The following is a 132,246-nucleotide window of genomic DNA, read 5'->3' on the forward strand; positions in this document are numbered from 1 at the left end:
CTGTGGCCGGCGCCAGTGAACCACGCGCTCCGAGAACCGGCCCATCGCTCGAGCCTCTGGGCGCTGCGAGTGGCACCTCCGCAGCTGGAGCCGCCGGGAAGCGAGCAAACCCCACCGGGCTCGCACAGGCCGGGAGCGGCTCGGGCCCGCACCCCGCTCCCGGCCCGGGCACCCCGCTCCCGCCAGGGGCTCCTGCCGCCCCCCGGCTCCCCCTTCCCCACATGTCTCGGTGCCTCTCGCCTAATGATATTGCATCGATCGGGGAAGAGCCGGGGGGTGGGGGGGGCGCAGAGCCACCGCATTACTCAATTATGTCGCACTAATTACTAAAAAAAAAAAAAAAAAAAAAAAGATAGAGAGAGAGAGAAAAAAAAAAGTCTCCTGTTTTCCTTTTATTTTGGCCGTCGCTTGGTGCAAAGCTCTGCGGAGGGCAGCGCTGGTCCCGGGCCCCCCAGGAACCTCCTGGTGTTGCCGGACAGGCCCCAGTGCCATCTCCCCCTCCCCCGCCGCGCTGCGTGCCCGGCTCGGGGACGCTGGGCAGGATGGCGAGCGCGTTGGGCAGCTGCAGAAATAGATCTATCGATGGGCCGGTCGATGGGGCGGTCGATGCGCTATCGCCATTATTACACTCAATGAAACCGTTTCAGACGCGGCTGCTTCATCCCAGTTTGTCCCCCACCTCCTCCTCGCTGCGCACCTCGGTCCCGGGCGCAGCTCTCAACCCTTCCCGGTTCCGGGCAGCCCTGAGGCTCAGGCTCGTGTTGGAAGCCTGAAAACCCCCTGCCCGACATTCTCCCCCTCCCCGGGAGATGGAGGCTTTTTGCAGCCGCGCGGGACTCCGCGGAACGCGCAGCCTCCGCGCTCCGCTCTGCGCTGCGCTCCCACCGCGCCACCCCGAACCTGCGACGCGTCCCCAGGGTGGATCCCCAAAATCCCACTTTCCTGCTTCTTTCCCGGCCCTGGAAAGAAAACACCCGGAGGAGGTGCGGAGCGGGGGTGCGGGTCCCCGCCGAGCCCACCTCGCCCCGGCCCATCCCGCCGCCAGGGAGCTGCACTGGGGAGAAAAGCCTCTGTCATGTCCCCGCTCCCGGGGTTCGGGCCGGTGCCCCGGGACAGCAGCTCCATCTTGCCCTGCCCCTGGGACCTCCGCAGTCCCAGGGGCCGCGGGGGCAGATCTGTATCCCGGACAGAGCTACGGGGCTGGATCCTTCATCCCTCCCTCTCTCCCCAGGCTCTTGCTCCGATCCGCTAGCGCCTTCACTGCGCCCTCATCCTATGAACTTGCCGAGCTATATTTTATTAAATTTGGCACTTAAGTGACTTCCCGCGGGCTCAGGGACCGGCTGGATGTGACATCGATCTTAATTTATGCTCGGGAGAGAGTGAGTGAGCGGGGCTCCATCCCGATAGTCCGAGAGGGGAAGCCGAGACTGTAAATTCCAAAAAGAAATTCTCCAGCACGTTTCCCTTCGGCCTGGAGAGGGGAGAGACGAGATGGGATGGGATGAATTGGACTAGGGTGGAAATGAGTGAGAGGGGTTGGAATGGACCGGGCTGAGATCGTATGGGTGGGATGGGATGAACTGGGCTGAGTTAAACTGGTCTGCAAGTCGAGGTGGGCTGGGGTGAGCTCGAGACGAAGTTAATTTTTGTTAAATGATTCTTGAAGGACTCAGGTACCAGGTGACATCTCTCTCATTCCTTCGCCGCTCTCAGTTCCCGTCTGCCCTGTGCCTGCTGCCCATATGGGAGAGCCCTCAGGCCCCCCTTCAGCCGTCGCAGCCTCCCGGATTTCGGCGGCTCCCCGGGCAGCCCCAGCGGCTGCTGCGTGTCCCTGCCCCGGCAGGTCCCTTCTCCACGCAGGAGGGGCTCGGGATGACAGGGAGCCACTACCTGGGTCCTGCCGCCGGGGACCATGGGCGATACAGAAGACCTGATGAGAAAGGACCCCAAAACCTGGCTTGCCCGGTGGCCTAAAACTCAGTTCGCATCTTATTTTCTTTCTTCTCCCCTTCCCCTTCTCTTTTAAATTCCCTTTCAATTTCCCTTTTCCTTTTCCCTTTTCTACAGTCCCTTTCCATTTCCCTTTCCCACTTTCCCTCTCCCCGTCGCCTCTGCACTGTGGCCTGCTGGTCTGTGCTGTGCGTGGGGATGCCACGTGTGCTCACGAGGCGCTCCCACTCCCACGGCTCCCTGCAGGGCCCCAGGTGCGACATCCCCCCCGAGCCCCGGCATCCTGGTGGCAGCCCGGTGGGACTGATGCATGGGGACAGAGAGACGGATGGCTGCGTAGGGGACAGACATGGCAATATGTACAAGAGCAGTTGGGAGAGGCGGACACCCAGATGTGAGAGGGCAGCAAAGCCAGGCAGCGATGGGGAGGGACAGATGCGCAATGGGCATCAGGTGAGGTGCCACCTGGATGGATCAGGGCCCTGCTGTGCTCAGAGCGGACAAGGGCACCGTACAGTTGGGTGCCCTGACTGGCTGGTGTGTGTGGGTGTTTGGGCGTTGTGGGTGCAGGTGTGGGCTGGCGGCACGCATGTGTTTTGCCGTACCCGGTGCTGCCGCCAGATGTTAGCACCGCCGGCCAGATGTTCGCCACGAAGCAGTGCACGAAGGCACCTCTAGAGATGAGGGGCGGGTGTCAGCTAGATGTGCCCCAGCAGTGCGCTTGGGGCCAGGTGTGCTGCGTTCCGCGCGGGGGGGGCAGCTGCTGGCACAGCTGGGGCTCCGCCAGATGTGCACATCGGGGAGGAGGCAATGGGGAGGGGGTCCCAGTGGGGCAGCTACAGCGCTCGGTGGGGGGGTGAGGGCGCTCCAGATGTGCCCGTTCCCCGGGGCTGGTGGGGGGGGGACAGCCCAGGCGGCGCCGCCTCCCCCCCCTCCCCGTTTCGGTCCCCCCACCGCCTCCCGGGGCGGGGCGGCGCTGACGTCACGCCCGCGGCCCCGAGCGAGGCTGCCGGGAGCCGGCGGCCGGGGCGCTCCGCACCGCGCCGAGCCGAGCGCACGCACCGGGCTCGCTCCGCGCCCGGCCGGGAGCCGCGCGGGCGCCGGGGCAGCGAGCGGCGGCGGCGGCGGCGCGGGCGGCGCCGCACGATGGTGGCCTGAGCGCGGGGCGCGCGCGCCATCGATCCCCAAATCGCGGAGTCTGAATTAATCCGGCGCGGGGGGGTGGCGGCGGCGGTGGAGGAGGAGGAGGAGGAGGTGGCGGCGGCGGGGGGGGGTGGGGGAGGAAGGCAGCGAGAGAGCGGGCGAGGCAGCGGCAGAGGCCGGCGGCCACCATGGAGCTGGCGATGGAGAACCTGGGCAGCCTGCACGGCGTCCCGCACTCGCAGCCCGCCGAGCTCATGAGCCCGGCGCACGGGCGCCAGGGCTCGCACCGCAATCTCGTGCCGCACGCCCGGCCCGCCATGGTCTCCAGCATGGCCTCCATCCTGGAGGGAGGCGACTACCGCGCCGAGCACAGCCTGGCCGCCCCGCTGCACCCGGCCATGAGCATGTCCTGCGAGTCGCCCTCCGGCATGAGCCTGAGCAGCACCTACACCACTCTCACCCCGCTGCAGCACCTGCCGCCCATCTCCACCGTGTCGGAGAAGTTCCACCACCCGCACCACCACCACCACCACCACCACCCGCACCAGCGGCTCGCCGGCAACGTGAGCGGCAGCTTCACCCTCATGCGCGACGAGCGGAGCCTCGCCTCCATGGGCAACCTCTACAGCCACTACCCCAAGGACATGCCGTCCATGGGGCAGCCCCTCTCGCCGCTCCCCAACGGCCTGGGCAGCCTGCACAACGCGCAGCAGCCGCTGGCCCCCTACGGCCCCGGGGGCCACCTGCCCAACGAGAAGATGCTCTCGCCCAACGGCTTCGACTCGCACGCCGCGATGCTGTCCCGGGGCGAGGAGCACCTGGCCCGGGGGCTGGCAGCGCCCAGCTCGGCCATGATGCCGCCGCTCAACGGGATGCACCCGCACGGCCACCATCACGCTCAGCCCGGCGGCTCCCTCCTGGGCGAGCGGGAGCGCCAGGCCTCGGCCTCAGGCTCGCAGCCCGGCGGCTCCGGCCAGGTGGAGGAGATCAACACCAAGGAGGTGGCTCAGCGCATTACGGCCGAGCTGAAGCGCTACAGCATCCCGCAGGCGATATTTGCGCAGAGGATCTTGTGCCGCTCGCAAGGGACCCTCTCGGACCTGCTGCGGAACCCAAAGCCCTGGAGTAAGCTCAAGTCGGGCCGGGAGACTTTCCGGAGGATGTGGAAATGGTTGCAGGAGCCCGAGTTCCAGAGGATGTCGGCGCTCCGGCTCGCAGGTAGGGCACGGCGGGGGTGCGAGGGGACCTGGGAGACCGGTCCCGGCACCTTCGGCGGGGGTCGGGGTTTACGGGGTGGAGGGACGGGGACACTTGGGCTGCCACACGCCTAAGACCCCCCCTCCTTGAACGCTCAGTGCTTGTGCAAGGCGCACACGGGGAAGCCGGGGCGCGCACGCAGCCCGGGCGAGCTCTGCGCCGGCTGCTCGGTGCAGGGAAGCGATCGTGTGTGTGTGGTGGTGGTGGCTGGGGGGAGAGATGTTACCAGCGGCTTTAAAATCTTGAGAAAATAGGAAAGGAAATTATATTTAAGGTAAATGCAACTTCTCCCTCTCGGGCCTGCAAACACAGAGATCATAGGCCGTAGGAACCGGGATTATTAATGCAGGAGGGTACCCGGTAGTACCGAACACTGCCTTTTCCACCCTGGCTTTCTGGCGATGATTTCCCGTTTAGTCCCGGGGGCTGGAGCGGCCCCTTCCCCGCGCTCGGGGCTCCGGGCCGCCGGCTTCGTCCTCGGGCGCCGTTAGAGCTCGTTCATCTTCCCTTCGGCTCCGCCGCTCCGGTACCGGCGATATCTCCGCCTCAGTCCTTCCACCACCCCTCCGGTTTCTGAAGGGGAAATGGGACCAAACAGCGACGTGGAGACCCCCGGGCAGCGTCCGGCTCCCTCCCCCGCACCGCGGGGTGCACAACCCTCTGCCCACTCCGCGGCCACCCCCGTGGTGTCGGTGCGGCCCCAAGCTGCCCTGGGCCGCAGGTCAGGGACGCGTTGGTGGCACAGACACCTGCGGGCCGCGGTCGCGCCGCGCTGGCCGGTGGCTCTTGCAGCCCTGTCGCCGCCGGGGGCCTGGCCCCGCTCTGCGCTCCGCCGCTGTAGCCGCTGGAATCTATGCGGAGGAGCAGGGACAAGCGACAAGAGCTGGGAGATGTGTCAGAGTCGAGAGGTAGCCGGGCCATACCTGGAGCTCCCCTCCCGCCTCCAGCCCTCCATCTCCGGGACCGGCTCCTCCGCTTGCTGCTCCCCAGCAAAGACGGTTCCCGGCTCAGCGAGCCCGAGCAGGGGTGGCCGTGGGTCGTAGGAAGGAGTGGTTTCTATTTTAATATGTATTTTTAAGAAATCCTCATTCCCCTTGGGGCAGCAGGAGCCTGGCAGAGTCCGACCCGCCGGGGCGCTCCGCACGGCGAGCAGCCCGCCGTTATTTATGGAGGAGAGCCGCGTTCATATGTATTTAGTGTAATTCAGTTGCTCTTTAATTAGGGCAGGGTAGTGGCATCTTTTAGTTCCAGTCGATGCCCTATTGAAAAGCAGTTAATAGCATGCAAATTGTTCCTGGCTTTACAAGGTTCTGGTAAATAAAGATTTAAACACTGCCGCGATCGGCCGTTTAATGCCCCCGTTGTTCGGGCTAATTGAGCGGCGGGTGGCTGATTTCCGCCTCGCCAAAATTTAAAATAATCCCCATGGATACGACGAGGAAAATGACCCCGGGAGCTGCGGGATGCTCCGGGCCCGACGCGGGAGCCTGGCGGACGCTCATCCCCGTCCTCGCTCCGGTCCTTCGCCCGGTGTGCGGGGAGGTTTATTCTTCCCCAAACGCTTTTCAATCTCCTGGCCGCGACCTCCCGTGTGCCCCGAGGGGCGCTTGGCGCAAGGGGAGGGATTTTATTTCCCTAAACTGAAAATGACCGTTTCGGAGGGGCGAGGAAAATCCCACAATGGAGGCGCCTCCATTAAACCTCAGCTTCCCCGCGCGGGCCCCGGTCCGGCACCGAGTTGCCCGTCGGGGCGGCCCCACCGAGGCAGCCGCGTTCCGTACCGGACCCGGCTCCGCGATGCCGGCCGGGGAGAGCCGCGACGAGGCCTCCCTGGCCCCGCGTCTTTGTTCCCCTTCCCCGGCGCCGTTGCCGCCCCGCCGGACCCTGCTTTCGTTTCGTTTCTCTCGCCGCGTTTCCGCGTCAAAGGGACGTGGGGACGAGGAGATCCTGGAGTGGGGTCACCCCACCCCGGCGTGCTACCGGGAGGCAGGTAAAGCCCCTCAGAGGGGCGCAGCGGGGGGAGCTGTGTTCGCTTTTGAACGCCTCCCCCCCGCCTTTTCCAGGCTACACTTTCTCTGGTGGGCCGGATCCGGCCCCGCCGCAGCCCTCGGCCGTCGTGGGAAGCTGAAGCAGAAGCGGGACCGCAGCCCCGCATCCGGATGGGCCACGGATAGGGGCGCAGCTGGGGAGGCCCGAACAGGGTCCCCCGGCCCCGTCCTTATCCCCACGGCGCGGCCCGTGTGCCGCCCCCCGCGCCTACGGCCTCGCGTTCCCTTTAAAAGCGTGATTATATGGAAAAGGGTCGGGGGGGGGGGTCGTGGCCGGCCCCTCCGATCGATACAGGCGAATGCCTCCCCCTGCTTCACCCCGGGGCCGCCGATCGATCCCGCTCGTCCTTTTATACCGTCTCCAAATGCTGGGAAAGCGCTGCTGCGAAGCAACCCTCGTTGAGGGAAGGGGGGAGGATAGAGGGGGATTGGGTAGGGGAGGCAGGAGGGCTCCGACCCCCGGCCGGGCCCCGGTGAGGAACAGCAACCTGGGAATAGTAAAGTCACCCCCTCTCCTAATGAGAGAGAAAGGGGGAAAAAAAAAAGAGAGTGGTTTTCAAACGGGAGAAACGGGAGAACTCCGTCTGGGGGCAGCACAGCCAGAGCGAGGGGAGACCCCGAGCCGAGGGTCACTGGGGTCCCCGGGCCTTGCAGCGGGGCCGCGGTCGAGCCCTGGCGCCCGGTCCCGGCGGGGCGCCCAACGCCCGCGGCATCGCGGCTGGTCCTCGCCAGCTCGGCTGCCGCCCGGCCCAGTAGCGCAGGCCATTTGGCCGGGTTCAGGAGTCCATCTGATGTATTAGTTCGAGTCAGTAAATAGAGGATCAATAAACAAGCTGGGCCCCTATAAATGGCAATTGCTGCTTTTCTCTTCTTTCCACTCCAATTCCCCTCTCTCGCCGCCCTCGTGCGCAGATGAACCATTAATTATTCAACCGGGGCCCTGCCGCCTCCCGGGGCAGCGCAGCGGCCGGGGGGCTACGAGATGATCGGCGCCCCCCCCCCCCCGCCCCAAACCCGCACCTCCCCACACCGTCCCCCGCAGCCCCGGGCGGGCAGCGGCTCCTCCGCTCGGCACAATGCGGGGTCTCATCGGGAAGCATCTGGGCAACAGCTGGCGCTGCCCGGCCCGGCCCCTCGGCCCATCCATCTTTCCGCAGCCCCCCCCGCCTTCAGATGCAGCTCTGGGGTGCAATGGAGACCCGCCCCCATCCCCGCTCTGCCCTCTGTGCTAAGGGGGGTGTCCGCCCCCTCTTTGGTGGAGGGCATCGGCGCGGCTCTGCTCGGGGCGCTAGGGACGGTCGGGGACGTCCCCTCGCCCCCTTTTCAGCCCTCCCTAAGAGCCAGGGCGAAATTCAGTCCGAACCTCCCACCGGGCCAGACCCCAGCCTCCGAGTGGGCAAGGACCGGTCCGGCTTGGGGACGTAGCCCGGGAGAGACTCCAGGTCCAGCGAACAACGGCCCCGTCTGCCTCTGCGACCTCCCGGCCTCGCCCCCGCGCGCCGCAGCCCACGACGGGTCGAGTTTCCCCAGTAAGGAATGAGCTTGTCGGGTTTCTTTTTGTAACGGCACAAGCAGCAGAGTGGGCCGAAACGTCCCCTTTCACCCGTGATCCCCTACCCGTGGTCTCCCCACACTCCATCCCGGGCACCCGACACGCTGGGATTCCCGATGGGGAGCCAAAGCGGTTCCACGGCACCCAGCTCCACTCCCAGGCGCTTATTTGGGAGCCGGCTGCTCCTGTGGGCTCTCAACCCAACGTGTCCGTGGGTCGGTGGGTGCCTCCGCGCTCACCGCTCCCGACCCTTCCGGGACGATTTCGTCCCTTTTAGCCCAAAGAGCGTTTAGCCGGGGACATCTGCGACGCCAGCTCCGCTCTCCACGTCTCCCAGCGCCTTCATTCCCAGCGCTGGCCTCGACGGCTCGGGAAAAAAAACACATCCCCGCCAAGAATTTATTCGTGCACCCAGGAATAGAAAATTCATTGGTGATTATTACGGCGGAGGGCGATAACATCGTTGTTTCCCTTTTTATTTGCGACACGGTTACTCCTTCAGATCCGCATTTATTTGTCCTTAACTCGAATTAGCGCTTGACGGAGAAATCAGGCGCTTTTTTCCCCCGCGCGCTTCTGCGTCCGAAACCCAGCGCTGGCATAAAGCGCTTGATGCGCCGGGCAGATTTATGGACAAGTCGATAGGATCCCTCCTCGCCGGGAGCCGCCGCGGGAGGCATCGCCGGGCGCTCCGGGCTCTTCGCCGTTCCCCGCAAGCCTGAAGTCACCTTGGATCCCGCGTGGACCCCGTCCCACGCGCGAAGCCCCTCGAAGCCGCCCAGTGGGTCCGCGGGCACCTTCCCCTCACGGTGCCCGCCCAGAGCGCGCACCGCCGTTTCTTAGTTTTGTAGCCCAGATCTTGCCCACCGCGAGCAGCGAGGGGAGCCCCCGGGCAGAGGCGACCAGTGGGGAGCCGGGCCCCGAAATGGGCCCGGGACGGAGCCGCCGCTCGCAACGGGCGCGAAAGGCTTTGCCGAGCAGCTACCCGATTTTTTTTTCTCTTTTTCTTTTTCTTTTTCTTTTTCTTTTTCTTTTTCACATTTCGTTATTCTCATTTTCTTTCCTTTTCTTTTCCTGTCCTCCTTTTCGTTTTATCATTTTCCTTTTTTTCGTTTTCTTTGTATTTTTTTTATGTTTTTTCTTCCTCTCCTCTCCTCTCCTCTCCTCTCCTCTCCTCTCCTCTCCTCTCCTCTCCTCTCCTCTCCTCTCCTTCTTCCTTTTATTTATTTCAATTTGCCTTTCCTTTAGTCTCTTTTCTCTTTCATTTTCTTTCTTTTCTTTTCTTTTCTTTTCTTTTCTTTTCTTTTCTTTTCTTTTCTTTTCTTTTCTTTTCTTTTCTTTTCTTTTCTTTTCTTTTCTTTCTCTCACTTTCTCCCTCGTTCTCCCCGAACGAGTCCCCTGTGAAGCACAAAACAGTGTCGCCGATTGAAAGAGAAAATCACTCGAAACGCGAATCACCAACGCGGGGCTGCGACAAGGCAAAGGGCCAGCAAACACCCGAGACCTTTGACAAAGTCTAAAATTAATAGCGCTAATTTATACTGTCAACTAATGCTGGCATCTAACACTGCTGATAGGAACAATTGCGAGAATAAGGGACGAGAATTCGCTGTCGCAAAAACGGGGAAATATTTCTCATTTTCTTTCCACCCCAGCTCCTCAAGACGTGGAAAATCCTGGGCCGTTTCACTGCTTTCGATCCGCGTGGATGCGAGGGGCGATCGGGGAAAAGCCACCTCCGTAACGGGTGGTGAGGAGGAATTTATAGGCTCAGAAGCAAATTATTGCGCGGAAGAAAAAAAATATTTGGGGATGGAGATGGGACCCGTTTGCACTGTCTTTCCTCTGCGCAAGAGGAAATATCCGCCTTAAAAATAAAATGAAATAGAATAGAATAGAAGAGAAGAGAACAGAACAGAATAAACAAAACGAAACAAAATAATTAAGAAGAGGACAAGAACCCCCTATTCCTCGCTGGAAACCTAATTTGCGATTGGGCTTTTGCACGCTAATAACGGGCAGACGCGGCGGGGCCGGGGCTCCGCGGGGGCGGCCGCTGCGCGCCCCGCCGCGCCCCGCTCCGCGCCGCCTCCCGTTATCAGCGCGCTGGGGCCGGGCCGTCTCGCTCCGTCTTAAGCTATTTTTCTGTTTGCTTTTAATCTGCGCGTCAGAAGGGGCCAATAAAACCTCCCGCCGGTTAAATATTAAATCTGCTTCTCCCTCCCCTGTCTCCCCCCCGCCCCAGCAACAACCCCCGCAACGAGGAAATAATCTCGCCCCTGCTCTGGGTGGCAGCTTCACCCAGGAAGCACCCAAGCCCTTTGCAGCAGTCGCCTCTTCCTCTGCTGCTTTGCAAAGCGACACCCCCCCAAAATAATTCTGCTCCCCGCCGAGTCCCTCCTCCATCCCCTCTTTTCCTTGTCTGCTACGGAAGGATCCCGACCCCCAAAGCAGAGCCTGGTAGCCCCGACTGACGATTCAGTGGTCATTTGTGGGTGCATAATTTGGGGTATTTTGATTTTTTTTTCCTGGGCGTACAACGAAAGGGTGATTTTTTTTTCTCCTGGTCCTGTCAATTGCTACTGAAACCATAAGGGAGAGATAACAGAGAAGAGAAAACTCTCGGAGTGACCTTTGAATCAATTTGAAAAACCTCATTTAACTGATAAGTCTTGAAAGGCCCAGAACTAATTTGAAAATACATCTATTAAAATCTCATTGCCGCTGCCTGCGAGCGGCTGGGCAGGGTGTGCAAGGCGACTTCCTGGGGTCGGGGGAGCTGGGAGAGCAGGTTTAAGCCCTGGTCAACAAAGACCTTGTGGTGCTGCCTGCAAGATGATGGGGTTTCCAAAAGGCAGAGAAAATAAGAATATTAAAAGAGGATTCGTCTTTCTTCCTCCACTCGTGGGGAAACGGGAGATTTACAGCATTTTCCTGTGATAACCAGGCACGGAGTCTGGGATTGCAGACAGAATATTGGATTTTTCTTTTTCTTTTTTTCTTTTTTTTTTCCTTCCTCCAGAAAACAAATCCAATATTTTCTCATTCTGCTCAGTTCCAGTTGCAGGGCAGGGGAGCCGGGAGAGGCTGGAGCCGGAGTGCCCACAGCAGGAGCTCCGGGTGTGCAGAGATTTGGGATATTTCTGGGCAGATTTGGTGATGCCATGGAGCAAATGCCGAAATGGGGGAGCAGATTTGAACTGCCAGCCCGGGTGGCTGCACATTTGAGCAGAACTGGTGAACAGGAGGCAGGAGAGAGATGGCTGAAGACAGGAGAAGACCAGAGGCAGGGCCCAGATTCACCACACTCCCCCAACAACCACATAACTTGTGTGTACAGCTCGACCCAAAACCCAACAGATTTTCAGTAGTTGATTTGCAAAAGGAAGAAAAAAAATGACCAAACGATTGAAAGCACCTCCAGGCCTTGGCTTGGCAGGGCTGGGATTTTCCAGATCCGAAGAGATTCAGAGAAACAACCTGCTGTGCCCCAGGCTTCAAGGCCTCTGGGGATGCCCTAGGGTCACCTCTGCTTTTGGATGGGCTGGATTCTCTGTGAGCAGGAATCACCATGTCCTTGGTTATCTCCCAGCTTTAGCACCTGAATTGAGTATCAGGCCAAGAGCAGGGCAAGAGGTTTCTGCCTTGCTGCCTAAATCCCCGATGCTTCCTGGAATGGCTTGGGCATATGCCCATGAGCTTGGCACCCTGGCAAAGGTGCTGGAAAGCTTTGCTCCATCTGTATGTCCTCACATCGACACACTCTGACCCTGGCTGCCTTTTAGGAGCCAAAAGAAAAGTCCAGCAAGGTACCAGCCAGAACTAAACCCAGGCTGGTGCCGGGGGCACCTCCTTGCTAGGGTGGTGCATGGGAACCGCCTGGGTATCAGCAGCATCAATTCCCTGCTCCAGCAGGATGCCAACGGCCTCCATGTCCTAGGGGCTCAGAGCTTTTCCACACACGGGATTGATCCGACAGGAGCTGTCCGGAGGCCACCATGGCTAATGCATCCAGCCAGATGGTGGGACACGAGTTGCCAACGGGCCAAAGATGTGAGTGCTGCGTGGCTATAAGGGGATGGATGCAGGGGAGCAGCGCGCCGGGGGGATTTATTAACAGCCCCGCGCAGGGCTGTGGCCATTGAGTGGCAAGATTTGCTGATTAAACGGAAACTCAAAATCTCATTAATATCGCGCGCGGTATAGATCATCTCCGGCAAGATTTAAATCAAGGCGAGGACCTGCAGACAAAATGGACGACGGGTCTTAAAACATTTGGGGTTACTAAGAAACAGCAAAGCCAAAAAGGCCACATGGATCCTCCTGGGCTTAAAGGTGGGAAGAAGATTTTAAATAGATGAAGCTCCCACTAAAACAAAGAACCACTGTTAAGTATTAAGAACAAGAGGCATTTTTGCAGAAAAGGTTAGGATTTTGAGAACAGCATCTCTATCTGCGTCTTAACATCCACATTCAGATGGGGATACCGGGGATTCAAGGGATACAAGACTCTCAAGGAAGCCTGGAAATTATTGAGAGGGATGCAGGGCAATTGCAGGCAGAGCAAGGGGGCTGTATGGCAGATGACACTGTATGGCATAAAAAACTTGAATATACTTCACAGAAACACAGCTCTGGAGCTAGGCGGTGAGCTCAGGGACAGCCGTTTCCATGAGCGAAAACAGCATTTTGGGGGGGTTATAAGAAGCCATGGGCCAGCACTGAGCAGAGCTTCTTTGTCCCCAAGTCCCTTCCCGCTCTAGGTACCAAATTTGTCCCACCACCTAGAGATCCGCGATCGCCTTTTGCTTCGCCTCTTTTTTCCTGAGGTTTAGCTGGAAAGCTCTGCCCAGCAGGACTCTATGCCCTGTCCCCCTCACTGGGTCATTTCCAGACATCGGAGGCCGTTAGGTTTGGGATGCGGAGTTTGGGATGGAGGGGGCAATCACTAACTTGCCCCTCTGCTGGGGAATCTGGGATGTTGCCGCCGGCTCCCTGCTCCGAGGCTGCTCTTGGGCAGCTGGGCTCGACTGCTGCTTTGGCAGCCCAGAAAAGGATAAAAAAGGGAGCCAGAAAACCCCAGAGCAGGAACTGACCGTCAGACAGGAGGGCAAAGCGGGAGCTGCTTGTTAGAGGGGCTTCACTGGCACTAGTGTCGTTCCTTGTGTTGCAGCACAGGGAGGAAAAGCCTGACCGACACCGCAACAAAATGACTTTTTGCAAATTTCCAACAATTTTGGAAATTGCAAATTTCTGCAAATTGCAGATATAATTCCCCTTCCTCCAGCAGCGGCTTTGCAACCGCTAAGCTTAAATCCAGGCAAGAGAAGTGAGCAAGAGCAGGGCCCAGGGAAAGGTGCTGCCCGGCTGCGGTGCAGGTAGCAGGAGGAGCGAGGTCTGGGGTTGTCCTTTACCCAGCGAGCCCCAGGTTGGGGGCTCCGATGTGCTCGTGGGCTTTGGTTTTCGGGAGAGGTCCAGTGTCTGGAAAGGATGGAGAAGGTGACAGTGGCTGCAAGGAGCACGAGCCCTCAGGGATGGGGAGCTGGGGCCAGGCTCCCACCTACGGCTTGTGTGCAAGGGCCATTTAAAGTAAATCTTTTATATATATATATATATATATATATGTATATATAAAAAGATAAAATATATGTATATATAAAAAGATAAAATGGATAAGTCTCTGCCCAGTGTTGTCTTTTCTTGGACTTCCACCCTACAAAATGTGCCAGGAGCAGCAGGTTGGATTTTGCTGCAGATTGACAGAGTGAACGTCCCCAAATGCCTCCCATTTCCCTTCCCGTGCCTCAGTTTCCCCACACGTAAAGTGGGAATGGAAGTGCTCACGGAGTATATCGAGAAGCCTGAGCTGGGTTATTAAAGCCAACAAACTCCGCGGCACTTTGTAAAAGGCCAAATCTTTAAGCTTGCCAGATTAGCTCCAAAGAATGATGCCCCTTTGTGGGAAGTCACGCTACCCTTGGCCGATAAAGAGCAGGTAATGAGCAAACTCTCTCCATTAGGGATAAAATTGCAAATGTATTCGGAGCTGCTGACGGGTGATGGTATCAGGGGCTGACAGAGATATCAACGTGTCTGCAACTACAGCCAGCAAAGGCTGCTCCGATTACAGAGCTTTAAAGAGCGTCGGCGACAACGGCGCTCGCTTGTCTGTCAGAGGGCCAGGGAGCCAGAAGAAGGTCTGATGATCCCAGTGTCCAAGCGTGAACACAATTAATCCATGGATCTGGCCATAATCCGTATTTCTGACCCTCTTTGGGGGGTCCTGTGTGTGCTATAGCCCAGGGTCCCCATAGAGAAATCATAATTCCAAGGACCAAGGGGACAGCCTGGCCAGATGGGTCCCTCAAATGTGATGGGATTGATGCTGTGGCCGTTGGGGCTCCCAAAGTCCCTCTGGGATAGAGTGATCCCTTCTCCAGGCATCTCCCAGGGAAGAAGGGATGCGAAGGGATGGAGAGGGAAAAGGAATAGTGGGAGGGTTGGTATTTTGTTGTGTTTCTTCTCACTCCTCTGTAAAAAAGGGGGGGATTCAACACTTCAATAACAGGTGATGAGATAGATCCATGGATTGATCCCCTTCAGAGAACTTTTTGTTCTTTTGGGGGGTCAAATTTAAAGCTTTTGGTGACATTTATAAAGTGGAAGGTTTCGCCGAGGTCTCACGTGGTCCCAAGGCTCCAGCTCTGCCCTTAGTGAAACCCTCGTGACTCCATTGATTTCAGCTGGCTTTTTGCTCCAAACACCTGCATTACCCTGACACAAAGATAAATGCGTCAAACTCCACAAGCTTGCTGGAAATCCAGGGAAATTTGTCTTTTCCAAACCTAGAGAGAATGGTTGTCAAACCTTAATATTCTTGGGAGGGATCCAGCACAGTCTCGGAGCAGAGCTCCCCACAAGACACACTCACACCTGCGAGCAAAACCAGGACTGTCACAGCCAGAAACAGTCCAGAAAAGGTCCACAAAAGCTCTGCTTTTGCTCCCCTTTTTACCTGTCGCCCTCCTGTCCGCACTGACGGGGTCCAAACCATTCCCCATCCCAGAGCAGATCCATCCTTACGCCCCCAGTCCTAAACAGGAGGATCCCAGGAGCAAACGGGGACAGGATGCGTCTCTGCCCACCAGCCAGATTCTCTGCGGCCGAGTGGGTCTGGGCTTTGATTTAAGGCATTTTGTTCGTTTTCTGGCATGTCTCTGTGTTTAGGTGCTTGTTGTTTGTGGACGCACCTGCAGTTGAGCTGGTCAGAACTGAGGATGGCACAAAAATGGGGCAAAAAATGCTGACTGGGTCAGGGAAAAAAAAAAAAAAAAGAAAGAAAGAAATTTGGGACCTTTGCACCTAAAGAAAAAAGAAATATATATATATATATATAAATAAAATCAGTCACCCAAATTAGGGCTTTTATCTGAAGCAAAGTTGATTTCCAAACTGCTTTCTTTTACCAAAAATTTGAAAGCATCTCTCCGAAGCTGAAACAACCTTTTCCACCCCAACATGATTATTCCCAGCAATTCAGATAGCTTAAATACTCTTAAGAAAGAAAAAAAGGATTATTTGCTTTTATTTTGGAGCTGTCACCAAACAGGAGACGGGTCACTCTTGGGGGGTTAATCAGGAGGCCGAGGGCTGTATTTGCACACGCAGAGCTGGTTGGCTTTGTCCATCAGTCTGCTTGTGCCTGTGCGGTTGTGCGTGCCTGTGCCTGTGTGGTTGTGTGTGCCTGTTCTGTGCGTGTGTAGCCATCGGATCAGCTCGCACAACAGTGTGGCTGTGATCACGTGCGTGTCCGTCTGCCTGTCCATCCTGCAGGTTGTTTGGAGATGGGGATTTTTAAAGAGGATCTTTTATCCATGTAGTGAGGACCTGAGCTGGCTTAGCTGGGTGTTTTGCTCCTCAAAGTGTAGCTGCCAGTCTTAAATTATATACATATACATATATATATATATATATGTATATATATATGTCTGTGTGTGTATATATATATATATTTCTCTAAAAAGAGGGGGTGGGGGCCAGGGAAAAGCCCCCTGTGTTTGCATTTCGGGGCAGGGAGGAGCGCGATACCCCAGGCAGAGCCGGGGCCGGCGGCTGCAGTCCCCACGTTGCGGCGAGGAGGAGGAGGAGGAGGGTCGGCCCTGTTTTTCACACTAGAAGATGCTGCTTAATCAATATAGGCAGAGCCGAGATCTTCAATCATGTGTTTTGCATTATAAGCACTGTCATATCTCCTGGAAAAGGGATCTCTGGAGGAACATTTTCTAAATCTGGGGCCGTAGACTTGCCCCTCGCCTCGCTCTCCTGCTCAAGGATTTTTAAAATAACATTTTATATAGGTTTTGTACACTCTCTTTGACGGCATTTTAATTCCAGCTGGCTACTCCTGCCTTTCTGTTTTTGCTGCTTACATGCCAAAATCAAGCAATAAGTCGCTTTATATCGCAAATGAGAGACACGGACCCGCCGTGCTGGGAAGCACCGGGCCGGGTCGGCAGCGCTGCCGGCTGGTACCTCAGGTACCCAGGAAGAATAAACCTGCCACTCAGTATCTTCAGAGAAACATTACCCTTCCTTTTAGTTTTATTTTCTATAAAAATGGGAAAAGGGACATGAAGGAAGATGGTGAGTAAAAACAGTGAAAACAGAAAGTGCTCGTTGGCTGCTTTCAGCCGAGGCTTTGATATAGCTACAACACACAGCAGCGTGATTTCATTTATCTTCTCTTTTCATCACTTCGATCGTCCTTTTTTCCCATTTCCATTCTTGGTTTTTCCTTTCTTATTTTCCTTTTTCTTTTAGTTTTCTTTTTCCTTTTCTTTTCCTTTTCCTTTTCCTTTTCCTTTTCCTTTTCCTTTTCCTTTTTCTTTTTCTCTTTTTCTTTTCCTCTTTTTCTTTCCCTTTCTCTTTCTGTTTTTCTTTCTCTTTGTCTTTTTTTCTCTCTTTTTCCTTTTCCTCACTCTACCTCTATTTTTTTTCTCCTTTCATTCTTGGAATATTTTGCTCAAAAGATTTCCTCTTTTTAAATTTTAAAATCGAAAGAAATTCAATTTGGCCACAGAAATAATTTTGTTGGACAAACTAATTGTCCAGGTACATTCACCGATCCATGAGTTTATGCCATTCACCCCCAGCTTCAGGAGAGGCAGGAATGCGGCCGGTGCAGCTCCGACCGAGGGTATAATCCCAATCCGGTGGGAATACAGAGGCGATAACGCCGGTTTCGCTGGTGCTCCCGCCTCTGCCCTGGCTCCGAGGCCGGCACAAACCTGACCAAAGAAAAATCGCCGCTTGCAGAACCCCCTGCCTTGGCCTCCCTCTTTACAAACCTTGCGGCGAGCTCCCCAGCCAGTCACGTAGCGATCAAACTGATGTGCCAGCAATATCCAACACGTAGTTAAAGCTACTCGTGGGAGTTTCAATAAAATCGACAGGGCAGAATCAATGGTCTGCACCAGCTCTTCCCTGCCCCCTCCAAGCCCTCCCCGGCCCTGCCGCACGGAGCCGGGGGGGCAGGAAAAACACCCAGGCCTGCGAAACGCAGGCGGTGGGCAGGGGGGCCGGGCACAGATCTGATTACAAATCTATCACATACTTCCCGTGATTAATTGCTTCTTTACCAGAAGCAACAGCTCGGCGCGGGGGGCGTTTCTAAAGGTAACATCGGCCTGGAAGTTTGCGCTTGGTGCCGCGTTGGGGAGCCGGACGCGGGAGTCCCATCTTGGCCCTCCGTGGGGCATGGGCTGCGCTCACGTCCCAACCCCGTTTCTTGGTGTTGCCTTGGTGCCCCTCTGGGAAGTCACCTCCGGACTGGGGACCTCGGACCAGGGATGGCAAAGGAAGGTGGCAGTTAAAAAAGCAAAACCCTCTGTGGCAGCAGAGGGAAGCTGGGATGGAGATCATGGCACTGGGCTCCGTTCTGGTTGGTCGCTCCCCTCCGTGGCTGGAGATGCCGGTTTTTGGCAGTCCCAGCACAGCGGCTGCCCCTCTGGAGGTGTCGCAAGCCCTGCAGGACACCGGGACCACGGCCCGGACAACCCGGCACCGGGCAGGGAGCCGGCCCCGCTGCGGGAGGCAGGGAGAGGGATGCGCCCTCCGGAACGCTAGCCGAGCCCGGCTGGTCCCTGGCCGCGGCTCGATGCCGAATCGCCCGGAGAGCCCATCACGGGAGCACAACGGGCATTTTGTGGCCAGGCTGCAAGCTGGGAATTGCACAGAGTTCCTCCAAGAACCTGCCCGAATGAGACTCAGGCTCCGGGTTCGAGCCCAGCAGGCAGGAAATAAGGAGTGAGCCATTGCCTGACCAGCACAGAGCCCACGGGGAAAAGAAATCCCCCATTGTATAGGCAAAACTGCTTCCAACATGGCTTTTTTTTTTTTCAAATAAGTTGATGGTGAAAGTAGCTGAACTGGGGTAAAACTCATGGAAAAGCAAAACCTGTGAGAAATATTTGCCTGTGAGAAATATCACCCCATTTCAGCCTCAGCATGACCCAAATTTCGCGCGTTAGCTCCACGGCACGAGACGTCCAGGCCATTCCCGTGGGTTTTAGGTTTCGGCTGGGTGGAAGGAGGGCACTTGCTCCCTGCCAAGCGCGTCCCTGCCTCGGCAGCGCAAATTAAAACATCATCCATTACAACAGCAGCACCGTGTAATCCCTCGCAGATCAGTGCAATTACTCTCGGAAATATCTGGGGAGCCCAGCTAATAACAGCGGCGCGAGGAGCCGCGAGCGCTGAGCGATTCCCGGCAGGCCTGGCCTGTGCCCGCGTTGCCCACAGCTCCGTTTTGAGGCAAAATGTGCTGTTTTTCCCCTCAATGCAGGGGCAGAGACAAGGTAGAGGATGAGGCCTGGAGCGAGGCCGCCCATTCGCCTCACCCTGGCGCGTGGCTCCTGCCGAGCCCTCCTGCATGGCCCTGCTGAGGGGGCTCTGTGCCATGCAGGTGGCACCTGAGGTGGCACCATGTGGGGCGGCACTGTGTGGGGCAGTGTGTGAGGCAGCCATGGGACAGCTGTGGGGCAGCAATGGGGCAATCTGTAAGGTGGCCATAGGTCAATGTGTGAGGTAGACAAGGGGCACCATGCGGGGCGGTGTGTGGGGCAGCCGTGGGGCAGTGCAGGGGGCAGCCATGGTGCACCGTGTGGGGCAGCCGTGGTGCGGCCCTGAGCGCAGCTCCCACTCCGCCGTGCTGGGAGCTGCCATTCCCCTGGCTCATGCGGGGGGGATTATCGCCCCCCCCGCGGGAAGCCGATGGACTCGCCCAACCCGTGTGGCACGGAGGGGGAATGTTCCATCGCAGTGAGTTCGGGGGGGGGGGGGAGTGCGGGGATGTTCCATTCCCCGCGGCCTGCAGGGGGCGGCGCCCTCCCGCTCTCCGCCGCGCGGAGGCGCCCGCGGGCCGAGGGGCCGGGCCCGGACTGTCCCACTGCAGCCCGGGGCGCGGGGGGGGCGGAGGGGCGCACTGCGCATGCTCCGCTCCAGCCGCGCGGCGGGGGGGGGGCGCCAGCGGGCGGGGGATGGATCAATCCATTCTCGCGCGCGGGGGGCACATGGACGGTACCATCCCTCCAGGATGACAACAAGCACCCAGACATCCTGATGGAATAGCTGGGAGGAAACTTTGGAGCCTGGATGGCCACTTGGCACCTTGTAGCACCGTGCGCGGGGCTCACGTCCGTCCCCGGGCTCCTCAGCGCGTGTCGCCCGGAGGGACGAGGAAACTGTCACTCATTTAGCTCCTGGAGCCCCAAAGAGGTGCCCGTGCTGAGCACGGACCTGCTGCGGGCGGCGATGGCCCCGTGGGGACACCGGCTTCTCCTCCATCCCGTGTCCCGGCGGCCGCTCCGGAGCCGCCGTGCACCGAGGGGCCGGGGAACAGGGCAGCGGGTCGCCCCGCGCTGGCACCAGTAGCGCTTGGCCGGGAGACACGGCTGCTGCCCGCCGGAAAATGCCATTTGTGGGGAAGAGGATGTCACTTGGCCCCGATTCCTGTGGGGAAGCTCGAAGCGTGCAACCTCCCCGTGCAGCATTACCAGCATCGCAGCCTGAAGGCAGAAATCAGCCCCAAACCCTCTCGGTGCTGCCCGGCTCTGCCCCCGGGGCTCGCGTGCCCCGCAGAGCCGGGTCCCCGCGTCCAAGCGGAGCCTCCCTGCGGCCTCGCGGCTTCCAGCCGCTTCCCCGCGCCGTCCCCCGGGGCCTCCGTGGCCCTCGCAGGCGCCGGGCTCCCCCCGCCGCCCGCCCCGCGGTCCCCGGCGGCGCCGCGGCCGCAGCCTCCTGCTCTGCCCGGCTCCAGCACTTCATTAGCACCAATTTGTTCTCATCACGCTAAGTGGCCGTGACGAGGGAGGAGAGGAGCGCAGCCGGCAGGCGGCTCCCAAGGCACCCGCGCCAGCTCTGCCTCTCGCCGGGCAGCTGAATCCGGTCCCAAACCCCAGCACCAGCACCGAGCAACTCATGACTGTAGTGGGAAGCAAACTTCTGCACAAAGGAGTCGCTTCTACCAGCAAAAACACTTATATTTTTTCCCAGTCAACTGCAACCATTTCTCGCTGTGTCCAGAAGAAGACAGAGTGAGGCATCCGGCAGGGCTGGCATCGGTGCTTTGCTTGGATCCCGATGGAGCTACACGTTTGGGAGCGCTGTGGCTCCACTAGATTCCTCCAGCCTCCTCTGGTCCCAGCCAAACCTCATCTCTGCTTCTCTTGGCCGGGAACAGCCGTGTGGGTGGCTGAGGACCTGCTCATTCACCTCCAAACCTCCCTTCTCCTGCGTTGCTTTGGTAGCCCCCGCGCTGTCGGGAGGGCAGCGATGGAACCAGATGGTGTCGGTGCTGGTGGGGTCTTGCAGACCTGGACACGTCAATTGGAGCCGGTTGCTGGAACAAGTCACCAAAGCTGCGAAGGAAATGCACCCAACAAGGCGCACGCGGATGCCTGCTCTCATCTCATCTCCTGATTTGCAGCATTCGGAGGAAGATTTAATTTGCTGTGCTCGAGAAAGCGTGCTGGCCGCATACCAATGACTGTGGGCTCTCCCCGGCGTTAGGGCTCGTCCTCCGGCATCTCCTGGGGAATCCATTGGGGAAGCACATCCACAGGCTCATCCTGGGGAGCCTCCACAGAGGCCAGCACAGATCCTGCTCCCAGTGTGAGCAGAGCATCCCCGCAGCGCTGGGGCTGCCTCGTGTCCCAAGGGCTCCTGTGCTGCCTGTGCTGGCTCTGCTGGGGCGGGAGTGCTCTGAGCAGCACTGAGTTTGTCAATCTCGCTGCTTTTTGAGGTTGCTTCTACATCAGGAGAAGTACATCTGTGCTCTGTCACAACCTGGCGACAGGTTCCAGCATTAGCAGGAGAGGTCTTAGCTTTCCTGGGTGTTTCGTGCCCAACGCACCAATTTACCAAGTACAGACAACACGTAGCCCAGCACATTGCAGCGCGGATACCCCGAAGCAGAGCACGGCTGGCAGGGACAGTGGGGATGTCACGCTGTAGACACAAGGCATTTCTTAAAAGCAGCTCTGGATGCTCCCTGTGTTCCCAGATCTGGTGGTTTCTAGAGCGTGGCGGTTTTTCCAGTGTGGTTCAAAGATGCCGCGGGCTGCAGGACTCCCAGGAGCTTCCACAGCCCCCTGCTCTCTTGACACCTGCGTGGCCACAAGGCTGGCGCGTTGCGGGGGGTGGCAGGGGACCGGCAGCGCCAAGGATGCTCCAACGCGATGGAAAACAGCACGGTTGTGCGCAGGGGACGGGCTCGCACCGCCGCAGCCACCCCCTGCCCGACCTCCCGGTGCCGCCACCTGCACCCGCCGCCCGAGCAGACGGCCCCAGCGGCCACAGAGCGACCGGGGCCGCTCTCAATCCGCCTCTCGCTGAGATTCTTTGACTTCCATTGAAATCTAGTGTTGGTTTTAATTATTTTACAAGGAAAACAAGTGAAATCAAAAGCATTCCAAACTGCTCCTTTTCATGACCATTAAAAAAGTCTGACCATTAAAAATAGTGTTATACCTTCTCACAGGGCTTTTATTTGTAAATACTGAGGAAAATGATTTCCCCTTTATAATAATAATAATAATTATAATAATAATTATAATAATAATAATAATAATAATAATTATTATTATTATATGTCACTTATATGTCAATAATAATAATAATAATAATAATTATTATTATTATGCATGTTGTGTGGGTCTTTTTGGGCCTGCAAAGATTTGTATTTTCACCAGTTCTTGTTACCTTCTGCTTTTGCTCCTGAGCTGCTGCATTCCGTACAAAACGCAGCACAGAGAGCTGGGGTGGGATTGAAACGTGCCCTTTCCTAGGCTCTCGGCTGTGATCTGGATCCCTGCTCACAGCAAACACCTCCGTCTTCCTTTAGACGGGCTGGAGAGTTGTGTGGTTGACACTAAATCCCCTTTGACTGTGTGTTCATTAGTGTTTTGCAATCAAATGGAGTTTCAACAACAACAAAAAAAGTATTGGCTTTTTTTGGAGCACTTTTCCTTCCCACCTTGTTGCTCACTCACCCCTCAGCCTGGAGTCTTCAGCCTAGACGCAACTGGTTCGGACTCCATCCCCACAGTGGGAGGCACTGGGTTATTCCCTGTTCGCTCAAAGTCCCTGAAACCTTCCAAAACGCCCAAGGCAGAGCCTGAAACAGTAACACGTGTTGTCAAAATATCCCCCTCTCTGCCAAAGAGATGGGGTTCCCTCTGCCCCTTCAAGGAGAGGGGGAAACTGAGGCAAAATGAGTGTCCCAGGGGCTGCTCCCATCTCTGGGCACAAGTCCAGCGCAGGGAGGTGCCACCTTCACCCTGTGCCACCTTCCGGCCGGTGCCCGCCAGGAAAACCAGCCTGTCCCATGACCCACGTGCCCAATTGAGCACGATCCCAGAACCCTTCTCTGTCCCTTCGAGCCCTTTAATGCTCTGCTGCCCTCCTCACACTGCTGCAAGCCAATTTGACAGGGAGAAAAGGAGAAAAAAACGCTGGTTTTGATTTCCCCCTGCCTGCAACCTCGCTTGCAGCCCTCGTGCTGGCTCTGAAAGGCCCTGGCTGTCTTTTGTGATTTCAACAAATCACCAGCACTTAAGCAAAGTGGGCAGAAAATTGCAGGTTGTATTGCAAGTGAATGGAGAGGGAGAGCACGCTGGGGCTGAGAAAACCGAGGTTTTGCGGCTATAATAGCGAAACCGCCGTCTGGCGGGTGCGGAAGCCTGCAAAGCCATCAGATATTAGTTAAATGCTCCGCGGAGTTCACGCTGCGAGGCATAATCGCAGCTTCTGAGCAGCAGCCATTTGATTGTCTCTATTATGTCCCTTTAGAAATGATTTGGGAGATATTTTGCTTTGAGCCGTCAAGGTTAAGTCAAGGAAAACGCTCTCCCTCCCACCTAAGTCTCCCAGGAGGGAGAAACCTGGAACAGAAGCTCCTTGGGGGGAAGTAGGCTGGAGGCCTTTGCCTTCCAAGGTCTTCCTCCCTTATTAGACATCGGAGCATCCACATAGTCTGTGCCTTGTGGCTATGGAGAACATCAGTCCTTGTCCCCCGTCCTTGGTCCAGGTGCCATCAGGGACCCATCTGTCCCAGGAGAACCAGGGAGCAGGACAAATCAGGGAATAAATCCTGTATTTGGGTGTTGGCAGGGGAAATAATTCAAGAAAGCGGTGGCAGCGCCGCTGAAGTGTGTCCTCATCCCCATGGAGGGGGGACAGCCCCAGAGAGCCACAGAAGGAGGCGGATGAAGAGCAGTGGGTGAAGATGAGTCACCTGGACCATGGGCCTAGCAAGAGGTATTTGGAATCACAAGGAAAATCCTTGTCCGCTGTCTGGCCGGGAGTAAATGCGTTGCCCAGCCCTCTCCTGTCGCAGCACTTTTAGGGATGCCTTGGTGGCCCTGACCAGGTTCAGGAGGTGAGGGCCACCCCAGGAAAGCAGCAGAAGAGGAATAGGAAAAAGAGCCTCCACCGAGAGGCCGCTGTGAATAGATCCGACGTGCATCCCTATCGATTTCTGCTGCGCGGAGCTGTAATTAGATTGAGCAGGGAGAGGGGTGCGGGGCTGCGTCAGCGGAAAAATAAATTAATAAATAAACAAACAAGCGCAGGAAACGGGACCCGTCCGCCTCCAACGCCACTGCCCGCGGCTCCAGCCCCAGCCAAATATGAGCAGGAGGGTAAAATCATTTTTGCTGAAGACACTTTTGCTTGGTATTTTTCTTGGCAATTGGAATCATTTTTGCTTGGCACTTGTACTCATGCCGGGTCTGTTAGCGTCTGCCATGGAACTGTCAGGTATTAATAGGCAGCTGGCGAGTAATAATTACTCCTAATAACTGAATGGGGAAAAAAATACCGGTTTGAAAACATGAGCTACTGGGTCGCAGGTTGGCGAATGAGACCAGGGGCTGCTCCATGGATCCACAGCCTGGATCCCGGTGGCTTCACTATGGGCACAACCGGGTTGGCACGGGATGCCTGCACTGGCACCCATCCCCTGACATTTCTCATGGGTGCACACAGATATGGATGTGTGCACACGCATGCATGCGCACAGCTGTATACGCATGGTTGTATAAGATATGGAGATCTATAGGTGGTTCCAATGGGCGTCTCAAGCAGGTGACCTGCAGACTGAGCCGCCTCGCGCTGCTCCGTGTCACCGTGTCCCTGCTGCGCCCGCAGGACGGGGCAAGGACGGTTCCGCCAGCAAGGCGGGCATGGGGAGGGCATGCGGGGCAGAGGCAGGAAGGGGGCGAGGGCGGGCGAGGGGCTTGCCGGGGGACACGCTGTGCTCAACGTGCACGTCACCGTGGGGAGGGACGCGTCCTGCTTGTCGGTTGGGTTTTGGGGGTGATTTGGTTGGGGGGAGGTTCTTTTATTTCATGCCTGGGGAAAAAAAAAGTCGAATTTTCTATAAAGGCTTTTTTTGTTTGTTCTTTTTGCAAGCATCTGATGGTCATAGGGTAGGTTTCCACTAAACCATTCTCTGCTGGCTGTTTGAGTAAGGGACCCCTGGGACAGGCTCCCCCAGCACCACCAGGGCTGAAACTGTCCCTTGTCCCTTAGGGTGTTGGTTCCCAGCCTCTGAACTCAGGGCCTTTTGCAAGACCTGGGAGGGGAGGAAGGGGAGGGAAGGGGAGAATTTCCTCTAACCACCTTTACCAGGGATAACTGGTTTGGATTTAGTGTATCTGGTCATGCTAATCCTGCTGTCTTCTATCCCCTGTCCCCAAATGGGGACAGAGCCGCTGACTCCTGCTACCCCCTGGGATGGGGCCAGGACAGTGCCCAGCAGCTGGGGAAAAGGGTTGCATTTGTCGGACGTCAAAAATGCTGCACTGAGCCCTGGATTCCTCCAGCTTTGGGTGGGAGCGGTGGACATCACCCTTTGCTGTGGTGCCTATGGTGCAAAGAGGAACAGTAGCGCAGGTGACCTTAAGCAAGGGTAGGTAGCCAGAAAGGAGAAAGCGGCCCGTGGACCCAAGCGGATGTCCCATCGCTGCAGCAGCAGCCCTCGGCCGTGACCTCCGGGCTCTCAGAGGGCTTTGCACCAGCTGTAGGAGACTCCTGGAAGTGCCTGAGAGAAGCATGTGGCCACCGGCAACCTCTGCAGAGCAAACGTCTCAAAGGAGCTGCACCCTCACTGCAGAAGTCTTTGGAAAATCCAATCCGGAAAACTGCTGCTCCGTTCAGGGCAAGAGCGGGGCTTTCCCAGAAAGATTTTGGACCGCAATTTCCTGACTGTTTTTTCAAAGCTCCTGGGAGCTCCTTGGAAGGCTGGATCCATGCCTGGCCCCGCCGATGGGCGCCTCGTGCTCCAGCTGTGCCCACATCCATCCAGCCAAGTCTTGACCCAGCCAAGGCCCCGAGCACCTAGATCTTAAAGTTCAGCATAGCTACGAGTTGGTCTTGCTTCCAGTAGGTGCTGGACCTTCATGAACCTCAATTATTCTATGACTATATTACTGTCTAGGAAAGTATAATTAGAAAGTCACCACTTCCACCAAGAGTTTGCTTGATATTCCTGCTATTAAAATTCATGTATTTCCCCAAATTTGTCTAGCCACATCCCTCCATTCCTTGCACACAGCGTGGAAATGTCACAGGGACTTTCCTGGTTCCCTGCACCCAATTTCCATTTGCTAAGGACAGACAGCACCTCTCTCCTGACCTAATGCTCAAGCCAAATGAGTAGTGGAGATTTTAATTAGGTGCTGGTTCAACCTGGCACATGTGCCAAAGGATATGTAGAAATGGAGCATAGGGAAACCTGAATTTCCTGGAGGCTGCTCTTCAGGGCAAGAAACCTCCTTCCCAGATGAGGTGGGCACAAGAGCGCTCCTTCCATTCTTTCTGCCTCATTCTTCATCTTCATCAGGAAACATGCTGGCTGCAGACCAGACTTCCCGTACTATCCCTGTCACCAGCTATTCCCTGCTGGTTTGGCATTGGCAGCTGGATGTGGTGGCCAAAACACACGGGTTCCCCGAGTCCTCCAGCAAGAGACAAGGAAGCGGCAACAGTGCCCATGCCAGAGAGAGAACAAGGAAGGGAGCCTGATGGACAAGCCAAGGGTTTAGGAGCAGGGCAGGCAGTGGGAGCAGGGAGGGGCCAGGAGTTTCATCTAGCACCAGGATAATCAGGATGTGCTGAGACTTGGGCTTTTTCCAGCCATCTGAAAAGTTGCTTGCGCTGCTGGGTTTCACCTGGGCTTTTTTGGAGTAATTTTGCAAGGAGCTGTTGTCCCTTCTCAGCAGAAGCCCAAGAGGCAAAGGGAGGAAGAGGAGGGAGGAAGCCAAGGGAGAGGTGGGCAAAAAGCCATCAGTTTCACTAGAGGGAAGGGCCTGGTTTTTGGGAGGCAGCCAGGCAATCTGCAAGCAGGCCAGGTTGGTCAGCACCAATTAATGGCCCTGTTCTCTCTTTTGAACGTCTAGCTTGCAAACGCAAAGAGCAAGAGCAGCAGAAAGACAGGAGCCTGCAGCCCAAGAAGCAGCGGCTGGTCTTCACGGACCTGCAGCGCCGCACCCTGATCGCCATCTTCAAGGAGAACAAGCGCCCGTCCAAAGAGATGCAGATGACCATCTCGCAGCAACTCGGCTTGGAGCTCAACACTGTCAGCAACTTCTTCATGAACGCCCGCCGGCGGTGCATGAACCGCTGGCAGGAGGAACCTGGCACCAACCCTGGAGTCCCTTCTTCTTCTACAAGCACTTTCTCCAAAGCATGATGTCCCCCAGCCCTCCCTGCCCTCTCCCGATGTCCTCCTCATGACAAAGCCAACCCCAGACTCACACACATACCCGCAGCGGCCGAACCGAGCGGGTGGGTGCTCTTGGGCCCTGCGGGTCCCTGAGCCCTCGGGGGGCTCCCACTGCCAGGTCCTCCAAGCTCATGGATTAAGGGAACTGGGCTGGTTCCTCTGCCCCAGAAGGGCTGAGATGAACCCCCGTTTGGGTGGAGGAGGACACGGACAGAGGGAGAGGGCAAGGTGCTGTTTCAGAAGCAACCCTGCCACGGAGCCTTGTCTTCACCCACCCGCCGGAGTCCAGCCTCCAAGGAGAGGGGCCAGTTCCACCTCAAGGTGTCCAACCGCTGTGGTGGGGAAAGGTGGTTGAGATATGAGAGGTGGCACAACCCCCCCAGATTGGGGCTAAAACCCTTGTGATTTGAGGAGAGACAAGCAAGGAAAACTCTCCTGGCTGCACCCTCTGGTTCTTGAAGCTTTCTAAGATGTAGATACCCTAAGGTGTCCCCAAGCAGCCAGAGCTTCTCTCCTACTGAATCACGGGCGTTTCTCATGCTTGAAGCCTTGGGAAACCTGATCGAGGGCTTCCCTGCCCCCTTGGGTGCTTCAGTCTCCTCCACCAGGCACTTTCCTCCCACTGACCTTGCAACACACCCAAGAGCACCCACTGGCCCCAAGTCCCCACGCACATGGACGTCCCCAACCCATGAGAGCCGCCGTCCCCCGGGTCCCTCCCAGCCAAAGAGCCGGCGGAGGCACCCGGTGCATCCCCGAGCCCGGCCGCCGCGGGGGGACTGCAGCTCGCACCGCGACGCCTCGAGCCCAAGCAGGTCAAGAAGCACATTTTTAGCGACAGAAATCGGGTATTTGAATAGGAATTGTCTGCAAAGAGACATGAGGAAAGACTTGGAGCGAAGGATCTTTCCCAGCGCCTGGCTCGGTGGGGCCAGGCCAGTCTCACCATGTTCACCGCTTGGGTCCTCGTTTACTTCTCGGTTGAGGAACGAGCTCCGGCACTGGGTTGTTGGCTTTGTGTCCTGCCCCGTCCTGCCCTCGACACACGCACTCTTGTCCCCAGCCCCATCCCCCGTCTTCATCTCTGCTACCAAAGAAATTGAAAAAAACAAACCAAAAACCAAACAAAAATCCCTCCGGGGAAGCGACGTCGGAGTACAAGGAAAAGCAAATACCACGGATCTGGATGCGAAATCAAGCCCTATGCGTGAGAAAGGGGAGAAATACACCAAAAGAAGAAGAAGAATATAAAGGGGAAAACAACCAAAACCATAAACCCCAAACCAAACAAGCTCAATGGAAAGACCGGCGACGTACAAAGACAAACCTCTTTTTTTTTTTTTTTTTTTTTTTTTGTGCCAATTAACAACCTGCCTTAAAAATGCGCAATTCTGGAGCAATGGTACTAGCTTTGAACACGAGTGTTTCCTCCGAGCTCTCGCTGGGGACTTGTGCCATAGATTAAAAAAAAAAAAGCAATTCCAAGGCCAAACCGTTGCAATGAGCCGTCATCCTGGCCGTGGCCACCAAACCCTGGGGTCTCCTTGGGGACGGGAGAGAAGGAGGTGCCGCGGGGACCCAAAAAGGCTGGGAGAGACTTGGGGATGGAGGGGACAGCGAGCTCCCCTCCTTCCCCGCCACCAAAACCAAATCCTCCAAAATCACATACACACACACAAACACAAAAAGGGACAATATTGAATTGATGCGGGTAAAATAGTACCATCTGTGTTCTAGCGCTACGGTTTCTTCGATTCACTTTACTTTGAGAGCGATCTGTTGTGTAACAGGAAGGCACCTTGTTGAAAAAAAAAAGGAAAGAAAGGAAAAAAATGTGTGCATATACACCAAAAAAAAAAAAAAAAGGAAATACCCCCCACCAATAAATAAATAAATATATAGAAGAGAAAGGAAAGCAAGGAAGATCCCTGCAGATGCAGCCCTAAGCAGACAGCTCATGGGGTAGGTGGGAGATGGTGGGGCCGGGGGTGCCAGGCTGGACACGGTCACAACCTGAAACAATTTCCTGCTAGGAAAAAAAGGGTGGGAAAGAGGGAGAGAAGGAAGGACCGGGAAATGGCAGGTGCCAACCACAAATCCCCCAAAACCAAATCAAAAAAAAAAGAAAAGAACCCTAATGACAAAGCAAATCTCATTCCCCAAGACCCTGCTCCCCGCCACTGATTTTCCCCTGACGTTGTTTCTTCTTGTCTTGTCGTGACATGGTGACGATGGGGGCGGATCCCTGGACCCCATCAGGTGGTGTTCAAGGGCTGAAAAGCCAGGAAGGGGGCCTTGGTTTGGGAAGTTAAAAACAAACAAACAAACAAAAAACCACCCACACAGAAAAACACAGGAAAAGAAAAAAAAAAGAAAAGAAAAGAAAAGAAAAGAAAAAAAAAAGAAAAAAAGGAAAGAAAAGGGGAAAAAAAAAAAACACAAGTAAATGCCACAGGCCCTCAAGGATGCAAAGACATTTCTAGTGAGAACCCGAGAATAAAGGCTACCTCACTTGAGTTTTCAATTTTTGTGATTTGAAAATCACGTCTGATACCAAAGATTTTGTTGCCTTGTCTGGTCTGTGCTGGGACCGCCACTTTCCCTGCTCCCCGGCCCCGTTCGGGGCCACCCCCCGTCCGGATCCCCCCCTTGCAGCCCTGTTGAGTCCCCGCGAGCGAGCGCGAGAGAGAAGGCGAGCGAGCGACCCCGGGATGGTAGCGTGGTAGATGAGTGCCTTTTTCTTGTACCAAAGGTGTGTGGCCATTTCTTTGCTCCTCTGCTTTTGCCCTAAAGACTCACGATTACCTCAGCTCTCCAAACGGATGGATTCTTGTAACTCTTGTAGTCTTTGGGTGTTGGGATGGAGAAAACAAAAAACCCTTTTCCTAAAATAATTGAAATCATCTCCCCTCCCTCCTGGTGTGCTCCTCCTCTTGGACCTCCTGGGGTTCTCAAAGCTGCTCTGGTCCCCAGGGTCCCTCTGTCCAGCCCCTTTCTCCAGCCTGGCTTTTCCCCAGGAGCATCAACCTTGGATCTCAATCCATGGCTACGTCCCTTCTCACAAGGCATCGCTGTAGGGATGTGGAAGGGAACTTCTTTGATGTTCCTCATGGGGTGATTTTGGCCCATTGGGTGAGAGGCTGCACAACAGCATCAAGTCCAGACTGTGAGCACCCTCCAGCCACACAGGCCTCAACGGCAGATATCAAATGCCAGTAAGGTCCCAGAATATTCAGGTTGGTCATGTTACTAATCAGAGGTTGCTTCAGCTCAAATAGATTCCTTCCTACATTGTTTTCAATTCATGAGAATCCATGTTCCAAATAAAAAAGGCCATGGAAGATGCTCCTGCACATAAACCCCTAGAATGTCTAATTTAGAGAAATCTTGGGTTGAAGACTTGGCTCCTTCTCCCTCCTGATTTTTTCATCCTTTTTTTTCCGAGTTACGATATTCCAACAGCAATCCAACACATAGGTCTGGTGCAGTTGGAGCAGCTCTTGTCCCTGCTTATGGAAGAAGAAAGGTTTGAGCTGAACCATTTTCCTCACCTTGGCACAAAGCGAGCGTGCGTGTCGCACAAACTTCAGGGACATCCCGTCCCTTTTCCTGTCTGTATTTAGGGCCTGGATGCTGCAGATTCCTGGAGCCAAGAGGTCGCTTCCCAGCGGGCTGGGAGCAAACTCCGATTCAGGCAGTGGTCCCAACGCGGATGCCCAGTCTCAGAGAGCTTTAAGTCAAAGTCGAGCACAAGCATGTGCTCCAACATGCTCCTGAACTTGTCTGTTCCATCCAAACAGGGTCTGCCCAAGGCAGTCCAAGGGAAACAGCTCCCTTGGAATCAGACCAAACTTGCCCAGGGTCCGTATTTCCCCCACACTGAGCCTGGATCCCAAGGAACTTCCCATATTGTTGCCTGAGCCCTGACCTCTCCATCCCGTGGGCTGAACATACCAAAAGAGCAGGTTGGACCATCCCCAAAACACCTCTCCTGCCCGACCCCCATGTCCCGTCCTCTTCCTCTTCCACCTTATTGCCTTGGCCGGATCCCAAGCGACCCCTTGGCCGCGCCACCCTCCTCCTCCTCACCACCCACATGGCTCGTGATACCAAAGACGTTCTCTATGCAGGAGAAAGCCGCCTTTTCCACCCAGCACAGACCTTACAAGCCTTTGACAATGTTCTCTGAAATACCTCAAAATATTTAATGTATAGTTTATGTGATAAAAAAAAATTACTTAGCTAGTTTTTGGAATTTGTGACTTGAAGCTTTATACTGTTAAATTATAATTTTGCAGAAGACGGCATGTTCTTATTTCTTTGACGCGTTCAATGGGAGACATATTGAATGTTAAGGAAATGAAAGCTGGATAGTTTCACGATTAAAAAAATAAGAGAGAAAGAGAGAGAGAGAGAGAAAGATTAAAAATAAAAGGACCCTCGGAGTTTACAGATTTCATATTTAAACAAGTCCTTTTAAAAAAAAAGAAAAAAAAAAGAAAAACTAATAATGATGATGATACCTTTGCGTTCAGATGTGTTACTTTTCTCTGAGTCATGTCGTACAAGAGTATTTATTATATGTGTTCTGTGTTCAAATGTAATTTAAAGAAGATGAAAAAAAAGACAAAAAAAAAGACAAGATGAAAATTTGATTTATGCATGAAGAAAAATATACTCTTTCTTGAAGTAATGTAATAATTATTCGGGGAGGGGAGGGCGGGTGGGAGCGGGAGGGGAAAAATTGTGCTTTTTTTGTCCACAGGTTTGCGTTTGATGAGGACTTCTCTGCATGGGTCACATTTCCAAGTCACCCAGTCACGGGTTGGTTTTGTTTTTCCTTTCGGTTGGTTTCTTTGCCCGTTTTCTTGCGTTCCGTGCCAGTTCTGCTGTCGCAACCCCCAGGAGGTAGGAGAAACCCCCGTGCGCAGCCGGGGGCAGGAGGGACGCTCGGAGCACAGAGGCAGGGACAAGGGGCACGCGGCGCGGCCCCGTGCCCGGCAAACAGGGTAAGGGCATTGGGGCCCGGGACCCTGCCGGGTGCTCCCGCTCCTCTGCACGAAGGCGATCCCGTGGGCTCCAGCGCCTTCCCTTGCTTTGGGTTTTTTGCCTTCTGCTTGGCCATGGAGGTGTCACGTCACCAGTGTCTTTGTGCAGAAGAAGGAGAGACAATCAGGCCCAGCGCCCCGCAGAGCCCTGGCCAGGGCTCCTTGTGTGCTCTGAGACAAGGGAAACAGCCCTGGTGGGCCCCAACACCACCCCCATCATCCCCTCTTGCTGGCCATCAGAATCCGAAGGATCATAGAATCATAAAATCATTGTGGTTGGAAAAGACCTTCAGGATCATCAACCCAACTGTGGGTATGAGGGCTGAGATCTTTCCAAGATGCCAAGGCAACGTGGACACTGAGTCTTCGTCCTTCAGGTAGCCTCAAAGACTTGCCTCTGTTTTCCACCCTGCAAAAAGAAAAGAGGAGCTGAAGCAGCTGCAACTGGTGCAGCATCACTGCTGACCAACTCCAGGAATGATCAAGAGATGTCCATTTCAGTGGGCCTTCTCCACCGGGACGCATGTAGGATCAGTGGCATCACCCAGCAAATGGTGTCTGCTCATGTAAGGCTTTTGCTCACCATCCTGCCTTGCTCTAGCCCTGCACCTAGGCTCATAGAAAAGGTTCTGGAGGTCACCAGTCCACCAGGAGCTCAAGGGGTTTGGGAGGTCCCTTGTTTGCCCTATAGAGCCAGAGAGCTCTCCCTAAATGTCCAGAGAGGTGCCTCCTGATCTGGGCTCCATGCCCTGCTCTTTCTTCCCTCTGCTCCACTTGTTCCTCTCCTTGCTTAAAAGATGGGAGAAGAGTAAAAATAAGGACTTAGTTGCACCTTTGTGGGGTGGGGGGCAGAGGGCAGGGAGGTGATTGAGCACCTGGAGGAAGCAGCGTTAACTACAGCTTTCTGCTTCTTCAACATTACAGGAGCATTAGCCTTAAAATGTAGATCCCTCATCTCCCTCCTGCCTATTCATCACTTTATCCTTCACCTCCATTGCTAGATGGGGCCCCAAACCTCATCTGGCTGCCCAAAATGAGATCTCAACTTCACTGGGTCCCACCAAAGTGACCCCCAAATTCAAAAAAGGGGGCATCTTCATCCCTCATCTCATGTGGTGTCCCTGCAGCCTTCACCTTCCTCACAGCCAGCAGCAACCAAAATGCTCAATACCAAGTGGGCACAGGAGAAATGATATTCATTGAACAAGGACCTGGATTTTAGGAGGACATAATCTCTATGGTTTCCTCCAGCAGCCCCATTGATCTTCTCTTCTCTTGTCCTCGGATATCCCAAGGAGATCTGGATCCTTCTTTCTGTCCTACCTCCTCCTATGCAATCTTTCCTACCAGGAGAAGTTTTGGTGCTTGGAGGCTAAGACCATTCAGAGAGCCTGTTTGCAACAACAGAAACGTCTCACCAAGCAGACTTGGATGCACCCCGCAGCCACAAGCCCTTGCACTTCACAGAGATGAGCTGGTTTCTACCATGTTGCAGGAATCAAATGGCTCGGGAAACTTTGTGCAGGATCCAGCTGTGCCTGCTGCCCTCACAGCTACCAAAATGCCTTGAGGAGCAACTTGCCACGATACCAAAGATTTTTTTTCCCTGCAGGTAATGACAATCGGAGCTCTGTCCTACAGACAATTCTCTTGATGAGGGTTGCACCTGAAGGGCATTTCCGTACTGTGGGGAGCAAGCGCACAACTGGGACCACACAGGGACATGGCATGGACTCAGCCCAGGCCACCGCCCTCACTAAGGAGCCGCCCTGCTCAGACTCCTCAAAACACAAGAGGCTGATCCAGGGCTGAGTAACACCCTGGGAGATCTGTAGAAAAAGGTGTTGAGCATCGTTCCTGCTGGATGTCGATAGTTGGAGGACAAAGAGCTTGCAAATGGGCTATCCAGCTGCTGATGGAGAGTGAGGAAGAGGAGGAACCTGAGCTCTCCAGTGCAACTTGGAGGTCTCCCACTGAGACCAGTGGGGCAGATCCCTGCAGGAGATCTGCTGCTTTAGTCTGGCCATGGTGTCATTTTTCAATCGTGGGTTTTTTCAGAGATTTTTACCATTTTTTTACTTGCAAAAGTCTCCTACTACACCCGCTGTTTCTAGCTTTAATTTTTTTTCCTTTCCAATTTCTTTAGTGTTTTTGGTTGATGGCTTTTGTGCATATTCAAAAAACTAATACTTAGCAGGATACTGCCATTTTCAGCCACACTGGAAGAGCAGAAATAACAAAGGGCTCAAGGAAAGAGCATGGGGATCAGAATCTGGATGTTAGGAAGTGCCGCTCCATTAAAATGCATCCAGAGCAGAGCTTTTATTGCTCCGTGTCTCCCTTGACAGGATCTCGATAGCAACCAGCCCAAACTCTTTACTTTTCTTCATGCTAAACCAGGCACAGGGCAGGGATAGGAAGGATCAAGGCTGAAGCCCATCGATGCTCCCTGCTCTGGGCAGAGGAAGGAGAGAGGGTGATGGAGCAACATGCAGGCGGCAGCACCTAGTCCCTAGGGGCAGAACTGGATCCCCTGACAGCTGACCCAGCCTCTGAGAAGAGTTGTGGCATCGTTGGGATGATTTCCCAAGTGTTTTGAGGCCCAGGGTCTGCAGCAGCCCTAGCACGGGCTGGATGACTTTACAACAGAGCAAGTTCTGGGTGGGGTAGAGAGAAGATCATCTCCCCTCCAGCTCATCACAGCTCTCTCTGACCCGGCTGGTGCTTTGGGTGCTGCAAAGAGGTTTCTGGGCCCAGCCAGTACCGCGCAAGCTGGGCTGTACCATGTCCACATTCCTGTCCACACCCAGGTCCATGTCCACCAGCCTATCACTCCTTTCCCTTGTCTCACAGGACACACACGGCCGAGGATGCTCCGAGAGCCGAGCACCAGGCTGGCCGCGCACACGGTGCCACGCAGAGACCAGGTCCTTTACCTAGCTCTTTCTTTGGGGCTTTTATATAAAGCAATTTAAAAAAAAAAGCAAATAAAAAAGTACTTTTTTTTTTCCTCCCTCTGAAATTTATAAAGGCGGGGGAAAAAAAAAAGAACAAAAAAACAGAATTAATCCTGGCCCAAAATAACCCTCAGGATGGGGTTTGCCAGTCTAACCACCTCAAGAAAAATATTGCTCATCTTTCTGTATAGCAATAGGCAATGCTCACCCTTGTTCCACAGGGTCCAGCTAGCCAAGGACTACATCTGAGATTTTAAATGACTTTTTTGCTTTCTGATTAAATTTATTTTTTATTTTTAATTATTTTTGCTGCTGCTTCATTGCTAATCTCATGGGATAGGTTTTGCTCTACAGCGAAATGCAATTGTTACTCCTCTGTGTCTTGCAATTATGTTTAAGCTATTTACAAATGGTTAAAAAAGAAAAAAAAAAGAAAAAAAAATTAAAAGTCTTTATGTGTCAGGCACTTTATCCAAACTGTGCTGTGTGCTCTGGAGTTTGGTCCTTGTTCTTTGCAATGACTCACGCAGGGGAAGTTACCAGGAAATTTAACTCCAGCCTGTCAACAGGTTTTAAAAAAAGAAAGAAAAAAAAACCTCTATTTGTTCATCCTCTACTGGTCATGACTGTGTTGTACGTTTCTGCAGCTTTCTGTTTCTTCAATAAATTATTTTCTAGTCATTCACCATGGAGTGTGTGTGTCCCACGCTCAAATCACACCCACTGGGGTCTCCCCTCGCACTGCCCTGGAGGCAGGAAGGACTTTTAGGTTTCCCCTCTGTGGAAAATATCAGTCTTGCTTTAAAGAGCTGAGGTTGCAAGTTAACTTACAGCAGCCCCCATCAACCTGGGGATATGCATATTGTACAGGCAGACATTATATATATCTTATATACCCTAGGAGCATCATGTGGCGCTACGGAGGTACCTGCAAAATACCCTTGCTTGGAAGCTTATTACAGCTGCCGAAACAAGTTGGGCTCTGAAATAGTGATTGCCTTTAATAATTTGCGCTCATAGGTATTTTTTCTACCTGCCCGGGGAGGTTTTTGAAGTTTCATTGCCCCTCAGCAGCAAAACATGGGTGTTAACTGTCTCCTATCTCTTACCTGTCCTCCTATGCACTGCTTGGGAAGGAGGAGGGGAGTTTTAGAAGAGGGACTGAGGTCTTGACCAGAGAACCCAAATCAAGACAAATTTTACTATCTTAACCCCTCTTTCTGCTTGGGCAGCACCATCTCTTTATCTCTTGACCTGGGCCTTGCATGCAAGCCAACAAAACCCAACAGAACAGCTCACTGAGGGCCTAGGAGAAGACAGAAAGACATTTAATGCACTTAGGAACCAACTTCAGAAAAGAGGGAGTATTTTAAAATGATGCTGATAAAATGTGATGCAGCAGATAAGAGTGCAAAACCTGCACCCAGGTGTATTAAATAACCTCCCCTCTCTCTCCCTTTCTCTGTCACAGCACGGTTAAGGTCAGAAGGGACATTTGCAGAACATCTGGTCCAAACCCCCTTGCCCAAGCAGGGTTCTTCCCCTCTGGCAAGTGGATCTGCTCCCAAGCCACGTTCCCAAGAAGCACCCACTGCTCATGGGTGTGAGCTGGGGGGACGACTGATGACCTGGGAGATCCACTGTGGCAAAGCAGCCAAAGGACGCGAAGAGCAGGATGAGAAACACTGATGAAGGAAGACAGCAGGAGGAAGCTGGGGGTGGAGCCAGCCCAGCATGCTGGCTGGGAGGGTGGCTGGATCTGACCCATGTGCGCACATACTAAGAATAGAATTAAAAAAAAAAATCAAGCTCAGGCACTTAGTTATCTGCTCCAAATTGACCTTTTGGATGGAGGGAGCGACCAGTGTCAGGGAGGAAACAATCTTAGAGCTTCAAGCTGCCCTGGCCTGGAGCAGCCAGTTTCCACTGGCTTCTGTAAAGGCGACAGGCTCTGTGCACCAGTCTGAAGAGCTGGAGTCTCTCCGAGCCCAGCTGCTGGGACATGTCCTCCGGTGCTGGGACATTCCTCTGGCTCAGTGCCTGGTAGCAGCCATCCCTGGGCCTGGAGTACCCATCTCTCCAGTGCCTATGGCTGCGATGCTGCGCTGTTTGGCACAAGCGTTGCTCTCTCAAGAGACAGGTGACCAGGAGCTCCTCCATATGTCCAAAAAAGTCCAGTAAGGTAAAATAAGTGTCTGTAGGTGCCCAGACAGTCCTGTGCCTCATGGTGCCCAAGGACAGCAACTCCCTGCCCCAAAGCAGGGGTTCATTTGGAAGCCACCAGGCCAGTTATGCAGAGGGCACAAGGAGGGAGGATGAAGCAGGGGCTTCTTGGCGAAGGACACTCAAGATAGGGCTTTGGGCACCCTTCACACGCAAGCTGTCACCCCGAGTGATGAGACCTGCATAGCCCTCGTGGTGGGAGAAGGCATAGCTGGAACGGCGGTGGAAGGAGCCACAGCGGATGTGGGTGCGCAGCTCCACCATGGGCTCCGGCTGCCGCTTTGTCTTCAAGCGGGTCTTCTGCAGAGAGATTGGGGACATTGGGGCTGCAGCCACCTTCCAGGCAAGGCCCTGCCAAGGAGGGGCAGCAGGGAGAGCAGGGGCAGCCTCCACCAAGACATAGTTTGGATCCCAGTTCCACCATGGCCCGAGCCCCTGGGATGTGATCTATAACAGGGGAACCTTCTTGGGGCTCTTGGAAGTTCTTGGAGATGGGAGTCTCAATCCTGATCTCATCTGGGACCTCTTTGTATGATTAAAATCAGGAGCTCATCTCACTGATGAGACCATCTGCAACTCAGGGAAACAAAAGCTCCCATGTGCCTGCACTGATCCACTGCTTGGAGAGGGATGAACAGGACCAGTTCCTCATTTTGTACAGGTATCTGCATGAGACCTCAGGGCCTCCTCACTGCCAGCTCCAGGGGAGGACAATTTCTTCTTGTGACCAAAAGCAAATTGTCTGGAACTGGATCAGGTCAACCCCTGGGGCCAGTGTCACAAGAGCAGGGACCTGCAGAGCTGCGACAAAGAGAGGCGTCAAGGCCTATTGCTGTGTTCAGGTAGTGACTTGCTTGGGCAGTCTCAACATTCCCATCATGAGCAAACATCCTCTCTGTCCCCAGACAGTGATGAGGAGGCAAGCAATGAAAGGAAGGTAGATCCTTCCCTTCACAACCCCCAAGCAGCCCTCACCTGCTGAATGGTGGTTTTGCCCATGACAGTGCGGTAGAAGCGGATGGCAAGTGATGGGACAGTGTTCACCACCAAGGAGAGCAGGACAATGAGCAGAACATATGGGTCAGTCAGGGCGTTCTTGCTGGCATCTGTCAATGTAAGAGTCATCAAGTCATATCAAGCAGGAAAAGGTGCCCAGCAAATAGGAGAGGGGAAGAACAACTGTGAGGATGTAGGCCCTGGCCCACAAAGGTGTTGAGGAGGCAAAACAGGAGATGGCACCCAAGTTGGAGTTGAGATCAGGATTAAGCCAGTAAGATCAAGATGTGGCATCTCTGTCCCCTAGCCAAGTCCCCAGGCCTGTACAGAAGGCAAAGACTGGTGCAAGGATCAGCCAGGCTGTACTGGGCCAAGAGACAGAATCTGGTCAAGGTTGAAAAGAAAATATGATCTACAGGGCGGAAAACAAATTCTCCTAGCACTGAAAATAGCCTTGTCTCCCTTGTTTCAAGGAGGGGGAAGTCTGCGGAGATCGCCGAGGTATCTTACCTGGAAAGCGGAAGACAGCAGGGGCTAGTCTGAAGGCACTGAAGCTTTGGGTCAGGAAGGAGAAGACACAGAACAGCAGCACACTGGCCATAACCATCAGGAAGGACAGCACAGTCCAGAACTTTGTGTCCATGATGATCTGTGCAGGCAACAGAAGAGTACACAGAGCCCTGTCAAGACTGAGGGGACCAAGTTGCACCTGACCTCTCATTCTTCAAAGGAGCCCCAAGTTCATGTCCCAGTGTGGAACATCACCAGGCAATGAAGCTGGCTGTCGATCAGGTCAGAGTGCCCATGGTCAAGCCCAGATGTGGTCCCTGAGCCATTAATCCATTGCCCTTTCTTACGACCTTCAGTGCCACCTTGGCTCTGCCATCAAGGACTTATCTCGTGGGACAGCGTGGGGTAACCCGTACCCGTGCTTACCTCCATGATGACTGAGAGAAAAGCTGATGTGGCAACAGTGACAGCAAAGGACTCATAGTCCCCGACAACGTTACTGCCAACTCGGTCCTCAAAGGCCCAGAGCGCAATGTAGAAGCTGGCAAGGGAAGTGCTAACGCCGTGTAGGAGGGTCACAGCAAAAGTACGGTAGTTGAAGAGCTCGTCTCGCTGCCCAATCACGTAAAGTTCGGGGAACTCCAGGCTCTTCTTGGCACTTACGTCCTGCCAGGAGGGAGGACACTAAGCATTGACCTTTCCACCCACACCAGGGACACTGCACCATCCCCTCAGATCCCCTCTGTGAGCACCAAGTCTGACCTCCACCCACCTGATGGATCTGAGCCTCAAGCATCCATCAAGCACCTACTATCGTGTCTCAGCAATGCATGGAGTGCCACACAGATGGGCACAGGGAGCAGTGACCACACTAAATATACACACTAAGTATCCAGCTTCCTGGTGAAACGATACCTGCTCCAGAAGGCCCATGGAGAGCACAGGGTAGATGGTGTAGAACACGTTATAGAATGCAAGGAACCAGCCCTCATATAAAGGCTAAAAGGGAAAAGAAAGTGGCTGTGAGCTCAGTAATGCTTTGGAAGGACCCAGAGATGATATCCAGGGAGCTGTGGAGCCACACTGAACTGACAAAGTCACACTGATGGTCTTCGCCCTGGGTTAAATCTTATCATTTGTGAAACCAGCTTAATGTAACTGGGATCCTTCTCTGCCTCTCTCTGAGGCTGAGCTGCTGCTCGCAAGGGCTGTCAGTACCTACAAGGACATCCCCAAGGCTCCCCAAGGTGTTTTTATCAACTAACTACAGGAAGAACCAGGAGAAAAATGCAAAAAAATCTGCTGAGTCTCGGCCAAGCAGTCCCAAAACTCAGGTGGCCCATTGCTGGGGAGGGGTAAGGGAGACCAGGGCAATGACGTATGTCCACATGGTGCTACCAGTGCCAGGCTGAGACCTGTGTGGGGTCTGCTGTGAAGAGGCCACAGTGGTGGCATGTGGAGGAGATGAGCGGCACGATCATGTCCCCTGCCCCAAGCCCTTACCTGAGCTGTGAATCCGTTGTGGAAAGCGAACCAGACCTGGGCCATGAGGCCAGCAAAGGTCTTGTAGAAGAAGTAGCGGAGGAACTTGCAGATGCGGAGATAGGCCCAGCGGCCGTGCACAAGCAGGAGGCGCTGGAGGTAGCGGAACTGAGCCAGCGCGTAGTCACTGCACTGCACGGCCTGCATGCCCTCCAGCCCGCTGATGCCAACCCCGATGTCAGCAGCTGGGGATGAAGGGAGGACACGAGAAGAAGGTGAGGGGATTTCAGAGAGCCCTTAACAATGGCTTCCCCATTGCTACCAGAGAGGCTCTGCCCCAAAGCAGATGGGCAGAGGGTGAGTCCAGGAGTGATAGGCAAAGGAGAGAAGCAATGAGGCATGGCCTGGGGAGCAACAAGCCATGCAGATGGGCATGGCTGGGGATGCTAATAGCACAGCCTGCCCACCAGAAACCTGTGCTGGCACCACCGCCTGCCCCAAGGCTCACTTTTGATCATGTTGACATCATTGGCACCATCCCCAATGGCCAGTGTGATGGCATTCTTGTGCTTCTTCACCAGCTGCACAATGAGCGACTTCTGCTTGGGGGTCACTCTGCAGCAGATGACAGCCTGGCAGCTTGTGGCCAAGTCCACAAATGCCTTCTGCACCAGGCTGCCCTGCTCCAGCGAGCCTGTGGCCTTGAAGCAAGCCGACCCCTGCCCCATCCGCTCTGTCCCCTTCTTCATCACTTCTCCTGTGTGCAGGATCTTGTCCTTAGGAGAGAGCACATCTCTGGTTAGCGATTCACCCCATAGCTAGCCTTAATAGGCTTGGTGGTGGTGGGTTTGTCGTTGGGCTTGATGATCTTAAAGGTCTTTTCCAACCATAATGATTTTATGACTGGTTCTATGACTCGTGAAAAACGAGAGTGGGTTGTTACACGGCTCTGGCTTGCAAGAAGGGATGGGGCTGTTTTTAACTCCTAAGAACTTATGCTGCAATCTTGGACAAGGAAGGAGGATTATAATATTTAGGGTCTGTATTGTCCAAAGATCTTCAGGGATTTTGTAGCACAGGGGCTCCTGACTCCTCAATTATGTTCTTAAATCTGGTAGGTGCTATAAAAAGGTGACGGCAGATTGCTCCAAGGGATGTTGGTTGTAGCATAGCACCAGTATCCAAACTGATAACACCAGAGCACATCCATCTCAGAGACAAACAACGAGCAGAGAGGGGAGCAGCAAAGTGTTGCCTTACCAGGAAGTCTCCATGGATGATGAGAGCTCTCTTCTTATGGTGTGAGGCCTCTGGGCACTGCTGGAAGAGGTGGCCACTGCACAGAGCATCCCCAGTGCCGCTCAGGTTATTGTTGCTCACCCAGTAGGCCTCGAGGATTTCACTGTGCAGGGAAAAGATAGTCAGAGCCAAGGAAGCCTGCTGGGGACACTGGGCATGATGTACCTACTGATGGCTTCTGCCACCTCAAAGTCAGGACCAGGGAACTGGGACCAGCACCCCATGGTTGTTCATAGGCCCTCAGATGTCTCCTTCAACAGGAGTAACCTCCTTCCCTGTCTAATGGGAGATTGTCCTGAATCTCCCAGGTGGCAGTTTCTCACCTTATCTCCTTCTCCTCCAGGATCTCCATGTCGTCCGTGAGCAGCTTGCACGCGTAGCCAATGTTCATGGCGGTCTCTGCAACACGCAGGTGTCAGAGGCCAGTGCCCAGGCTGCCCCTGCTCCTGCTCTGAGACAGGAAGAACAGTCCTAGGCTGGACAGCAGGAGCTGAGGGTTTTCCTCAAGCTCCTGCTCTATGCCATTGTGCAAATGGCTTCAGTTTCCTCATTGGTGACATGATCTGTAGGATGTGCTATTATCATACACGGAAAGTACCAGCAGAGTCTCTTTGCTGTGCCCTCTCTCCCAGGGTCTCCTCTTTTCTATGACCCCTTCTAGAGAAAATCCAGAATGTGCTGGTGGGGCCTGGGGCTGCCTCCACTGACCTTGTTTATCTCCTGTCAGCACCCACACTTTAATGTTCCCCAGTTTCAGCAGCTGGATGGTCTCTGGGACTCCATCTTGCAGCTTGTCTTCAATGGCTGTGGCCCCAAGCAGCTGCAAGGAGGGCAAGTCAGTGTCACCACGTAGGGCAGGATGCCAGGGGTAAGATAGGACGAGGAATTGCCCCTGCATCCACACAAGGATGCTGTGTCCCTGCAGACTCTGGCACCTTCCTGTGGGTGTTCCCACAGGGCATAATTTGATAGATCTCTAGCTCTACCAGCTAGATCACAAGATCATCCCTAGGGGCGATTGCAGCCCAACTTCTCCCTCTGTGTGTGGATGTTGTGTCAGACACTTTCCTACTCCACCCTGGGGAAATGAACCCACACTCCTGCCCTCCATGAGGCCAGCAGGAACCTACACAGACACCATCATCATCCCACCTGCAAGTTCTGCTCCATCTCCTCATAGAGTTTGTCAAGCTCCTGTGCACGATCCTGCAGCAGAACACTGGCCTCATGGTACCTCCTGCTCCACGTGCTGTAGTCAGCTTCGCTCACCACCTTGCTGGCCACACATAAAGTCCTCAAGGTCTCTGCTGCAAAGTGCTGTGGAGATGAGACAGCCATTCCTTCACATCTCCTTCCTTTTGGCCAAGATAAATCTCATGCTGGACATGGGATCATGCTAGGCAGCCATGATGCTCCCAGAGGCAGAACCAGAAACTCCTCAGGACTTGAGGGTCTCCTTTGGACTGTGACCCTACACCCTACATCATCCCACCCATTACCAGCCCTGAGATGCAAACTTCAGTGCAGAGGACTAAGGATGGGTTTGATACCCTCTTAACCCCACCCCTCATGGAGATAAGGCTCCTACAGCAGAAGGGTGAAAGACAGACAGAAATCCAGAAGCCAGAGGGAAAGAAGCTGCAGCAGTTGCAGGACATCCAGCCCAAAGCCTGTAGGAGGGAGACCAGCCCTTCACACCCCAGTCCGGTCTGAGACTCACATCCAGCGCCACCTCAGTGATGGTCTCGGTGGGTCCCCGCCTGTGCAACCTCTCCAGGATCACCGTGTCAGCCCCCTTAGTGTAGAGCCGGATTGTCCCCTCAGGATCTCGCACTGGGAGGGGAAGGACAACACTTAGGCACACTGAGATCAGCCTCCCAACCATAGCCATCACAGCAGCAGTTTAGCAGTTCGGGGAGGCAGGTCAACACACCGGTACAGTGGGGGACACTGCAGAGGACACCTGATGCTCTTCTACAGCATCTCCCAGGTGACACACCATCATGAAGATGGGTCAGGCCTCATGAATGGTCAGTTCCTTACATAGCTCCTCTGAAACCTGCTTTACATCTTCCCTTCTCTGTGGGGCAAACACTTCCTGACCGTCTTTACCATACCAGGGCAGGCAGAACCGTGAAGATGACCAGGACAATTCGTAGGAGTCCTTATGTCAGCAGCAATCAACTGCACCCCTCCCAGTGCCATCTCTGGTAGGACTGAGATCAGGAGGGACCCTCCATGGTTCTGAAAGGGGTCCCTGGGACACCCCATCCTGCTCACCCAGGATGGACATCCTCTTGCGATCACTGTTGAAGTCCAGCATGGCCAGCACTTGGTATGTCCTCTTCACCCCCAGCTCGCTGATGGTGATAGTGTCTTGTGTTCGAGCCAGAAAGATGTACCCCAAGTTCCTGGCTGCCAACACTAGTGCTTCTTCATCAGGTGAGGCTGCCTGATAAACCAGATGGTCTGCAGAAAAGGAGCAAAGTGTGGGATCTGACAGGCAAGGGGATTCTCACTGCAGCCAAGCACCTCTCATGCATCTAAGATTCCCTGTGCCCAGCACAAATGCTGCCTGTGATGACCCCAAAGTCTGATGACTGTGGAAACTCAGTCCCCAAGTTTTCTTCTCGTCACCCTGAGCAGGATAAGTGCTCCTCTGTTCCCCAACTAATTGTTTTCCCCAACTAAATGCTTTTAAAACAAACCCAAAGGCACACATTAGGACCGGAGGCTATTGCTAGGGCACTGGCATGTGCATCCTTGGGCTCTCATGCCACCTACTCTCCCTAGCAGAGACGCTCTCCCACTAGAGCTTTTCTGGCAAGTGGAAAATCCACAAGAGCCTCAGGTCCCTGAGCTGTCCAGGGAGCTTCCCCCTGCTCTGAGCACAGCAGTGGGAACACAGAGCCAGCACTGGAGCCCACTCACGGTCGTTCTCCTCCACCATGACGGTGTGGCAGAGGGCCAGCAGCCTCAGGAACTCCCTCAGCACAGGGTCCGTGTCCCGCTGGACGGCTTGCAGCAGCTCAGGGTCATGAAACTCTATCTTCTTCTCTGCACGCTGGCTCCAGGGCAACTGTGATCCCTGCAAAAGGTGAAGAGAAGCTGCTGGCACCCAAGAAACCAAACGTGATGCCTGCTAGAACAACTCTGCAGTGGGGAGTTTGCTAGGCTCTAGGAGAGCAATTAGATCGCATGTTGATCCCATGCTGTGACTGCTTCAGAGCTGCCCCAAGCAACCCGGAGTCAAATCCTGAGTGCGAGACCACAGGGGTCAGTGCACATGTTTGGCTGAGTCCCTTAATCTGGCACCCACTGAAATCTCTGCAGTTCTGAGTGTGCCACCCTTTCCTTAGGGTCTCATGCTGGTGGACCTGCTCTTGATTCACATCAGCACAAGCAGATCAGGACCAGGGTCCATAAAACTCGCTCTCCATTGCCTGTGTCAAGGCAGTGAGTATGAAAAGGCTGGAAAAATCAGAACTGTGATATTTTATAGCCTTATTTCTCTTGTATTTTATAACCTTGTATTCTCTTGTATTGCAGCTAAGAGACACTCAACTCTCCACCCCAAGGAATCGTGTGCTCTTTTTCACAGGGAAGTACCCAAAGAGCAAGACAGACATGCTACAGAGCAAAAGGCTGAGCCTGCTCCCATCAGAATCAAGAGTTTTTATGGATTCATCACCAGTGAGAACCAGCTTCCAATGCTGTGTTACATGGGACTGTGAGGGAAATTACGCACCGATGGCTGTCTGTTCTCGTGGCCTGTGCCCATACCTGCCAAAATAAAAATAATTAATAACAGAGTTGTTAGGGCATATTACTAGCAGGGAACTTTGACTAAGTTTTTTAGAAGGACCTGCTTCTTTTGCTGGCCAAAAGGAGACATGTGAAAAGGGGTGTATGTTCAGGGTTTGTCCCTCATGAGCTCCATCAGGACATCCAAGTTTGACCTGGTTTCCCCAAATCACTGTTCACTTTTTCAAAAGTTGGCTTTAATTAAATAGTATAATCTCCATGTTAGCTACACAGTACCATTCCTCCCCACTGTCTCGGGGTTTTGAGGGGATCTTGATCCTTGCTGAGGCTCTGCCTCATGGTTGCAAAGACAGAACAGGACACCTTGGCTACCAGGACACAGCTCAGGACACCTTGTAGAGGGAAAGTCAATGGGTTTTGGCCATTTATTCGTTTCTTTGTGAAGGGCAAGTATTTTACTGGCTCAGGAACCTTTTATATTTCCTCGCCTTCAAAGTTAAAAACTTTCATCTGCTTCTTGAGGGATACTGTAAAACTGGCTGAAGATTGGCAGGATTATGATGATGTTGCTAACACAGACATGACTAACAGGTACCACCATGACAGATCAGAGTGGAAGAAATTGGTTTTAAGTCTTCCCTAAAACTTTCCTAGATTTTTCCCCCCTTGTTTGCTTTTATCACTGTCCCTTAGACTCAAGTGCCTGACAAATGGTGGTGTTGACTGGCTTTAGGGATCTGTCTCAGTGCTTAGTTAGTGAACTTTAGAGAGCAGGTAGGACTAGAGGTTGATCACGAAGCTCCTTCTTTTTTCTGACATTTGTCAGGCACCTGAGTATAAGACAGGAAGAAAGACTTCTCAATTCTCATATTCCTAAGGGTAAAATACAAGCAGGAAAAACAACAAGAGCGTTACTTGTCATCACCATGAAGAAGAAACAACAAAGGGCACGGTGTAATTTTTTGGCCTCCTCCATAGTCCATCTTTAAGATGAGAGGCTGTAGCCTCGTGGGAAAAGGCAGTTTAATGTTTTCTAACACATTCTGACACATCTCAGAAGAGCTGCAGGTGGCCAGAAAGAAGCTAAAAAGGAAGCATGTGTACACTCTTTCCTCCCCTCTCAGCTCTGCTGCTCTGCATTGAACTTGTGAGGAGAGAAAAATGAATTAAAGATCCTTTCAATGAAATGGAACGTGTCTGTTCAGCTTCAGTTTTCCTTCTTTTTTTTTTCCCTCCCTTCAGGGAACAAATAAACAAAAAAATCCTCAAAATGTACAAAACAAGCTGAATTCCCACAACATCTTCTGCCTAAGCACCAGATTAATGACCACTTTGTCACCTAGATAGCCTACATGTCCCCAGCCTCTTAGCAAGCCAGAAGTAGCAATAACCCAAGTGCCCTGCACTTAGCCTCATGTCCTAAATGCAGGTCTACCTCACTCAAGCCCCTACAAACTGGCTTCCAGCAAAAGTTACCGTAGATTGTCCCATTGATGCAGCATTTCTTGAAACTCAGAATGTTTTGTGTCAAGGTGCCAGTCTTGTCTGAAAAGATGTATTCGACCTGGCCAAGCTGATCATTGAGGCTGGTGCTTCTGGCTTGGGCTGGTATGTCCTTGGTAGCATAATACATTTCCAAATCCCAGTTGATGAAACAGCTGTTCACTAGGTAGATGAATTCAAACCTAGAGAGCCAGATGGAAGAAAAATTACACCAGGAAAAGAGAATGCCCTGAGTACATCCAGGGGACTGAGGAGCTGTCATGGGAAGAAAGGGCTGAGGGGATCTTGCCACCTTGAGTCTGAGAGCCCTTCTCTTCCCCTCCCTGCTGCTGTGCAGTGGGGAAATACTACCTTCAATTTGTCATTCCCAGCCTGATTCCCAATATCAGAAAATGTCCTTACATCACTTTTCTGGCTTTTTTTTTCTCCTGAGAAGATCTCAGAGCATGTTATTAATGTTGGCACAGCTGCAGACCAAGGTACCAGCTGATGGCCAAGACCAGCAATGGCAGCACTTCCTTCTGTACTATTTCAAGCTCTGTATTTCTTACGTTATATACATGGACATGGGTATAATGATGCTCAGGAGAATTGTGAAGCCCCAGAAGTTGAAGAAGGCCTGCTTGACAGGGGTCGTGTGCTCATAGAGAAAGGACAGGTAGCTGTGCTTCTGCTGGAAGCTCCTGGCCCAGAATCCGGAGGCAATGGCAAGACACAATGATGTGACCAACAGCATCAGGAAGATCTGAGAGGAAAAAGCAGGATGAGAAAGCCAAGTCATACAGAATCCGCCAAATTCTTTCCTAGGACCAGGCTCTTGAACATTCAGCAGAGTGTGGCAGACGCTTTAACCCTCTAAGTCCTAGACAGCCAAGGTATCCCCTGCTTGGCAAGCTCTGAAGTCAACAATGTTATAGTGCCACAAAACAGCCTGCCCTGGGATTCAGGATACTCCAAGCCCCTGGTTTTGAGACAGGCTTTGCAATCAGACCACTGTATGGCCCAGGATTCAGGGCTGACGAGGTCCTGGGCTCTTGAGTTTGAGGAACATAACCACAGAATAGTCTGTACTAGACCCATCAAATGCCTGTTCCTAGGAAAATTACTTGGTAGTTATTCACAACACACTAAAACTGGGTTATTTTAAAGAGAATATTTCAGGTTCTAAACAAAACAAAATCCAGCATTTTGAGAGAGAACGTGGAGCAATTTCAGAAGGATGTAGGACTTGGCTGGGGTGTGCTTGCACCATACTCACTATGATCACTAGTCGGTCCATCATGTGGTCCAACTTGGTTTTCTTCCGCTTAATCTTTCCACAATTCCTCATAATTTTGGAATCAAATCCTGAAAAATAAAGTTTTTAGAAGTGAATATGCAAGTTCGCAGCCCCATAAAGCCTGACTTGCAGCAAAGTGATGCTGTTTCCTGCACAACCACTACTCCTCACCTCTAAAGACTTTGGACCACATCTCTTGATCAGGGAAGGAAGGAAACACCCAGATCTTGGCCCAGAGGCAGAGCAGAGCCTGGGCACCTACCTGCATAGATAACCAAGCCATAGCAAATGTCAGTGTTGCGTATCTTGCAGCCTCTCAGCAAGAGCCTTTCACAGTCCAACGAGTAGGTCTCGCCCCTCCACTCCAGCGTGCCGGTGAAGCTGTGCATCCGGCTGTTGGGCTCCTCGCAGATCACTTTCCCTTGGGCAGAGAGGATACAGGCTTTAGCTTTTGGGAAACCAGGAGGTTCCTCTTCTTTCCCACATGTCTCCAGAGGGAAGGATGAGAAGAGCTTCTCACGACATAAGTTCAACTCCTGGAGCCCCTGGGATGAAACCTCTCAGACAACCCAAGAGGAAGTGCTAGATCCTATCAGGAAAGACAGGAGCAAAGGCAGGGGGAATGCCTGCAACCCTGAGGGAGCCATCAGAGAGGCACATAGCTGGGGAAGGGCCCCCAGACAGAACCTTCAGCATGAACCTGACCCTGCAGGCAGGACCAAGTGACGTCCTGTTGGAGCAAGAGCACTTCACGCACGAGGACAGAGCAAGGTCATAAGTACAGAGACTTCAAACACCAGGGCTGAACTGCCTTGATCCCAGGGAAGAAGGCTGCATCCTTGCTCATCTGGGAGACTCACCATCAAATGCAGCCATGCTCTCCTCGCTCACTAGCTCCTGGTGGGTGACCAGAAGGGCCTGCCTGAACTTCAGGTTCGTTTCCCTGCAAACAAGAAAGGTCAAGAGGAGGAATAACAATCAAAACCACTCCATGAGGTGACAGAACTGTAACTCTATCAGACCCACGGAATGGATAGTGCCACTAATTACCATGTGATCAAAAGACAGTAACACTTGGCAATGGAAAACAAGATAGAGATCTCATCAGGCATCGAGTATTCATACAGAGAGAAAACCCTGAGACCTTATCATTAAATAAATCCTACAGATGGAGGCAGGAAGGGTGGACAGATATTATCCTTCTTTTGGCTGATAGATTTGCCAGCACGTCTGACGGACAGCCCCAATGCTGGTTGGGTCTCCAAGAGATTTTGGCCACTGGCTGTGATGTTTCCACTCCCCTCTCCATGGCAATAACCCATGTCTGTTTCTCTCCTCACCCATCAATGTCTGCAGTCTCCACGTAGCACAGGCTGCTGGGCTCCGAGCTGCACAGCAAGAGCATGTCAGCCTTGGAAGATAAGGGGAGAAGACCTCAGTGAGTCTCCTCTTGCCAAGGCTTCCTGGCCATCCTCAGAGTACACCCAGGGTCTGACTTACCGGGACCAAGTTTCCCTTGCGCAGACGGACAATGTCCCCAACACGGATGTCACTCCACTTCTGCCAACGGAACCTGCAGAATTGGGAGCCAGTATGAGTCATACTCACAGAGCAGTGGGAACATGGACCCTGGCAGAGCAAACACTGTATCTATTCTCTGGACCACCATCACCTCAATAGATTCTGCAATAGATCTGGGGAGGAGATGCAAGTTCACAGAGTCAGGGATAGTCGCACCAAAACCCTTCTCACAAGAACTATGCTCAAGGTTGCTCAGCGCTTCAGACAAGATCCATCATTCCACACTTCTTCACAAGGGAGTCAGGAAAACATGGATACAGCTTGCCAAATCCTCACCTCTCTCCAGACAGGATTTCACATGGCCTGTTGTTGATCTTCCTGTCACTTTTGTGACGGCCCTGTACGGAGGACAAAAGAGATGCCATATGAAATGGATGGACATGCCAGACTTCCTGGTTCTCTTAGTGCCATAATCTCTCTGGAGTCCTCAGCCCGGGGCAAGATCTGCATTTTGAAGCAACCTGAATATGCTTTCTGATGAACAGTCAGAATTCTCCCAAAGTATTTCTGGGCACCAAACTGGGAGTACATCCACTAGTCAGGATACTAAAGAGGACGGCATGATGGAGCTCCAGTCTCCAAAGGGGCCTGTCTGCTACATTCTTTCAAAGGGAAAATATAAAATGCTTTGGACATAGTAGAGTTGATGGTACTTCAAGCACAAGAAGCATCTTCCAGCTTTTCAGTTCAGTCAGAGGCTCTGTACCAAGTTTCTCCACATATTAACCTTCACCCTCAGCATCCATATTCAGCACTCACAATGTTTAAGTCCAGCCCATACTCACAATGTCATCAATAAGATCCCGTAAGCCCCGGATGGCAAGAAGGATGCTCAGAGGGAGCAACAGGCTGTACCAGGGCAGGGTGGCGATTTCAGGAAAGGTCTGGAAAAGGAAATGAGATAGCAAGAGAATTTTAAAAACGTCATGATGAGCAAGGGACTGGATACAACTTTCTGCACATCATGAGAAACAAAATCCCTCACTCCTAGCCCTCCTTCTAGGCCACTGCCCTAGCCTGGCTGGACCCCACTAGAATACATCAACTGTCGGGTTTACATAGAACTGCTCTACTAAGTTTCTGTCTCTTTGCAAAGAACTAAGTGTGAATCCCTGAACTTGGAGGCAAGGATTTCTGTTTAGGAGTGGCCTCTATAAGCTTAGTTTATGTCAAACACAATCATTTAAATAACCAAACTAAACTTTGGTTAAACCCCTCACAAAGGGTTTTTGAAGGGTGGCAAACACTACCGAAAAACAGTATCTTTGACACCGTTTGAGTTTATGACAGTCAACAGAGAATTAACTTCAGCTGTAGTAAAGAAACCAGACATACCCAAATAAGAGCATTTCACATGTGAACTCAATAACCGCAGGGGATAATTTCAATTCACAAGGTTACTGCTGTTCTGCAAACCCTCAGAGCAACCATAAAACTTTGTATCTCTAACAATATTTCTTCAGTGTCTAGTTCACCTCCGTGCTTTAAGGTCTACGGTCTCCTGGCTTTCCCAGGGAACAGTGCTCCTAACTCCTCAGCTGCACATCAAAGTCATACCACAAATTCCTGGAAGGCTAAAGGGTGCATGACTTAGCCTCAACCTCTGCAGCTGATTTCCTTGCGAGGCAGAGAGACTATTTTTTTGTTCTTCACATGGAAGAATTGTTTCTCGTGGTGAATCAGATGACCCAGTGGATATTGTCGCGAGTTTGGGAGCTGTAACAAATCAGATAGATAGAAAGCCAAAGAGAAGTAACCTGTGAAGGAGCACACAGTGGTTCTCTAGAAGATGGAGAGGGAAACCGGGTGTCCTATCTGAAAGGCCCTGCTCTGAACACTAGATGAGCTTCCTTTGCTGGAAAGAAGCCTCTCTCACACATTTGCTGTTATCTTGGGGTCAATCTCACCTGTAAGAGAATGACAAAGAGGAAGTAGACATTGGCCATTCGGTGCAACTGCTCGTAGAGGTTTAGTGGCAGGAAGGTCAGGATGTTGTACTTGGCTGTTTTAATGGCATTGTCCTACAGAAGAAAAGCAGATCAAACACAAAGTGAGAGTTCAGCCACACAAAAATCAAGGATGCGTTTTGAAAATGCCGAAACATTCTAGCATTTTCAAAAGAGGCCTTTTCAACTCATCATGGCATAAGAGAAATTTTTCTTTTAAAGTTGTACCAAAATAATAAGATAAAGATTTATAAGAGCAAAGGGTTATACTACTTAGAAATGTTTTAGAAGTTCAGAAACAAAATATTTTGTTTCATTTTTAACTGATCCTCAGCTAGATGCTCATTATTTAACTGAGAAAATGGAAAAAAAAACAGGTTTTGTTCAATCAAAAACATTTTTTTGAACAAACTTTCTTTTGATTTGACCATAAGACTAAAGAACAGTCTTCATTCAGTTCTACTCATTTCAGAGCTCCAGAGAGCACCCGGTTCACAAAGCAGGGAATGACCTTTCCTGCTCATAGTGGGTTATTTATGTTACTGTCCATCCTACTGCAGATGAATCTACAGAGTTCTCAGTCTTGTCACTCCCCAAAACGAGCTCTGCCTATCAGGGGCAGGGTGGGCAACTGGAGAAATGGCACAGGGTTGGCGCAAGCTGACTCACCGCGTACTTCTTCTTGGCCAGGCAGAAGGCAAATTTCTTCCTGAACTGCAAGGGGTAGTTTCGGTCATTTGCCCTCACCTCCCAGGTGAACGCTGGAAAAGCAAGCGGGTGGTCACCTCCCAGCTCTCACTAGCCAGGCCCTTGCCATTAGTCTCTGGCCTCCAGGGACATATGGACTGGCCTCATGACCAGGTTCATGGTGATCCACTGCTCGTCTCATCCTGGTACAACTAGGACAGAGCAGGGTCTCTGGGGACAGCTGGGTTATGAAGTGGACCAAACAGGTAGGAAGCTAGAAGTTTCTAGAGATGTCGAACTCGTCTCTATGATTTCCTTCTGAGCCTCAAGCTAATCATGGGGGCCAAGGGTTGATCTAAGGGTGTAATCAGGCCTGGTGAACAATTCTCCCAGGCACAGCCTTTAGTATTATTTAAGGCTGGTGGTTCCTCCCCGATTTCATTTTTGCTATCACATTGTAGATAAGGCCAAGTTCGGCACCTCCTAGTCATGTTCCTCAGCTGATAGCTCATCCTTCCAGACCATTTCAGCCTGAAATCTCTTCTTGCTCATCTCACATCCTCATCTCACTTTCAGCTTTCCCATACACCATCTAAAAATAAGGAAAGAAAGGAAAACCAACAGCAACATTCATTGCACACTGACCTTGTGGCTCCTTCTTGCCATTCAGGCAGCCCGAGGCTGATTCCTGGTCAGCCATCCTGGCACCACTACCAAGATCTAGGAAGAAAGAGAAGCAAAGTAATCTGCAGCACTGAGAAGTGTCCACATGGTGCTACCGGCAGCTTCATCAGGCCAGGGCAGGACCTCAGGTAGAAGGGACCCTTTCTTCTGAGCACAAACTTAGATCTTTTTATGACCCTGGCAAATCTGTACTCTCCACACTGACACACAATCCTCAGTAACTATTTAAATGTCACACAAGCGAGGATGTCAGGCTGAACACCCAACACCTGAAAAAGGACATTCCTTTTTGTATGACCCAATATTAACATTTTCTTCTTCTTATGGACCATAATCTTGCACTTGGATTGCAAAGACCTTCCTGGTATATATTAGCCTGTACACACCAACTGGCCCCGTCCCATTCATACCGTTACCTTCTCTTATTGTCTTTCCTCTTACACTTCTATTTTTGAAGAAAAAAAAAAAAAAAAAGGTGGGGAAAGGGACTGATTCTTGGTTGGAGTAAATCTACTCTGAAGCCGTGACAAGACTTCGGATCTATGCAGGAGTAAGGCAACTCTTCAGTGGTTGAGGCATGACAGCATCGGAGCGCTCACCTCAGCTTCCATACACGCAGCTCCTGGGACACGGCCTCGACCCTCCGTTCAAGCTCCGCCGGCCTTCGCTCTGATTTCCCACCCGGCGTCTGAGCAAACTTCCAGAAACTTGTTCACTTCCAACCTGAGGAGACCAAGAGCTGGAACAATCTCTTGCTTCACTCTGGCACATTGGCTGACGGTCAGCTGCAGATTTGCTGCCCACGGATGCTTTAAGTTTACTCCAGCCTATCATGGGCACATGCACTTGGGGTCATGCGGATGAGGAACTGCCTTCCTGGTGTCCCCACGGGTGCTGGAGCGCAGTCTGACCCGCAGGTGAGGCAATGCTGGCCATTTGCACAACAGCTCTGACACAGACCATCTTTCAGCCCCCCTTAGCACAGCTCCAGATACCCAGAACAACCCAAAGACCTTTTTCTCTCTCTCCAGAAGTTACAGGAAATCATCTGACGTCACCAAGAAGGAGAAATCTCCCCTTCCTGCCATCACACCCAAGCCTCCATCATGCCCAGAGAGCAATACCCCTGTCAACGACAAGATTTCCCTTATGCTCAGAAGCTCAGTGGCCTTCCCTGCAGGCATGTTAGAGAACCATAGAATCATTAAGGTTGGAAGGGACCTTTGGAGATCATCTAGTCCAACCTTCCTGCACACGCAGGGTCACCTAGAGCATGTTACATGGAATTGAGAAGATTAATTAATGTTCATGAAGCGCTTTGTGATCCTGGCATGAAAGGACTCAGTAAAGTATAACATATTAATTACCTTATTAATAAATAACCCCACATAGAAGTCTGTTCCTGCCATTTTTTATCTCAGTCCTTTGATCGCTTCCTTTTTCTATTCTTTCCCTGAAGTGTCTACTATCGCTCCTTGCCTTTCAATGTGACTTTGATATGAGGGACCTAGGAGTCCACAGACAGTCACCAAGACCCTAGTGACGAGGCAGGTGCAAGGTCAAGCCACAAAGCCAACCCACAGCTCAGAGGCAAGATCCACAGCACCCACAGCCATGACCAAGCTGAAGACAAGCTAGACCATCATGTGCAGGGACTGAGCTTAAATAAACCTACTGGGCCCATGGGACAGGGTGTGGGTAGAGGCTCCAGGTGAGGCTGATCAGGGCCATTAAGGCAAATTAGTGCACTCAGGGCCCTGGTCCGTTTCTTACGCATCTTCCAACTTTGCTCCTTGCTTCAGGACATTAATATTAAAGCTGAGGCCAGCAGAGATGTGCACCGTGGGGTTTGCTTGGTCTTACTGTTTCCAAACAAGCAAAAATGGAGATTGTGTTAATCCAAGGGGCTAACTCTCACTGAAGGTCATGGGGAGACTTTGTTTTGGCCTGTGGGTCCCCTTGGAGGGGGCACTTTGTGCCCGGGATTAGGCCTGAAGTCAAATGACCATCTCGGAGCACTGGAGGGATCTACCAGGAGGGAGGTGCATGCAGCCAGCCGGGCTCCATGAAAGCTCCCTGCAAACCTCACTCATCGCCGGGATAATTAAAAACAAAACTTAGGCTTTGGGTACACGGGCCCAAAGGGGGCCCTGCCAGCCCCAGGCCAGCGGAAGGCGCCCGGCACCGCCGAGCCCCAGGCCAGCTCGTGCCCTCCCCGCAGCATCCCGGCTCTGCGGGTTTCCCATGGGAAAAGAAGGACCGGCTCCAGAAGCCCTCTGGAGACCACAGCCTAGGGTGACTGGTGCCTCTTCACCATCATCTGCCCTCATTTTTGCTTCCCGTGCCAGCGGTGCTGAGCCTGGAGCAGCCGATCCCGGTCCCTCCCTGATCTCCTGCAGATCCTCCCACCTCCATCCGCAGTAACTGCGTGGTGTTGTCCCAGCTCTCATCCCATTTTTCCGTTGTCTCTCTAGCTAGGACGCCTGGGATGAACCAGCAGGTCCATCCAGCACAGAAGGGACCATCCCGTTCCCCTGCTTCCCAATGGATCAGGAATGCTGCCGCTTAGTGAGAGCAGGACAAGGGTGCTTGGCAATGTGGGAAAACATGGTTCCCTCCCCCCAAAATGTCCTCCCAGGTCAGTGGGGGACACGTCAGAGCGTAGATGACCCCGTTTCTCTCCATCCCCAGCCCTGAGCACCTACAGTGCCAGCTCAGGAGGGCATGTTCCATACCATGCTGGAGCCCCTCATTCCCAGGAAGCTGAAGCCGGATCCCAAACTTCCTGAACCAGTCGGCTCTCTACAATCCGCACGTGGATGGTGGCGGGCAGCTCTCCCGGGCACGGAATTGCAGCCTCCCACACAGGGATGAGCCTGGCATGACCATCCCCATCCCGGCACGGCCGGAGCTGCCGGATCGGGAGCGAGGAGCCGCCCCAGGAGCCGTAGCCAAGGCCGGGAGCACTCGGCACTGCCTCCTCCGCCTCCCTCGGGGGCACCTCTACACCTCAGCAGAGCCGGGTCCCTTGTCCCCGCCTGTCGCCGCGCGCTGCCCGCTCGCTCGCTCCCTTCCCACCTGGTTCCTCCCGAGCTGCTGCTCTGACCCAGCTCCGCCCAGGAAAGCGGCTCTGCCCCGGTCCCTGCACCGGAGCGGAGCGGAAACGCTCCGGGTGCAGGATGGGGGTGGCTGCTCCGGCCCCCGCCTCCCGTGGGTCTCGTTAGCCTGATGGCAACCAGGGCCGGGGAGCCCGGGGAGCCGCTCGCTGGCCACCAGGCGCCTCCTTACCCGGCGCTCGCGTGTGGACCGGTCCAGCCGGGCCCGGGGCGTCCCCAGGGTGTCCCAAAGGATGAGCTGGAGGAGGAGGAGGAGGGAGGAAGGCAAGGAGGGCACCCGCTGCTTTTAAGCACAGGAGGGAGCGAGGGCGGGAAGAAGCCGCGCTCCTCCCTGCGTCCCCATCCCTGCCGCGGCACCGATGGCACCGTGGGGACATGGGGACAGCCACATCACACGTCCCGCCCCGGCCCTCCGGGACCTGCCCGAGGCTCCTGCCTCCCATCCTGGGCAGCGAGCGGGTTCGGAGTCGCCCTCCCTGCCTCCGGGCCCCGCTGAGCACGGTGCAAACTCGTCACACAGATGCCTGGGGGTGCTGTTTAACGGGTGCCCTCCCATCACCCCAGCTCCCCACCGCGCTATAGGAGACGCCGTCCTCCAGCTGGCCGGGCTGCGCGGTCCCGAGTTCCTTGTTGTGACACTAATTGCTCGCTGCAATTAGCAACAGGCCCCGGGTGAAGGCGCCGCGGGACCAGGCGCTCGGCTCCTCTCGGCTCCGGTCGCTCCTGGCCCCAGCGCTGCCGCCGCGGTGACTCACGCTGCTCCGCTGCCTTTTCCGGCGCTCCGTGTTACCGTCACCCCTGCATGGGACGGGTAAACACCTGGCGTAGGACTTGGCAGGACGCCGGCCCCTGCATCCCGTGGGATCCTCATTGGGATGGGTGGATGTGGGAGTGGGGTCTGGACCAGGGCGCCTCCACCCACAGGATCATGTTGAAAAGGGGAAATTCCCCCCGCCTAAAGCCCGAACACCCCCATCCACGTCCCCCCGCGCAGCCGCCCGCCTGCGCCCGCCACCGCCATCCCTGCCCGGAGCACCAGCAGGGCCCACAACCCGCCCCATCCTGGCCCCGCTCCCACAGCCTCTTCCCGCGGCCTCCGGAGCACGGAAAGGGCTGGCCCGGGCTGTGCGGCCTCGCCGGCCCCGGGCCCCCGAGGCCGGGTGACATGGGGCCAGTGCGGGCACAGGAGCAACAGCGCCCAGGTCACCCTGGCAACCACAGGCCAACAGAGGTGATATTTTTCCCGATCAATCATTGCCTGCAATTAGCTGATCCCCCCGCCCTCCCCGTGGCGCAAATCCAGGCGTGCGACGAGGCCGATGCTCCAAGTGGAGCCGGGCAGGGGATGCCACGGAGCAGCACCGTGTCCCCACGGGCAGGAGGCCCCCCTCCCTGGGCACAGCCATTGGCCAGAGCAGCCCCGCGGGCACAAACCCCGCAACGTCCCGGGGGGTCCCGGTCCCCGCGCGCAGGGCGGCATCGCCTCTTTGCTGGCCGGGCGGCCAAGCAGAACGAACGGTTCCAGGTGCCCCGTTCCAAACCACCGAGCACCTACAAAGCCCCGTTTGTCAGGGGAAAACGGGACTAATGAGGCCAGGGCCTCTGCGGGACGGGCAGGGTGGTGGGTGGCCCTGAGCGCTGAACCCTCCTGCAGCACCAGAACCTCCGTCCCGGGCGGCTCCGCTCGATGCATCGTCCCACCCCAGGCCTCGGCTCTGAGCCTGCGGGGACCCTCCTGGTGTCTGCGGTGCCAGGGACACTGCGCGGCCCCTGTCCCCACGGGTCGCAGCAGAACGGGCCACACGGGCACCACGGGAAGTGCTTTGGAGCCCAGGGTCGATACCACGTCCCCGCTCCCGCCGGACTAAACATTCTCCAAAACTTCGTAGAGCGGCTCAAGGAGCCCAGTTCTCCACAGACCCGCATGCAATGAGCTGCAAGGTCTCAGCCGCAGCCACCCCACGCAGGATGTACTACGGGTGCTCGGCCTGGATTGCGCCGGGAGGTTTTATCCCGCTCGGGAGAGGTGCAGACCAGCGCGCGGCCTGGCCACCCGACCAGCATCCATAAAGGTGCCAGAACCCGCGACGATCAGAGCAGCCCAAGCGAGCGCTGCCGCCGCCAAGCCCCAGTGGGCACGTTGAACAAAGCGCATCGCCGCTGAGCTCACCTAACGGCCAATTCTTTTTTATTTGAACTTTTTACCTTCACCTCTTCCTCGGTGCCGAGTCAGCACCTTCGTCGGGCCCTTTAATTACTGTCCCATTTGCGGGATTGATGGGGGCTCTCCCGGGGCACGCGGGTTTTTGCCCGGCTCCCGTGAGGGTAATGCGGAGCATCCCGAGGGGACAGAGGCTGTGGGTCCCCCCCGACCCGACGGAAGCAAAGCAGAGCCAGACTCGGGCGAGTGCGTCTAGTCAACACCCTTTTATTAAAAACAATTACAAAAAAAAAAAAAACAGAAGTTACAGGTTACAATATTTATATACAACCCAAAAACCTCTTGTCGACTTTAAACCCCTGGTTTCCCAGCGCCGCCGGCTGCCACCCCGGCCCTGGTGCCAGGGGCCCTCCCCACGCCGCAGGCTCGGACAGGGCGGCGGTGGCTCTGGGACATGGGGACGGGCAGCGAGCACCCCATTGTCCCCAAGGGCCACTCGGGAAGGGGCGGCCCCGCCACCCTCACGCGCTGCCGGTGCGGGGAGAGCCGGGATGTTGCATCCAGCACCGGGGATCCCGGAGGCTCCAAAACACCCAACGGAGCTGTGGGAAGAGCGGGGACGGGAGAGCCTCGCGCACAGCAGCATCGTCACACGCGGAGGGGACAGGCCGGGCCGAGCGCAGCGGCTGCTGCGGGAGAAGCCACGCGGGGACAGAACCCCCCATGCGGGATGGACGGCCGGAGCCTCCCCCTGCGCCACGGCCCGGCCGAGGGGCAGCGTCGCGGGACGGGGACGCCGCGGGGCCACCCGGGCGCCCAGGGCCAGCGCGGGGGACGTGGGGGACCCCAACGCAGCGGCTTCCCCGCAGCGCAGGCGGAGGCGGCGTCTGCTCCAGCACCAGCTGCGACCCGGCCCGGGCGCTACCTGCTCCTCCACAGGGAACGGCTGCATCAAGGGCCACCCCCCAGCCCTGCCGTCCCCTCCGAGCACCGGGGCTGCCCAGGGACCCGCGGGCGCAGAGGGGCCTTCGGAGCCGTCGCAGCCCCGAGGGGGACACAGAAACTTTTGACAGCTGCTTTGGCCCAGGGAGCCGGACAGACAACACCCGACTGCCACCTTTTCTCTTGAAACATCAACATGAAAACTGGTTTAAAAAGAACATTTTCACCTATTGCTTTGGATCTTCCCTGCACCAAGTCCCTGCTGTCAGGGCCGGATTGGGGGTGGCCCTGCACGCTTGCAGGTACCGCTGGGGCACCCTCAGGCGCCACCAGGTCGCTCCCGAGGTTTGATCCCTACGTAAGGGCTCGCTGGGGACGCGCTGGGAGCTCGGCAGCACGGGGAGGACAGTGCAGGGGAGTCGCCATCCCCTGCAATCACAGTATCTGACTCAGGCACCCTCCACCCAGCCAGGGCTCCCGCCCCGGAAGGCTGCGAGTTCCTCCCTTGGCACCGGGAGCCTGATCCGTCCCAGGCGCCTTGTCCCCTGTGTCACTGCCACGGGGCTCCCCGAGGCCTGCGCAAGGTGACATTTGTGGCTTCCCTCTCGGCCGGGGTGCAGCGCTCACCAGGGCTCCCCCGGGTCACAGCAACGGCACCGGCCCAGCCCCAGCGCGTTCCAGGCCGGCTGCTCCCCGACGCCCCGGCACAGCCGGCCCCTCTCCCCCTTCCTCTCCCACCTCTGGCTCTTCCCTCCGCCGTGGGGCCGCTCGGGGGGCTCTGGGGACAGCCTGCTCCTCCACTCTCGCCACCCCTCACTTGCCGTTCAGGCCCCACGCGCTTCACCGCCTACTGCCCCGCTCGCTTCTGTCTCCCCCTTCTCCAAACTCCGAGGGAAGCGGCCTGGCTTGGGAACGCGGAGGCGGCTGAAGTTACATTTTGGGGAAAAGAAAGAAAAAAAAGTTCTGCTTTTAACTGAACCAGCAAGATCCTTCTGTATGTATCCAACCTACCTCTAAAAGCTTCTCCTAGGAACCAAGGAGTTTCTCTCTGGTGGCGCTACCCAAAGGGCCTTGCCAAGGGCGGCGCTCTGCGGGTGGCATCAAAGTCACCTGAGAGCCACTACGTGGAGGCAGGAGCCGGGGCCGCAGGGGCAACAGAGCCCGGGGAGCCCGCGGAGCGCGGGCACAGGCTGCTGCGCGCGCGGACGGGGCGACCCGGAGCGTTTATTGCACTGCTTCAAAGAGGCGGAGGAGGAACGGGAGAGGAGAGCGCCGGTCACCGTTTCACCTTAGCGTCTTCTTTGATCTTCCAGACCATGAGCTCCATGCAGGCTCTGGCGTCCTCGCTAGAGTCGTGCCCTTCCACTGGGGACAGGAGGAGAAGGGCCGCGTCAGCCCCCAGCCCCGGGCGCCTGCCCCTGCGCAGAGGGGCAGCCGGAGGCTTCCCCAAACGTCCTGCCTGGCGCCCCGGCCCCGCTGCCCGCTCCCCCTGCGCTGCTGTGAGCGTGGGCGCAACCCTGGGACACCCCAGGGGGGCATTTAGGACAGCAGAGCAGCCCCTGCGCGGATTTTTGCTGGGCTTGTTGAAAAGGGGAATGAGATGCTCCTGCAGTGGCCCGGGGCTGGGGAGGAGCTGGCTGGAAAGGCCCCAGCTTCCTCGGCGGAGTGCCGTGCTCCCAGCGGAAATGCCAATCCCACTTTGCCATAGAGAGAAAGGAGGGCAGGGCACGGCCTTGGCAGAGCTGTCCCTGGCCTTCCCACACCCGTTCCATGTCCCTGCTCCCCACCTGGCACAGACAGGGAAGGTGGAAGCGCTGCAGACCTTCTGCAGAGGCCTGAAATTAAACAGGGCAGTGGCAAAGCCTTCGTGTGCTGCCCTGCTCACAGCTACGGTGCAAAATAAAGCCCGGGAGGAAGGGGGCCTGGGGGGACAGGGAGGCGGCAGCTCAGAGGAGGCCGCGCGGGCGGGCCGGACTCACCGTTGTCCTGGATGATGCGTTTGAGGTAGTCTGCCATGAGCGTCCGCAGGGCCCGCTTGTAGGGCAGCCCCAGGCGGTGCGGGAAGACGATGGCCGTGTCCACCACGGTGCCGTGGATGAGCTGCAGGGAGCAAAGGGACAGCCTCGTTTCCCGCCTCCCGCAGAGGAGCCGCTCCTTGGAGCGGCCCCGCACGAGCACCGACCCGCTCGGCCTCCGACCCGGCGCAGCCCAACCGGCCCCGGACGCGGCACCACGTCCCAGCGCCCTGCGGCGCCTCCGAGCCCTCCCTTCAGCTCCTGCAGCCCCAACAGCAGGACGGACTGGCCCTTCCCAGCCTGGAGAAGGTGGCAAACGGAGGGCGCCCACCCAGCACGGCGGGAAGGACCACACGAAACCTGATACTCGCTCGCAGCAGCTTCTTGGGATGTGGATTTAAGTGGGAAGCGTGTACGAATTAAAACTGGATGAGCTGTCACACTGTTGTGGGAGGAGATTTTTGCTTCTTGCACGGAAAAGGTCTAAGCTCCGAGGTGCCAAACAAGCCCCAAAATTCCAGGCAGAGTCTGTCACCAACGGGAGTCAACAGGAAGTTTGCAAAGCAGCACTGGCTGAGCAAGCAAGGGATGAAATGGGTCAAGCAGAGCTCGCACTTCCGGACATCAGGAATTCTCAGGTGGGCGGGAGGGAAGCCCTGGCCATGCTCAGGTCCAGGTGCCTGGGCACAAGGTAGGAGGTTTGTGCTCCTCTAGCTGTGAGGTGTCACTGTGCTGGGGATGCTGAACAGGCCACCATGTCACCTGTCCCACACTAAGGGGTCCTGAGGTGTTTTATCCTTAGCCCTGGTTTCTTACTCTTGAGTAATCCTCTGTTGGCCAAGAACAGCAGGATGGAGGCAAATCCACAGTGTGGTGTCTGCACCCCGGAGCAAAGGGCTGCTCTGGGGGTCTCAACACACAGCGACAGGACCCCGACGATCCCCTCTCCTCATGATGACGACATCGAGGCGGATGAGGAGAGGGGATCGTCGGGGTCCTGCCGCTGTGTGACCGTTCCCAACTCGGCATTAGGAATCTCATAGCCCGGATCCGTAAGTGCTCAAGAACAGCTGCGGTTTAGCAGAAAACCTGCTACGCTCTTCGCAGGGTGAAACTGCCAACATTACAGATCATCTCTCCTCGACTGCAGTCAACTTTGGCACCCACCCAGGCACAATGACAATTACTTATGTAGATGGAGGAATTGGGATTATACGGCCTTAACTGAAGCCCAAACTGCCCTCCCAGCCCCAGAGAGACCAACGCAGTCATCCCGCGCTGATTAGACCCTGAATAATTTTTTTATGATGATGATGAACTCTCGGAGACGCTGGGATAAAGGGTGCCACGGAGGGGTAAAGCGCTTTGCAGCCATTAAAACCTGCTGCTTCCAGAGCGGCGTTGGCAGCCGCGGCTCCCGATGAGGAGCGGCTGGAGGAAGGTTGGCACCGGGATGCGGTTTCCCGCTCCACGCCTGTCCATGGCCCCGACACCGCGCCGGGAGCGCAGGGACCGCCCGCGCGGGGAGCAGGGGCGGCCGGGGGATGCTCAGACCACAGCAGCGAGGTCCAGGCCAGAAAATGAAAGGGAGATGAAAGGTCGAACTGCCTTGATCAGAGCAACACCACAGATCACAGCGAGCAAGGCAGAAAAACTCACTTGGAGAAGTCAGGTGTTTTAAAACTAGAAGCAAGAGATAATTATCTCCTCTGGCAGAGCAAAAGGGCTTTGTCCCATTTCTAAAAGAGGTTCCCCGGACACCCTGATGGCAGAGGAGACCCTTGGGCCCACTTTGTTGGGGCCCTGACCTGCTGTCTGCGAACACAGCCAAAGGGGGCCAACACCAACGGCCACATCGGGAATTAGGGACTCTACAGGCAAGTCCTTGGAGCTCAGGCCGTACAACTGGCCCCCACTGCTCCTCCTCCACAGACCCCCCTGCAGAGCTCTGCCCCCCGGACAGCAGCCATCACTGCGAGCACAAGGACAGCGTTCCGACCGCTCCCGCTGCTCCAGGAGACGGACCCGTCCTGCCTTCCTAGCTCTTGGAAATCAGGCATTTTCCAAGTTAAAAGGCGGCACGTAACAGGCACCAGGACAAGGAAGAACCAGAGGAAAGTGTGAATGCGAGACAGGTGAGTTTACCTTTAGTGCAAATAAGTCGCTTTCCAAGCTGTGCCCTATCAGTATGGTGTCTGCGCTGAACATGTTCAGGAGGACGGCCTGGACGTCCCGCAGGGTGATGCTCGTGTTCTCCAGGTCCTCCTCTGTCACCCCGGAGAACCTGCAGTGTGAGAGCAGCAAGGGGGGCTCCTTCACTAAGGGAACGTCTCTGGGTGTGCTCTTATCAGAGCTCTGCTGTTATCAGAGGTGCCCCCGTAAATTCCAGCCGTTGGGAAGTGCTAACAGACCCTGGGGCTCTGTAAGGGTCCCCCAGCAGATTCCCCAGTTTCCTCATTCTGAGCAGAAAACACGTGAGCCACGGAGAGCCGTCCTCACCTGGTGTTATAGTCCACCACCTTGGTGTCCGGCTTGACGAAAGTGTCGTAGACCACTTTGAGGTCGGAGTTGATGACGGTCACTCTTGTCAGCTCCAGGCCTTGCTTAGTGTAACACTGCAAGCAAGAAGGCAGGCGTGGAGAGGAGCACGTGTCGAGCACAACGCAGCGTCCAGCCCGGCGCCCACCGCAGCGGCCCCGCTCCCGGCACACAGCAGGACCAGCTGACAGATACTGCTCAATACCGGCCACTTGGCTGCCGTTTCCAAGGGCTCATGTGATTCCCAAAGGAGGCACGTGCTGCTAAACTAGCTAATAAGGTTTAAAGTTAACAGAACCTCTTTAGAGCGTGGAGTATCACGGGGACACACAGACACACACAGTGCTCAGGGCTGGCCAGCCCCACTCTGAGCACTGGTTCCCGTGCAGGCAGACCAGCCTGCACCATTCCCCGGGGCCACGGGCAAGGAACAAGCTCCCCTTCAGGCCGTAACAGTTTTTCACAGAATCATAGAATGCTGAAGGTTGGAACGGACCTCTAGAGATCATCTAGTCCAATCCCCTGCACACGCAGGGTCACCTAGAGCACGTGGCACAGGGCTGCGTCCAAGCGGGTTTGGAAGATCTCCAGAGAAGGAGACTCCACAACCTCTCTGGGCAGTCTGTTCCAGTGCTCTGGCACCCTCACTGGTAAGAAATTTTTCCTTAAGTTCCTGTGGAACTTTTGGTGTTTCAGTTTGTGGCCATTTCCTCTAGTTCTGTTGGTGGCCACCAGTGAAGAGAGGCCAGCACCATCCTCCTCACGGCCTCCCTCTAGGTACTTCTAGACACTGCTCAGGTCCCCTCTCAGCCTTCTCTTCTCCAGCTGAACAGGCCCAGCTCCCTCAGCCTCTCCTCATAGGGCAGATGTTCCAGGCCCCTCATCATCCTCGTAGCCCTGCGCTGGACTCTCTCCAGCAGCTCCACATCCCTCTTGTCCTGTGGGGCCCAGAACTGAACACAATACTCCAGATGTGGCCTCACCAGGGCTGAGTAGAGGGGCAGGATCACCTCCCTCGACCTGCTGGAGACGCTCTTCTCAATGCTTCCCCCCTCTGCAAGTTTCCTACCTTTGGAGGAAGACTGTAAGGAGACAGAATTTCCCTTCAGCCTTCCTCTAAGCCCTGTTTTGCCTGGGCACTGCTTCTGTTATCAGGACTTACCATTTCACAGTCTAACGCGTAGATCCCAGGATAACCATCAGTCGTAGGCAGCTTCTCAAAAGTCTTCACGAAGCCATCCAGGCTCTCCTTCCGCCCATCGTGCACATGTTGCTGCACGGGAAAAAGGCACGTTCATTGGCAGCAGGAACAAGAATCCCTCAATTGCCATTTCAGCAAAACCCCCAACTCAAAGACCTATTTTTTTTTTAAATGAGGAATGGGGTTCACTCAGCAATGAGTCTGAGAGGTTCACCACAATGGCAAAAATAGCCACAAGCGACCCCAGGTCCAAGGACAGGTCAGAGCTAGTGGCTTTGCACTGACAGCTCCCGTAGCAGCAACACATCTGACACCTGGGGACAAGGAGCCTGGGGATCTCAAACAACTTTCGACCTTCAGCTCCGAGCAGAGCCTCCCTGGGAAGGCTCGTGCTGAGGTCTCGCGGGGATTTACTCCAGCTGCTGGGTCACGGTTTAAATTGTGGACAGGGCATCTCGGGGCAGGAAGCTGATCTTCGGCCTCCGTGCTCGAGCACAGTCAGCATCACGTGTAGCATAACCCGGAGACAGCAAGAGTAAGTCTAGTGTAAGGAGGCCCAGGAAAACACGGACACACAGACACTGCAAACTCTAGCTGCTCCATCCCACAACCAGACAGCTCTCAGACAAACTAGAGCCACTGCCTTCGAGCGCTGGAGGCAATAAATGGAGACAATTTCCAACCCCTTCTCCTTATCCTCTGCTAAAGCTCCAGGGTCAACAAAACTCAGACCCACAGAGCTCCCCGAGCCAGCGGGGAACTCGGGCAGTGCTTTGGAGAGTGGCTTAAGCCAGTGCGAGACGAGAGCCGCCGCTGCAGCACGCGCTGCTCCGCGCTCTCCGCTCCGCTGCGGATCCCACCCGGCATCGGCACCGCTGCTGCTTGCTCGGCCTGGAAACTCTCTTGGCACAGGGAGGCTTAAGCTGGATCATTGCACTTATCCCATTACCCTCTGGTCGCCCCAGCGAGGGCGGAGGAAAACACAGTAGAGAGCAATAGAGCTGCAAACACCCCTTTTACAAACACCCTTAGATTTGCAAACACCCCCACCTGTCCATTAACAGGGTTTTAGGTGAAATTAAACCTGCTGCACCACACCCAGGCTTCACCATCTCTTCCTTATTTCCCAGTGTTTCAAATCTTTTCTATCCTCGAGAATTAACTGCCCACAGTCCCTCCAGCCTCTGTGCACAGCCACCGTGCTGATGGTCCCCACGGATCTCACCTACAAGGAACCACATTGCACTTGGCATCTCCTCAGGACTGGGAGGCTTGGAGGGATGAGGCACAGAAGTACCTGTGAGCTGGAGCCTGAAGGTGGGAGGACAACCAAGGCTGGGATTGGCACGTTTTCCCAAGCAGGTTATTAGCGCAGGGCAGGCAGAGAGCTGCATCACGTGAAGCTAACTGGACAGCTGGGCAAACAGGGAGCCCGACTGCCCCCTGCGCCCGAGGCCAGCGGTGCTCAACACATTAGACAAGTGCCACATTAGACAATTTTGCCCCCAAGGCCCTGAATCTGATCACAGAATCACAGAATCATAGAACACCTAAGGCTGGAAGGGACCTCTAGAGATCATCTAGTCCAACCCACCTGCACACGCAGGGTCACCTAGAGCATGTGGCACAGGGCTGCGTCCAAGCGGGTTTGAAGATCTCCAGAGAAGGAGACTCCACAACCTCTCTGGGCAGCCTGTTCCAGTGCTCTGGCACCCTCACTGGTAAGGATTTTTTCCTTAAGTTCCTGTGGAACTTTGGGTGTTTCAGTTTGTGGCCGTTTCCTCTAGTTCTGTCAGTGGCCACCAGTGAAGAGAGGCCAGCACCACCCTCCTCACTGCCTCCCTTGAGGTACTTCTAGACACTGCTCAGGTCCCCTCTCAGCCTTCTCTTCTCCAGCTGAACAGGCCCAGCTCCCTCAGCCTCTCCTCATAGGGCAGATGTTCCAGGCCCCTGATCATCCTCATAGCCCTGCGCTGGACTCTCTCCAGCAGCTCCACATCCCTCTTGTCCTGTGGGGCCCAGAACTGGACACAATACTCCAGATGTGGCCTCACCAGGGCTGATGGTTTTGCCAAACAAACAGAGCAGGTGCCCAAGCCAACAGAGAGCAAACGTTCCTCTCCCCTTCAGCTCGATTCCTTCTCTCGCTGTGCAACGCAATATAATAGGCCAAAAGCTGACGCTCTGCAGCCCACCAATTCTTGCTGAGGGGGGCAGAAACGCTGCCCCTGCTCCACAGAGCGGCGCGAGCCCGAGGCGTCCCCACCCCACCAGCAGCTCCGGGGTGGCTGTGGGTTTGTGCACGGCTCCGTTCTGCCACCTCCCGCCGCGCCCGCTAACTGCAGCGTAACCCAAAGCGCTGGCCGGGAAGGGGCTGCAAGGAAAACACAGGGGAAGGACTCAGAAACGCTCCTCTAACCAAGCACTGAACCAGTCACATGAGGGTGTCATGATTATGCATATTTGGTATATCAGCTGCTGGAGAGAGGCCAGCGCAGGGCTACGAGGACGATCAGGGGCCTGGAACATCTGCCCTATGAGGAGAGGCTGAGGGAGCTGGGCCTGTTCAGCTGGAGAAGAGAAGGCTGAGAGGGGACCTGAGCAGTGTCTAGAAGTACCTCAAGGGAGGCAGTGAGGAGGATGGTGCTGGCCTCTTTTCAGTGGTGGCCACTGATAGGACTAGAGGAAACGGCCACAAACTGAAACACCCAAAGTTCCACAGGACCTTAAGGAAAAATTTCTTCCCAGTGAGGGTGACAGAGCCCTGGAACAGGCTGCCCAGAGAGGTTGTGAGTCTCCTTCTCTGGAGATCTTCCAAACCCTCTTGGACGCAGCCCTGTGCCACGTGCTCTAGGTGACCCTGCGTGTGCAGGGGGTTGGACTAGGTGACCTCTAGAGGTCCCTTCCAACCTTAAGCATTCTGTGATTCTATGATTCTATGGTGTTTTCAGTGTCCTCCTCCAAAGCTGAAAAATACTGCGCTCCTCTGCTAGCCCGAACTTCCCAGTTCTCAAATTCTCATCCTGAGGGCACGGGATATTCCAATCTTAACTCCCCCATCACAGGATGCTGCAAGACTCACTCATTTGGACAAGAAAACCAAAGAAAACCAGGGTGGAGTGACCCATAGCAGCACAACAGCAAGGAGGAGGCAGATGGGAACGGCCCAAGCCCCGGAGCACTGGCAGCTTCATCAAGTCAGAGGTTATTAGAGAGATTGTTTATTTCTTAAAAGGCCGTGGGGTTTTATGGTCTACAACAGCCCTGCAAAAGCATGCAGAGAAGTCATGTTTTTATAGCCCCATCAATTTCTGACTTCCCAGCTTGATGTTTTTTTTTCAGAACACTGACTAAAAAGACATTCTAATTCCAAATGAAAAAGTAATAGAGATGCAGCAGCCTGAGCCCCATCTGTGCTCCAGACTCAGCAGATCAGTTTGGCCGTCCTTCCTATTTGGCAAACTTTAATTTTTGCTGCAGAAATCACATCCTAGCTCTAGCACCTGACCAGGACAAGGAGGACACGCATCTCCTGAACCCCCGGTCAGGTTGCTGGTCCCGCACTGCCCTAGGGCTTCCAGAGAGTGGGACATGAAGGCACCACGGCCTCGCTCCGGAGCCAGCTCCACTGGACAGGATTCCTCGATTCCCTGGCTCTGCAGCAGGTTCCTCTCCCCTGTGCAGAACCTGCTGAACACAAAAGTGTCGCTGAAACAAGTGACTAGGACCAAAGACCTGGGAGAAGCAAAACACAGGTCGTTCCCTTCAGTCAATGGTCTGAGACAGCATCAATGATGCCAGGCCAGGAATCCAATTCTTAGTTGCCTATAGGAAAAAAGAAAAACACCTGTGCAAAGGTACCAGCACGGTCTGCTCAATCAAAGGGCCAGAACTCAATTTCCAAGCAGGTTTTTCATGATGCTTTCTAGTCCTGGGATCCTTTTCCCACCCAGGAAAAGCAATGTTTATGGACTGCAGCCGGCTCCTTCACATGAAGGGCACGCAAGAAAGCATTCACTGCACAGCAGAAAGCTACTTTAGCACAGCTATTCGGGAAAGGAAAAGATGGGAAGAATTGTACTGCTGCACTGGACTCAAACCCCTAAGCCTGCTCTTTAAAAATAAACCCCCAATTTCTCACTTTTTCTCCCAAAGTAGCCTCCACCTGAGCTTTTGCTGGGCAGCTTAACCGCTCAGAACAAATGAAAAGATCTGGCCCCAGACAGGTGAGGCTCCTCCTTCCTGCCACACACTGGATTTTCCTACCTTTGCATAGCTGACTACGCTTAAGACATATTAGTCTTTCCCTCAAGGGGAGCCACCACTCTTTTAAACATGTAAACAATGGTCACAGAGCCATCAGCAATGCAACAGAGGACAAATGTCACTGCGAATAAAAAAGGTGTTGCCCAAGTACTTACTTTAGCCACCTGGCAGCCTGGTGAACCCACAGCTCCTGAGCAGCAGCTGTAATGAGTTTCCCATCCACCCGGCACTGAAAGAGCAAGAGACCAGAGTCAGGAGAGGAGCCCTGTCAACAGGAGACCTAAACTCCAGCTCACAAGCGCACACGTGTCCTGGACGAGCACTGCAGCAGCAATGTGTCAAAGGGGACAAATGATGATGGATTCACACAGGGCCATCATGTTGAATGCTCTCCAACTCAGCCAGACAGAAACTCCAGGAATTAGCCCCTTTAGCCCCTAGCCACGGTGTGGGTGAGCAGTGTGACTGATCTACTCATCACAGCACATTCAGATGCTTTGCTGGGAAGCTCCAGCAAAGTTCAAGCTGAGGCTTGCTGCAAATGAATTCGACCAACTCTCTCGGGCAGCAGCCTAGTGCTTGCACGCCAGGCTCCTAACAAGACTTCTCTTTAGTTGGCTGCAGAAATGGACAGGGAGCTTGTTTTACCTTCCCTTGCTTTTAAACTGGAAGATCAACAGCATTTGCTCTAGCTCCGTGTTCACATTTTAGGTGCAGCCCTTTTTGCAGGGCTAGGTCATGAGGAGCTGGGTCACCCAGTGACACAACTGGGAACTGTCACAACACGAGTTGGACAGGCCCCAAGAGCCACAAAAGGGTAACTCAAAGGACAGGTAGCCTTGGTGTTCAGAGCCAAAACTACCTGGAAAACAGCCAGTGTGTGACTGAGCAACTCCTTTTGGAAGGAACCTACCCCTCTGCTTGCGTAGCCTTCCCCAGTGATGGACGCACTCCTCCTTGCGGATGCAGCTCCCGGAGGCTGAGACCATGTACTCCGTGCCACAGCGGCAACAAATCCTGCAGGAGGCTTTCAAAGAGGAGAAGAAGAATCAGGTCACTGGAAACCCCTGCCCCTGCTAAATTTGGCCAAAAACACAATGAGCAAATCACTCTTGCTCAAAACGCTGGTGATATTCACAAGTAAAACTTTTGCTTTTAGAACGGATTCCAAAGGTTGTTTCAAATCCTACAGATTCAGCAATTCATTCGAAAAGAGATTTTGTGCCCTGAACCACTTTTTGGAAGCAAACCTGTGGCTCTCCAGTGCTTCTTTGTTGTGCAACATCAGCTTCAGCACAGTTTACATGTAAATTCTCTGCAATATTTCTCCCTTTGCAGCAAGTTACGTTGCACTCAACACAGTTATTAAAAAAGTCAGGATAAACACGTAATTCTTTGGCCACAAAAAGCTAGCAAGGCCTCGTTTGCAGGGGACTCATGCCTTATCACTTCCGAGTTCGTCCTGAGCACAGCTTTTCTGCAAGGATTCCCTTGTAGAAATGCTTAATGCTTAGAAATGCTCCCTAAACCAGGAATACTTACGGACCCACAGCTCTCTGAAGGGGCAGCTGTGGGCTTCTCCCCTTTCCCTCTGGAAACTCTGCTCTTACCAGGCACGTCCCTTAGTGCTAAAGTCCTGAAAATGGAACCGGGAACTCTGTCCTGCCCATGCTGCTTCCTCCTGCGCACGTGGGAACCTGCCTTCTTTCAGCTAAATGTCCCACCATGGACCTTTACCAAGTACTTGAGCGTGAAGATGAGGTGACTTAGGTGATTTATCCCCCCTGGTTGTGGCCAGCACTTGAGCCACGAGCTCTAGTCTTTAAATATGGACCAAGCAGACCTCGTACAGCCTCTGCAAGGATGCGCGCCCAAAAGCAAGCACCGAAAAAACTGCTCTCCGTGACTCTAAAAAATACAGCACTTGACAGTGTTAGTGCAAGGAAGCTTTTGTACGGGTTGCTTCAGCAACCGCAGGACAAGTGTAGACACAAGGTGTTAACACGGATGAGCACTTAACACACTTCAGCGAGGTCTCTCCAAAGAGACGCTCCGAGCAGCCTGGCAAGGCACCTCCAAATCTATCCTTTGCTCCTGTAAGTACGTGCTTTATCCCTGCTGCAGAACTGCCTGCTCTAGGAAGTGTATTTAGCTTCCTAGTTTAGCTCCCATGGAGCTAAAGGAAGTGTATTTAGGAAGTGTAGCTTCTGCTGGAGGACTTTTAGGAAGTACAGCTCCTGCTAGAGGGCTTCAGGGGAAAAAAAAGAGAGGCAAAAAAATAAAAAAAAAGAAGAGAAATGGACAGACAGGTAAAGGTACCATTTGGCACAAGGAAATCCTTTGGGATTATTTCATCCAGCCACAAAAAAAAGGCCTTTTGGAAACTATTTGGCCCAGCGCCATCAAGTGACCACACCAAAAACTGCACAATCCAAACGCAGCCCTGCACAACCCGACGTCTTCCCATATCACAGCAGAACCACAGCAGAACAGCAGTTCATGTGCACAGGAGCCCTAAAAAAAATACTCCCCCCAGAAGAGAAGAGCATCACTCGAAGTTGAAGAGAAGTCCCTCAATTTTCCCTACACCAGCAGCATCTAGTGTCCAGGTTGGCATAACAACCTTGAGAGTGACTGAGGGAGAACCCTAAAATCTGCCCTGAGCAGCTCTGCAACACAGCCCTCAAAGCGGGCGGTCAAGGACTGCACAGAGAGCGCGGCCAGGTCCTGCTCTTTGGAGCAGTCCTGGACCTCACTGGGTCTCTCAGACCTGCAGATCCCTGGCTGCAAACTGAGTGTCCAAGCTACCTTCCCGTGACGTGCAGGGTGAAGGAACCTGCCCTGCAGAGGCAGGAGACTCGTACAGCCAAACTCCTCCGGCCAGCAGAGACACCGGTGACAACCCCGGGAGACCCATCAGGACAGGAGCAGACGACTCCAGGCTGACACCGGTAACGTCTCTATAGGAAACGACTGGTGACAAGCGGGACGGGAGCACCCAGCTGTAGCGGGTCAGCAAAGCCACAGGAATGAAGCACTCAGAAGAACTTACAGTCCAGAGTTTTCTTCTCCTCCACGGTGAAGAGGACGGCGCGGCCGGGCTTCTCCGGGTGAGGCATTGGGTAGCCGTTCTCCTTGAGCTGCTCCTCAGTCATGAGATACTCCTTGAGCCGCCGGTACAAGGCGGCTCCTGCAGACACCAAAGACAGCGCTGAAGCCACGAGGCAGAAGCAGAGAACGTTTCTCCTACCACGCTCTGCTTTATCAAGCCAGTGATATCAAGTCATTCATTTATTCTGGAGGAATTCCCACCATCCTAAACTTGCTTTATTGCCTCTGTTCAGTATTGACAAGGGAGGTAACTGCTGGGGCAACGTTTTTCGTAACTGGTCACAGTGCACAAGCCTATTTTTAAAGCCTTCAACCAGCAGCATTAAGTCAGCATGTCTAGAAAACCCAGCTGAGGTGGAATTCCTCCAAAGGATCCATCTTCAGGCCTTTCTCTAACAAATTTGTCAACACTTTAACTGTTGAATCGTAGAAGCCCAAAGAATACCTCTGAGGCCACCTGCAGCCAGCTAAAAATCTCATTATCAGGTGCCTTTTCCTGCTGTTGATTTCAGGCAGTTCATCTCATTCCACAGCATAATTATAACTTCTTACACCCTGTTCAATATCTCTGCTCCAGCCCTTACGTTAAGCCCCTCCAATATTGCTGTGTGCCCTTTGATGTTGCTTAGCTGAGCTCGACAGGCTCTTTCAAGCTTTCTCCATGTCAATTCTTCCTGCTCTGCAGCAGCCCTGTCTCTTCTGATCTCCCCAACAATTTGCCTGCATCTCTCAGCAACCCAAACACTCCTAACAGATTCCAGCCAACATGGATAATGCTTGTGGCACAATCCTTTGGCTGCGATACGACCTTACTATGACATTCCTAAATGTGAAATGGAGCCCCGTGGAACAGACGGACATATCAGTAAGTTTGCCTTTAATCTCACAGGCGTAATATAAAGTACACCTCTAGGGCAGGAAAGCTAAAGTAAAATCCATGCAAAAGAAAAGAGTCCAAAAGTCAGCAATGTCCAAAACACAAGAGGTGGTTCTGAAGTAGCTGATGCTACATCAAAGCTACACAGACTACTCCAAGGAATTCTCAGCCCAAATGAGGGAGGAAAAGGCACTAACCAGGGCAGTATAGCATCCTACAGAGCAAGTTTGCAACACTACGCTGCAGTTAAATGAGAACTCATAACACTGGCCCCAAGAAAAATCGTATCACTTCGTGTATCAGTGAGATCCAGCTCTCCCTAGCCACGGGGTTATACCTACAGCTGCACCTGCATGTTGTAGCATCACGGGAGCAGGGTCTTACCTGTCAAATCCTCTGCTCTCAAGCTTCCCGATCGGTTCAGAGTAAAGCTCGTCTTGGCCGCAAGCTTCCCTCCCAGCACAGCTTCATGGGACACCACCTTCTTGTTACTCGCCTCTGCAATGGGAAGAAAGGAGGTGCAAAACGGGACAGGGATCAGCTGCAATCTTGGAAAAGCAGGAGACATCCATCCTGAAGCTTGGGGCACCAAGCAGGGACAAAAGGAGGGTTACATTTATCCTCCTGAACTCTTGGTCTGCCCCAGCAACTGCTACCTGTTAAGCAGTGGTGGCCTGTTCCTAGTGTATTTATTCCAGCATTATGGGGACTTCCTAGTGTATTTATTCCAGCATTATGGGGGGGTTGCTCTTTGCAGTGTCAGCCTACACCAAGCTTTCTAAGGGCAGGTAGGGACATTTGCACAGGTCCCTGTGCTCCTGCAGTTCTGCCCACCTGCTCCACATACCAAGTAGCCCTCCTGAAAAAGCAAGGGAGGGCTGAGCACAGAGCAGCTCAGCTCAGTCACGAGCAAAATGAAGTAAGTGACGACGGGGCAGCCGTGCCACTGCATCCCTGCACACTGGACTCCCACCTGGATCTTTCAACTTCCCTTCGAAAGGCTTCAGCGCTCCGGAATATGCTCAACACATCAGATAATGGCAGGCAGGTGCTTTTTACTAATCATTAACTGGCAGCCCTCTCCTAAAGGCCAGCCTCCCGAGTTCAGCTGCTCTGACTAATGGCCATGAAGGTAATGAAGACAGAGGGGAGAAAAGGGAAGAGACCAGAAGAGGGGAAAAAAAATCACAAGAACAGCACAAATTGATTGTTTAATGTACCCTCTTGAGAGCCAATAATGAAATGTCTTAACCCTCTTCGTTTCTCTCTTGAAGCTTAATGTGTGTAACAGATTTCTGCGGTGATGGACGAGTCTATCACTTTGAAGGCATCATGTGAAAGTTACTCCATTAGCGGGGCTTTTCATTTTAAAGAACTTGTGCTAAAAAAAAAATCCATGTGGCATTATCTCCATTTAGGTTCAGACAGCCAACAAAGCATTGCAGGACTTGCCTCTTGAAGGCCCATTAAAGCTTGCCAGACTATAAAAAGCTAACTGGAGTTGTTTAGCTTTCAGCATAATGCTTCTGAGAAATGGCTCTGTCTTTTCAACAAGTTTCTCTCCGTGGCTTCTAATCCAAGCAGGGCTCCAATTATTAAACCACAAATGTGGTACGTACTGTTCGTGCTGGACGGGGAGTTGGGCACGAGGCTCCTGAGCTTCTTCAAGGTGTTCACCGCCACGTTCAGGTAGATGTTCCGACTCGTGCTGCGTTCGTAGGCCACCTTCTCTTCGGACAGAGCCTGCAAAAAACACAGTTCATTACTGCACACTCTCCTTGCACTATTGCTTTTGGAAATAAGCAGGAATATGGCACAAAGATATACTGGGTTTGGGGCCTGTTTAGGCAAGCCAGAGAGAGGAAAAAAGAATATATTAAACTAAGGGCATATAGAAGTATTTTCATATGAAACTTTTCCCTAACAGATTAAAAAAGGAGCTCTGGAGCCTCCTGCAAAAGGCTGTTCTCCCCACTTCATCGGCAGCACGAGGCAAAAGTCTGAGCTGGACAAGAAAAGGAAGTTTTCCTGACAGAAATGAGGGCAAACAGCCACTCCTTGGGTAAAACAGGAACATCCCCCAAGGACTGACAAAGGGGAAATCCCACAAAAGAAATCCCCACAGAATCTGGTTTGCACATAAAACCTGCCATGGCAAAAATGGCCAACTTTGCTTTTGGAAATCCTGCTATACTATCCCTTACTGCTAGAAGGTTCCTTAAAAGCCCAGAAACAAGTTTTACTGATTACATCCAACTTACATATTTATATTTATTTTATAGTAAATATCCCAATCAGAATTTTTTAATGCCTGGCTCCTCTATGGAATTACATGCAAACAGCTGAGTTTTCTGCTTGCACCACACATTTAAAATGTTTCAGCCAACACAGAGGACATTCTTTACTCCACATTTTATTCACAAGCAAGCATGGATGCACCAACCTTGTCAAACGCTTCCTGGGAGGAGGAGCAGAACTTCAGGCACTCATCAATGAACAGATTGAGATATCTTTGGCGGATGTTTGTTGGGACTTTAGCCCCAAATTCTGTGGGAATAACCGGCCTCTGTAAAGTGGTGCTCTAGGGAAGACAGAAAGAGATTATTTGGGATTATTACTTGGAGAAGAATGTTGCTTCGAGACTGTCACACGTCCTGGTATGTTATTAATAGTGGCATGACTTCCTCGCTGAAAAATCTTTTCAAAGCTAAACAAAGTGCATCATCTTCAGCCTCAAAAACACCACCTCAAACTTTTGTGCTGCCTTCAGTATTTTAATTACTTCCAAAAACATCCAAGTTTCATTATACAACTCACAGTTAATTAGCACCAGCAGCATTAGTCACCACACCACATTTACGTATGCAAACAGCCCAGACCATGATAAAGAAAGAGGGGAGATTAGCAAGGTGCCAAACATCACACAGTTAATCGGAGACATGGACACATGATAAATCAGGACGCTTTCAGTGGGATTCCTGTAGCTTCACTGCCTTCCCTTTCTTTTTCATGCCAGTCATGATGCTCCTGAAAGGATTTTTACCCTTAAATTGATAGACACATTCTTCGGAGCAATTATTGATGTGGAGGAACTGCATGTTGGGCTGAGTTACGATCTACTGTTGCAGTCCTCCATTTAGCACCAATTTATCTCCCACAATTTGCCCCATGGCTCAAAGGGAAAGGAGATTTCTTTGCTGAGGAACTAGCAGTAGAAGACCCCAAGGTGAGGGCAGGTATTCCAAAGAAAAGGGCTTTCTCCCCACAAGTATCAACTGCAGCATGAAGTTAACGTGAACATATTTTAACTGTGGATTTAATAGGCAGGACATTAATCCTGCCATTCCGTTCAAGCAGGTGAGAGAAACACCTACAAACTGGGCCAGACAGCACAGACAAACACTCAAAATAAAAATGGGAGATCGATATTCAGGCAGATAAGAGCTGCATTTAAATATTTCTATCTTTTTAAGTTCCTGCCCCCCTTTTTTCTTTTTCTTTTTCTTTTTTTTAATACAGTGCTATCTAGGAAAACCACAGGAAGAGAGAAACCCACTCAATCAATCTAATCAAACCTCACTCTTCAGAGCGTGCTCCGTTTGCAGCACCATGGTTAAACACACCGTCCTCAATGGGGAATGACCAGAAAGGAGGCTGCAGAGAGGGGAGTTCTTTACCTGCAGGGAGGGCACGTGCGCTATCCTTTTCGGCACCGTGGTGCTGGTGGTCTTGGAGGCCATCCCAGCCAAGGTGCAGGCCTTCAGAGAAAGGGTGGCTGCTTCAGAGTCACTGGGCGCTGTGACATTCTTGGCAGGAACAGTCTTCTTACCACCCACAGGGCCTGCAAGGAACAGAAATGTATTTAGGTAGAAATCCCATCACAGGGCTCCCGCCAGATCGCCAGGCTGATCTGAACACCAAAGCCGCGTGCTGCAGGCTGTGCTTTGGGAACGCGAGCTGCCCACTCCCCCAGGGGACAGGATGGGTGATTTTATTCTCTTGCACGATAGGACGAAGGACTCCCCTGCTAGGGACTGAGGCTGTTTTTCTTTGTTGCTGCTCTTTTGGATTTGAGATAACTGAGTGATAACTCTTGCTAGGAGGCATTAGCTGCCCATCCCGCCAGCTCTGAGCCCTTCCCTACGCAGGGTCTCTGAGGAGGATAAATTGGCATCTCCCTGCCTGCCCATGACACCTCCTCAAAGGCATGAATGGAAGAGCAAACGAGGAGCCAACGCTCCCCAGAAGGAAGAAACAGGCAAAGAAGGGAGCGAGCCAAGGGAGGTGGCTGAGGGTTGCACTGCTAGTCTGTTCCTTTTCAGAAAGTGATGGGATTTCTCAGGCCCGGGGGGAAGGATCTGGGATTCAAATTCCTGGCTACAACAGCCCCAGATAGTTTGACATCGGGAAAGGCAAGCAGAAGGCAGCGCCTTTGCGACGGGGCTGGGGTCAGGGCCGCGGGTCGGCTCACTCTGCCTGGCTGCGGCGGCGAGGGCTGCGTTGGGCACGTGGGCAATCCTCTTCTTCTCTCCTGGCAAAGAAAGAGAGGCCTTTTGAACGGCCACAGCCAGCTGCGCCGCCTGCTGCTGAGCCAGCCGGATCCTCTGGTAACAGACCTCCTGCGCCGTGGGCGGCCGGGGCGGCCGGGCTACGGGCTTGCCGGGGACCTCCGCCTGCACAGACACAAAAACGGTTCTGGAGCCGCTGCCGCCACCGCCGCTCGGCTCCCCCACCCCAGGAAACGTCCCCTTCCCTTGGGGCGCTCCGTAGAGGCAGCCGATCCCGACGGCGTTGAGGAGGAAAACGCTCGGAGCGGAGATGCTGCCCCAGCAGCAGCAATGTTAAAGGCCCGATCACCGGCCCGCAGGGATCTTCCTAAAACGAAGCTGTGTTTGAGCTGCCATGGTCAACGGCGCAGGGTCACCTCGATGTGTCCAACCAGCGCTGGGCTCTGCCCAAGCTGTCGGCTCCTCCAGCTTCCTACACTACCAGCACTCCCTGGCCTCACTGCATGCATCTCCACGCTACAGGGCAACGAAAATAAGGAACTGTTCCCCGTTCACCTGCGCTACGTGATGCCGAGTTTAGCAGATGGCATCTGCTCTCTGTCCACCAATGTCTTTCTCATGCTTAAGACCCTGGGTAATCTATCCTCGTATCAAAGCAGCTCCCCACCTCCCAGCAGCCTCGTTTCCCTGCTCTCTAGCTTTTATATCTATTTAAAGGCCTCCAATACATGTATTTATGGGATTAGAGCACCAGCCAGGATATAAACTGAGTTGAATTTTAAGCAGGCTCTGCCCCTGCCTCCTCCTGGGAGCTTTGCATTGCTCCAGTCATAACTGGCACAACAAGTTACACACGCAGTTTCTTTGATGGCCACATTTAGGTTACAGGAAAGGTGCCAGAAACGATGTCAGCAAACAGAGACGTTTTCTAATAGCACAAGTATAACAGAGGCTGCAGCAGCAGCACAGGCTCCCACCACACACCACTTAACGCCCTTTGAAATTGCAGAAAGGGGCCTTTCCTCCCGAAACGCCTTCCTTGCACAACCCGCAGGGCCCGTTTGCAACACGGTGTTTCTGAGCCTGCAAATTGGGGCTGAGCTGCCGCCTCCCGCATTCCTGCTCTCTGATGCCGACACCTCCTGGAAGCCCGACCGAGCGCTGTCACCCCTTACACACTAATTACAGGCAGCCAAGTGGGACGGGACATTCGTTCAGTGCCTCACCTTCACCCCGGCCCCTTATTCCTCTGAAAACCGAGCCAAAACGCAGCTTCCTTCCCTTCTAGGGGCTCAGGTCCTGAGTTATAAGTCACAAGGAAGACAGAGGTACGTGGCAAACCCCCAGGGCAGCAGGGCCCAGCCGGGATGCGGAGCGCACCGGAGCGCTGCTGCTCGCCGTGCAGCGACCGCACTGCGGCTCGCGTCTTTAGAAAGCAGTCGGCCATCAGCTGTCACACTAAGAAAACGCATGGAAAGATCTGCACATGTCTAAAAGGCACCTATTTACAATAAATATTTGAGTTACTGAATTTCCAGCCCATTTGCTTCAGTCTCTTATCTCCTCGCCTTGCAAGAAAGGGTCCTTATCAAAACACACGAACTGGCTGAAGAAATGCAGTTAAATAAAATGCAAGTATTGACCTCAATGCTTCAAACTATTAAAAGGAAAGAAACCCTTCCTAGCGAGAGGGGGAAAGAAGAACAGTTTGGGCTACCCAGCTCAAATCAGTGTTTAAGGCTCCACAGTTACTGTGCTGGAACATAAAACCAACAAACCTGTGCTCAGCACCTAGTAGGAAATACATTGGTGAAAACCTGAATTAAAATCTCAGTGAGAAATGGGAGGAAAAACTTTAAAAAAAAAAAAAAAAAACAGAATGTCTTCAAGGCCTTTTTTATTATTCTCTTTGTAAAAAGTAGTTTCATAAGCATGGAAAGAAAAGTATCAAACAGGAGACTACTGACTGAATCAGAGCAGATGTAAACATGATAGAGGATGTAAAATTCCGACAGAATCATAGAATGCTTAAGGTTGGAAGGGACCTCTAGAGGTCACCTAGTCCAACCCCCCTGCACTATTACATCAATCTTGTATTTCACAACAAAAAATACCACCAGACACACGCTTACCTTGTATACAGATAAAAGTTATCTAACTGATATAATGAAGTTAGACTGCAGAAAAAGGAGCACCCCAAGCTGTTCTAGTGAGTTACAAGGTACTGAATCCATTTACTCTTCCACAATTTCTCCCTGTTTATTACAGTTTTGTTGCCAATTGTAATAGAGGCCTTTTAAGAAATCAGAAAGAGGAAAGAAATGTGGCATAAAAGGATTCCAGCACAAGCAGTTCACACTTTCCTGCTGAGTCTGGGACTGCACCCCTGCCCAGTGCTGTAAAAGGACAGAAAATATTAACTTTAGACAAACCGTATTTTTGCTCCTGAGAGTTGCACTTACATTTCCTTGTTTGACAAGATGAGAAATCCTTCTTTTTTGGCCGGGAAATAGAGTAGTCAAAGTATCTTCTGTCTTTTCTTCACTTCCTTCCTCTCTGGATAGCTGGAAAACAAACAAGCAAACTTCCAAAACTGAATAGCCTTGAGGATCCCTTTTCCAGCAGGAGATCTGAAGAGTCTCCCTTCGGGATAACAAGTCCTTGCAGGTGAGGACAAACCTTGATCAGCTGCTAAACGACTGAAACAAAACTCGTTTTGAACCCCCAAACCACCACTGCAGCCACTGAATAGCAGTAATATTGTTCCCACCCAAGCAGCCTTTCCATGAGCTATACACCAAGCAGTTTTGGCATGATTCATTATGGGCTATTCCCCTAACTACCATGAAAAACTCGAATGCCCTTCCCCTGCCAACCACCTACACACACACACACCCCTCACCTTTGTGCCACTCTTAACAGTCCTCCTTCTTCCCCTTCTTCTCCTGGTAGGAACTTGGGTGGTGGCTCATTCCTGTCCCCTGCGTGATTTCGGAGCAGACCCTGAAACCACGCCGAGCACCACGGCCCCACTCCACACTTAGGATAACATTTCCCTGGCGTTTTAGCCACAGCCACATCTGCAGAAAGGCTGCAGTGACAAAGGCCAGGAAGCCAGGAGAAGGTGACAGCACGTCTCTAACTCCAGCTGCTTCCAAGCTATCCTCACAGACTTGTTGTCAGAGGGATGAAAAAAAAACTTTGAAATATTCCTCGAGTTTTACTTGGCTCTTCAGTCATACAAAACACACTTTAGACGTTCAATCTTCAAAACTTTACCTGCTCTCCTGGCAAGCTGGCTTTCAGTTTTCCAACACAGCCACCAGCAAAGCCGTGAACGGGGACAAGACTGACCATCCTGACGAAGCTCGGAGCTAGAGCCGGACTTCGGGATGAGCCGAGGCTCGGCTCCAAGAGCTTGTTTACAAACACGTCACCACCACGAGCACGTTTTGGAGGAGCACCTCGCCCTGTGAATCACTCGGCTCTCTAGGAACCCCATGAGTCTGTTGATTCAATCACATTCCTCATGTACTCTCCAAACCAGCCTTCCAGGGGGACAGCTCCACACTGCCCCTATCCACCTTTCCTCCAGACTAGCACATTGCTAGGATCAAACCACACCAACTGCAGCTATAAAGTTATTCCATAAAGAAAAACAAATGGAGGGACAGATTCCACCCTCCAGAAAAGCAGAGGGCAGGCAGGTAACTACTTACAGGTACACATCTCTCAAATGACCTCTGCACTGCAATGCTTTTTCTGCCCTTTTCCAAAATTACATTTTTGAGCAGGAAGGTCAGGTAACGCACAAGCAAAGGCTGTGGGAAACACATACAGCTGGGCAGCCCTCCACGTGCAAGCAAAAATCCAGCAGTGCTTAGAAGTTCAGAAGAAAACCACTGCACTAGTAACTGCCTTCTAGAGCTTCTCTTGCCAAGGAGTTCCAGATCACTCTAAGAAACATCTCAACTTGTCGGCAAAACAGACCCCTCTCAGAACAGACCTGTGTCGTTACAGCAGCTTTAACAGCCCGACCATTCACACTTACAAATCCAGCTCCTCTTTTGCAAGATGAGCTCTGCTCCCCAGGCTGCAGATCCCGTTTACTTCGGCCTCCACATACAGACTGCTGCGACCAGAAGGGCTTTGTCCATGGCCACTACAAACCTAAAAAACCCCTCAACATTTCTGAGGTAGCTTTAGGAGAAAATAAACGTCCATGAGTAATCCCACCAGAGGAAATTGGTCCTCACCCATTCATGGTTCACACTGCCCTCATCCCACCTCTCTGGAGTAATAATCCCCAAGGGATTTTAGTCCTGTGTGAAGGACTACAGAGGAAGACTTCTCTCAGCTAGTTGAAACAAGTAGCACCACTAAACTAGACCAGGATCCTTTCAGAATTTAGCTCTGAGAGAAACAAGCAGAGCAAATGTTACCTGCTTCTTCAGCCTTCCCTTGTCTTCAGTTTTCACGTCTGTAGACTCATTAAAAATCCTGAGGCACTCTTCCATTGGATCCGACTCAAAGTCCAAGTCCTTCTCTAGAATGGAATAGTCAATGTCATCAGACGTTGAGGAAGAAGAGGACGACTTTGACAATTTGGAGCGCTTCACACTCTTCATCTCTTCATTTTCACTCTGAGAGTCCGAACGACAGTCGTCGCCGTCGGAGTCCGAGCTCACATCAGGGAGTGTGGACGGCAAAGGTCGCCCTTTGTCATCGTCATCCCCACTCTCGTCCCCAAAGAGATCAACGTGACTCAAACTCCGTTGCTTCCGACCCTTCTTTGGATCCCCTTTTTCTTTAGAACTGTCCTTGTCTTTCTTTCGTTCCAGTGCTGGAGCTTTGGTCCCTTTGTCTTTGTTTTTACGACCAGAGGTTTCTTTACCATTTTTCAAGTCAGCTGTTTTCACTTTGGAGTCTTTCTTGCTGCTCCCCAGCTTCTCTGCGCTAGAGCCTTTGATGACACCCTCGTTCTTGCTTTTCCCTGAACTGCTGCTAGGGGACTTGGATTTTTCTTTCTTAAGCCCATCCACTTTTTCTGATTTTTGCTTTTCATTTTTTTTTAAATTCCCATCAGTTTTGACTTTGCTGCTTTTCTCTTTACAGTTTTTCTCCTCGTTTTTTATTTTTACCTTTTCTTCTTTCTTGCCCATTTTGTCTTTTTCTGTATTTTTACTTTTCTCTTTCTTACCAGCCTCGTTGAGGCTGGGTGTTTTACTAAGATCCGGTTTCTTCTTTTTTGCTTTGTCTTTTGAGTCTTTGTTTTTATTTTCAATGTCCTGCTCATTCTTGCCAGAACCCAATTTTGCTGCTTTTGCATTCTTTTCTGACACGTTTTTGGCCACGTTTTTCTGCGAGCTTGGAAGGCCTTCCATGTCAAATTGCACTGCCATTTCTTGGGAAGCCGAGTCGTCCGCTCTGGTGCTCTGCTCTTTGTTGGATAACCCGTCGTTTGATTCACTTTCAGAACCAGCTTTTGATTGTGAACTAACAGAAGTCGGCTTATATTCCGCATCAGCCTCATCTTCAGAGGAGGAGAACCTGGCGCACACCCCGTAGTCATCGGGATCTTCACAGAGCCTCTTTGGCGAAGGACAGTAACACTCCTCATAACTAGGCACCCTACTCCTTTTAGACCCCTTGGGCTCCTTCGTTGTGCCTTTGCTCAAGAGCCTGGCCGAGTAATTCGAAAGCGGGTCATATTCCAAGTCTGTGGAAGGTTTGGAGTCGTCGATCACATATTTATTGTTAGTGACTGAGCAACTGTATTTTTTAGTCTGTGCTACAGCCTTGGGGACGTATTCCAATGAGCTCCCCTTGGATCGGGAAGTGTCCAAAGTGTATTTACTGGACTGGCTAGCAGCAGCTAGAGGAGTAGGGTTGTAGTCTGTGTTATTTAAGTTGTAGCTACCTGGATTATACTCTAAGGAGATAAAAGAATCAGTTTCTGTCACAGCAGCTGATATGGACGTTTGGGAAATAAAGGAAGAGGCCTCTGAAGCGCCAAATTCCTTTGTCGTTTCTAACAGCTCCTCATACTTCTTCTGCTCTCTCTCAACTTCGTTTTTGACGGCCTCGATGGCCTTGTTGACCAATTCCAGCTCCAGAATGCCGGGCGTCATGTCTGTAATGTCGTCCAGAGCACCATTCTCCACTTGCAGCGACGGCCTCGGAAGATCGGGATTATAGGGATCATAGCCACGTTCTGTAAAGGAGAAGGAAAAGAAATTCACAACCAGTAACTCAGGTGAGATTTTCTTTGGAGTATTTTTTGCATTTTTTAAGCTCTACTCTCATCAAAATTCTATACTGAAACGTACCACAGAAAACCATACTGTACCCCTATGGAGTATGTGTTTGATGTAGGAAGTCACTGGTGGTATTCTCTGGCCGGTGGCAGGTACATAACTAGACTGAATTTTACAAACTATTCTCAGATCTGAAAGACTAAAGACCTATTGACAAAGTCCTTAGATTACTCACGGAAAAACTCTATAAATGAAATATTCTTTGTGGCATCAAAGGATAATCACTGCACGAGGACTAAGAGAAACCACGTCCATGCAGTATTACCTGCCTAATTTAACAGAGTGAGCAAAATATAGAGGATTCTAGCATAAAGTCTGTGGATTATGTTCCAGATGCCAATGCCCAAAGTCCAGTCACAGACTCCAACATTACATGAAGTTCAGCACTTCTTGCGGCAGCAGCAAAAGAACCAAGACTTCCTCGGATGACAGACCGCTTGCTAATAAAAAAAAAGCTACAGAGTGCACTACCAAAGCAACCCAACTCAGCTGCACGGAACAAAACACTCGGCCCAGGAGCAGGAGACACCCAGAACTGCAACCCGGCCTTTCTCTTTTCACACAACCCCTTTAGGTGGCCTATGGCACGCAGATATTTACAGGACTGTGACCGAGGAGCAGCTCTCGTTTACAGATGAGTAGAGAAGAAGTGTGGAGAAGGAATTTACCCCGAGTGTTTGGATGCCTCTTGCACGTTTGCTTTTCTATTTTTATTGGAGCGGAGCACGTGCCTGTGCTTTGAGAGAGGAGCCCGCGAGCAGCAGAGCAGGGGGCTCGTGAAAGCTCCGGCCGGGAAGCCCCAGGCAGAGCTTCGCTCGTCCCCAGCAGCCCCGGGGCGGCTCTCGCCGTCCTCCCCCGCATCCCACCCTTCTCTCCCCGCGCCTCCCATCTCGTTTTTGGCCTCCAGCCTTCTCCGCCAGAGCACGGGGTTATTAAGCCTGACTAACCCTATTTCCCGCGTGCTCCATGGCTGATGTTGCAGCCCCTCGCAGGGAGGTGAGCTCAGCAGCGCCCCGACACCCTGGCCCTGCACTTCTATAGCAATTAGGTGATCACCAGGGCACTAATGAGGGGCATTAGTGGGATATTAATGGAAGCCCTCGCAGGAATTCCCACTTACCACCTGACTCAGGAATAAACTATGTGTCGTTTATCCACACAGGCTTCTAAGAAATGAATAAGAGCTCTACATTGCAACAGGTCTCCTAAAACAATGACAGCAATGGTGCAGGAAAAGCTTGCAATTTCATACTCAAAGGTGTATTCTAGAATTTAAAAAAAGAAGAAAGGTTTGGTCACATATTCAGAAACCTCCCATGTACAGCCTAGAGCTCTACAGGATGGAACCTGTCGTTTTCCTGCTGCTGGCTCAGCAAGGATGCAAAACACGGTAGCAGAACGAGGGCTGCGGCGTGCGACCGGTGGTTTCCTGCGCCACGGGCTCAGCATTAACCAGCAGCACGTTCTGTTTTCCAAGCATGGGTTTATTGCCCGCGATCCGTCACAGACGTGAAATAGCGACAACCCCCATGGCAATAACCTCTGAAAAGGCAAAATTTGCCATCCTGGGCTGGGGCTTTCCAAGTGCTTCTGCTCTGGCTTGGAGCCGGCTGACCAACGGATATGAAAACGCGGGGAAGAAAAGGTGGAATCCTCCTCATTTTGGAATTAGTTGAGGCAATTAATTGACTCCATTTAACAAAGTCTCCCCACATAAGTTAAACGCTGCCTTTTGACTTGCAAATCACTTTCAATACCCGCTTGATCACAGGGCCTGGATGCTGACTATTCCAGAGGAGCTTCTTCCCCTTTGCTAGAATGAGAGCAGTAAAACTACCTTTCTAATGGGAAGATGTAAAAGAATAAAACAGTAAATGGAGAAAGACCAAAAAAAAAAAAAAAAGCAGCCCCTTCAGGCTAGTAAGGATGAGAGAATTTCTTATACCAGGGACAGCAGTGACAGGAGAGTCCCTTCTGCCACCCTCACATCAGCATTAGCTTGTGCAGATTTGGGGGTGTTTTGTTTTTTGAGCATCCATGGATGCTCAAATCCTTCTGGTCATGAGGAACGATGCTGCTCCCCTTTTGGCAGAATTAACCTCCAAGCAGGCCTAATAATAGAGACCAAGTGAAAATAAAGGCCCCAGCTTCATAAATCGCTTTACCTCTTGGGATGGCAAAGGGTTTTCTTTATTATTATTATTTTTCCCAAACCAGTTAGACACTGGTTGAGCAGGCACCCTGGGCAGAGGCAGCCGACGTCACCACGTTGCAAACAACGACCTTCGCCGGGTTCGGGACCAGAACCAGGGCAGAGAGGAACCCGTGGGACTATTTCCCAAGCTCCCTCTTTTTCTGCTATTCCCAAGGGCCCAAACTTAGAGCATTTCCAAAATGCAAAGCAGAACGTTGCAGAGGGTGATGTGCACTGGACAGACAGACCTCCCAGAGACGACTTAGAAAAAGAAGTCATGAAGAAACAGATAGAAGTGGAAAAGCGAAGATTAAAGCAGATACAAACAGCTTCATCATCAAGGAGGTATATATGAATTTCTGAAAATAATAACTGTTAACCTCATAGCTGAAAACAAACTGCGAGGTCTCCACATGCCCCTTCTCCTGGATCTCCACCTCAATTCTCCCCGTCTTGTGAAACCATCAACTGTGGAAAACACCAGCAAAGTGATGGGCTGGAGGAGGCAGCTGTTACCTTCAAACACAGGATGGGGATCTAAAATTTGGCATGAGTCTAGCCAGAGGGTGGAAATCTGGCAATTTGCTCAGGGATAAAGAGGAGGTGGTTAACAAAAAGCTCTGAAAATGCCCAGTATGGAGTGAAACCCAACTCAAAGAGATCAGTGAAACAAACGGTGGCACCTCCGAAGACAAAAGCAAAACTATTTTAAATGCTTCAAGATACAGGAAAAGTAAAACACAAGCTGAGCATTGGCTCCAGGGACCTAACAAGAAAATGGGCACAGTGCAATTGCTCTGTATTTGCAAGCGAGAATAAACAATTTCAATAGAATTGCATTTATACTGTACCAATAAAACTACCAGCTTAAAAAAGTTTGTAGCAACTACTGTTGTGATGCAAAAAGAATACCCTGCCTAGAGCAAGGTTTGCAGGCAAGTCGGGTGAGATTCTTGCGATCAGTTAATGAAATTTAACGAAAATAAAACACAAGAACCTGCAGATTTTCTCCACAAAAGACTCGTGTAAATGGGCTCCACTCTCCTCATTAGGCCTGTTCCCTTTGGCCACGACGTGTTTGCAGATAACAGTGCAAATACAAGCTGGAGATTTTAAATAGAGAAATCCATATATATGTGTGTGTGTGTGTGTGTATATTTTATATCGACCCGCAGATGGCCCAAGTCAGAGGCATTAAATATGCTGCCTGAAACGAGGCCACCTATTCAGATGCCTGATTAAACTCCGAGGAAGCCGGGGAAGGGAAGGGGCTCTGGGTGCCCGGGTAAGCGCCACGCACGCGAGCACGGCCTGAAACACTGGGATGCAACATTCCAAGGAGCCTGCAGCAGCTTGCTGCGTTTATTACCCTCCTTTGTAAGCATTCACACAAAAACCTGCACTGTAAAGATTACTACAAGATGAATTATGTTGCTTCTGCTATAGGAAATGACTACAGTATTTCTGCAGAAGCAAAATGAGGGAAATAATTCTTTTCAATTGATGTAAAATTGAGATTCCACCCTCTCCTTTGAGTATCACAAGATAATGAGATTTGAGAGGACAACTCCTTATAGGACTGTTAACAGGACTGTTTGCATTTTAAAGAGCGTCTCCACTGCAATTTTCATAAATTTAAATTGTGCGCATTAGAAATCGCATGCAATAATGTAAAATAGTCCTCCCAAGACACAAAAAGCTGAAGTTAAACATGAACACCACAAAAAATAAGTAACTAAAAATTCATATGGGGCCACAGGAACAATATTAAGCTACAAGTACTTTAGAAGATACCAGCATTGTCCAAAATGAACCCCACTTAGAGCTGCTTCAGCAAAAAGGATACGGAAGTGAAAAACAAGCTTCTCCAGAAAACCCAGGTTGCTTTTTTTTTTTTTTTCTCCTGGTTATAGTTATGTGGGTTTTGGAAAATGAGGCCTCAGCTCTAAGGTGGAGCTGCTTTAATAAAGGGCTCTCCTCGCTGCACACTGGTCCTTCTCGTTTTTGCAGCAGAAGGCAGTAAACACAGGCTGACCTTAAACGAAAACGGAGAGGCCTTTGGTGCAAGGTCACCTGTTGGGTATTAAAACTTATTTTACAGTGAATCATTCTATTAAATATATATATATATATATTTCCAAGCAGCCTAACAGAGCACATAGTTGAGAAGCTTTATAAACACCGGCCTCTCCAAACCTGCGGATTTTGGAAGTCGTCAAGTTTTTGCATGCAAGTAGGACAAGGGTGGTAACCGTCTTGCTCGCAGATATTGTGAGAGTTGCTGAGCCCCAGCAGCTGCTGCTAAGGAAAAGGGAGACAAAAATTAGAAGCAGGCAAACGGGTGACAACTCAAGTCTCAAAAAGCAAAGGTTTGCCAGGCAAACTGCAGAAAAGACAGCAGAAAAAATGCTAAAAGATGGCAAAAATGTCCAGGGTTCTCTGAATTCACCCGTTTTCCTGAGTCACTGGAGCTGGCAACAAAAGGTGCATTCACCAGGAAAGGAATAGGGGGAAGGCAGAAGCTGTCAGGAGACCTCTTTGGAAAAAAATAAATTAAAAAAAGCCATTTTTTTCAGCACAGTCAGAACGGCTCTGTTAGCTTAACAGCTTCCCTGTGTTTACAGTGTCAGTACTCAGCAAACGGACAGGCTCAGCGATTACGGAAAAATTATCACCACTGGAAATTTATTTTAAGCTTTTCATTTAATATTTCACAGAAGAGATTGTGGTTTCTCAAGGACAAAATGGTTCAAAAAGAAAAAAAAAACAGCAGCAAGATGAATGCTGCTATTTGTCATTATTCAACAGCTCAAAGGAAATGGCAGCTCTGGGCTCAGATCTCTCTTGCGAGTACCCAAGGCAAATTTCTATAACATCCAAACACTTAAAAATAATACTGAGATTTCAAATACGGTATTTCAACTAATTATCCAGTGTAAATGAGTTAGGAGGGCATGCAAGGGGAGCCAAGAGAAATGTTTCTTCCACTTTAGGCACAAGCCTGATGATTTTGTGCTCCTTTCTAAATGCTACATTTAATTATTAAAATTAAAAACAAAGATATAGGTGACCTTGTGCTAAAGAACAGCCGGGTTGTAGGGAGAGATACCTCAGAGGCTCTAGGGGAGCTGAGCTCCCCCTGTGCACTTTATTCCTTGCAGTTTTTACTCCTTTAGGGGTGCCTGATGCACCAAAGCGCAACAAGAGCCAGCACAGCCGTTTCTTTAGTGGAAAAAGAAAGGAGGAAACACGTAAGGGAATAGAAAGTCTTATATTGGTGAGGCTGAGCAGTCACAGCGCTGTATTTTCCCACCTGCTGTGACAAAACTGCTCAAATCCTGCTCCGGTTTCGCCAGGTGCTGTCGGCCACCGCTGCAGCTCCGCACAGGAACAACTCACTGCGGTCGGAAGCTCGTTTTGGTGGAAACACGCTAGGGAACAGCCCCAAAAGCAGCTCAAAACCCGGCTTTTCCGGGAGGCGCAATGCACAGCCTCTACTTCTACTCCAAAAAATCCAAGGATGCCAGAGCTAAAGGCACCCGCAAAACGATGGGTTACACTTCTGCGCTGCCCGAAACGCTCCGTTCCGCTGCGGAGTTGCGAGCAGGGAGAGGCAGGGAGCATCGGAGCAAGGGCAAAACCGGCGAGAAACCCAACGCTTCCCCAAGGAGGAAAAAACACCCACTGCGGGATGTCTTCCTTAATCCAGAAAAGAACGTGGACACCAAATAACCGGCACATTCAGCAAGGGGAGAGGAAGGAAAGGTTGGTATCCAGAATACTACAGGAGTGTCCGGACTGACAGCCCTCCATGGCAGCCGGGATGGAATCCAGCTCCCCACGGACACTACGGACACACGGAGGTGGATGATCAGCGCTTACAGTCCTTGGAGCTGTCTCCATTCCCTCGCTCATTTTAGCTTTAAAGATGTTCCTCAGTCAACAAGGAAAGCTGGAAGTAGGTTTGGAAAAAACAACGATAATGAAACTTCCAGGAAAAAGACCAGGAGACCCTTGCACGTCTCTCGTACAAGCACTAGGTAAAAATAAGGATCTATTTCAAAACTCAGTGAGTATTTTCAAAGACAACAGAGTTAAAAATAAGTACTTAGAAGTATTCTGCTCTCGCCTTTTCTCCCCATCTAACTCTGCCCTGAAATGTTGCTTCTAGCAGCGCGGCCGCAGGGCGTAACTCTACTCCCGAGCCCCCATCTTACTGCAGCCGCTTTGCAGCCCCTCTCTGGCTCGCTCAAGATAAGTTATCTCCTCAGCACCTGCCTCATTTCTGTAGCTCTTTACTGTAAATGGTTTCTATTAAAAATCAGGAAAAAAAAAAAAAAGACTAAAAGACAGACAAGGTTTCAACGAAGTCATAACCAGACCCACTGAAAACCAAAATCAAACAATAAAGAAAAGTCCCTTTCAAGCTACAATGCACTGAAAACCTTCAGCTGTGGCGGATGGAGAACTCAGACCAAAACTCTGCCTGGTTTGAGCTGAGCTGCAGCTCGGCCGCGAGCCCCAGAACGAGCAGCTGCTTTATGACTCGGACACCTGCGGCCTCATGGACTCCTTCCACCGCCCAACGCACCCGCTCCTGGGTTTCAGTGCGGCTCCTAAGAAAAAGACCTGATCTCAGAACGATCAAAATCCCTCCCAGCGCAGCCCTCCGGGGGCAGCTGCGCTTTGCTACAGCCCCACGTTTTGCCCCGGGTCTCCCATTAAAAGAGGGCTGGACGCGTGAGCCCCCAAAGCGCCTGCTCACGCGGCGGTTACCTGGGCTCCCCGCCGAGAGCAGACACTGCAGATACTTGTTCATGGCGCGCGGCGCCCGCACGCGCTGAGCCAGCACGCCGGCCGCGCCGGAGCCGGGGCAGGACTTCCCAGGCCGGGTCCCGCCTCGGCGGCTCCGGGCAGGTGGCTCCTTCCCGCCCTGCGGCTCCGCGGCCGGGGCTCGTCCGGCGCCTCTGCCACCTGCCCACCCCGCGGGACGGGCCTGACTGGGGGGGAAGCGTTTGGGAAACCCCGGGCTCGGAAATTTCCCTGTGCGCTGCCGCCGTGCATAGGGGAGGGAAAAAATATCAGAGCAAGTGCGTAAACGTGAGGCAGGATCACCGCACAGAGCAAAGAGGCAGTGACACAGACCCCGCCGATGGGGAAGGGGACGCGGGGGCCTTGCAGGCGGTGGCACCGCGGGGACCGCCGCTCCTCTCGGAGGCGGACACGGATTTGCTCCCTCTCCCAATGTGCATGAGCAGGTCTCCCCCAGGCAGCGCTCAGGCACCTGCTGTCCCCCGTGGTGACGGGGGGACGAGCAGCCTTCGCAGCACGCGCCGGCGCCCCGCGCTTTCCCGGACGTCTCGCACGCGGAGCCGAGCGCAGCCCGCGCGGGGACGGAGCCAGCAGCGGGACGAGGCCAAGGGCTCCCCTGCGCCCGAGCGGGGCCAACAGGAGCTGAACGGGGCACGTGCGGGGTTGCGGGACAGGAATCCGCGGGAAGGATCAACTGCTCCCAGCTGGAAGGGGCCCTTCGAACACGCAGTCCAGACCTGCAGGGCTGGGCAGGTTGGCGCTCACATCCCCGCGGCAGGAAAACCTCTCCGCAGGCTTCAGACCCTACGAGGGAGCTGCTGAGTACCCACCCGCGCGCATGGTGTTAAGGTAATCATTTCAAAGTGCAGTTTTAGGGTCGTTATTTCAAGGCAGGGGGCGGAAAGGTCCCGTTTTCCCATCTCGGGATCGGGGCAGAGAGGGACTCGCAGCTCCGCACCCGGCCGCGTCTTTCTGCTCCAGGCTCTCTGCGCCGCCTCTCAAGCAGGCCCGGATGCCGCTATCCAACAACAACAACAAAGAATCCTGGGAGCTGGGATTCCTTAAGATAGTCATAAAGAGTCGCATCCTGCTGCTTTTATGGCTTTCAGCACACTCGGGACCTGGATTTCGGGCAGAGACGGGGAGGAAAAAGAGAGAGACCGAGACCTATGGGGCTCCTCCAGGCTCTCGAGGAGCCGCTTTCCGGACTGCTGGCTGCCCTTTCCGCCCGCTCCCGCTGCAGCTTTTAAGAGCTCTTCACACACATTCAATGATCCTTTCATCCTGCTCCGAAGCAGGTGGATGTCAGTTGTTCTGTAGAGAGGAAAAGCACTTTTAGCCAAGTCAGGATGGCGACGCAGTCTCCAGCTCCCTGATCCTGCAAAGTTTCAGGGCCCTCCTGGCCTTGGAGGGCACCGTATGGAGAACAGGGATCATCTGCACTATGGACACCCAAACACCTCGCTGCCGCCAGGCCCACAGCGGGAACGGGAGCAGGACATGGAGAGGGGCCACGAAGCAGCGGCAGGATCCAGCCCACGCGGCACCTGCCCACGGCCTCTCCCACCACAGCCTGGTAACAAGGGTGGTCAACAGCTCCTGCAAACAGGAGTCCAGCTGCAGCATGAGGGTTGCACCCGTTATAATCAGGAGCTGAAGCCCCACCAAAGGTTTGGGGTCATTGCTAGCCCCAGTCTGATCCCCAGGGTCAACGTCACTCAGCAGCTTCCTCCTTCAGACCCTTTTTCATTACCCTTTTTACTGCTGCAGAGAGCACGGGCCAGCACCGCAGCTCTCACCAGAGATCCCCACCTGCCTTGCCAAAAAAAAACTTTAGATTTTAAAATTTACTTACAGAGCAACATAATTAACCAGGTTCAAAATGCCCAAGGGCATTTTCACGAGGCTACTTAAAAATAAATGAGTTTCAGGAAAAGACAAGCAGCTTCTCTTGCAGGCAGCAGCCCCTGCTCTCAAGAAGATGGTTGCCTGTTTCCAGCTAAACTACGGCACCCTCTAGTGCATATCTCCAAAACATCCATCCCAGCTATGGGAGCGTCAGGAAGCCGGAGGAAAAGGCAGGAACACTCAGTGTGCACCTATCAGGTGAAGTTAAGCTGTAACAGGGCTTAAAAATAACGGTAAAGAGGCATTTTGCTCCTAAAGACACCAGGCATTTTATATAATACACCCCAAACCCCTCGGAGAAGACGGTGCTTTGCAGCAGGTTCTTGAATCCTATTTTGCTCAGTGCAAATCAACACAGAAAAACATCCCTGCGGCCAGGGGGCATTCCGAGCTACCGGGTGGGACCACCCTGGGAAGAGCTGGCGACGGAGCCTCCGCACGGGGAGCCGGGGGCACCGGGCGCAGCCCCGCGGCCGTTCGGGGTCTCGAGCGCAGGACAGACACCGGGCCCAAAGCCCGAGGCTGGCACTACCCCAAAGCCAGAGCCTCCCTGCAAGGCAAAACACAATAAATAACCAGCCCAGAGCACAGATTTCATCCCCTGAGTCATCGGGATCATTTCTCCCATCAATACACCTCTCCTTCACAGCCAGCTCCCACAGTAACGGTTTTTAGGGCCGATATCAGAAGCTGCACAGACTTCCCAGGTGCACGGGAGGTTTTGACTAAAGGTCGAGTTTCTCTTCTCCATTTGGTAACCAAAACCTGAAGTCATTCCAAAACCAGACCTGGCACCAGCTTTTATGCAGTGCCACAGCAGCCATTCCGGGGAGTTAACCAAAAGGAGCAAATCTAATGCCAAAACTGAGCAGATATTTGAAGATAAGATGAAATACGACATGGAAAGATAATGATAAGATCACGCATCGATGGTGACCCGCGCCCACAGCAACCCAGCAGCCTAAAAGGTTCCACGGAGATTTGCAAATTCAAAAGATCCCTAAAAGGGGCAGAGATTTTAAGATATTTAGGGTGATTTAAGATATCTAGTGTGAAGCCTGCCTGTGGAACCCTTGTGCATGCACACGATTGGGTTGTTTTGTTTTTTTTTTTTTTTGAAGTTAAACCAATTTCTTCATAAATTGACCCGGTCATCAGGGATCCCCAAAACCAGTAACGTTCCCGCTCCGTGAACAACCCGGTATTAAACCGGCACAAATCCTCCCGCAGAGCTGCCTTATCCCGGCAAGGCTGCCAGGGAAGATCCCGGCAGCGACCCCAGGGCACGGCGGCTTCCACAGGCCGCGAACAAGCAGCTTCGCTCCTCGTTTCTCCCCTCAGGAGGAGGGAATTTTTTTTTTTTCTCCTGCAGACAAAACGTAACGGCTGGAAGGAAACGGCGCGGATGGAAGCGCGGGGCGGACGAGGCCGCGCAGGCTCCTCCCGCGGCCCGGCCTCCCCCGAGGGCCCTGCGGCGCCGCGGCCTCGCCCCAGGCCCTGCCCGGCCCCGCGAGAGCCCCGGTACCTGCGCCGTGGGCGAGCGCGGCCGCCGCCGCCGCGCCGGGCGCTTCGCACCGCGCCGCCACCGGGGGGTGCCGGAAGTGGCAGTAGGGCCGGCGGCAGGGCGGGCCGCCGCCCGGGCCCCCGGCGTTCAGGAAGGGGCAGTCGATGCCGCGGAAGTAGCCGCTGGACCGGAGCATCGCGGCGGCGGCGGCGGCTCACGACAGCCCCCGCCTCACAGCGCCGGCCCCGCCGCCATCTCGCGCGAGCCGGGTCCCGGCCGCGAGGCCCCCACGAAGCCGCTGCCCGCACAGGGCTGCCCGCCGCGCGCCTGAGCGGAGCGCGCGGGGGCGGGGCTACAGGGAGGGGCGGGGCTATGGAGGGGAGGGGCTAAAGGTGGGGGCGGGGCTAGTCGGGGAAGGCAGGAGGGGGCCATGGGGAAAATGTCGACCAGGGCGGGCGCCGCGCGGGCCCCGCCGCCCTCCTGCTCCCTCCTCAGCGCCCGCTCCGTGGCCCAACCGCCTCCCGCGAGGGGGTCCCGCGTGCAGGAGACCCGGCCGGGGACAGCCCCAACTCAGCCATGTTGGGCTGTGTTGGCGGCTCCTGCGGGCGTTTGTCCCGGCTGGCACGGGGGCGGCTCGTCCCCCTCATCCCGACGCAGGGATGAGGCCGTGTGGGAACAGCGCGGGCCCAAGGAGGGAACCCCATCCAGGGCCACGCACTGCAGTGGCCAGCAAGGGTCCCAGAGGGCACGGGGAGGAGGTGGAAGAATCCGTGGCCCCAGGGAGGGATGAGATCCCCAAAGCACATCCAAAGTCTCTTTGAGAATAAAGCGTCGCCTTCATTTTCAAGCTGGAGAGGATCCCGGCTCCTCGACACCTGTCACCAGCCCCAGCGCGTCCCAGTGTCCCCAACCCAAGGAGGCTGGGAGAGGATCAGAGCAGGGGCTGAGCGGCCCCGAACCTCCACCTGCCCCCAGAGCGGCACACGGGCCGTTTCAAACAGAAGTGTTTTTTTTTTTTTTTTTTTTTTTTCCTTTAAAACAGCTTTTAAAGCCATGAGGATGAAAAGGGCAGATCCACGGCTCTCGCTCCAGAGAAAACACAGGCACAAGTGACTGTACCCGGTACTGGGACCACTGAGCGCTCCCCCACCGGCTCCAGACGCCTCCCAAGGGCAATAGAAAAGCGAATTTTCTCCACAAAAGTACAGTTTTTATTTTTCCAACATACGTACACCTATTTTATATAACTCCCGCGCCCCGAGGAATGGGATTCCCCCCTTCATAATCCCCCCCGAGCTCACGTGACTTGCGAGCTGGCAGAAACGAGATGGAATAAAAGAAACCGCCCGTTTCCATCCGGACCGGGAAGACCCCGCCTGGAAAAGCCGCCCGCGGCCAGGCCGAGGCTGAGCTGGATGATGCTCGGGACCCGCCGGGACGCGCCGGGCCCGCGGTCCCCTCGTGCCGCCCGGGAGCCGCCCCGAGGGAGCGCCTGCCCCTTCCGAGGGGTCCCCGCAATGTCCCCCGCGGCGGGGACGCTGGGCCCTGGTGTCCCGGTATCCCGCTATCCCGGTGTCCGGGTGTCCCGACGGTACCGGGAGCGGCGGCGCTCGGGGGGGTCCCAGGGCACCTCCTCGGGCCCCGCCCACAGGACGGGCCCACCCGGCCCCGCCCCCAGAGGCCCCGCCCCCAATAAAGGTTTCACTTCATAATGGCCACGCCCAGCCCCCTCGGCCACGCCCAAGCACGACCCGTCCCGCCCCTTTCCCCGCCCCCCTCTTGGCCCCGCCCCCTCCCCGCTGTAGCCGGACGGGGGTCCCGGGGCTCCGGCCCGACGGGTCGGGGCTTCCCCCGCCCCGCACAGGGGGGAACCGGAGCCCAGGGCGGGTGACAAGGTGACACACACGGACACAGACGCAGGGCCAAAGGGGGGTCGTCCCATGAGCTCCTTTTCCCCATCAAACCCCGTTAATTAGTTTAAGGACGCCCCTTCCCCTCCCCCCCCAACTCTTTCTGCAGTGCTGGAAATTCTATGATTTTTTTTCGGAGAAAAAATAAAAAATAAAAACATAAAAATAAATAAAACGAGGGTCCTACTCGCAATTTAGTTTCTCCAAAAGCAACTGCTCACTACCCCAACTGCTCATTACCCCAGCCGCTAATTACAGCCCCAGATCCGCGCCCCCCAGCTCGCCCGGCCCCGGCCCCGGCCCCCCGGCCTCGTCCCCAGGCTGTCGCTGGCCGGGCCGGGCGGTGACGCTGGCGGTGGCGGCGCTGGCCCGGCCGTGGGCTTCCCTTCGCCGTCCCAGCCTCGAGGCTCCGCTCAGGCATAGGATGACAAAGGGAAGCTCACAGGGACGGGGCTCCTCCAACGGGACGTCCTGGAGCCGACCCTGCGGACAGAGGGGAGAAATGAGCCGGGATGGGGAGGAAAGGGTGCAGGAGCCGGGCCGGGGGGCCAGGAGACCCCAGCAGTGCAGGGGACAGCTGGGGACATGGAGGGGCCGCAGGGGTGCACGCAGGGGACACACGCTTGGGTTTTTGGGGGGATATCCATGTGTGTTTGTGCAGGTGCATGCACAGGCATGGAAGGCAGTGTGGGGAGGGTGCACACGGCGTGTGCATGTGTGTGTGCATCCTTGTGTGCACATGTGCATCCGTGTGCTTGCACACCCGTGTGCGTGCGTGCCCCCGGGCATCCGCACATCCGTGCACGTGCACACGTCGGCGTCTGCACAGTGCCTCTGCGTGTGACTGCGTGGGGTGCAGGGGTGCAGCGAGCCCTGGGTGCACGCACGCCCTTGCATGCACCCCTGCACCATGCGTGCACCCCTGCGTGCCCGTGCGTGTGCATGCACACACGTGTGCATTGCAGCACTGCGTGTGGTGGCAGCTTTGCCCCCGCAGGACGGGACAGCCCTGGGCACAGGGGGCACCCAGTGTGTCATCCCCAGGGACCCCAAAACCCCCAGGCCCTGGGCCCGGACGCAGCCCCCGCTGCCGCCCCGCTCACCTGGCCGTGCAGAGCGATGCTGCCCACGGATCCTCTGCTCTTCCTCTCCTTCCTCCTTCCCTGCATCCTGGGCAAGCGTCCGGCAGAGCCTGTCACCGCGGCCTCGTGCCCCTGGTCCTTCCCCTCGCCCTTTTATACCGTCCTCGTTCATATGACAAGCACGTGAAAAACGGAGCCGAGCTTGGAAAAAAAAAAAAGCTCCTTAAGGCGCTTTAATTCACTCCGCATCGTCCCATGACTGAGCTCGGCCTGTGAGCGGGGTCTCATGACCACGGCGCAGGGTCCCGCCAGCAAAAGCCGCATTGATGCCCCCCCGCTCGCCCCACTGCGACTTAACCCCCTTGGCCGGGTCCCCCTCGGCCCTGGCCGATGCTCCCGGCACCAGTCGGGTCCCTCCCGCCCGCCCGGGGTGCTCGAAGCCTCGGGGAGCAGTGACGGCAGCTGCAGCTCGTGGTCGGGGATGTCCCCAAGGACACGTCCCCTTCCATGCACACACACACACACACACATGTTGCACATCCATGCACACGTGTGCACGCGCGCTCCCAGCCCGTCATTTCCCGAGCCATGAGCACACGGAGCCCCTCGCTCACTGGGGCTGCGACTTCAAGACGATCCAAGGGGCACTGGCCCTGTCACCCTCCCTTATTCTGGGAATTTGCCCCATTCCCAAACTGCCCGGGCTCCTCCTGCCTCTCCCAAACTGGTGCCAGAAGCTTGAGGGCAGCTCAGGGCCCAGGAAGGCATCGGCACCTCCCATCCCCTGCTCTTTTTCCCTTCCATTTCAGCCAATGTTTCCTCCTTTGCCTTTCCAAGTGCAGGGCGCACATTCCGATCCCATTCCCGGCATGGCTGGGATGGGGAGGGCGACCCCTGTGCCAGCAGTGCTGGGTCCCGGCCCCTCACAGGGCACCTTGCAGGTCCTGGTTTTGGGGACCAGGCTGAACTTTTCCACCCTTGTTTTTCCCAAGGAGTAAACAGGGAGCCAGACAAGCCGGGTGCCCTGTCCGCGCAGCCGAGCCTCCCCGAAGGACCCGCAGTTCAACAGGAAACAGGCAGCAGTAAGAGGATAAAAATACATTTGCTGCAAACAAAACATCTCTGTGCCGGGATTAGGGAGCTGCAGGCTATTCCGGCCCGGCGGCGCTGCCGGGGGCCGAGGGAGCCGGGCACCCAGAGCAGGGTAATCCCAGCACGGCCGCACGCGGAGACGATCCTGCTGCTGCTCCTGCTGCTGCTCCCGGCCGTGGTGGGGGACACGGGGCCGAGGAGCTGGGGGGCCTCAGGGACACGCGTGATGCTCGGACGAGAGGCACCCTGGAGCGCGGAGGCCCCGGAGCTGCTCCAAGTGTGGCCTAAGGAGATTATTGCTCCGCACATGACTCCGATGGGAACCGTGGGGAGGAGGGGACGTGCAGGCGATGCGGGTGCAGGGAGCTCGAGGGGCCCCGGGTGGCACTGGGGCTTTGCAGGGAGCCAGCACCGAGGGCAAGGGATGCCCAGACCCAGGAGCAGGGAGAGGGGCTGGATCAGCTCACGGAGCAAATGCAAGGCTCAAAGGGACCGGTGCCGAGCGGGCACCCTGGCAGATGGGCACACGGGCGAAACCGTAAATCTCAGCTCTTTATTCAGGGCCCCCTTTCCAGCCCAGCCCCATGAGGCAGCAGAACAAGGGCGACCCAAACACAGGAGGCTGCTGTGGAGGGGGGCTGGGGACAGCACAGAGGGGACGTGGCAGGGAGGCGGCGCTGGCACCTCCTGCGCCCACCCCGAAGGTCCCCCAGGGCTGCGGGGCCTCCCCTCGCCCCGTGCCAGGGAGGCTCCATCCCAAGCTCCATCCATGTCCTGTGTCCCATGCTGGGGAGCGGCACGATGCAGCGATGCCTGGGAAAGGGAACAGGACCCCCCCAGTCCGACCCCTCTACCCCCCGCCTTATTGCTATAGTCAGACCAGCAGAGCAGCCAGGGTGAATTGAGGGGCTCCGTGTTTCCTGGAAAGGGGATGGAGATGCGTCCAAAGCCCAGGAGGGGCCACCAAGGGCTCACGTCCTTCTCTTCCCTGCTGCGGGGGAAAGGAGGGCGCTGCCGTCTGGCCAGCCCAGCCCACGGTCCAAGCGGCGTCCGGGTCCCGTGGAGAGGAGAGCCGGGCTTGGATCAGAGCAGAACCGCCTCGTCCCACGCAGGGCATCCTCGCCTCTCCCGAAGCCGGAGCTGGGACTGCAGCTGAGGCCGTGCAGACTCATCTCACCTCCGGCAGCAGGGAGTGTGTGCGGGGGGGAAGGAAGGGGACAGAAAGGCCCAGGAAACCCCCTTCCCACCCCATCCCAGCCCGCCCGCGCCGGGCTCAGGTGCGCTGGCTGGCCAGCTCCTGGGAGATGAACTTCCGAAGGCGCTCGAGGTACTGGCTGTAGAGTTCAATGTCATTGTGCCCGGCCCCGTCCACCCAGAGCGGCTCCACGGCCTTGGGGCAGCGCTCGAAGAGCGCGAGGCCGTGCGAGAAGTCGATGACTTCGTCCTCCGTGCCGTGGATGATGAGGACGGGCGAGGTGATTTTGGAGATCTTCTCGATGCTGCCAAGGAGGCGGGAATAGACATTGGGTAAATATGGAAATACGGATGGGGTCCCTCTCCCATTCCTCCTCCTCCACCCCAAAATATCCCATTGGGAAAAGGGATCAGGAAATGCCCTTTGATCCCAGTGCAGGGACACGGGGAGCTTGAGCCAAGGCTCAGCTCCAGGACATCCCCAGCACGTGACAGATGAGGACACACGAGGACAGACGAGCAGTGACAAGAGCCCCGCGGGACCCCAGCAGAGGCTGATGGAAATGCCTCCGGGAGAGCGCGAGGCCGGGATCGAGTGCAGGGCCCGGAGGAGGGAACGCGCTGCCGGTTCCCAGAGGCCCCGGGACACAAGGGCCAGGCGAGGCTGCGCGGACGCAGCGCGTGGGCCGGGTGCTCCCGGCACGGCTTCCGGCAGGGCCGGAGCTCATCCCGTCCCATCCCTGCCTCCCCCTTCCAGCTGCCACCTGCAGGCACCGTCCCTGCCACCCTGGAGGGGACAAACGCCCAAGGAGCTGCACGGAGAGGGACCCGGGACCACCTAGACTTGTGACACCCAACAAGGGGGCTGCTCAGGCAGCCCTGAGGTCACGAGGCACAGATGTTGGGACAGGATGTCCCAGAGGCAATGCCACCAGGGCACCGCGCAGGGGACAGGGCATGGTGGCTCTGGGGACAGGGCATGGTGGCTCTGGGGACAGGGTGTTGATCCCCCCAAAGGGACCCATCGCAAAGCAGGAGGATCCTGATGGACACGTTCAGAGCTGCTGGGGCAAACAGCTCCACATGGTCCCATTTTTTGCCGTCACCCTTTGTTACAGCCCCCACCAGGACTGGGCTGCTCTGGATTCTGTCCCTGCAGAGCTGTCCTTATCCCCTGTTGCCCAGGCCACTCACTTGGGGAAGGCATCAAAGCAGTAGGTCTTCTTGGTCTCGGGGAAGGCGACTCTCATGCCAGAGGTGAGCGGGGAGTGGAGCACGATGGCCGCGCACTCGTAGCGGGAGGCCAGGTCCACCGTGGGCACCGTGCCGATGCTCTGTCCGTACAAAATGATGTTCTCCGGGCTGATCCCGTACCTGCAAGGAGACACGAGGGGGCAGGTCAGCGCCCAAGGAGTGGGTGGCAGCACTGCCCGGCTGCGGTGCCACGGGATGCAGGGAAGGAGCCAGATCAAAACCCTGGCACAGGGCGGGAACACAGAGTCAGGGGCCACACGCGCTCGTGCCTGTTGTTGGGGACCACCACGTCCCCCGGGGCTGGTGGCCTGAACTCCCCAGCGCAGAGCCCCAGCCTCGAGCCCAAACAGCCCCAGCCCTGACCCGAGACCCCCTTCACGCCGGGCTGCGCACGGGGGGCTATTCCCCTGCCCCCCCGGCAGCTTCTCCCAGGCAGCATTCGCGGCCCCCCCGGTCCCTCCGCGGCCTCCCGGGCCTTCCGGCCACCCCTTCCTGTTAGGAGCGGCCCGGGCCCCTCTCGGGGAGATTTCCTGTTTTCCAGAGCTCCGGCCTCCAGGGTTTTCCTGGCAGTGCCGGGCGCGCGCGGCCTCCCTTCCCCCCCGGCCCGGCCTGCGGCGCCGTCTCACCGCGTGCGCAGCGCCTGCCACGCGGCGTCGATGTCCGAGTAGAGGTTCTTCTCCGAGGGCTTGCCCGTGCTCACGCCGTAGCCCGAGTAGTCGTAGGAGAAGATGTTGCAGTTGATGCGCGTGCCCAGCCCGATGTAGAAGCTGCTCATCTGGCCCAGGTCCACGGCGTTGCCGTGCGAGAAGAGCACGGTGAACCTGCGGGCAGGGACGCGGCGCTGAGCGGAGCCTCTGCGGCCCTGGGCACCCGCATGGCGCCCGCGGCCTCCTCAGCGGAGGCCCAAAGCCAAAATCTGGCACAAAAAGGGTCAATAACCCTCTGGCCACTCAAGACATCCTTGCAACACCCTGGTGCAGCCCCAGAGATGCCCAATCCACCCCCACTGCTGAATCTCCCCCCAGGCATCACCTGCTGTTCAGAAAACGCTCCCTGCTCCTCCACCCTAACAGATCCCAACGTTTTCCTCTCCCATGGATCTACTCTCCCCCTTCCAAGGCAGAGGATGCTACCAGGAACCCCTCACGGAGACTCCGCATGGTTACGAAAGTCAGGGCTCGCTACCAGCAGAAACCGAGGCAGCCGAAAGGCAGGATTATTCCATTTGAGTTTTTGAGTCTATTTTTGGTAGAAAGCTCAGGATTCGGGGCCATTTGCCCGATGGGGATTTTCAATAAAATATCTGACAGGGAATTTTTTGCTCTCCTGTCCCTGGCAAGACGCCAGACGTGGGGAGGGAAGCGGATTGTGGGAACGGCAAGACAAGAATCCCCCATGTGAGGGGGAAGAAGAGCCTCACCAGGAGCAGCGACACGAATAAGGCTCCGGTGAAGCTCCGCTGCCTTTTTCCAGAGGGAGGGAATGGGGCCCGCTCCCAGCTGAGATCCCTGCAGACAGGCCCCAGGCGCTTTGGGCCTCCATTTCACATGGCAACGCTGTCACCATGGCCATGGGACGAGGGAGCTGGATGCTGCTGCCCGGCTCGGAACTTTGAACAGAGCCAGATCGCGGTGACCGGGGGCTTGGAGACCCCCGGAACGGGGCGTTCTGATCACTCCAACCTCCACCCCGATCCTGGAGGGGGGTTCACTGTGTGTCACCAGCACTCAAACCGCCCTCCATGGGAACAGACATAGCTACAACAGGAGGGGGAAAGGAAGCCGGGACGAGCTGAGGAATCCCCAAAAAGTGGAGGTCAAGGAGGCACCTGCATGGATCCCAGAGGGATCCCGGATACCACGTGCTGGGCAGAGGACATTGCCATGTAAGAGGTGCTTCCTGGAGCGGGAGCAACGCAGGATGGGGTCTGGCGGCTCCAGGAGGTGGGACGATCCCTGTGCTTGGGAGCAGAGGGACTTTGGAGAACTGAAGGTGGCAGAAGGGGCTCCAAGGGGACCTCCCGCCACTCCTCGGCCTCTGGAGGGCGGCTGCGACTCGGCTGACACCCACCCAAGGACGGTCCCGCTCCCGAAACGCCAGCGCCAGGTGCCCAGCGCGCAGGGCCCCGCGGAGCCCCCGGCTGCGGGAGCAGCTGCCGAGTCCGCTCCGGTCCCCGCGTCAGCCCCGCGTGTCCAGCGGGGACACGAGCAGCCGCGGACGGGCTCCATCCCCCCGCACTGCCCCTCACCAGCTGTCCCAGCAGATCCCAGGAAGCTACCGCAAATTCCTGGAGGCTCCGGCCAAAGCATCCCGCTCTCCTTCCAGGAGAAACATCCCCCTAGGAACCAGCCCAAGACCCTCAGGTACCAAGCCCAGGGTCACTGGGTCAGGTACCAAGGCCAGGTCTCCGAGGCCACCAAGGAATTTGAGAAGTTTAACTGCTGACCACAGGCCAACAACATCCAGGTCTTTCCGTTTCACAGGACCATCACACCTGGACAAGGTGGGTGAGTTACAGGAAGCTGGGCCTAAATCCCCCTCCTGTCACTCTGCGCCCGGAGAATCCCAGGAAATTTGGCCGCACTGCTCAGATGTGGCTCGTTCCGAGGGCAGCTTCTGTCACGAGCCCCATGGCACAGGGACATGCCAGGACGCTGGGGGGGAACTCGGGCACAGGGAGGCAGCACCGAAATTCCCGGCTTCAGCTTCGCCTCCCTCCCTGTCCTGGTTTAATCCCATTCCCAACGGCAGCCACCAGCCAAGCAGGTTCCGAGAGCCGGGCCCCACGTCGCAGGAAGCCTCTAAATCCCCGGCTCCTTCAGCAGGGCAGCGGATTTAGCGCAGGGTCAGGCCAGGCCGGGGCGGTGACAGCCAGGGAGGAGGGGGACAGGCTGGCGCCGGGGCTCAGCGCGGCGTCCCCGGCGGTGCCAGGCCGGCGCGGCCCCGCGTGACTCACCTGGCGCCCGGCACGCAGCGGACGTACATGCAGCCGACGCGGTTCCCGCGGCCGCTCTTGGTGACGAACACCTCGATGTTGTCCAGCTCCCGCTGCGTGTACTGGAAATCCGCGCGGTCTGTGAGATGCAGCTTCCAGCGGCCGGCGGCGCCGCCGCGCAGGGAGCTGGTGCTGGCGCTGCCGGCGGGCTCGGGCTCGGGCACCATCGCGTACGTGGGCTCCGGGGGCAGGAAGGCGAGTTTGGCCGCGATCCGGCTGGGGCAGGGGGGGCAGCAGAAGAGGCAGCAGAGCTGGCTGACCGAGAGCCCGTTCATGACGGCGGCAGCGGCGGCTCCGGCACCAAAGCGAGCGAGGACCCAAAGTCAGGGAGCGGCGGCGGCCCCGCGGTGGCCCCGTCCCGCGCGTGGCGGCGCCCTGCGGATCGCGGCTGCCGACCGGCTCTCCACTAGCAGCGACCTGGCGGCGGGGGACACGGAGTGAGGCGGCCGCCCGGTTCCGACGGAGCTCGCGCCACAATCGGGGCGCCGGAACGCGGGGCGCCCCCGGCTCCGCGCAGCCCGAGCCGGCACAGCCCCCGGCGGGGGCGCGCGGACGGCCCCCGCCGCCCCCTCCCCAAAAACGCAAGGCGGGAGCGGGGGAAGGAGGGGGAAGCAACTATTTTCGGCAAGTTTGGACGCACGCTGGCTGCCGAGGAATGTCAGAGCAGCCCACACCCCGAGGAATCTGCTCCATCTGCTTCCCCGGGGCTGGAAGAGAGGAGGAAAGGGTGGGGGGCGGCCCTGCCCGCAGGGAAGCGAGCAGGGAATGCCGCTCTCCAGGGAATGCTGCTCTCCAGGGAATGCCGCTCTCCGGGAGCACGGGGCTCCCGCGCGGGCGCCCGTGCCCCCCTCGCGCTCCCCCCGGCACTTTTGGGAGCCGATTCTGGGTTTCCTCCAGGTGCCAGTGACGGCCCCGGCCGGTCGGGCCCAGCCGGGGGGCTCCGGCTCGAGCGGCCCCCGCGGGCGGCGGGTGGCGGCCGCGGGGCCCGCGCACGAACACGGGGGGCTCCCGCGCCCCCCCCCCCGGCTCTGCTCTGGGGACAGGCGCTGGGCAGGGACCCCCGACCAGGCGCGTGGGGAGCGTCCTCGGCCCCGCAGCAGCCACCCAAGCGGGTCCAGCCCCACGGCCACAGCGGGCTGTGCCCCGGACCCCCCAGTGCTCCTCCATAACCGCACACGGACCCCCCCCCCAGCCCCACACACCCCGCGGACGGGCGCACCCGCCCCCCAGAAGCGCCCCCGTTACCGGGCCATGGTGCGGGCGGCGGCCGGGCCGGGCGCTGCGGGGCGGGCGGGCGCTGCGGGCCGCGGCGCCGGGGCCGGGGCCGGCCCTGCATGGGGACGGGGACGGGGACGGCGATGGCGGCTGCGCGCGGCGCTGCGCGACGGCCCCGCTCCGCCCCGTCCCGCCGCGCGCGGGAAGTGACGCCCCCGCCGCCGCCCCGCCCCGGCCCGGGGCCCGGTGCAGCCCCGGGAGCCGCCGCCTGCGGGCCTGCCCCGCAGCGAGTGCCGGTACCGAGAGCCCCGCGAGCTCCCGGGGCTGCACTGCACCCGCCCCCGGTTCTTGCAATCCCTGTGAGCTCCTGGGGCTGCACTGCACCCGTTCCCTATTCCTGCAATCCCTGCGAGCTCCCAGGGCTGCACTGCACCCGCTCCCTATTCCTGCAATCCCTGCGAGCTCCCAGAGCTGCACTGCACCCATTCCCTGTTCCTGCAATCCCTGCGAGCTCCCAGGGCTGCACTGCACCCATTCCCTGTTCCTGCAATCCCTGCGAGCTCCCGGGGCTGCACTGCACCCGCCCCCGGTTCCTGCAATCCCTGTGAGCTCCCGGGGCTGCACTGCACCCGCTCCCTGTTCCTGCAATCCCTGCGAGCTCCCGGGGCTGCACTGCACCCATTCCCTGTTCCTGCAATCCCTGCGAGCTCCCAGAGCTGCATTGCACCCGCTCCCTGTTCCTGCAATCCCTGCGAGCTCCCGGGGCTGCACTGCACCCATTCCCTGTTCCTGCAATCCCTGCAAGCTCCCAGGGCTGCACTGCACCCATTCCCTATTCCTGCAATCCCTGCGAGCTCCCGGGGCTGCACTGCACCCGCCCCCGGTTCTTGCAATCCCTGTGAGCTCCCGGGGCTGCACTGCACCCATTCCCTGTTCCTGCAATCCCTGCGAGCTCCCAGGGCTGCACTGCACCCATTCCCTGTTCCTGCAATCCCTGCGAGCTCCCGGGGCTGCACTGCACCCGTTCCCTGTTCCTGCAATCCCTGCGAGCTCCCAGGGCTGCACTGCACCCATTCCCTGTTCCTGCAATCCCTGCGAGCTCCCGGGGCTGCACTGCACCCGCTCCCTATTCCTGCAATCCCTGCGAGCTCCCAGGGCTGCATTGCACCCACCCCCGGTTCCTGCAATCCCTGCGAGCTCCCGGGGCTGCACTGCACCCACTCTGGCCCCTGCAACCTCGTGCTCTCAGAGTGACACCTATCCAGGAATGCCCCGTGCACATAAAGTACCATCCACAGCATCCAAGCAAACTAGAATATATTAATATTTACAGATCTGGGTTCATACTAAGAAAAATAAAAGAGAAAAGGAGGCAGCAGAGGCCTTTTGCATCCCCGCTCTCCCGTCCTGCGTGCGGCACGCAGTCGGCTCCCTGTCCCTGCACAGGGGCCTGCGGACTTTTTGCACCAATTCCCACTCGCTTGCGGCTCGTCCCGGTGCATCGAACTGTTCCCTGCAGCTGGGACACGAATCGCTGTTGAAGGGAAATGCTGAAAACACGTGGGATGCTGAGAAGTGGGGCAGAGGCTGCTCTTTCCTCCCGGGACGCAGCTGCATTTCTTGGCTTGCGAGACGGAGCCGTCGCGGCCTCGCAGATCCGGCTCTCGGCTCTGCAGTGTCCCAAGGAGAACAGCTTGGAAAAGAAAATCCCCCAGGAAAAGCTGTGGCCGCTGGGGGTGGCGGAAGGGGAGACCCGGGCTCTGCAGAACAGTTTCCCCCTTGGGACGCTTTTCCCCGGGCCGTGGCTGGGGCTCAGCCAAGGCCAATGTCAGGGTTCGCTGGGACACGGTGGGACGCAGCACCCGGAGCTGCTGCTCACATGGGGCTGCAAAGGGGCTGCCGAAAAGGCTGAGGCTGCAGAATGGGTTTTCCCAGGCTCTTCTTCCCCCCTGGCTGGCCACAAGGATCTTCCCCAGGGCTTGGCCCACAACTAGAAGCCAGGTGGGGAGTGAGACAAGAGCCCCTGACCCTCTATGTGCCATCCCCTGCACCCTAGAGCTCTCCCTGCACCTCTCCGTGCGCCCGTGCGTGCCCGGGGCAGCCGGCCCTGCCCCTTCCCGCAGGGACAAGCGGCGGCTGGGAGGGCAGGGAGGCTGGGAGAGCTCCCAGGAAAGGCCCCTCGCTGGGTCTCGGCAGGGCCCGCGGCGGAGGCCGCAGCTCCCCAGCGCCGCACGCGCGCGGGGACGGGCGGAGGTTCGGGGGCCCGAGCCTGGAGCACAACCCTGATGAGAAACAAATCACGTAAGGCAGAAGGTGGATGGTGGATCCAGGGGGGAGGCGAGGGTGTCGGAGCGTGGCCGCAGCCGCGTTATCCGCAGGCTCGCTTGGGAAGGGGCCAGGCGCTTCGCACGGGGCGAGGGAGGAGCATTCGGCGGCCGGCGGAGCCGCTGCTCGGGTGTCGCTCAGGGCGGCCAGGCCCTCCCGGAGCAGCACGCGCGGAGCGCTGCTTTCTGCAAGGTCCCGGCCCGGCTGCCCAGATCCAGCTGCTCCGACTGCGGCTTCGCAAAGGGACGCGGCGGGGATTTGGAGTGCTAAAACTGCCAAACCCTCCTTCCCACCCCCGAGACCGGGCACCTCCGGCGGAGCCGAGCGGGGATGGCTGCCCGCGCTGTGCAAACCGCCCTGCCCTTTTCCTTTGGGAAGCCGGTCAGAAATGGATCTACCGAGCAGTGGCTCTAGGTTCATGTCTGCTGCTGGAGGGCCCATCAGGCCAACCATGGGGTTGGGAGGAAGAGGAGGAAGGCTGGGAGGAAGGGGAGGAGCACCAGGCCACGGGCAGCCTCCCTCACAACTTCTGGATCTTCTCGGCCACGATGATGGGGTTCTCCTTGCGGATTTTCTCAGCTGCTTCTGCCTTGTAGTCGTAGGGGCAGCCGTGCATGTCCGAGTAGCGGTGCAGGGCGCAGAACAGGTTCCCGCAGCGGCAGTCGAAGCCTGAAGGGAGGAGCAGCAGAGACCACGTTACCGCGTCCCGCCGGGCTGGCCCCTGCTCGCCACGAAGCCCCACAGACGCAGGAAGAGAGATGGGGATTGAGCAGGGGGGAAGGCTTGGGACAGCTCTTAGGTTTCCTCCAGCTTAGCTGCTCTCAGGGGAACTGTCACAAGTGTGTGTGTGCTCTGCAGCGGCCCCAGCTGTCACGGCAGCGGGAAGAGCTCTCGGGAGCAGCTGTTCTCTGCGTTCCCTAGAGATAAGGACACGTGATGGCCGGAGGGCACAGCAAGAGGGTCCTAATCCGCAGCAGGCTCTGAGCTGGGCTGAGCCCTCCAAGGCACCACAACAGCCGCGATCACAAAGCTCCACGGCCGAGCAGCAACAGGCAACACACCCCTGGCCTCAGCATCTCTTTGGAGCTTCCAGTGCCTCCAAAATGCATAATTTAATCGCTCCACTTGGAAGCGAAGCTGTTGGGAAGAGCAGAGCACCCTGCCACTGCAGGCTATCCAGCTCCAATTGCTCTAAGTGTCTCCAAGTGCACGGGGCAGCTCGGTGTGCGCAGCACAGGGCTGGACGACCCTCGTGGGCCGGGCTCTGCCCAAGAAGCTCTTGTGGAGGGCACAAAACCGCGTGGGCGATGCTGGGGGCCAAACGGTGGGAGGAGAGCGCAGGGTGGCCTGCACGGCTCAAGGGTTAACTTTTTCCAGGGAAAATCTAAACGCTGGGGTCACTGCGGGGGGGATGATGTTTTATTAGCACGCAGCCCTGGGAGCTGCTTCACAGATTTCCTTTCTGGGGCCCTTTTCCCTCTGAGTGTGTCGCCCCACGCAGTGTCCCACCAGCTCTTGCTCCGCCGGCTGAGCCTGTGCTCACAAAGCTGGGGCAGAAATCGAGCGATTTGGAAGGAGTATTGGAGTGGGATTTTCTGTTTTGGTCTAGCTCAGTTCATGCCACTGTTACACAAGTTTTACCATGGAATTAGGGGGAGCAGAATTAGATCCACATCATGTTGGTGGTTGCCTTTGCTTCTACACAAACACCTTTTGCCAGGTAGCAGAAGTAAGCCAAGGGGCACTGCTCCATCCAACACTGCAATTTTGAATCTAAGAGCTGGCAGGGAAACTGATGATGAGCATCAAATTCCTCATGTTACTGCCTCAGGTTGGACTGTTCAAAGATCTGAGTCTCGCCTCCCACCTCCCTTGGAGCAGCATTTCCTGCAAAAGCAGAGTATTCTTTGGAGGGCAACCTCCAAACACTGCACCATGCCAGCCCTGTGAACTCAGCAGGATCAAACTACGCAGGCGGCGGGTACTTTTTGCCCCAGTTGGGACCTTACCAGTTAACCCTATCTTCTTCCGGCAAGTGAAGCACCGGTTCTTCTTCTGTTTCACCTTTTCGGAAACCATCTTGTCCTCAGCCGCGTTCTTGGGTATTTCAAGGAGGGTACCTGGAACAGAGACAAGGGCTTCGTTATCCTTCTTGGTTAAGTGACGTGTTAGCTTTATTCCAACAGCTGCTCCAGGCCCTCCTGTTTCCGAGTCCCTGTCGGAGGCGCCTGCGCGTGCACATAGCCGCACGCCGTGAGCGCGTCGCACCGAGGGGCGAGCTTCGTGCTGCTCCCACACCTCTCCCTTCCAATTCCCGAAGTGCAGGGCTCAGAAAGAAAAACAAGGAAGGTTCAGCTATGGCATATGTAAGGAAACGTGATGCTAAGCAGAATTACCTGGCGCTTGTCACAGGTTAAGCATGTGGCTGGATAGTCACCACGGCTTGGCTGCTGTTCAGCCACTCGGTTGCACATCTGAGCCGGGAGTTAATCTCTGTAAAGTTAACCCCTTCTAAGAAGGCCCTGGTAATTATTTCTGTTGACTCTTATGTAAGTGTTCCTCATATGTAGGTCTCAGAATGCTTTACACAGATACTCATCGCCGTCTCTAATCTACCAGAAGGAAAAGCGAGCTCCCAGAGCCAGATTGTTAAAGGTCACTGACGCTCAGCAGGATTTCCAGCAGCACCTAAGCAGGTTAGAGAAGTCAACAGGCGAGTGGGGCCCCAACTGCCACAAGATCCCCCGCTGCAGCGCGCGCCGTCCGAAAACCAGGCTGAGCAGAGCGATGGGCAGACACAGAAACAGCTTCGCAGCTCTGACCCTGAACAACCCTCTAGAAACCCCCCGGGCTCCAGGACTCTCCCAGGTCTCTCCTCCACCACACAGTCACTCCCACCTGCCTGTTCTAAGTTGTCTCCTGGGCTCGCGGGCAAGTGGTTACCAGGGCCAAACCTTACAGTCAAGGCAGTGCCTGAAGCCCATTTTTTAGCAACTAACAGCCCTGTTTCTTTTAGGTTTGTACACAAGCAAACTGAGCTGCCGCTCGGGCAGGGTGTTTCCCATGCAACGTGTCACTCGCTTGCAGCTCCACTGCAACACCTTGCAACAGAACAACTGGGGGACGGGCCTTGCTGGGTGACGACACCGGTACTCCGTCACCGGGATCACTCCACGGGATCCACTCTGCAAACAAAACGACGGAGCCAGCCCTGCCCTCCAAGGGGCAGGTGGCCCTCAGGTGACACAGGACAGCGGCAGCCGCCACACGAGCCACTCAGCGCCGTCCCCTGCGGAGCGCGGGGCTCCCAGCCCCTCTGCGGGGCTCCGCCGCCCCCGCTCGGCTCATCCCGCCCGTGGGAGGCTCCGGGCTCTCTGCCACGAACGCCGACGGGCGTCAGGGAAGATGATCCCCTGGCAGAGCCGAGGGCTGGCAGCTACTCCGCTCGCAGCCCACAGAGCCACCTCCTTTGTGCCCTCAGGCACAGCATTTTCTCTCCCATTTCAGAATCAAGAAACTGTTTTTTTTTTTTTAGCTTAGCTCTCTTGTTAGATGCACCTTTATTGCCGGTAGGCAGCGACTCTTCGACATACCACTCAAACCAGACTTGCTATATTTGTGTCATCTGGACACAAAGGCCAAACCAAGTGGCCTACCTGATGAGGAAGATGCTGAGGAGGCTTCTTCTGTCTTAGCGAATCTTTCCGTCTCGTTGCTGCTTTCTTCTCTGGATATGCTCATGGCCGTCATCTGATGGGTCACAGGGGTCTGAGCACTGGGAGCAAGAAACAAACCACAGAGCAAACACAAACATTTTCATTTGATGATCAGTTTTGTGGGAGAGATCTTCAGCCCATGAGGCTAATTTCACTACACTCAAAGGGAGCTCAGCAGCAGAGCAGGCCAATTCCCCCTGAGACTTGAGGCCAAAGTTCTCCGCAGACATAAATGGAATGAACTTGTGATGATCTCAGCTTCCTTTTCTACCCAGCTCCATCTCAAAGCCCACGCAAGTGCGTCCAGGGCTACGAACTAGGACTTCAGTGCAACGACAGGGCTCACTGAGGGTATCCTGCTTCCTAAAAAATATCACTGAAGTTTCCAATTTTGTTCCTGTAGCCTCAAGGCTGGATCATCACTAGTGCTGTACGTTAGGACCTGGTTGAAGCTGACTGGTTTAACAGAGCTAACGACACAGCGCAGCAAACAGGTGCACTGGCTGCAGGAGAACCAGGTTGCTATTTATTTTACTACTAGTTTTAATTTACTGCTGACCCTCTAGGACCTAACTCCGCACAGCAGTCCCCACAAGTAAGGACCTCTCAAGGCTCCCGATAAAAACAGGGTCGCTGTGAACAGAACGCTGTGGCCACCCAAAGGACGAGGACACTGCGTCCCAGGGCAGTAGATCCATGCACAGCCCATGCCCCTACCTGGCTTTCACATCCTCCAGTGCGGAGTCTCCCTCTGCGCAGGGCTCTGCAGCTGAGCTCGAAGCCACAGGGCTGTTGTTGGGACCGTTGGCTGCTAGGAAACAAGATCACAGTTGTGGTCAACGCTCAGAAACGGTAGCAAGTTCCTCAGCTGCTTGACAGTCATGGCCAGGAGTCACCTGCTGGGGACCTTCCATGTGTGTTTTTAAACATTTGGCAAAAATCTAACTTCAGTCACACTGACCCCTCTGTCGTTCTTTGAGTCCCCTTCTCAGCATTATAAAGCAAACTCCACATCAGCATAAACGTTTGCCTCTCAGTATAAATAAAGGTGCTGCAGAGACGAAATTACTTTGAATCTGGTGCTGCTTTGCAGCTCCTCCAAGGTATAATGACCAGATCCAGTGGCTGAAAAGCCCTGGCTTCAATAGGAATATCTTGGGGTTTTTTGGCAGCTGGGGATCTAAGTCAAGATCTTTAGAAAAACCCTTTGCAATTAATCCTCTGTCAAGAAGAGCTGTGTCCCTAACGTACACTTTGAGTGGGGAATTGGAGCAAAGCCATTCCCATGCTCAGGAGCAAAACCACGGGAGACCTCTGGAAGGTATTGCTCAAATTCTGAACACGGGGCATCTGCACAGCCTCTCAGGAGGAGAAAATCCTGCTGATGATGGACAGAGCATCCTTTCTGTGCACAGCGCTAATTCTCAGCTCAGTGTTGCCTCTGTTTAGCAGCAAAACCACCCAAGCCTTTTTATTTTATTGCTTTTGCTTGTCCACCCCGTTAAAACGAGGAAATTACCAAACCCTAAAGGCCAGATTCTTCTCAAGCAAAATTTCACTAATTTGCAAAGGTTTGTCACAGTCTCCAGCAACCACCACACAACTCAAGGAGCAAATAACAGCTAAAGATCTGGGCTGTTGTTTTGGCAAGTGAAGTTTTGCAGTTTACTGGAAGGTGCAGCCTAGGACAGAGCTTAACAAACAACTGGAATGGGGAAGAAGGGAAGAATATCCCCTTAACAGAAGGGCCCCCAGGCTTGGGCATTTGATTTAGGGGCTTGGGGTCTACAGGAAAAGGCAAAGACCAAAAGGAAGAAAATCTGCTGGTGATCAGTACCAGGTTGCACGTGCTTTATTCCAGCTTCTTAAAATAGATTGCATGCAGGCGTCCATTTAAGACAGATTTCTCGGACAAAAATCTACCTGTGGGGCTTATCCGGTCACTGCTTTGCCGCCTCTGTAGGAATTCCTTATAGCACACGGAGCACATCCCATTGGTCCGGGGACTGCCATAAAATCCACAGCCCGTAGTGCACAGCAGAGGCACCTGGGTTTGATTCGTCTCCTGAGCCATCCTTTCTCTTCCAAGAAGCCAAGCTACAAACAGGAATTAAAAAAAAAAAGAAGAAAAAAGAAACAAAACAAGACAGCTGTTAACAGTGAGAGAAATAGTTCATTGTACGCTGCAGCTGACCAGGAAGAAGCACAAAAGATCCCAAGAGAGTCCAGTTCCTGCACACACACAATGTGATCCGACTCCCTTGAGCAGAAGATACACAGGGCTCTTACGCAGCGACAGGATCCGGGTCCTAATGCCCTTAATCCAGCACTCAGCTGCCACCAAGTTGCCCAGAGCCCATCTCAAAAGGCCGCAGTAACTGAACTGGCTCCTGGGTGCTCCCTCCTTGCACAAGGAGGCTGACTAAATCCACTGCAAAAGGCGTTCACGTAAGACCTGAACCATCACCGCGGTCCTGCGAGTGACTAATGACTCCTGCCAGCACTAAAAACAAAGAATGCAGGTCAAACATTCAGGTTAATTAGTTTCGTTTTACATTTAACAGCATTTGTTCCCATTTCAAGGCAGTTTCCCTTTTTTTTTTTTTATTTTTGCATCTCAGGAAAATTCTGCAAGTGAAACAGAAAGGATTTATTGACTCCCCAGTTGTAGGAACTCAAGTATTTCCTGACATTCACTGGCAGACAAGGGGAAGGAGACATTAATATTTTTAGGCTGGAAATAGGAATAAGGTTTCTCTCCAGCAGCAAGATGCTATTCTGGAGCAGCTTCCCAAGGGAAACGGTGGGAAGGGTGAACCTACTTTTGAAATGAAGCTCAGTAATTTCTCTCCGGATTACTTGAAGTCACCTGCAAAAAGAGGAAGTTGGCCCCTTTAAATGAAAACCATAAGCAATAGCTCCTAGCAATAAAAGAAAACACCAGTTCAGATGGGGCAAAGCATGTAATATAGCTCACAGCAGGAATTATACATTATTCTGAGGGAAAAATCCTGCTGCAAGGGTAGCGCTGAGCACGGCATCGTCACCACCGCTTTGCGCCAGGTGAAAACGAGTGATGGATACTACAGGAAAAGTAGGATTCCCATCCTGCCCTCACCGCCGCTTCCTCAGGAAGGGAACAGGGCCGGCGTCCCGGTCCCCGCGGCGGGAAGCCCTTGTGCAGCGGGATGAGGGAAGCCGGTGTCTGCGGGACAGCGGAGCCGGCGGGACCGCTCGGAAGCGCTCCTGGCACCCGCGTGGCCCCGGAGCCTCCCTCCTGCTCCGAGCACCCACAACGCGGATCCAGCTCCTCTCTCCCATGCTCCTACAAAACTTGCCCCGCAAAGGGGCTAAGACAGCAGAAACGTGGAATAATTCTCCTCGCCTGAGTTCTCCAGTGGAAGTGGATCGGCTCCCGCTTGTTCCTCCTGGGCAATGAGCGTATTCCCAGTACTCCCAGCACGCGCGGCTTCCTTGCAGTCCCATTCCCACTCCCTGCAGGAGCACCCAGAGCCAGGAGCCCCCTCCAGCCCTGCCGAGGGGCAGCCCTCGCCCGGCCGGCCGTGCTGAGGCCAACACGGAGCCTGCGGCCGCCGGGAACCGCTGCCCTTCGTGCCCCCAGCGCCCAATTCCGAGTGTCCCGCGGGGCACGAGCCGGGACGGCGGCTCCTGCGGGAGCCCTGGGGCCTCCGCGCAGCGGGACGGGAGGCCAAGCGCGGCCGCCCCGAGGGACGCGACTCACCGGCGGCAGGGGCCTCCGCCTCGCTTCGGCCTACCAGGCCCAGCCGCCGGACCCCGGTGCCGGAGGCTGGTCCCGAACCCCGGAGCCGAACCCCGGAGCCGGATCCCGGTGCCGGATCCCGGTGCTGGATGCCGGTGCCGGATCCCGGTCTCAAAGCCGGCAGCTCCGGCGCTTCCTGCCCGCTGCCAACGCGGCCTCCTGCCACGGCAGGGGCCACAACCCGGCGCGCGCGGCGAGGCCCAAGTCGCCGCCAGGGCCCCGAGGCGGCTCCGAGGGCGCTGCCGGGGACGGGGGGCCGGCGGGGACGGGGCCGGCGCGGGGGGCGGCGGGGCGAAGGGGACGGGGGTGTCCGCCCGGTGCCTCAGTTTCCCCGCCCGCCCGCGCGCCGGGAAATGGAGGCCGCGGCCGTGCGGCCTCCGCGGCGCCGCCCGCACTCACCGGCTGGGGCCGCTCCGCTCCGCTCCGCAGCGCTGGGGCCGGGCCGCGCCGCGCCGGGCCGGGCCGGGCAGCTCAGGCGCGCGGGCAGGGCGCGCGGGCGCCGAACATGGCGCTGGCTGCGGCGGGAGCGCGGCCCCGCCGAGCGCCCTCCCCCGGGAGGCGCCCGCCCGGCCGGGGGGGCCCGGGCCCGGCCGCCGCGCGGGGGGACGGGACGGGACGGGGCGGCCGCACGGACGGGGCTGCGGGCCCCCCTGCGCCCCCCCGGCTCTAGGGGCTGCCCCCCGCTTTGTGTCCCCTCGGCTATAGGGGGGGCACCCCCCAGCAATAGGGGCAGAAACACCCTCCACTATAGGGCAGGGGAGCTGAACCCCCTGGCTATAGGGCTGCCCTCCTGTTATAGGAGAGGGGGCTGGAGCCCCCCCACCCCTGCAATGGACACCTGAGATATTGTCCTGCCCTGGCTATAGGGGAGGGGCTGCGGCCCCCCTCAGGTTATAGCGGCTGCACCTACATAGGGGCTGCACCTATAGGGGAGTGGGCTGGGACACAGCCAGGCTCTGGCTACAGGAGAGGGGCCTGGGACCCCCACAGCTACAGGGACCAGGGCACAGCCGGTGCGGGGACGGAGGCACCTCCTCACATATAGGGGCTAAGGCACAGCTGGACATTAGCTATAGGGTATAGGGAAGGGGGTCCAGTGGCTATAGGGCAGCAATGCACCTTCCCAACAGCTATGAGGGAGGCACTGGACGTTCCCAGTGCCCAGCTAGTTATAGGGGAAGGGGCTGGGACCCCAGTGCCATCGCTGTCCATGGTGCAAGACACGTATGTCCCTCATAGACACATATGTCCCTCATTGACACATATGTCCATCATAGACACATATTTCCATCACGCACGGAAGTCCAAGGGGCAGAAACTCCCTCCAAACGAGGTTGGGTATCCGAAGGGAAAGCAGCCCCGGAGCGGCTCTCCACGGCTGCTCCGAGCTCGCCAGGTCTCGCCGTGCCTGCGCGGGCAAGATGAAAGCGCCGTGGACTGGGAGCGCTGCTCCCGCCGGAGCCTGCATCCGAGCCGCTCCGTAAGCTCCCTTTGATGAGCTAAATAGCGCCGAGCTCCTGAAGTCTCGGGCTGGAAGGCAGGTTTTCCAGACTGCAAATCATTTCTGAGGATCTCCTCTGAACCCTCGCCAATATTTTCTTATTTTTTTTCCCCCTCAAAAAATCCCTTCTCAGATGTTGCTGGGGATGACACAACTCGTAAGGAGCCTGATGCATCCGTGGGCCTGTGCCTACCTGCAGGCCCAAGCCTCCTCCGTGGGGTTCCTGCTGTACTAGCGACTTTCCCGGTTGTTTTTGCAGGTGCCCAGGGCAGATCTCACTGCAGCTGGAGGCAGCCGCAGGCAAAACCCGTTTGCTACCGAGCAGCAGGGCCAGCGAGAGGGACGCGTTGTCGGGACAGAGCCGTGAGGGCAGCACCCCAGGTTTGGGGACAAGCAGCCCCGTGAGAAGCCCCCATTACGCTCCCAACGAGCCGCTTGCAGTCACCAGCGCAGGGAAGGCGACTGACGGAGGCCACGTCCCGGTGCGGTGGCCACCAGGTGGCACCAGGTCCCCAGTGAAAGGGGCCACCCGAGCAGCGCTGCTGCCACCCGGGCGCCCGCTCTGTGCGGTGGAGAGGGCCCCCCTGGGGCACGGGAGCCCCGGAGGCCCCGCTCGGCCGCGGAGGCCGCCCGGCTCGTGCGGAGCAAGCAGGGCCTGCGGCCTCCGCACCCGGGGACGAGGGAACACCTGCCCCCAGGCAGCCCCTGGGCACCCTCCACGCTGCGCTTCGTCCCCAAGTCCCTTTCTTTGAGGGCTCCAGCCCCGCTTGGGCAGCTGGAGCTCATGGGCTGCTCTGCAAACGTAGCCAGGCCGCGAGGCGGCCGCTGCCTCCGTGACTTGGCCGGTGTCTCCATCCTGTCCGTCGCTGGCAAACAGGGCACCCTCCCGAGCCTCGCGAGCAGCCCCAAGCCCCGATGAACCAGCTCCCGTAGGAGTGCAGTATGTCTGGACGTCACCGTCCTCCCCAGAGGAGAAATATCCGCCCTCGCCATCCCGCCTCCTCCTCCCCACCCGCCATCCTCAGCACCGCTCAGCGCCGCCACGGCCCTGCTGGCAGCACGGTCCAGCCCGGGCGCTCACAGGGAATGTGGATTATTCCCGGTGCTGGGAGCAGGGGTAGCAGGTGGGGGACACCTCACTGGGCATCAAGCAGGGGCTGTGGTTGGGCATGGAGAGCAGCTCATGCCGAGCACCACAGCTATTAATACAGGTTTTCCAGGGATGTTTTGGCACAATTTTTGGAGCCAAAGCCGGAAGGAGCAGCGCAGCCTCCATGTGTCTCTTCCCTACTCTGCTGTCTCCTGTTCTCATCACTGTCACTCTGCAGCATCACGGAGCATCATCTTCACTCTGCCCTCGAGCTGCCGCAGCGAGACAGGAGGGGAGAGGGAAACCGCCCCCATCTCTGGCCCTTGTCTGTCTACATCAGCCCCCTCCTAAGCAATTCTCTGCCTGGGTTATCTAATGACTATCACGGAGCGTTTAAATGTCACTCCACTTAAGGGAGTAAGGCGTCCAGGGAGAAGACTGGGGGAGACGGGGTGGGAGAAACAGGAGCAAAACAGTATCGATTTCTAGCCAATTATCATTGTTATCAAAGCAGCACAATTAAAGCAAGAGGACTTTTTTTTTTTTTTTTTTTTCCGGTGCTCTGCCTGCCTCTTCTAGGGCAGAAGCTGGTCTCTTGGCTTGGTCGTACACAGGGATGTAGGATCTTGTATGCTTGCACACGCCTGTGCACGCACGCGTGTAGCACGGCTATGTGCACGCAAACACGCATACACGAGCACGCACAGCCCTCAGTTCAGCGGGTCTGTTGAGCTTGTTTTCCCGGTGGAGTCAGTCTCCCCAACTCCCTTCACTGCCTTGTTTTCCTGTGCATCCAAGATGTGTCTCCATGCAGCTCTTACAGAGCCAGAGAGAGTGACGAGCCTGGGGACTGGCTGGCAAGGTCCTGCCAGGGGTTGTTGCCCAAAGAGGAGCCGGGGCCGGAGGAGCCTGGCCCACTTCTCATGCTCCAAGTGTCCTGCAAAGAGTTTTCTGTCCATGCTCCCATGCTCACTGCTCCCTCCTCCTCCCCAGTGTGCAGGGACTGGGTCCTATCCATGAGCTCTCCCAGGCTTCCAACGTCTTTGCCCGATGGCTATTTGGTTTTCTGTGCTCTGGCAGGACAACCATTGGAGGTAGCAAGCTCCGCATCCCACTGTTGTATCCCCTTCCAGGGCAGGTGATGTTCGGGAGCGCAGAAGATGCAGGCAGGAGTGGACCCCCATCCTGGAGCGGCTGCTGGTGCAAGAACATGGATTTCGTGTGTAGGATACGTGTAGTGCGTGCCTGGAGACCCAGGGGAGGCTTTGCCTGTGGCTTCTAACATCAGGAGAGTCAGACACCTCCACCCACAGAGGCAAACCCAAAGCCAGGGGGATTCCCTGTTCCATACCTGCGGGTGGAGGGTTGTCTGTGACCAAGGCAGCACCGGGCAAGGGGGAGCCAGGGGCTGGCCAGGGGCAGAAGGGAGGCTGAGTTGTCCCCTAGGCCACCCCACGTCCCGGCCTCGTCTGCTCGGGTCGTGTCACCCGCGCTGCTGGCGCACGAGCAGTATCTCCATCACCCTGCAGATAAGGCCAAGCCGTGTTCCTGCCCCCTGCTCCAGACGCTGAACCGCTGCGAGAAGCAGGACCTGCCACCCTGCCCTGTCCGCCGGCCACCATCAGTCACCTCCTTGTCCCCTGCCACCGGCTTAGGGGGCTTCGATCGCCAATCTCGCCCAGTTAGCATATTAACCTAGTGCTGCGCTCGCCCCTCGCTGCAACGCCCCGCGCTCCCTGCCTGCGTGACACACATCTGGGGAAAAATAAAGGTTTTGGCGGGCTGTAAAAAACACTTTAAAGGCTCAGTGGGTTAGAAACCCCCTTGCAATTACTGCCTGCTCCTCGTCCGCCGCGCACAAAGGGCTCACCGGGGCGCTGGGCATGTTCTTGACAAACCCACTGGAGCCGCGGGAGCCAGCAGGAAAGAGCAGACGCGGGAGCCCTTTCAGACTCTGCTCTTTGGTTGCAAACTGCTTAATTTCCTGAACAAAATGATATTTTTGTTGTTGTTGTTGTTTTGATGGAAGGACGGCACTTTTTTGGCATGTTACAATCCCAGGGCTATTCATCTGTCACCACAGCAACGGGCTCCATCAATGGCCATCCAAGATTGCGGATGATTAGAGACAACACGTAAAAGGTGGAAGATGCTGGGCACCTCGCAAACCTCATCTTCCCAAATGACTCGAATTATCCTCATTATTTTTCCCCGGCCAATTCACTTCCCCGTCCGCAGGAGATGTCGCTGTTATATAAACATGGGCAGAGCGGAGTTATGAGAGAGGGTGGAGGAGAAGGGAACGCTCTCTTCTGGTAGGGACTGACCTGGAAAACTTGGGAACATGGAGAAGGGTTTCATCCCGAGGTGGTCAGGGAGCGGGCAAGCATCTCCGCACGCCAGGAGAAATAGCCGTGGGTGACTTTGCTCCTTGGCCACACCGTGCTCAGGGTGAAGGCAACACAACCAAACCTAAGGGTGTCCAAGAGAGTGTCACCCGCCTTCCTGCAGGATCTTCAACCCCTGAGGGCCTCAGCTGCCCTGAGCCGCCCATCTCCTCCACGGCGGACGCCTTGGGGCCGTTCGGGTGGCTTTGCTCCTGGGGAGGAACGAACTCTCATGCAGTCTTGTTGGATGGAGAAGAGCTCGGCACGGTGACCAAGCAGTAGCTGGTGTCCCACCACCTGGAGCCTTTGGGGACACATTAGGCTTGGGGAAGGAGGCCTTGGGAATACTTAGCCCTTGGCACCTTGGAACACGGACACGAGGCGCTGCAATGGCCAGTGTGAGACCCCGAGTGAAGCTTGCGGGTCCACAGCTGACGACGAGGGTCTCTGGTCGCACCGGCCGCCCACGAGAGCAGGGCCGGAGCGGCCTCCCCTCCTCCATCCCCATCCCCGAGGAAATGGCGGCCGCCCAAGATGGCGGCCCCGCAGCGCCTGTCGCGGCGCATCCGTCACGGCGTGGGCGCCCGGCCGCGCGCCCGGCTGCACTGATGGCCTGTGACGAGCGCCGCCTCCTCGCGCCGCCTCACGGCCTAACGCGTCCTGACAGGGCCCGCGCGGGCACCCGCCGGCCTCCGCGCTGCTCCGTGCGCCCGGGAGCCCCGCGCCGGCCCCGCGGCCAAGGGGACGCTCGGGGCAGCGCGGCGGCCCCAGGGCTTCCTGCGGAAACGGTGCTAATGGGCCACCCGGCAACACGGCCGGCGTGAAACTTTCATGGCCGCCCCTGAAATATTCATGGCGCTTGCGAGGCCGGCACGGGAAAAAACGCACTAAACGGCCTGAATATTTCATGGAGCCGGGGCTGGTTCCATGGGGTTTCCCGAGCGGTGCTGCGAAGCCGCCGTGCCGGAGATGGCACCGCTGAATCCAGGTGTCTGCCAGCTTCCCGGCGCCACGTTGGGCCCGACACTGTGCGGCCATCGCCGATTCTGCAGAGGATGGGGAAGGCCCTGCCTCCAGCTGGACCTGTCTCCAACTCATCCTGGCTGGTTCTTCCCCGGATGGCTGTTTGCTATGAGGAAGGGAAACCATGGGCTCTGCGGGTCTGCGAGCTCCCCTGGGCAGACGGGACTTCTCCAAGGGACCCTCTTGACACGAGTGGGTGAAACGCTGCGCTTCGGCCTGGCCGGATCTGCCATCGGAGCCTCCTTTGTCCCCCATGGACACGAGCAGCGGACATGTCATGAGTGCGCAAGTTCTTTCACCCAGCCCAGATAGGCTTTACTGCCACAAGGCAATCACACCAAACCCCTGTCCCAACGCTCGGGCTGGCCCAGATCCTCTCCTGGCAGAGCAGCAGGGCCACACAGGGGGTGACCGCAGGGACAGCAGCTGGATCGAGGTCAGATCCCCACCGGAGCATCGGCTCAGCAAGGCAGGATGCTCGCAGCCCGCACCGGCATTGTGTGCCATCCTGATCTGAATCCAGAGTCGGATTCAGAAGCTCAGGTCGGCACCAGGTCCAGAGCTCCTGCAGCTGCTCTGGGAGGTGGAAGATCCCGGCAGGGACGTGCTGTGCCCGGAACCAGGGGCTCATCGGCGGAGGAGCCGAGGGCCGGCGGGGCTGCAGGCTCGTGGCGAGCTCCGGCGGACGAGCGGCCTCCGCAGCCCCGGCGGCGCGGGGAGGGGTGCTGGCACCCGAGGGCACGAGAGCCTGGTGGGGCTGCGGCTCTTCGTCCAGCTCGGCTCCCTCTGACGTCGCTCCCCCGGCACCGTTGGCGGGAAGCTTTTCCTCAGGGCAACTGGCTCACTGAGGGATGCCTGGATGAAACCACGGCCCTCCAGAGACAGAGCCTCGTAGGGACCTGGGTGGCTGCTCCCTAGAGACCCAATTTCAGCTGCTGCATGGTCCCCGCTCACGAGGAAATCCCTGAGATCCCAGCTCCGTGTTGCACCATGCAAGTCCCTGTCTTGCTCTTGTTTTCCCCATTCTAGCTTGGGGGCAGGATGGCCTTTCGGATGGGACCGTTCCCCATGCTGGGACACTTCCTGGGGCGCCTCGCGGTGACTGTCCCCCTCCCCAGTTCAAGCCCCTCTCCACAAGGCCGGCCCGTCCTCCCGCCTCTGCTGGGCTCAGTTCGGAGCAGAGCTCGGATGGTGGCATCACAGAGCTCGGATGGTGGCACCAGCTGCGGCCGCCCCTGCACTCGCCCTGTCCGTGCCCGGCTCCCCGCCACAGTCCCCGGTCCGGTTGGCCACCAGCCACCATGAGTGAACAGGCCCAGGTGGCCTCAGACCTCCGGTTGCCGGGAGCCACCTGGCCGCCTGCAGGAAGAGCAGCAAAGGGAGGAATTTTCCCATCATTTTCCATCCCCATCAGACAGAGAGAGCCCGGCAGGAGAGCAGGACATGGCTGTGGCCTCCAGCATCCTCTCCCTGTCCGCGGCGTCAACACCCCAAGGCCACCAGGTGCGGGGGCAGACTCGGCGCTGCCGTCCCTGCCCGGGTCCCCGCGCGGTGACGCTCCCCGGCCGGAGGCCCGGGGACACGGGACCCCGCGGGGCCGCAGGGGCTGCTCTAACCCACATCCTCCCGCTGCAGCCCGGGCCCTGGCTCTCATCTGCGCTCCGAGCGCCCACAAATGGGTCGGCCGTCTCTTCCTGCGGCATCGGTGTGTGTTTGAAACCGGTTCTTGCTTCCCGCTGGGCTCCTTCTGGCGTCTCCTCTCCAGACCGGTCCCTCCAGCCTCACTCCCAATGTTCCCAGAGTGGGAGACGTCACCTGAGCAAGCACAGAGCAAGGGACATGGCCTGTCCCCCTCCGGGGACATTCCTGCCCATCCCAGCCCCACTTCTCGCCCCTCACCAAGTGTAGGAGGATGAAGGGGACTCTTGGGGCCGCGGCTCCTACACCCCGATCCCAGCCCGGCCGCCTTCACGGCGCCGGTGCCATCGCTCCCTGATGCCATCGTCCCTCGACAGCCCCTCCTGCCCTCCTCCGTGGTGTCACATTGGATGTGAGAGACTGACACCTCCAGGCCCTGACGCTCACACCAGGGGCTCGGCCCAGTGCACCCGAGTGGCCATGATGTATTGACTGGAGCAGCGTCCAGCCTCAGCTCCCATCCCGCCAGGATGCTCATGCAGCTCCCAGCTCCCATCCCGTCTGGATGCTCATGCAGCTCCCATCCTGTCCGAATGCTCTCGCAGCTGCCAGCTCCCATCCCGCCGGGATGCTTGCACATCTCCCAGCTCCCATCCTGCCAGGATGCTCTCGCAGCTCCCAGATCCCATCCTGCTGGGATGCTCACGCAGCTCTCAGCTCCCATCCCGCCCGGATGCTCATGCAGCTCCCAGCTCCCATCCCGCCCGGATGCTCACGCCGAATGACACCGGGCCCCGACCCACTGAGTCTCTGCGCCCTGAGAGGAGCTGTCCGCGGGGAGCCCGGCTCTCATCCTGCTAAGCTGGAACTGCTAATTAGCAGCGGGAGGGAACGTCGCTGAGGAGCGCGGCGCTGGTGCAGCCCCGGCGCAGCTCTCCGTGCCCGCTCCCTCGGACGCTGCGCTGCCCCGTGCCCACTCCCACGGTGCCGGTTGATGCCCCTTCTCTCCTTTCCTCCTTCGTCCTCCTCCATGTGAGAGGGGGGATGAGGGACGGGGGTGACACCAAGGGTCACCCCTGCAAAGCCCAGGCCGTGCGGTGCTGGGTTTGCAGCAACCCGCGCGGAGCCGACAGCGTCGCCGCTCCGAGGAGGAGCAGGGAGGGAGAAGGAGTTAATGGCTACACCGAAAAGCTCTTTGCCGGCAGCTCGGCTCTAATGGAAGAGTCATGTCGGATTAGCGGGGCTGCGGGAGAGGCGCCGCGCGAGCGCCCTGCCCGCCGGCGCCGCGGCCCCGGGGACGGCGACGGCCGCGAAGCCATGCGGAATGGCAGATCTGGGCCACCGGGCCAGCGGCGCCCGCGCCGCGTCCGCAGCATCCCGGGAAAACCCGCCGCCGGGGGCGGGGGACCTCCAGCTCTGCCCATGTCCGTTCGCCCGCACTCGCTTGGCTGCGTCTCTTCACTGAGGAGGGAGGAATGAGTCCCGCTCTTAGGAAAATCCACTCTGGAAGTGGATTTGGGGTGAGTTTTTGTCACGATCCCTGCGTCTTGGCACCAAACCTCTCCGCTGGCTCCAGCTTGTTTGGCTTTAGCCGGATTCCCACTTGCCGAGGCTGAGCTTTGAAGTTTTGGTAATGAAAAATCGGAAACCCTCCTGCAAGTGGGACCTTTTCCCATGGGAGCTTCCACAACAGAGCCGAAGCTGCTTTTCCTGGGTGGTAATGCTTCCCTATAGCTTCCCAGGAGGGTCCTGGGCAACTCTGCTGGGGACGGTCCCTGCTGTTTGCTCCCAGAAAGGAGCCTTTTCCCAGTTTCCCCCCAACTATAGGGAGTCTTTTCCAGCAATCCAGCCGGAAGGATGTCAGAGAGGGACAACGGGTCCCTCCTGCAGCCCTTTTCCAGGCAGCAGGCCTGGCTTTCCCAGCGGCCGCTGCCGGCACGACACACTCATGGACATCTTCGAGATACCTTTCCCTCTCTTCCAGCTTGAAGAAAACAGGATTTGGGAAAAAGAGAGCCCCAAAATTTAGCAAATGGGCAACCAGGCTGGTTGCGCTCGCAGGCAGCGGGGCTGGGAGGGGAGCGGTTTCTGCTGGCGCCTCTCCAGCCCCGCGCGCCGCTGGCCATTGCAATCCAATAGCCGGAGCGAAGCCCACGGAAAGTGGGTCAGGCGCATTGGGTGGCATGTGCTCCGCCGCCCCACGCGCCGCTTATCGCAGCCCTGCCGGTAAATAACGCGGCCGGTCTCCCCAGCAACGCGGCGGCCGCGGCACCGAGAGCGGAGTCCAAGGTGAGCGGCAGCGCCGGTGCCCAAAGAGGAGCGCGGAAAAGCGCTCGGAAAACCGGCAAGCCCCGAGCGGCGGCGTCTGCAAGGCGGGAGCGGCACCGCCGGGCCGGTTGCGGCCCCGGCGTTTGCATCCCTCTGTGCCGGCAGCATCCGCCGGGAATGCTGGCCTGGCGCTAGGGGATAGGGAATGCAGGGGAAGGCATGTTTTGGGGTGCAAAGGGTCCGGAGTTTTCCCAAAGCCACGTGGTAATTCAGACAGAAGGAAAAGATGCTGAGATGGGCAAAAGGTGACTTTTTTAAAATTATTTTTTTCCAAAAGAAAAAAGCAAAATGTGACTCTTGACAGTTGGTCCAAGCCCTCAACGAGCTGCTTTGCTTCATGTGGACCGGGAGGTTTTAATCAGTGAGGGATGAAACGTCCCCGGAGCCCCCCCAGCGCCGCCCAATGCGGCTCTAATCCACAGGAGGATCCAGGCGGTTGCCCCGCCCTTCCCCTGCTCCGGCTTCCAGCATCCCAAAGCCAGGGAGCAGCTTCCAAAATCCCATCTGCAACCGGCTCCCAGCGCCCGGGCTGGGGCAATGTGCTGCTTCCCACCTGTTCTCCCAGCAGGATCCTATGCTCATCCCACTGCCCTCCCATCCTTCCTGAACCACGGTTGCCCACAGGATTGCTCGTGGAGCATCCGTAGGGCTAACGCCTCTCCGGAACGGCCTCCCTCCATTCCCAGTGAGGAGAAGCAGCAGCTCAAAACATCGGAGCATCCCCGACCCACTGACCCACAAAGCGGAACCAGCCTGGATCCAGGCCCGGCACCCATGGAGCATCCTGCTCCACAGGCGGCTCCCACCCGGCACAGGGCATCCCGATGGGATGCCGAACGCCTCAGCCCTGCCGGGAAGAGGAGCCCAGCGCTCCATTTGTGCTTCCCGGTGGTTTAATGCTCCTCTCCTCACTTGCACTTTAGGGGCCTGACTAAGCCCTGGGCTTGGCTAAGCTGGGATCGTATTAAAAGAACAGAGAGGAAAAGAATTTCTCGTGATAAGCTGCTTGCGGTAACGGAGCTGGATTTAAGGAAACGGCTCCCTTTGCAACATTACTGCCCAAAACACAACCACTGAGGAGGGGGGAAGCAACCAGGAAAGGCGGGAAGGAGCGGGAAAGGCCCTGGATCGGTTCCCGATGGAGAAGGACAGTGAGCAGCCGGCACCGCGTCCCTCCTGCGGCTCCGGGAGCAGCGGCAGAGGCTCCGGTGTGAGGGCTGCAACGGGGCCCGGGCGATCAGGGGCTCCCGCAGAGCCAGCCTGGGCTTGGGCTATATAAAAAGCTAAGTCCCCGAGTGCAGCTTTCTTTCCAGGGCAGCAGCCAAAAAGGTGCTTACGGGGATGAGGCCGGAGGCTGCCAAGCCCTAATTAGAGGCGCTCAGCGGCGCGGGGGCCAGTGCAGCCCCCGGCGCTGCCATTCAGACCCCAGTGAGCGGCCGCGGTGCGAGGGAGCGCCCGGCGCCTCCGTGCCAGCAGGAAAAGCAGCTCTGCCCTCCCGGAGCTGCCGGCCTTGTCCGCAGGGAGCACCCTGGAAAAGGCTGGGAGCTGCCGAGGTTCCCCAGCGTGGCTGGGACTGGTGCCGCAGGTGGAATCACCACAAAATTGCTCCAGCCAGAGTGCTGACTGCTGGGAGCCAGGCGACACATGTCCCGGGATATCCATCGGATCCATGGGATAGATGGGTGAACTCCCGGATGCCCCCTGGGCTCAGTTTGGGCTCTCCCCATGGGAACAGAGGCTCCTCGAAGAGCCTAAAAATAGGATAAGCTGAAGTGGATCCCTCGGCGCCGGGAGCTTTGCCTTCCTCCCTGCCCATCTCCCGCTCTCTCCCTCTCTCCGCATTAACGCGTTAACTTCGGCCAAGAGCTTTTCCCACTGACCCAGTGATCTTTGCTATTTCGCGCCCTGGAATTAAGAGATTGCAGGGATTAACTGGAATTAAAGCCCCCAGATCGGCTCTGGAGCGGGACACGCAGGTACCAACATAGCAGGCAGCTCTGAGCACATTACGGCAGCGTGACCCGGCGGCCCCGGCAGCGCCCGGAGCTCTCTCCGGAGCGGAGAAAGCTGCAAACCCATCCTGGAGCATCCGTGGGGCCGGGATCCACTCGCCTCCTCTGGAGAAAGAGGTTGCCAGTTTAGCATTTAATTAGCTGGACCTGGAAGGGGAAAGAGGGGGCAAAAAGCAGGGAGCATCCGCAAGCCTGAGCCCCGCGGTGACCCCTGAGGTGTCACAACCTGGTCGGTGCTCAGCCCGAATGCACCTGGCAAAACCTGTTCACCGGATTCAGAGCAGCTTCTCTTCCCTGTGCAGCACCGTCTGCTCCAGCCCCATCACGGCTCCAATGGGAAGGAATTCAGAGCTTCCTCTGGATCCGCCCTGGTCAGGGGTGACACTGAGGCCTTGTCTGAGGTCCTGGGGTCACTGGGAGCCTTTTCCAGACAGTGCAACATTTCTACTATACTCCAGTTTTGCAAAATGATAATAATAATAAATTCCCAAATTTCCAGTTTTCTGGGACCAATCGGCCCTGGCACAGGGGACACCCATGTGCCCCAGCTCCTCGGTCTCAGCTGCCCATGGGACCAACTAGTCCAGGAGCTCCTGCATCCCTGCGGGTTCCTACGCCAGGGCCAGGATGCTGTAGCGGGAAGCAGTGGCAGTGCTGGAAAACTTGGAAAATTGTGCCTTGGAAGTTCAAAAAGAAGCAGGCAGGGAGGGTTGGGGCGGGGAGGAAGCAGCTCGGGAACAAAACTGCTTTGAAGGTATCTGGAGATTAACTCAAGGCCAAGACGGAGGCACGGAGACTTTTGCAGCGAAACCTCATTAACGGGAAGAGCGGGAGGGGGCCGGGGAGGCCGGGAGATCTTCTAAGCAGGAGGAAAAATGTTCAATTCAGCAGAAACAAGTGGGGAAGATATATTAAACCCCCCCACCACCACCACCCCATCCTCTTCTTTTATCTCTCTCCGGAGGGTTGGGGCTGACTACGAAATCTGCCCCCTTTTCTCTTTCCTGTTTATCTCTTAATTGTGACGCTGGAGACTCGGCCGAGCCGGGCGGCTGCCCGTGACGAGGTGGGGGCAACGGGGGCAAAACCCCCCCGGTGTTTGCCCCGGGGGGCATCTCTGCCGGGGACGATGCTGGAGACGGGTGGGCTCCGCGCGGCGCCGCGGGGGCCATGCAGCTCCGGCCTCATTCGTGTGGTGAGTTGTGCAGAGGCTCAGCCTGACTGGCCGGCGATGGAGAGAACAGCAGCAGCCTGCGCTGCGCCCTGCGAAAACCCGGCGGGCTCCGAAGCAACCGGCAGGAGAAGTCTCTTGAGGAGGGAGAAACAGGATGGAGGAGACGAGTGAAGCGTCGGGAAAAGCCACCGGGATCAAAACAACGCAGGCAAATCCGGACCTGGCTCCTATGAGGGCTCATTTGGGCCCCCAAACACCGGCGGTCCCGGTGCAGCATCCGGGGCGGGTGTCAGCGCCGCAGCCGGCCAGGCCGCGGTGGGAAAGCCGAAGCGGCGGCTGGGCCGGCGCGCAGGGCCGATAAGATCAGAGGTACCGGGTGGGCGCAGCAAGTGCATGGCGCACGCAGCGCGTGCGGAGGAGGCTGCGGCGAGCGCCGGCGCGGGCGCCTCGGCCCACTAACCTACTTTGTGCGCGCGGGGCCGGCCACGCGCCGGGGGGGCTCAGCTGGGCCCGGCGGCACCAGGGCTTGGCCACCGACCGCCATGGATTCAGGCAGGATCCAGCCGGGATGGATTCAGGCAGGATGCAGCCGGCATGGATTCGGGGCCGAGCATGGCCCAGGTCGAGCATCGCCCGCGAGTTTTTACGTAGCTGCAAGTCTGCTCTGTTCTCTAGAAAATCCCAGTTTTGGCCATTTTTGCCCTGTGGTGAGGCAGGTTTCTTGGTGGGGGGCACCGGCGCTCGGCTCGGCCGCCAGTTGGTGCCCAGCTCCTATTAGCTCTGCCGCTCGTTAAGGGCCGGGTAACAGCCCTGGTGTTGGGCGTCCCTCTGCGCAGCACCAGGCATCATGCGAGCGGAGGACACTCCAGATTCGCCCTCATGCCCTTGGCCTCACCCTGGGGCGGCCTCATGGGCGCTGAGTGCCGGGCGCCCCAGTGCCCGGCTGGACCGTGGGCATCCGGCCTGGCCCAGCGCCTCTGCCGCTCCCGCCATGTCCCTGGGGCTCCCGCGGCCGTCCCTGATGTGGGTGCTCCAGGTGACAGCATTGCTGTGGCGGGTGCCAGCGGGCGACGAGGGCGCGTGGGGCGCGAGCGGGTGCCCATTACGGAGGCATCCGGCTCCAGGATGGCGCAACGCTGCATTCCTGCCCGTCCGCCACGGCCGAAACCCGCGGCGGGAGCTGCCGGTTGATGCGGCTGCGGGCACCGAGGAAGGCGTGAGGCCGGCGGGGCGGACATGGGGCCAGCGGGATGGGACCCTGGAAGCCCCCAGGAAAGGGCAGCTCGGAGCTTGCGTAAGGAGGGAGGTTGTTGCTCTACCAGCACCCGCAGACCCTGATCCCGGTCTGAGCGTGGGTGTCCACGCAGACCCGGTGCAGCCCCCCAGGAGCCGCTGGGTGCCGAGGGGTTAAGGGGCGGTAGCGGGAGGGCGCGGGGCCAGGACGGCTGCGGCCGGGCGGTGCTCCCCGCAGGTGTGGCGAGCGCTTATGTAAGATCCCAGTTTTGGGTGCCCTGGCACCCGGCGGGGGCGGCTCCTTTTTTATTTTCCATTGCCAGGGCAGGATGCGGCCATCCCGGGAGCCACCGGGCTGCGGGAGGGGCCAGTTCATCCAGCTCCGGCCTCCCGGCCCTGCCCAGGCACCTCGTGGCTCCAGCCTCCGTTTCCCCATCTGGGGAATGGGGCTAATGACGGTGACCTCCTTTGGGCTGCGCCCGTGACCCCGAAGCTGGGCACGCAGCCGGCCGGGATGAGCCCCGTATCCCGGTTGGGGAGGCTGGGGCCGTTTCGGGAGCCGCAGGCGCTGGGGGTGGTTTTGCAGAGCCTCGGTGGGAAGCGGCGCCTGGAAACGCGGAGGCGACGTGTCAGCCCGCATCCCCGTCCGGGTGCCCATCCATGCGCAGCGCGGCGCAGGAGGAGGGGCGAAGGCGGCAGCGAGGCCGCGTCGGTGCCGGTGCCGCAGCGATGCCCGCGGCTAATCCCAACCCTCAGCACCCTGCATGCGGGTCCCCATCCATCCCACCCCATCCCATCCTTCCCAGATCCGGGTGTCCCTGGATGCAGTGCCTTGAGGTTCCCCATTATCCAAGCCAGGACATGGCGGCACCAAGGAAGCGAGGATGCTGCAGGCATGGAGGCTGTGACGGATCCCATCCGCCCCATCGCTTTCCACCTCCTTCGCCCAGCACTTTCCAAATTGGAACATTGCAGAATGTCCCCAGGGCCACGGCCGGGCTGATTCCTGGGAAAGGCGCAAGTTGGGGCTGGGCACATCCTGGCTCTAGGGGAAATCACACGGATGGAGGTGCTGGGATGCGCTGGGGCTGCTCCAACAACAGGTTGGGCCGAAGTTTGGCTCTTTTTAGACCCCAGATTTTACTCGGTCCCCAGCGCATCTCTGTTGCCGTCGGTTCCGGGTCCAGCCAACCCCCGGGCGTGCAAAGCGGGATTGGGGCGACGCCGGGTGTCCTTGGGGAGGCGTGAAGCGACGCGGTGACTTGGCCGGGCCGCGCGGCCCTGCGGGTGCCCGGGGCGCCATGGGGGCCCCTGCGCAGCGCCCGGTGCCCGCCCGGTACCGGGAGCCCCGGTGCCCCCCGCGCAGCGCCCGGCGCCCGCCCGGTACCGGGAGCCCCGGTGCCCCCCGCGCAGCGCCCGGCGCCCGCCCGGTACCGGGAGCCCCGGTGCCCCCCGCGCAGCGCCCGGCGCCCGCCGCGCCGCTTCGAGCCCCGCGGCCGCGCGAAGCCGCGGCGGGAGGAGGAGGATGGAGAGGGGGGAGGAAGGGCGGGAGGCGGCGCCTGGAGTGAAACCGATTTGGGGAGGCGGGGCCGGGCGGGCTCGTCATGTGAACGGCCACATGCTCGGGCAGAAGTGGGTCAGCGGCGGCGCGGAGGGGCAGGTGCCAGAGCCGCCCGGTGCCGCCCGCAGCCGCCGCCTTCTCTTCATCCTCCTCCTCCTCCTCCTCGTGCCGGGGCCGCCCGCGCGTCCCGCCGCGCTGCCAGAGCCGGTACCGGAGCCGGTACCGGAGCCGGAGCCGCCGCCGCCCGCTCCCATGAGCGCCCCGGCGCGGCGCTGATCGCCGCCGGCCACGATGCGAGGTGAGCGCCGGGCTCGTCCCGGGCGGGGGGACGGCGACAGCGACACCGCGACACGCGGGGGGCGCCGGACCCCGCGCGCTGCCCCCTCCTCGCCGCTGTTTATTTGTCTCCACCGGCTTAGACCCCCTAAGCCTTTCCTCGCCCTAAACCCCTTTAATCCCCCTCTCAATATGTTGCTTCCCGCCGCGCTTTGATTTTGTTTTTCTTTCCTTCCCTGCGTTTCCCTCCCTCCGCATCCCGGCGCTGGCCGCGGAGCCGCGGACAGAGCGAGGACACTTTGGGAGCAAGTTGCTCCCTGCGGGGACAGGGCAGCGAGCACCAGCCCCAGCTCCCGCTACAAAACCACCGCCAGCCTCGCTCGTTTGTTTATTTCTCCGTGTATTTATTTATTTATCCGTTTATTTGTTCCCTTATTTATTTATTTACCTGCTTGCTTATTTATTTTCCCAGGGGAGCCGTTATCAAAGGCAGCTCCTGGTTTTATCCCATTTTGTTTTATGGAATGGGGAGGTGTGGGAAGGGTCCTGGGGACAGTGGCAGGGGTGCTGGTGCTGCAGATGCTCCTGTCCCTGCTGGAACCACTCAGAGGGTGACGAGGACATTTTGCGATTAGGGTTTTTTTGTCCTTTATTCCCCTCCTTTGATGCCTGTGTTCCTCCCGCCCCTGGCATCTGCTCCAGCGTCTCTCCATATGTGTCCGTGCCCATAGGGATGCGCAGCACCGCGGCCGTGCCCCCTGTGTCGCTGTGACGAGCCCCCTGCTGTCACCGTG

The 132,246-nt window shown here is 56.0% G+C and overlaps 5 protein-coding genes across 6 annotated transcripts; 1 reads left to right on the plus strand and 4 right to left on the minus strand.

The window, feature by feature from the left end:
• Window positions 1-3,269: 3,269 nt before the first annotated feature.
• On the plus strand, window positions 3,270-27,258 carry LOC104564511 (hepatocyte nuclear factor 6). Its single transcript, XM_010211157.2, has 2 exons — window positions 3,270-4,314; window positions 26,910-27,258. Exons 1-2 carry the CDS (start codon window positions 3,285-3,287, stop codon window positions 27,200-27,202), a joined length of 1,323 nt encoding a protein of 440 aa, XP_010209459.2. The 5' UTR covers window positions 3,270-3,284; the 3' UTR covers window positions 27,203-27,258.
• Window positions 27,259-37,529: 10,271 nt separating this feature from the next.
• Window positions 37,530-53,211, minus strand: ATP8B3 (ATPase phospholipid transporting 8B3). Its single transcript, XM_088527333.1, has 27 exons — window positions 53,157-53,211; window positions 52,494-52,585; window positions 51,786-51,899; window positions 50,664-50,762; window positions 50,155-50,216; window positions 49,798-49,870; window positions 49,638-49,708; window positions 49,158-49,240; window positions 48,560-48,718; window positions 48,277-48,365; window positions 47,570-47,763; window positions 46,992-47,200; window positions 45,499-45,533; window positions 44,682-44,838; window positions 44,031-44,219; window positions 43,471-43,583; window positions 42,903-43,067; window positions 42,459-42,570; window positions 42,074-42,149; window positions 41,712-41,853; window positions 40,960-41,227; window positions 40,473-40,696; window positions 39,885-39,968; window positions 39,396-39,635; window positions 38,970-39,108; window positions 38,439-38,569; window positions 37,530-37,763 (listed from the first exon to the last, which is right to left on the minus strand). Exons 1-27 carry the CDS (start codon window positions 53,209-53,211, stop codon window positions 37,530-37,532), a joined length of 3,609 nt encoding a protein of 1,202 aa, XP_088383459.1.
• Window positions 53,212-60,615: 7,404 nt separating this feature from the next.
• REXO1 (RNA exonuclease 1 homolog) lies at window positions 60,616-94,867 on the minus strand. Its single transcript, XM_088527331.1, has 16 exons — window positions 94,687-94,867; window positions 82,373-84,144; window positions 80,393-80,494; window positions 77,894-78,095; window positions 77,100-77,263; window positions 75,866-76,003; window positions 75,042-75,165; window positions 73,807-73,920; window positions 72,487-72,624; window positions 70,348-70,461; window positions 69,590-69,663; window positions 65,130-65,240; window positions 63,929-64,044; window positions 63,575-63,713; window positions 61,394-61,514; window positions 60,616-60,779 (listed from the first exon to the last, which is right to left on the minus strand). The coding sequence occupies exons 1-16, from the start codon at window positions 94,859-94,861 to the stop codon at window positions 60,691-60,693; spliced, it is 3,693 nt and encodes a 1,230-aa protein (XP_088383457.1). The 5' UTR covers window positions 94,862-94,867; the 3' UTR covers window positions 60,616-60,690.
• A 5,151-nt stretch (window positions 94,868-100,018) lies between these two features.
• ABHD17A (abhydrolase domain containing 17A, depalmitoylase) lies at window positions 100,019-104,604 on the minus strand. Its single transcript, XM_088527330.1, has 4 exons — window positions 104,154-104,604; window positions 101,824-102,018; window positions 101,138-101,317; window positions 100,019-100,248 (listed from the first exon to the last, which is right to left on the minus strand). The coding sequence occupies exons 1-4, from the start codon at window positions 104,465-104,467 to the stop codon at window positions 100,023-100,025; spliced, it is 915 nt and encodes a 304-aa protein (XP_088383456.1). The 5' UTR covers window positions 104,468-104,604; the 3' UTR covers window positions 100,019-100,022.
• Window positions 104,605-108,123: 3,519 nt separating this feature from the next.
• Window positions 108,124-113,570, minus strand: LOC104567250 (AN1-type zinc finger protein 5). 2 transcript variants are annotated; one of them, XM_010214062.2, is made up of 5 exons: window positions 113,372-113,570; window positions 112,166-112,256; window positions 111,389-111,507; window positions 109,742-109,852; window positions 108,124-108,401 (listed from the first exon to the last, which is right to left on the minus strand). In XM_010214062.2, the coding sequence occupies exons 1-5, from the start codon at window positions 113,520-113,522 to the stop codon at window positions 108,253-108,255; spliced, it is 621 nt and encodes a 206-aa protein (XP_010212364.2). In that variant the 5' UTR covers window positions 113,523-113,570; the 3' UTR covers window positions 108,124-108,252. The 2 variants fall into 2 exon arrangements, with proteins under 2 accessions (XP_010212364.2, XP_010212363.2); XM_010214061.2 differs by having other exon boundaries at window positions 112,166-112,259.
• Window positions 113,571-132,246: the final 18,676 nt, after the last annotated feature.

The sequence above is a fragment of the Tinamus guttatus genome, unplaced genomic scaffold (genome assembly GCF_059628265.1).
Source record: "Tinamus guttatus ecotype Peru unplaced genomic scaffold, ASM5962826v1 Tinamus_guttatus_pri_ptg000280l, whole genome shotgun sequence".
Lineage (NCBI taxonomy): Eukaryota > Metazoa > Chordata > Aves > Tinamiformes > Tinamidae > Tinamus > Tinamus guttatus.

Coding starts and splice junctions, on each gene's coding strand:
- LOC104564511 (XM_010211157.2), top strand. CDS start 3,285: ATGGAGCTGGCGATGGAGAACCTGGGCAGCCTGCACGGCGTCCCGCAC. Junction 4,315..26,909: donor GTCGGCGCTCCGGCTCGCAG/GTAGGGCACGGC, acceptor TTGAACGTCTAG/CTTGCAAACGCAAAGAGCAA.
- ATP8B3 (XM_088527333.1), bottom strand. CDS start 53,211: ATGGCTGACCAGGAATCAGCCTCGGGCTGCCTGAATGGCAAGAAGGAG. Junction 50,763..51,785: donor TCTTTGTCATTCTCTTACAG/GTGAGATTGACC, acceptor TTCCTTTTCCAG/ACCTTTCCTGAAATCGCCAC. Junction 41,228..41,711: donor TCATCCATGGAGACTTCCTG/GTAAGGCAACAC, acceptor CTCTCTCCTAAG/GACAAGATCCTGCACACAGG.
- REXO1 (XM_088527331.1), bottom strand. CDS start 94,861: ATGCTCCGGTCCAGCGGCTACTTCCGCGGCATCGACTGCCCCTTCCTG. Junction 72,625..73,806: donor GAGAGCAGAGGATTTGACAG/GTAAGACCCTGC, acceptor TGGTGTCTGCAG/GAGCCGCCTTGTACCGGCGG. Junction 61,515..63,574: donor GCGACTTATTTGCACTAAAG/GTAAACTCACCT, acceptor TGCTCCCTGCAG/CTCATCCACGGCACCGTGGT.
- ABHD17A (XM_088527330.1), bottom strand. CDS start 104,467: ATGAACGGGCTCTCGGTCAGCCAGCTCTGCTGCCTCTTCTGCTGCCCC. Junction 102,019..104,153: donor CGCTGCGTGCCGGGCGCCAG/GTGAGTCACGCG, acceptor CCCTGCCCGCAG/GTTCACCGTGCTCTTCTCGC. Junction 101,318..101,823: donor TGGCAGGCGCTGCGCACGCG/GTGAGACGGCGC, acceptor GTCTCCTTGCAG/GTACGGGATCAGCCCGGAGA.
- LOC104567250 (XM_010214061.2), bottom strand. CDS start 113,522: ATGGCTCAGGAGACGAATCAAACCCAGGTGCCTCTGCTGTGCACTACG. Junction 109,853..111,388: donor CTCAGCATCTTCCTCATCAG/GTAGGCCACTTG, acceptor TCTCTGTTCCAG/GTACCCTCCTTGAAATACCC. Junction 108,402..109,741: donor GAAGAAGATAGGGTTAACTG/GTAAGGTCCCAA, acceptor TCCTCCCTTCAG/GCTTCGACTGCCGCTGCGGG.